The sequence below is a fragment of the Ranitomeya imitator genome, chromosome 1 (assembly GCF_032444005.1).
Source record: "Ranitomeya imitator isolate aRanImi1 chromosome 1, aRanImi1.pri, whole genome shotgun sequence".
NCBI classification, from domain to species: Eukaryota; Metazoa; Chordata; class Amphibia; order Anura; family Dendrobatidae; genus Ranitomeya; species Ranitomeya imitator.
Window position 1 is genome coordinate 48102617 of NC_091282.1, and position 106452 is coordinate 48209068.

At 43.8% G+C, this 106452-nt stretch overlaps 1 protein-coding gene across 2 annotated transcripts; it reads left to right on the plus strand.

Moving 5' to 3' along the window:
• Positions 1-544: 544 nt before the first annotated feature.
• MALT1 (MALT1 paracaspase) lies at positions 545-104942 on the plus strand. Of its 2 annotated transcripts, XM_069746096.1 has the most exons (17): positions 545-830; positions 39713-39879; positions 46486-46607; positions 46963-47113; positions 49635-49810; positions 56356-56452; positions 65972-66016; positions 69528-69554; positions 71389-71412; positions 73925-74128; positions 90175-90352; positions 96075-96149; positions 98400-98527; positions 99597-99746; positions 101638-101795; positions 101989-102114; positions 104045-104942. In XM_069746096.1, the coding sequence occupies exons 1-17, from the start codon at positions 673-675 to the stop codon at positions 104582-104584; spliced, it is 2526 nt and encodes an 841-aa protein (XP_069602197.1). In that variant the 5' UTR covers positions 545-672; the 3' UTR covers positions 104585-104942. The 2 variants fall into 2 exon arrangements, with proteins under 2 accessions (XP_069602197.1, XP_069602205.1); XM_069746104.1 differs by lacking the exon at positions 65972-66016 and having other exon boundaries at positions 557-830; positions 104045-104602.
• The last annotated feature ends 1510 nt before the right edge of the window (positions 104943-106452 follow it).

A 106452-nucleotide genomic window follows, 5' to 3' on the forward strand; every position in this document is an offset into this window, starting at 1 on the left:
ACTGGTAGAAATAGTTGAGTATAAGGTCGAGCATGTGCATCTACAGTCCATTCGTTAACTATGGGACTGCTGGAAATAGGTGAGCACTCATGCTCCATTCAAGACAAGGCAAACTTTATCGGGATCACAGGGGGTTCCAGTGTTCAAATCTCCAGGGATCTGTAAGTTATGCTCTACCTAATGCAGAGGTGTCAAACTGCAATCCTCAAGGGCTGCAGACAGGTCATGTTTTCAGGATTTCCTTGTAATGCACAGGTGATAATTTAATCACCTACACACATAATGATTGCAGCACCTTGTGCAAAGCTAAGGAAATCTTGAAAACAAGCATGGTTTGCGGCCCTCGAGGAATGCAGTTTGACACCCCTGAAATGGATAGGGCAGAACATTCGACTATATGAATACAGCTTTACCGTTGACAAAAATGAAATCCTAAAACAATAAAAAAAAAAAAGAAAGAATAAAATTGCTAGAAGGAAGCACGACACATGGCAAATGTCATGTAAGACGCTCGCACACTTTCACTTTCACTCTTCTTTCGCAGTGAGAGTGTATAATCGCCAGTCCCCAGAAGATGGCGTATGCGAGGCCTCACGCCATGCACAAGATGTGTAAGCAGGAAGGAGACACAAGGAAATACACCACCTGAGCAGAGCTGGCTGCAGAATAGAGATGTCGTCGGACTCTCATCAGCAGTTTTACTCTCTTAATATAAACTCTCTACAGGAGCCAATCCTTCAGAAAGTGTGTGAGCTCCTGGACCAAACCAGCGAGAAAGGATGGAGGAAACTGGCCGCCATCATTGCCAAGAACAGACGCTTCAGACTAAGGTAAGACTTTTCAGATTTTCCCCGTAGATGTCGAACGAGAATCTCAGATTTCTCAGTTGACACGATAGCATTTACTTGCGTGTTGCCAACCGGAGCCAATGACCTTTCCCCGTGTGGCGCCAACGATAGAATATCGCCTTTGCACCTAAGACCGAAATTTCAGTGGTGTGAAAATGACTAATTTCGACCTACGACAATCAGTTTAATTCCTTGAAACATGTTACTGATCGCTAGATGTTATTGTCACTTTCCATTATTACGAGACCATTAAGCGTCGGACTGGGCAGCCAAGGTCTCACCAGCAACCAACTCCAGGGCCCCCCTTTTCCAACGTCTCACCAGTAACCAACTCCAGGGCCCTCCTTTTCAGCTACATGCAAATGTGACATTATCCTCAATCACAAATTTATGTTACACTGAACTGGGAAGATTGTTAAATGAATAAGATGTCGCCTCTGTCTGCACGCAATGATTCAAGTGTATTGTGCCAAATACTGCTCATGTAAGAAGGTGGTGGCCCACCGGAGGATTCTCCTGTTCTCCGGTGGGCCAGTCCATGCCAGAGACCATATAGAGAGGGACCTAGATTCCAAAGTCGTCAGAGGGATTATTCATTTTTATGTTATTTAAGGTTAATCGTTGTATTAGAAAAAGTTCTGGAACTTCCGAATATATGGTGAGTTAACATTTTCAAGATTGTCGCTGGCTGTCGGAATTTATACAGTAACTGTGATCCGGGCCGTTTAATCACTTAGATGACACGGTCAATATTCACTGTGGGATATGTGGCTACATAGATTAGGGGGATGCCTCCTGCTCCTTCAACGTGATTAACGGGTGCTGGAAGGTTGTAACATCCGCCGGGAGCTTAACCAAGGTTCCCCTGGATAGGCTGCCGGTCAGTATATCACTCACTGGCACAGTGCCCTGTAATACAGGAGTATCGCAGGTTAATATACAACCAGTCAAATTATTGAATGGTTATGCTAAAGACGGGTTAAAAAAAAGTTGTAATAATAGAACAAAAATCTACAAAAAAAAAAAGGCTTTTTTTCTTGCACAATTTTATGTAAAAAGGAATAAAAAACTATATATTTATTTCATTTTCCACACTATAAGGCTGGGGTCACATTGCGTTATGTGACCCCGTTTAACGGACTACGTTACACCGCGGCATAACGCGGTGTAACGTAGTCCGTTAACGCCGCCATTGCTAGTAATGGCGAACGCATCGCTAGCGCACGCCCACATTGGGTGCCATTTAAGTGACGGACCGCGAACACTGCGGGGATCTGCGCTAGCGGGATCGGCTAACGCGATCCCTTTTGGGACATTGCGTTAGCGCAGTCCGTAGCGCTATGCGCTAAACGGACTGCCCTAACGCAACGTGACCCTAGCCTAAAACAAACCAACATCGCCCGACAGACACACTGACTTCTAATGGGTTTTGTTCGGTTTTTGACTTCCCATCATTGTGTCTGTCATTGCAAAGGAAAAACAGCACATGGCAAACATAGCAAAATTAATAAATCATACTCAATAAAGTAATTTGCCTTTTTTTTTTTAGTTTTTTTTTTAGTAATTTGCCTGTTTTTCATTTGTAGTTTATACTTTCAATTTGCGCCTTTTTGAAAGACTGCTTTATATGTGTTTGCTTGCTTTTTTTATGTTCAATATTGGGATCGGGGTTTATATGTTTTCAGCTGATTCATCAATTATGACTTTTTGTGCAAATGTAGATCAGTTTTCCCCCTCGAAGGGAGTTTACGTCATTCTGAACATTTTATCCCAAATTTTCAGGTTATTTTAGACGAGACTTCTTGTATTAATAACTTGCAAATCAGGGTAAATGCAAACATAAATAGCATTTTCGATTTTACGTAAAATTCATGAACCATGTGCACCATTTTGCAGAATTTGATGCAAAATGAATACCACAAGACAAACAGTAAAGAACAGTGACATAGAAAACACAAAAGATGAATCGGACCTCCATATGTAACCCAAAAGTAATGACATTATAAAAATGCAACTATAAAAAACAAGCCCTCATATGGACATTAAAAAAATTGTTAATTCCAGCAATATTGCCGGATTATCAAATATTTTAGGTTTTCAGATGGTTGCATAAAAGTATAAAGGTGTACTAGAGCTTTCTGCCTCTGGATATAGTCAGATGGTAAACACACACATACACGCCACATACATACTCATCCACCACACTCAGATATACACACACAACACATGCACACACCACATACGTATATCACACAGACATACATACACACCACACAAAGACATATGCACATACAAATCACACACACCACATACACACATATACATATAACACACCCACACACCTCATAGAGACACATAAACACATAAATCACACCAGACGCACCACATACACACAACACACCACATACATACACACAGACTTATAAACACTATGCATTATATGCCCAAACACTGACATATACACATCCCACACTACACACACACCACAGACACAAAGACATACACACCACACATATATACACATCACACACATCGCGTACACACTTCACAGACATACATACACACCACACACAGACATATACATGCACACATTACACACACCACATGCACACATTACACACATCCACACATACACACACAACACACCCACAAAGACATGCAGATACACACAAACACATCACGACGCGCACACGGACATACACACACCACACATACACAACTACACAACACATACACACACAACACACATGCAGACATACAGACTTAATGCACACCCACACATATACAAACTACACACACACACACACACACATATATCAATCAAGTCACGCACAGACATATCACAAAAAGACATACACACATATACAAAACACATACAACACACACAGCACACACACATACACACTTTTGGGGAAAAATATGCATTACAGAGCAGGCCGGAGCGAGCCGTCCCATCCCCCCGCAGACGGCGTACGTGCAGGCCGTCATGACAGGGGTTTGGGAGGGAGAATTAGGAGAGGAAGGGGTTAATTTGGGGAGGAGGGAGTATATGCATGAGGCAGGGGTTATAAGGATAGGGTGGGGTGGGGCTTACCAGTTCCCGCTCTGGAGCAGCAAGAAGATAGCCATGTCCGGGATAGATGGTGTCCTGCAGCAGCTGCGGGCGGCAGCAGAGAGCCAGCCTCCAGGCTGGTTAGAGGCCCAGGTCGCCAGTATACTGGGCACCGGCAGCGGCAGTGGCGGAGGTAGCGGTAGCGGCAGCGGCGTAGCCCAGACGGCGGCCAGTGGTGAGCGGCGCTCCCGGCGCGTGCGGCCTCCTCAACGGCTGTCCCCGGATCCGATTCGGCCTCAGCGACGGCAAAGGAGCCCCTCCAGGGACCCTCCGGACCGGGTGCCCGCCGGTAAGCGTCCCATCAGGGCCCGGTCCGGGAGGAATACACAGGCGGCGACAGGGCCTGCGGCGGTGGTGAGGCCAGCTTCCTCAGCTCAGGGGGCGGGGCCTTCACGAGCTGGAGCGCCGATGGTCAGTGACGTCACGGGGGGGCGCCGCAGTGTAGCCGCTGCTGGGCGCTCTGCTCCTGCTGCTGCAACGAGACAGCGAGGGAGAGCCGGTTCTGCAGCGGCCGGCAGCGCCGCTTCGTCCCCTGTGCGGCCGGGCCCGTCCAGGTCGCAAGGTGCGTCAGCCGGATCACAAGTGGGATCCAGATGGAGTAGTGGCCGGGCGTCCCCAGGGCCTGGATCGGACGGTGGGCCAGTGCCGGGCAGTCCTTCCCATCGGGCCGCATCGGGATCTTCAGCGTCGGGCCGAGACGGGGCCGCATCCTCTCGTTCATCATCCCGCGGTGAGACGCAGCCTCGCGGGCAGAGTGGACCAGGAGCCGAGGACAACAGGACAAGGACGACGCCTGCGGCTGGGGGGACTTCAGTTCCTCTGCAGCTTGGTGAGCAAGACTCTGTGTCTGTTTTGTCAGCAACACGATTGTTTTCCCCGGTGGTGGGGGCTAGTCAGACATGTGGGGTAGGGGCTATGGGGGAGCAGGCGGGGAGTTCAGGGAACGAAGGGGTTGGTGAGTTACTGTCTAGCGTACGTGAGTTGCTCGCGAGGTTGGGTGGGGTTAGGTCGGTGCCGTCCCCGTTGGCCGCGTGGGTTGGTTCTACGGATTTGGGCGTCGGGGCATCTGGGGAGGGCGTATTGGCACCCAGAGGTTCGAGTGTTCCGGTGTCGGTGTCGGTACAAACTGAGAAGGAGAAGGAAGGCGGGATCCGTTTAGACGATAAAGCGCGGGGGGAGGTTTACGTCTGTTTTGAGGGGCCGTTTGGGGCCCATTTGAAGAAGGAAGTAAGGGAGAAGATATGGAAAGATGAATACGTGGAAATTTTTTCGCTTCTGCCTTTAGAAAAGTTCAATTTAGATAAGAGCAAAAAAGAGGACAGTAAGAAAGAGGACGAGGAAAAAAGGAGGTGGCGCCTTATTCCGCAGACGTTTGTGAACTGGTTGCAAGCGTTTGCAATTTTAGCGAGCGTAGTCGGTGAGAAGGCTCCTGAAAATTGTTCGGCGCTTTTCTGTTATATGGATTCGATAGGGGAGGCGCACAGAGCGTACGGGGGCCAGGCCTGGCTCCGGTACGATGAGCAGTTTAGGCAGCGGAAGGCGGTTCGTCCGGAGATCCGGTGGGATCAGAAGGACATTGGCTTGTGGTTGCGAGTGATGGCGCCCACAAAGTTTGGTCACTCCTTTCAAGGGGGGGCCGGAAATGCGGCCAGACCGCAGCACAAGGCAGTTCAGGAGCGGGAAGTCAGTCTGGCCAAGCGAGCCAGAAGCACGGCTTGTGCTGGCAGTTTAACGACGGCCAGTGCAAATTTGGGGCCACCTGTAAATTCAAGCACGCGTGCTCGCATTGCAGTGGATCCTCCCATGGGGCTGCAAAGTGCTTCAAGAAGAAGGATAAGCCTGACGGTAATTCAAAAGGGGGCGACGCCGGTGAGGTTGGACGAGATGGCCCCCTTTCTAGATAGGTTTCCAGATAGGCCGAAAGCGGAGTTGTTGTTTTTGGGCTTTCGGGATGGTTTTCGGATACCTGCCCCTACTTTTAGTATTCCGCAGGTTGTAAGGAATCTGAAGTCGGCAGTGTTACACGCGGCGGTAGTGTCGGAAAAGTTGAGCAAGGAAGTGGCGTTGGGTAGGATGTCTGGCCCTTTCACCGGTCCGCCCATTGAGGATTTGGTTATTTCCCCATTGGGTGTGGTTCCAAAGAAAGAGCCTAACAAGTTTAGGCTAATTCATCATTTGTCTTACCCTAAGGGGCGGTCGTTGAATGACGGAATAGATCCGGAGCTTTGCTCCGTGGTTTATACGTCTTTTGATGAGGCTACACGTTTGGTGCGTAGATGCGGCAGGGGAGCACTATTGGCCAAGACGGATATTGAGTCGGCGTCCCGGTTACTGCTTGTCCATCCGGACAGCGTTAGATTGTTGGGTTGTTATTGGGACCAGGGGTTTTATGTTGACAGATGTTTGCCGATGGGCTGTTCTTTGTCTTGCGCATATTTTGAGGCTTTCAGTTCGTTTCTAGAGTGGGTCGTTCGGGATGTGTCTGGTTTGGATTACATCATCCATTATTTGGATGATTTTTTGTGCATCGGGCCTGCTCAATCTGGTTGTTGCGAAATGGTTTTGCAAACAATGATTTGGGTGGCAAGGCGGTTCGGTGTTCCGTTGGCGCCAGGAAAAACCGAAGGGCCCAGTACGTGTATTTCATTCCTGGGCATCGTCATTGATACGGTCGCATGGGAGTTTCGGTTACCCGAGGAGAAGGTGGTCGGTTTGAGAAACGAGGTGGCTCGTGCGCGTCGCTTGAAGAAGTTGCCTCTGCGGGAAGTTCAGTCTCTTCTTGGCAAGTTGAACTTTGCGTGCAGAATTATCCCCATGGGGAGAGTGTTTTCTCGGAGGCTCGCAGGTGCTACAGCGGGGGTGAAGGCCCCCCATCATTTTGTGCGCTTATCTAGTGAGCACAAAGCCGATTTGGAGGTTTGGGATAGTTTTTTGGCACGGTACAATGGCCGATCGCTTCTGATGGAGGAAGTGGTGGGCAATCATGACTTGGATTTGTTCACGGACGCGTCGGGTGGGATTGGTTTTGGCGCCTTTTTTGGGGGTCGGTGGTGTGCCTCAAGGTGGCCGGACGACTGGTTCGGTTCCGGGCTGGTAAAAAACGTAACTTTATTGGAGATTTTTCCTATTTTGGTGGCGGTTTATCTGTGGAAGGAGGATTTCCGCAATCGCAAGGTACGGTTTAATTGTGATAACATGGCGGTTGTTTGTGTTATCAACAGTTTGACGGCATCGTCCCCCCCAGTTATTCGGGTTTTGCGTCAGTTAGTGTTGTTCTGCATGTCTATCAATGCGTATGTTTCGGCAACTCATGTGCCCGGTGTTGAGAATTCCATCGCTGACTCTTTGTCTCAGTTTCAGTGGGAGCGTTTCCGTGCTTTGGCTCCGGAGGCGGATGAGACGGGTCGGGACTGCCCGCAGGAACTCTGGAGCGTGGTATCCGGGCTGCAGGACCTTTGATTCAGGCGTCTTTGGCACCCAGCACTTGGGCAGCATACCGGTCGGTGTGGAGTGATTGGGAGGCCTGGTTGGTGTCTTGTGGGGTGGGTAACATGGGGGATGATTATGTGGGGGCCCTGTTGTTGTGGTTGAGACGGGGTGCTGATGACGGATGGTCGGCGTCTAAAGTGGAGAGGATTCGGTCGGCCTTGGCTTTTGGTTTTCAGCTTAGAGGTTTACGGGATTTAACGAAGTTGTTTTTAGTAAGGCAGGCGGTGAAGGGATTTAGAAGGAGGGCGGGAAAGGGCGATCTTAGGCGCCCGATTTCTTTTAGCTTGTTGGAACGAGTAGGTGTGAAGCTCAGTGAGATTTGCACATCTGACTTTGAGGTGGCTCTTTTTCGTCTGGCATTTTCCTTGGCATTTTTTGGCGCGCTGCGGGTGAGTGAGATCGTGTCGCCTAATACGTATGTGCAGGGGGGGCTTTGGGCCAGGGATGTGGTGCTTACCGAAAGGGGGTTACAATTTTGGTTGCGTAGATCAAAGACTGATCAGGAGGGTAGAGGAAAACGTGTGGTTTTGGGCGCTGTTGCGGGTTCGCTTATGTGTCCCGTTAGTTGTTGGGAGGCTTTTAGTTGTTTTCAGCCCCCAAAAGAGGGTCCTTTGTTGTGTCACGAAAATGGGTCCTTTTTGTCCAAGTTTCAGTTTGTGGCAGTGCTTAGACGAGCCCTGGGGGAGTTGGGTTTGGATGCTTCCCGTTTTGCCTCTCACTCCTTCCGAATTGGGGCTGCGACTGAGGCGGCGTTGGGTGGTTTGGCACCGGAAGTGGTGCAACGGATTGGGAGATGGGAGTCGAAGCGTTACAGGAGTTACGTGAGACCTTAAGTAAGGATGAAAGGGAGGATGGGGGTGTTTTGTTATGTTGTTTGTATTTGTAGTACGGTTGTGGATTTTAGTTGTTATGTGTTTTCAGGTTCCAATCCCCTGTTGATCTGGATCGTCGGTCACTCGTACGTGTACTGGGGCGCGAGACGGGCGGACGTTCGGCGGGACGGTCGGCAGCTCGGGTTCTCCAAAGAGGTGGCCGTGGTCAGATGGTTGGGTTTTCGGGGATTGGGCTGGAACGGGGTTTTGAAGGAAGTGCATAACAATGCTCGTTTAGACAAATTCCCGGACATTCTGGTCTTGCACGTTGGAGGGAACGATTTGGGGATTCGCCCTTGTAGGGAACTGATCTGAGATATAAAGCATGACCTTCGCAGATTATGGGCGTCCTTTGGGAATGTGTTGGTTGTATGGTCGGACATTGTTCCGAGGAGGTGTTGGAGGCACGCCAGATCAGCGGACAAGGTCAACAAGGCCAGGATTAAGGTTAATCGGACGGTCGCCAAGTTTGTGGTGAAGAATGGAGGTTTGTTTGTCCGTCATCTGGAGCTGGAACAGGGTGGGGGGGATTTCCTCCTGGGTGATGGTGTTCACTTGAACGCTGTGGGCACTGACTTGTGGGCTTTGGGTCTACAGACCGGTATTGAAAGGGCAATAGCGGTGAAGTGTGGTGGGGTCTCGGGTATTTAAGGTTTTCAAATACCCTCGTTGTGGCGGTGGGAGGGGTCCTTGGAGTTGGTGATAAATTGGCCTGGGGGATCCGTCGGGGTACGGATCCTTCAGTGGGTGTAAACTTGGTTTTCGGGTCTGGTGGTTCGGGGGGGGGGATCTTGGCAACGGTGGGCCGGATCCCCAGGTTAAAAGTGGACATGGTTAACCCTTCGGGGTATTTTGGTGCTTCCGAGCCTGGATGGTTACGGCTGGGAGTAAATACATGGTTTGTTTCTGTCCACTCCCTGTTATGGTTGACCACCAGTTTGGAGCTTCAAGGACTCCTCCCTACGTTATTATTCTTGTTGTATGTTTATAATAAAGGCCACTGTGGCCATTTATAATCCAAGCTCAGAGTCTGTCGTTATTTGGGGGAGTTAGAATACCTAAAGTTAAGGTATAGAAAAGGGGTGTCATCCCTTCGAAGCATCGACTAATAGCAATGTCAAGAGCAGGCCGGAGCGAGCCGTCCCATCCCCCCGCAGATGGCGTACGTGCAGGCCGTCATGACAGGGGTTTGGGAGGGAGAATTAGGAGAGGAAGGGGTTAATTTGGGGAGGAGGGAGTATATGCATGAGGCAGGGGTTATAAGGATAGGGTGGGGTGGGGCTTACCAGTTCCCGCTCTGGAGCAGCAAGAAGATCCCGCCCGCCCGCCCATTTTTTCGTGTTTGGGTATTGTTGCGTTTCAGGTAATTGTTGGGTCATGGTGGCCTGAGGCGGTGGGAGGGGTCCTTGGAGTTGGTGATAAATTGGCCTGGGGGATCCGTCGGGGTACGGATCCTTCAGTGGGTGTAAACTTGGTTTTCGGGTCTGGTGGTTCGGGGGGGGATCTTGGCAACGGTGGGCCGGATCCCCAGGTTAAAAGTGGACATGGTTAACCCTTCAGGGTATTTTGGTGCTTCCGAGCCTGGATGGTTACGGCTGGGAGTAAATACATGGTTTGTTTCTGTCCACTCCCTGTTATGGTTGACCACCAGTTTGGAGCTTCAAGGACTCCTCCCTACGTTATTATTCTTGTTGTATGTTTATAATAAAGGCCACTGTGGCCATTTATAATCCAAGCTCAGAGTCTGTCGTTATTTGGGGGAGTTAGAATACCTAAAGTTAAGGTATAGAAAAGGGGTGTCATCCCTTCGAAGGATCGACCAATAGCAATGTCATGTGATTTTTGTTTTTCAGACATTTATCCTCATCTCCAAATCCTTTAGCCTTATTGTTTTGTGGTGTTTTTCTCTATGTGCAGTGGTATTTGGCTTTACTATAGGGGAGTTTGGTATTTATAGCAGTTTTTACCGTTTTTTAGGTGGTTGGTAGTGGGCCACCTGTGCCTACTCAGTGTTCAGCCGAGCGGGGTTCATTTGTGTTTTGTGCCTGGATGTATGGGCCTTGCATCCATTTTGTACGTGAATAGTAAAGAAGAAGAGCAGCCATGAAAGAACCACACATGTGTGCCAAGGTCTCTGCCCGATTTGCCTCCTGCTCCTCAGCTAATCTTCCAGGAAGGTCTACAGGAGCTCTCCTGGTTGCAGGCCCCCATGGTTGTGGCTTCCTAAAAATAAACAATAATCTGTATCTAACAGAGAGGTTTATATGAGCTGACGTTGGGTGCAACGTTCTGTGCGTTAATACAGTAATTCATCATGGTGACCTGCCGCCCTGGTTACCGGAAATGTAATTACCTATTTCCTTTACTGAGGGAATTTTGCAGAGTGGCGGGGTAGCTCAAAGAATTGATCAATTGTTTGCTAAATGTCTCATATTTGAAATACAGTTAGAATTTATGTACAATTGCACTTCAGTTATTGCGTTCTGACCATAAGCAGTGCTGGCTTCTTCCCTTTTTTTTTAATTTTGCAGAGTGACAGATTGAGAGTAACTCCATCCCTGTATATGCCACCATTTATCTACGAAAACTACCCTCCTTAGCAAGTTATCAACCATGACCTGAATATTAAGGGCTAGATTCCTAGATGAGTCCAGGAAGTAATCATGTAATAAGAAACAAAATGTAAATCAGACTCTCGCCTACCGTGGAAACCTTCAAAAAGAACCTGAAGACCCACCTCTTCCGACAAGCCTACAACCTACAGTAACCATCATTCCACCATACTGCTGCACCACCAGCTGTCCCCTCACCTACTGTATCCTCACCTATCCCTTAGATTGTGAGCCCTCATGGGCAGGGTCCTCGCCTTCTGTACCAGTCGGTGACTTGCTTTGTTCAGGATTATTGTACTTGTTTTTTTATTATGTATACCCCTATTCACATGTAAAGCGCTATGGAATAAATGCCGCTATAGTAATAATAATAATTGCAGCTCCGAGGGTGCTAAGGGTTGTCCACAATTTTTTTTTCTTAGTTAAACACATGTATTTTTCACTAAATAATCATTTTTGTAATTGGATTTCATTAAAAATTTTGCACCATTTCCCTTCTATAGTCTCTGTGTTGCATACGTGCAGAATAAGTTAACTAATAATATGTTAGTGATCTCAGTCTGACAGCAAAATGGGAGACTGTTATCTGTCCTTTTCTGAGATCCTCTCAGCTGATTTATGACCACAGACAACATCAAAGTAGCATGTGCATAAACACAGGCGGCTGTGGAGATGACAGGTGAGGACCATCATACTGTGTGGATATGGCAGGTGACAGCCATCATATTGTGTGGAAATGGCAGGTGACAGTCATCATACTGTGTGGAGATGGCAGGTAATGGCCATTATTCTACGTGGAGATGGCAGGTGAAGACTATCGTACTGTGTGGAGATGGCAGGTGACAGCCATCATACTGTGTGAAGATGGCAGGTGAGGGCAACCTACTGTGTGGAAATGGCAGGTGACGGCCATCATACTGTGTGGAAATGACAGGTGATGGCCATCATACTGTGTAGAGCTGTCAGTTGAGGGTCATCATACTGTGTGGAGATGACGGGTGAAGGCTATCATACTGTGTGGAGAAGGCAGGTGAGGGCCATCATAATATGTGGAGATGGCAGATGAAGGCCCTCATACTGTGTGGAGATGGCAGGTGAGGGCCATCATACTGTGTAGAGATGGCAGGTGAGGGCCATCATACTGTGTGGAGATGACAGGTGAGAGCCATTGTACTGTGTGGAGATGGCAGGTGAGAGCCATTGTACTGTGTGGAGATGGCAGATGAAGGCCCTCATACTGTGTGGAGATGGCAGGTGAGAGCCATAATACTGTGTGGAGATGGCAGGTGAGAGCCATAATACTGTGTGGAGATGGCAGGTGAGGGCCATCATACTGTGTGGAGATGGCAGGTGAGGGCCATCATACTGTGTGGAGATGGCAGGTGAGGTCCATCATACTGTGTGGAGATGGCAGGTGAGGTCCATCATACTGTGTGGAGAGGGCAGGTGAGAGCCATTGTACTGTGTGGAGATGGCAGGTGGTGAGGACCATAATACTGTGTGGAGATGACAGGTAAGGACCATCATACAGTGTGGAGATGACAGGTGAGGGCCATCATACTGTGCGGAATAGGCAGATGAGGACCATCATACTGTGTGGAGATGACAGGTGAGGGGCATCATACTGTGCAGAGATGGCAGATGAGGACCATCATACTGTGTGGAAAAGGCAGGTGAGGGACATCATACTGTGTGAAGATGGCAGGTGACAGCCATTATACTATGTGGAGATGGCAGATGATGGCCATCATACTGTGTGGAGATGGCAGATGATGGCCATCATACTGTGTGGAGATGGCAGGTGACGGCCATCATACTGTGTGGAGATGGCAGGTGAGGTCCATCATACTGTGTGGAGATGGCAGGTGAGAGCCATTGTACTGTGTGGAGATGGCAGGTGGTGAGGACCATCATACAGTGTGGAGATGACAGGTGAGGGCCATCATACTGTGCGGAATAGGCAGATGAGGACCATCATACTGTGCAGAGATGGCAGATGAGGACCATCATACTGTGTGGAAAAGGCAGGTGAGGGACATCATACTGTGTGAAGATGGCAGGTGACAGCCATTATACTATGTGGAGATGGCAGATGATGGCCATCATACTGTGTGGAGCTGGCAGGTGACGGCCATCATACTGTGTGGAGATGGCAGGTGAGGGCCATCATACTGCGTGGAGATGGCAGGTGAGAGCCATTGTACTGTGTGGAGATGGCAGGTGATGAGGACCATAATACTGTGTGGAGATGACAGGTAAGGACAATCATACAGTGTGGAGTTGACAGGTGAGGGCCATCATACTGTGTGGAATAGGCAGATGAGGACCATCATACTGTGTGGAGATGACAGGTGAGGGGCATCATACTGTGCAGAGATGGCAGATGAGGACCATCATACTGTGTGAAGATGGCAGGTGACAGCCATTATACTGTGTGGAGATGGCAGATGATGGCCATCATACTGTGTGGAGATGGCAGGTGACGGCCATCATACTGTGTGGAGATGGCAGGTGAGGTCCATCATACTGTGTGGAGATTGCAGGTGAGAGCCATTGTACTGTGTGGAGATGGCAGGTGAGGTCCATCATACTGTGTGGAGATGGCAGGTGAGGTCCATCATACTGTGTGGAGATGGCAGGTGAGAGCCATTGTACTGTGTGAAGATGGCAGGTGGTGAGGACCATAATACTGTGTGGAGATAACAGGTAAGGACCATCATACAGTGTAGAGATGACAGGTGAGGGCCATCATACTGTGCGGAATAGGCAGATGAGGACCATCATACTGTGTGGAGATGGCAGGTGAGGTCCATCATACTGTGTGGAGATGGCAGGTGAGGTCCATCATACTGTGTGGAGATGGCAGGTGAGAGCCATTGTACTGTGTGGAGATGGCAGGTGGTGAGGACCATAATACTGTGTGGAGATGACAGGTAAGGACAATCATACAGTGTGGAGTTGACAGGTGAGGGCCATCATACTGTGTGGAATAGGCAGATGAGGACCATCATACTGTGTGGAGATGACAGGTGAGGGGCATCAAACTGTGTGAAGATGGCAGGTGACAGCCATTATACTATGTGGAGATGGCAGATGATGGCCATCATACTGTGTGGAGATGGCAGGTGACGGCCATCATACTGTGTGGAGATGGCAGGTGAGGGCCATCATACTGTGTGGAGATGGCAGGTGAGAGCCATTGTACTGTGTGGAGATGGCAGGTGGTGAGGACCATAATACTGTGTGGAGATGACAGGTAAGGACAATCATACAGTGTGGAGTTGACAGGTGAGGGGCATCATACTGTGTGGAATAGGCAGATGAGGACCATCGTACTGTGTGGAGATGACAGGTGAGGGGCATCATACTGTGCGGAGATGGCAAATGAGGAGCATCATACTGTGTGGAAAAGGCAGGTGAGGGACATCATACTGTGTGAAGATGGCAGGTGACGGCCATCATACTGTGGAGGCCCACTGTGGGAACATAAAACTGGTTGGGTCCTACCATATCATGTACTATGGTAAGATATGGAGGTTGTTTCTTTAATTTCATATCTATGAGGACTTTTTTTAGTATGAAATGTGACAAAGTCACTTGCAAAGTGCTGGGAGGGAAATACGTCTCTCTGTGGCCATTAGCTTCAGTGATTTGAATCCCAGAAGTTTTGCTCCAGTATACTATGTGTTGAGAGGGGTTAATCGGCCATTTTAAGAGCTGGGTTTTTGTGGACAACCATAGAGCACGTGGGAGATTGTCCACCTTATCTCCTCCCCAGGGTGTGGTCTGGGGTTTAAATAGTCAGCCTCCTGAGGCATTCAGTGTTCAGTGTGTCTGGAGCCGGCAGGTCCAGAGAAGTGGTTTTGTGTTAAGCTGTGCTGAACCTGGTTGTTATATCCTGAGCGGGCAGATCCCTGCAGTTACAGAGACTGTATACCATTTAGTTTTGTTTTCCTGTTTTACCCAGAGGGCCCCGTTTATTTTCACTTCTTGTTGGTTTATGCCACATGTATAATAAACAGGCGGAAGAGTTAAAGATTCAGTGTACCTGTGTCTACGTCCGTGTGCAGCCGAATGAGCCGATCTACTAAAGAAATTACCTTTGAAATGTGGCACCATCATCCTTTGTTTCCCTGACATCTGATGTTGCAGAGTAAAGAGGCCCCCACACACGTGAGATTTTCATTCTTAAGGGCTATTTTTTACTCTGGCAGGCTACTTCAGCTTAGGGAAAATATAATTTGATAAACAAGATGGGTACAGGGAGAAAAGTCCGCTGGACGGTTCCCTCTGCCTTCTCGCTGCCTGGATTGATTGACAGGTTTCCCTACTAGTGTAGAGAGAGAGACCTGACACTCAAGCTAAGCAGGGTGAAGAGAAGTCAGAGGAAACCACCCAATGGACTGTTTCGGTGTATCCAGCCCAGTTTTCAAGGTATATTTTGTATATATATTAGTCCATAGAAACCTTCAGAACTAAGGTCACAATCCAATATCGTAATGCATAAACAAGCCCTTCACAATTAGGGAAGGGAGAGGAAAGTGCCTCAGTGCATGTAAACTGAATTAAAACCTAGATTAGCAGCATAAGGAAACCAGAAGAAAAGGAAGGTGCATATACGTTTCTTTATCTTAGTGGAAAGCCAAAATTTGCCTTGTCTCCCACCCCGACGCGCGTTTCGACGTTTCTTCTTCCAGGGGCGTGGGTACATACACTGAGGCACTTTTTTGATTACTTGATATTGATTTTGCATTCAGTGTTTACATCTTTTTCAGTACCTGCCTGATAATTCCTATCTATTACACTAAAGCACTTTACTTATATGAAATATTAATTATTTTCTTACTGTTAAAAGGTAAATATAGGTGTTTTTTTTCACTGTATACTTTATAGTAGCTGCTATCATCTAGCAAAACCTACAAGTATGTTATATATGGAACCATTTATACCTGGGCAATTCTATAATTCACAATGAGTTGTTAGCTATTTGTTTCCAGTTCTCTGACATGAGGCATCCTTTTTATTATTGTTGATTTGCTGTATGAATATATGTGTAAATAAAAGTATTTATTGTTATACACATTCCTCTCCCTTCCCTTATTGTGAAGGGCTTGTTTTTGCATCAAGGTATATTTTGTGCAGTGTTTCAGAGTCCAACACAGCTTTCTGCATCGAGAAAGCCAGTCTGCCAGGGTGGGCATCCTAAAACAGTTAGCAGGTTCCTTCCGGGTCAAGTCTTATGATGACGCAACATCAGCGCCCATCCTCAGTAAGTGTACTGGAGATTTGAAGAACATGAATCGATAAATATTAAATTTCCTTCTCCGTGAATTATATCATGTCATTAATGTGCTAGACGAGATGGAAAGTGATTGCGATTATTTTCCAGTGTGTAAAAGGCATCTGTTATCAGAGGACAGGATTAATGGAAGTCTTTGTCAATTATCCTGTGTATTTGCTGTATGCAAAAATTGAGATGACTGAATGAATACAACATTACAGCATGAACTCCCACGACCCCCCTCTGGGCCTGTATTGTTTTGTGCTATATAAATGGATGAGAATAGGTGTAGCAGGGCTATATATATATATATACATATATATATATATATATATATATATATTTGTATATATATATATATATACATATATACAGCTCTAGCAAAAATTAAGAGACCACTGCAAAATGTTCAGTTTGGCTGATTTTTCTCCTTATAGGTATATTTTTGAGTCAAATGTAAATTGTTCTTTTATAAACTTCTGACAACATGTCTCCGAAGTTCCAAGCAATAAATTTTGTAGTTTTTTCTGACAAAGAAAAATGGTCAAAATTAAAAAAAACAACAACAGTGCTTTCAGACCTCAAATAATACAAAGAAAACAAGTTCATAATCATTTAGAAAGAACAATACTAATGTTTTAACTCAGGAAGAGTTCAGAAATCAATATTTTGTGGAATAACCATGGTTTTTAATCAGAGCTTTCATGGGTCTTGACATGCTTTCCACCAGTCTTTCACACTGCTTCTGGCGTAAAAATGTAAGCAGTTCTTCTCTGTTTGATGGCTTGTGACTATCCATCATCCTCTTGATTACATTCCAGAGGTTTTCAGGGGGGTGCAGGTCTGGAGATTGGGCTGGCCATGACAGGGTTTTGATGTGGTGGTCTCTTAATTTTTGCCAGAGCTGTATATATACATATACAGTGGGGAAAAAAAGTATTTAGTCAGCCACCAATTGTGCAAGTCTCCCACTTAAAAAGATGAGAGAGGCCTGTAACTGACATCATAGGTAGACCACAACTATGAGAGTCACAATGAGAAAAGAAATCCAGAAAATCACCTTGTCAGATTTGGCAGATTTATATTGCAAATTATGTTGGAAAATAAGTATTTGGTCATTAACAAAAGTTATATCAACATTTTGTAATATATCCTTTGTTGGCAATGACAGAGGTCAAATGTTTTCTGTAAGTCTTCACAAGGTTGCCACACACTGTTGTTGGTATGTTGGCCCATTCCTCCATGCAGATCTTTTCTAGAGCAGTGATGTTTTTGGCCTGTCGCTGGGCAACACAGACTTTCAACTCCCTCCTATGGGGTTGAGATCTGGAGACTGGCTAGGCCAATCTAGGACCTTCACATGCTTCTTACGAAGCCACTCCTTCATTGCCCTGGTGGTGTGCTTGGGATCATTATCATGCTGAAACACCCACCCATGTTTCATCTTCAATGCCCTTGCTGATGGAAGGAGGTTTGCACTCAAAATCTCATGATACATGGCCTCATTCATTCTTTCATGTACACGGATCAGTCGTCCTGGTCCCTTTGCAGAGAAACAACCCCAAAGCATGATGTTGCCACCCCCATGTTTCACAGTAGGTATGGTGTTCTTTGGATGCAACTCAGCCTTCTGTCTCCTGTCAGTGTGTTACTGATGGTAGCCTTTGTTATGGTGGCCCCAGCTCTATGCAGGTCATTCACTAGTTCCCCCTGTGTGGTTCTGGGATTTTTGCTCACCGTTCTTGTGATCATTTTGACCCCGCGGGGTGAGATCTTGCATGGAGCCCCAGATCGAGGGAGATTATCAGTTGTCTTGTATGTCTTCAATTTTTTTATTATTGCTCCCAAAATAAATGTTGCTAAATCAGATCAGACAAGGTGATTTTCTGGATTAGTTTTCTAGTTTTGACTCTCATAGTTGTGGTCTACCTATGATGTCAATTACAGGCCGCTGACTAAATACTTTTTCCCCACTGTATATATAGATTCAGTCCAGGGCTATTACCACTTTCTCCCTCTTACTAAACTTACCCCATTTCACCAGATATAGATTCAGTCCAGGGCTATTACCACTTTGGCCCACTTACTAAACTTACCCCATTTCACCAGCTGTGGTTTGGTATTTTGTTTTTTTTAGCACAGTTTGGATTTATTTTGAGGAACTTTATAGCATTGTTAACATGTAATGTATCATTATATAGACACTATAGGGCGGTATAATATAGTCACATGGAATTATTCAGGTACAGTGCAGCACTAATATACATGTTGTATTACTAATCCTTCCATTAACAAGACAAGTGGCAGTATTAACATAGTAACATAGTAAGGCCGAAAAAATATATTTGTCCATCCAGTTCAGCTTATATTCTGTCAGAAGTATCTGTTGCATCATGATTTTTAGGGAGAAACAAGTTGGCAGTATCAACCATGCCCACATAATTTACAGGAAAAGACAGGGATGCAGTGCTATCTGTGCCAACGTTATTTACTAGTAAAGGCAAGTATATATTTAACCATAAAGTTTACAAGTAGATATAGGGAGGCGACACAATCACTATCAGGGCTGGCAAAATCTCAGTGACCAGGTCACATAGTTCACCTGCTGCCATCCCTCATCATCAGTCCACCATAATTAAAATACAATCTTAGGTATAGCCACTGTTCCTTCACAGCCCAGAACTACAGATCACGATTTTAGTGGGGACTTGGCTTTTAGCGCTGGTGGCAAGAATTGGTGAATATGTATGTATAAAGATTTATGATTACATAAGTAGCAAGGAAAGACAAAGAGGTAGTAATATCTGTGCCAACAATAATTAGAGGCAGAGACTGGCCAGCAGTACTATCTTTGCCAACAAAACATTGGTATTACTTACCGAAGATTCACAAATCCAACACGGCTCCCCCTGGGAGACCTATTGTGTCAGGGGTCGGCTCCCTTACTGAACCCCTTTCACAATACATTGATTGGTTGTTGCGTCCTTTGCTCATTAATGTGCCGTCCTATATCAGGGACACGGATTCCTTTCTCAGACACGTTCAGGATTTTGTTTGGCAGCCGGGGTTCTCCATGGTGTCCATTGACGTGGTCAGCTTATACACCAACATACCCCAAGTGTTGGGTGTGGAAACCGTGAGACGGATTCTGGATACCACAGATAAGAGTCAGGCATACATTGAATTTGTATGTGGAGGCTTGGATTTTATCTTAACCCATAATGCCTTCACTTTTTTGGATGTCTGGTATAGGCAGACCACGGGGACTGCCATGGGGACCCCGGCTGCATGTACTTTTGCTAATTTGTACATGGCTGTCTTTGAGGAGGATTACATTTACTCCACTAATAACGTTTTTTTGAAACATATCAAGCTATTATTGAGATATGTGGATGACCTGTTCCTGATATGGGACGGCACTGAGACAGAATTTCATGCATTTGTGGAATATCTTAATACCAGCAATGTGATGGGGATGTCTTTTACACATAAATTCGGGGGTTGTACGTTGGAGTTTCTAGATGTGTGGTTAGAAGTGGTGGAAGGGAAGGTGTGTACTTCCATCTTTCGAAAACCTTCTTCGGTTAATTCCATTCTACATTATAACAGTTTTCACCCTCATCATACAAAAAAATCTTTACCGTATAGTCAGTTACTTAGAACACGACGTGTGAACAATACCCAGGAGGGCTTTGCACAACAGTCAGAGGAACTTTGCAGTAGACTTCGGGATAGAGGCTATCCGGAAAAATTATTAAAATCCACGTTAGAACGGGTGGAAACCGGGCATTGCGGTCAGAAAAAGAAATTACCAGACACAGCGTCACAACGCTTTTCCTTCTGCTTTCAATACAGTCCTTTGGATAGTGAGATTAAAGCCACCCTCCGCAAACATTGGCATGTTTTGGAGAGAGATAGAGAGCTTACTGGGAGGAGCAAAGGAGGCCCCTTGGTCTCTAATAGACGGGGGACACGGATCAGAGACGTACTTGTACGAAATCGGATCACCAGGGATAGATCAAATTGGCTGGAGCGGTCTGTTCCAATAGGTAACCATCGGTGTGGTCATTGCCAGTATTGTAGATTTCATCTATTGGGCCAAACATTACATATTGGACCTGTGATACATCAGGTCCGACAATTCATCTCTTGTAAGACGGAGTTTGTAGTCTATGTCGTTTTTTGTCCTTGTGGGCGTTTTTATATCGGTAAGACCATTCGTAGATTATATATGCGCTTTAGGGAACACTTTAAATCAGTCACCTCAGGCAAGGGTGTACCGAGACTAATCGATCATATCAAAGAAAGTCACAACGGTAACCCAGAAGTTCTGACATTTGCGGGGGTAGAAAAAATAACATTACCGGTACAGGGCGGCGATCTCCATAAGATATTATTGAGACAAGAGGCTACATGGATATTAAAGACGAAAGCCACCGGCCCGGCCGGTTTAAACGACAGAGTCGATATGTCGGTTTTTTTGTAGCTCTTGTATGTTATTATGGATTTGTTTCGTGTCTTGTAGTGAGGTGACGATTTGGATTTAGGTGTGAATATCTAGGACCGATATAGAATTGTATTTTCGGTACGTCTACATATTCTTAGTCACAATCAATATGGGAATATATTTGTCAATACCTGTCTCTTTTATAGATTTAGTGATTTATGTCAAGCAATCTTTCAGCAATCCCTCAGCAACTAGATATAAAGCATTCATTGTTAGATTTTGTCTGTAGGACTGTACGTATATATCTATGTAACAGCTGTTCAGTGTCAGTTATATGCGTTTGTTTTTAATTAGTTTTAACACACTGTGCACTTTCTTTTGTTGCCCGGCGGGTTGATGACACAGGTGGAGCTTGTATTCAGTTACTTACTTAACCTGGTGTCACTTCCCGTCTGGCTATGGACCCGTAGAAGCGCTCTTGTGCAGCGCGAAACGGCCGTCGTCTCGTCTGCCGCACTCTCCCTGGCTAATTTCCTTTCCCCCGTGCCGTGAAGATGTTTCACTTGTTGTTGGAATAAACACTTTGAACTGCAGTCGGTGAGTGCATTTGCAATCCTTTCTTATTATGTTGGATTTATACAGACTTTTTTCATGCAAATAGCACCTCCCTCTCTTTCCCAGACTGCGAGATCAAAACAAATGAACCTATTGTAAGTTTCTCTGTGTGTGGGAGGTTGTGCTGCTCTGGTTTTCTTTTGTATTGCTTTTGATTAAGACTTTTTTAGCACGCACACTCCCTTTGAGATTCTCGTGGCTCTGGATCTTGGTGTGATTGCGATCAGCTCCACCACGTCATGCAGCCTGAGTCAGCACCTGTTCGTGGCAGTTTACAAGCCGGCCGGGAGGATGCCATTAATTATTTTAAAGAGTGCGAGCAGACTGATGAAGTGCAGATGTTAAGCACCAGGTCTTTAGAGCATAAACTGACTAATCTTTCCGAAAGGGAAGTGAGACTTTTTTGGACGAATAATTCGTTACAGTCCTATGTGGATAATAAAAGAGTGCCGAGAGGTCTACGAGTATGGAAGGATATTGCGCATAATAATAATGATATGGCTTTTAAAAGTGAATGGGAGAAAATCATGTTGAAATGCTCCCAGGACTTATTGGAATTGGTCTTAAAATCTAATATACAGAACTATGAGTTACTCAATGCAGAAATCCTGAAGGCTCAATCGGAGCTGCAGGGCAGATTGTCAGATAGCCAGTGGTTGGCTTTCAATAAAAAATTAGATTCTAAACTGATTCTGACACAAGTAGAGACAAAACAACGTAAAAGAGACAAATTTTTACGAGACAAGGGCGACTATGATTCCGGTAATATTTTTTCTTGGAATAAAATATCTAAAGATAATCAGCCCATGTATTCACAAGGCAATAGATTCAGACAAAGGAAACGTCGCTTTCAACAGAAAAAAAGATCTAACCAACAATATGGGAGAGATTACTTGACAACGGAATCGGATTCCAGTCTCAGCGAAGGCCCTATTACCAATGCAGGTTCATCAGAAGAGGTGCACTTGGATTCTCAACACACCACCCCTATCCCTTTAGGAGAAAAACACGGAGGGGCCAGCACAAGTGCCGGCGCGACATGGCAGCGCAAAAGGAAGTTCGTCTCTTGGAGACAGGAACGGTTCTAAATACTTCTCCTGAGGACTACGTTGTCAATTTGACACAACGCAGTTTAGACTCCTCCCAATTGTCTGTTTTGGCCAGGGGTTTGAACTACTGTGTCCCTGATGAATTTGACTTTGTTTCTTTCCAGGTGGACTTATTTAAGGCTACAAGAAAAATGCATTTGTATAGACATTTTCGTTGCAGTTCTGTAGAATCGGCAGTATTGGAAGGAGAACGTCCTTGTAATATAGGACCTTTGGGCTTTATGGCTAGTGCACAGGGGGGAGCGTTAGCAGATTTACAAGAAGATGCCAAATGTCTGCTCAGCATTTCTGATGAGAGACTTGGTGAAGAGATCACCAATTCTGATGGGTATAAACCTTTTTTGGGAGGAGTTTCCTCTACATATATACCCCCAGTCTCCCCCGGCAACATGATCGACCTATTTGAAACTTTGGTCCTTAAGGATGTAGAAGCCTTGGTATATAACAAGGCCACACCTAACTTGAGTATCAATGAAAGTAAGGCTCTAAAAGAAATGGCCAATTGGACTGATGTGATTATACGTCCCGCAGACAAAGGCGGAAAGACGGTCTTGTTGCCGAGGGAGTCATATATAGCCGAAGCCAATAGACAATTATCTGATACTTCCGTTTATACTAAATTGCAAGGTGATCCTACCCAGAGATTTAAAAGAGAGCTTTGCTCCTTCCTTAGGAGGGCAGTAGAGAATGGTGTCATCCCGCAGAGGAAAGCCGAAAAATTGCTCCCTAATTTCCCTATGAGACCTCATTGGTATTACTTACCGAAGATTCACAAATCCAACACGGCTCCCCCTGGGAGACCTATTGTGTCAGGGGTCGGCTCCCTTACTGAACCCCTTTCACAATACATTGATTGGTTGTTGCGTCCTTTGCTCATTAATGTGCCGTCCTATATCAGGGACACGGATTCCTTTCTCAGACACGTTCAGGATTTTGTTTGGCAGCCGGGGTTCTCCATGGTGTCCATTGACGTGGTCAGCTTATACACCAACATACCCCAAGTGTTGGGTGTGGAAACCGTGAGACGGATTCTGGATACCACAGATAAGAGTCAGGCATACATTGAATTTGTATGTGGAGGCTTGGATTTTATCTTAACCCATAATGCCTTCACTTTTTTGGATGTCTGGTATAGGCAGACCACGGGGACTGCCATGGGGACCCCGGCTGCATGTACTTTTGCTAATTTGTACATGGCTGTCTTTGAGGAGGATTACATTTACTCCACTAATAACGTTTTTTTGAAACATATCAAGCTATTATTGAGATATGTGGATGACCTGTTCCTGATATGGGACGGCACTGAGACAGAATTTCATGCATTTGTGGAATATCTTAATACCAGCAATGTGATGGGGATGTCTTTTACACATAAATTCGGGGGTTGTACGTTGGAGTTTCTAGATGTGTGGTTAGAAGTGGTGGAAGGGAAGGTGTGTACTTCCATCTTTCGAAAACCTTCTTCGGTTAATTCCATTCTACATTATAACAGTTTTCACCCTCATCATACAAAAAAATCTTTACCGTATAGTCAGTTACTTAGAACACGACGTGTGAACAATACCCAGGAGGGCTTTGCACAACAGTCAGAGGAACTTTGCAGTAGACTTCGGGATAGAGGCTATCCGGAAAAATTATTAAAATCCACGTTAGAACGGGTGGAAACCGGGCATTGCGGTCAGAAAAAGAAATTACCAGACACAGCGTCACAACGCTTTTCCTTCTGCTTTCAATACAGTCCTTTGGATAGTGAGATTAAAGCCACCCTCCGCAAACATTGGCATGTTTTGGAGAGAGATAGAGAGCTTACTGGGAGGAGCAAAGGAGGCCCCTTGGTCTCTAATAGACGGGGGACACGGATCAGAGACGTACTTGTACGAAATCGGATCACCAGGGATAGATCAAATTGGCTGGAGCGGTCTGTTCCAATAGGTAACCATCGGTGTGGTCATTGCCAGTATTGTAGATTTCATCTATTGGGCCAAACATTACATATTGGACCTGTGATACATCAGGTCCGACAATTCATCTCTTGTAAGACGGAGTTTGTAGTCTATGTCGTTTTTTGTCCTTGTGGGCGTTTTTATATCGGTAAGACCATTCGTAGATTATATATGCGCTTTAGGGAACACTTTAAATCAGTCACCTCAGGCAAGGGTGTACCGAGACTAATCGATCATATCAAAGAAAGTCACAACGGTAACCCAGAAGTTCTGACATTTGCGGGGGTAGAAAAAATAACATTACCGGTACAGGGCGGCGATCTCCATAAGATATTATTGAGACAAGAGGCTACATGGATATTAAAGACGAAAGCCACCGGCCCGGCCGGTTTAAACGACAGAGTCGATATGTCGGTTTTTTTGTAGCTCTTGTATGTTATTATGGATTTGTTTCGTGTCTTGTAGTGAGGTGACGATTTGGATTTAGGTGTGAATATCTAGGACCGATATAGAATTGTATTTTCGGTACGTCTACATATTCTTAGTCACAATCAATATGGGAATATATTTGTCAATACCTGTCTCTTTTATAGATTTAGTGATTTATGTCAAGCAATCTTTCAGCAATCCCTCAGCAACTAGATATAAAGCATTCATTGTTAGATTTTGTCTGTAGGACTGTACGTATATATCTATGTAACAGCTGTTCAGTGTCAGTTATATGCGTTTGTTTTTAATTAGTTTTAACACACTGTGCACTTTCTTTTGTTGCCCGGCGGGTTGATGACACAGGTGGAGCTTGTATTCAGTTACTTACTTAACCTGGTGTCACTTCCCGTCTGGCTATGGACCCGTAGAAGCGCTCTTGTGCAGCGCGAAACGGCCGTCGTCTCGTCTGCCGCACTCTCCCTGGCTAATTTCCTTTCCCCCGTGCCGTGAAGATGTTTCACTTGTTGTTGGAATAAACACTTTGAACTGCAGTCGGTGAGTGCATTTGCAATCCTTTCTTATTATGTTGGATATATATATATACATATATACAGCTCTAGCAAAAATTAAGAGACCACTGCAAAATGTTCAGTTTGGCTGATTTTTCTCCTTATAGGTATATTTTTGAGTCAAATGTAAATTGTTCTTTTATAAACTTCTGACAACATGTCTCCGAAGTTCCAAGCAATAAATTTTGTAGTTTTTTCTGACAAAGAAAAATGGTCAAAATTAAAAAAAACAACAACAGTGCTTTCAGACCTCAAATAATACAAAGAAAACAAGTTCATAATCATTTAGAAAGAACAATACTAATGTTTTAACTCAGGAAGAGTTCAGAAATCAATATTTTGTGGAATAACCATGGTTTTTAATCAGAGCTTTCATGGGTCTTGACATGCTTTCCACCAGTCTTTCACACTGCTTCTGGCGTAAAAATGTAAGCAGTTCTTCTCTGTTTGATGGCTTGTGACTATCCATCATCCTCTTGATTACATTCCAGAGGTTTTCAGGGGGGTGCAGGTCTGGAGATTGGGCTGGCCATGACAGGGTTTTGATGTGGTGGTCTCTTAATTTTTGCCAGAGCTGTATATATACATATACAGTGGGGAAAAAAAGTATTTAGTCAGCCACCAATTGTGCAAGTCTCCCACTTAAAAAGATGAGAGAGGCCTGTAACTGACATCATAGGTAGACCACAACTATGAGAGTCACAATGAGAAAAGAAATCCAGAAAATCACCTTGTCAGATTTGGCAGATTTATATTGCAAATTATGTTGGAAAATAAGTATTTGGTCATTAACAAAAGTTATATCAACATTTTGTAATATATCCTTTGTTGGCAATGACAGAGGTCAAATGTTTTCTGTAAGTCTTCACAAGGTTGCCACACACTGTTGTTGGTATGTTGGCCCATTCCTCCATGCAGATCTTTTCTAGAGCAGTGATGTTTTTGGCCTGTCGCTGGGCAACACAGACTTTCAACTCCCTCCTATGGGGTTGAGATCTGGAGACTGGCTAGGCCAATCTAGGACCTTCACATGCTTCTTACGAAGCCACTCCTTCATTGCCCTGGTGGTGTGCTTGGGATCATTATCATGCTGAAACACCCACCCATGTTTCATCTTCAATGCCCTTGCTGATGGAAGGAGGTTTGCACTCAAAATCTCATGATACATGGCCTCATTCATTCTTTCATGTACACGGATCAGTCGTCCTGGTCCCTTTGCAGAGAAACAACCCCAAAGCATGATGTTGCCACCCCCATGTTTCACAGTAGGTATGGTGTTCTTTGGATGCAACTCAGCCTTCTGTCTCCTGTCAGTGTGTTACTGATGGTAGCCTTTGTTATGGTGGCCCCAGCTCTATGCAGGTCATTCACTAGTTCCCCCTGTGTGGTTCTGGGATTTTTGCTCACCGTTCTTGTGATCATTTTGACCCCGCGGGGTGAGATCTTGCATGGAGCCCCAGATCGAGGGAGATTATCAGTTGTCTTGTATGTCTTCAATTTTTTTATTATTGCTCCCAAAATAAATGTTGCTAAATCAGATCAGACAAGGTGATTTTCTGGATTAGTTTTCTAGTTTTGACTCTCATAGTTGTGGTCTACCTATGATGTCAATTACAGGCCGCTGACTAAATACTTTTTCCCCACTGTATATATAGATTCAGTCCAGGGCTATTACCACTTTCTCCCTCTTACTAAACTTACCCCATTTCACCAGATATAGATTCAGTCCAGGGCTATTACCACTTTGGCCCACTTACTAAACTTACCCCATTTCACCAGCTGTGGTTTGGTATTTTGTTTTTTTTAGCACAGTTTGGATTTATTTTGAGGAACTTTATAGCATTGTTAACATGTAATGTATCATTATATAGACACTATAGGGCGGTATAATATAGTCACATGGAATTATTCAGGTACAGTGCAGCACTAATATACATGTTGTATTACTAATCCTTCCATTAACAAGACAAGTGGCAGTATTAACATAGTAACATAGTAAGGCCGAAAAAATATATTTGTCCATCCAGTTCAGCTTATATTCTGTCAGAAGTATCTGTTGCATCATGATTTTTAGGGAGAAACAAGTTGGCAGTATCAACCATGCCCACATAATTTACAGGAAAAGACAGGGATGCAGTGCTATCTGTGCCAACGTTATTTACTAGTAAAGGCAAGTATATATTTAACCATAAAGTTTACAAGTAGATATAGGGAGGCGACACAATCACTATCAGGGCTGGCAAAATCTCAGTGACCAGGTCACATAGTTCACCTGCTGCCATCCCTCATCATCAGTCCACCATAATTAAAATACAATCTTAGGTATAGCCACTGTTCCTTCACAGCCCAGAACTACAGATCACGATTTTAGTGGGGACTTGGCTTTTAGCGCTGGTGGCAAGAATTGGTGAATATGTATGTATAAAGATTTATGATTACATAAGTAGCAAGGAAAGACAAAGAGGTAGTAATATCTGTGCCAACAATAATTAGAGGCAGAGACTGGCCAGCAGTACTATCTTTGCCAACAAAACGTAGGTGTAAAGACAGGCAAGTAGTACTTTTTGGGCCAACACATTAAGAAGCAGGGACAGGTCAGTAATACTGTCTGTGCCAACTAAATTTAGAAGCAGAGACCAGCCAGTAATACTATCTGTGCCAACTAAATAACACTGCCCACATAGTATATACACACAGCCCACGTAGTATATAACACAGCCCATATAGTATATAGCAGTGTGGGCACCATATCCCTGTTAAAAAAAAGAATTAAAATAAAAAATGGTTATATACTCACACTCCGGCGTCCACCAAAGCTGTCCCGATGCGCATGATGCTGCCGCTAGTGTCCGTTCCCAGTGATGCATTGCGAAATTACCCAGATGACTTAGCGGTCTTGGTCTCGCGAGACCGCAAAGTCATCTGGGTAATTTTGCAATGCATCTCTGGGAACGGAAGCTGGCGGCAGCATCACGCGCATCGGTGGACGACGGAAGGCGAGAATAGCACGATTTTTAAAAATTATTTTTAACATTATATGTTTTTACTATTGATGCTGCATAGGTAGCATCAATAGTAAAAAGTTGGTCCGGGATGGAGTGACACACTGGCGCTGACTGGAGGGGAGTAGGGAGGGGGCACTGACTTGAAGAGAGTCGGGAGGGGCCAATTCGCGGTCGGACTAAGCCTGTCGCTGATTGGTCGTGGCCTGCCGGCCGTAACCAATCAGCGACGCGGGATTTCCGTTACAGACAGACAGAGAGATGGAAGTACCCCTTAGACGATTATATAGATATGCTGGAGTGATTTGAAGAAACTTTCTGGATTGCAGACACCCTGACTAATAGCGTTAGTAGAAATAGTGAAAGTGGAAAATATTTTAGGGATTTTCCAAGAGTAAGATCTAAATTGTCAGGCTGAAAAATAATATATTTTTTATAATGTTGACTTATGGACATGTGTTATCATCGCGTCCCACATGGCTCCTGGCAGAACGCAACAAATTCTCATACAACCCCTAAATAAAATGAACCTGATACTTTAAAGGGGCTGTCCACTACTCCAACAACCCCTTCTCAATCATTATGTTCCCTCTATATTTTTGATTGAAAGATCTGAATTCCCAGCATACATTTAAAAGTAATCAGTCACCAGGATTTTGCCACCTTATCTGAGAGCAGCATGATGTAGTGGAGGAGACCCTAATTCCAGTAATGTGTCACTTACTGGGCCGTGTTTTGCTGTTTCAATAAAATCAGTGTTTTATCTGCAGGAGATTATCACTACAAGAATAGGTGTCTCATGCCTCCTGGAACAACCATGCCCCCACCACTGATTGGCAGCTTTCTGTCACTATACAATGTATTGGTGCTGCCAATCAGTGGTGTGGGCGGGGTTATACACAGCTCAGTATTCTGAGCTCTGCATATGAGAAAACTGTGATTTTATCACAACTGCAGCACCCAGTAACCTAAATGATACATCACTGGAATCAGGGCCTCTGTCCCTACATCATGCTGCTGTCAGATTACATAGCAATAACCTGGCTGCTTTCTGTGGACAGCACTTGGATGCTGATATTTCTGTCTTGACCATGAATGAGACTAATGTTTAAAAATCCCAATGAAGAGTGTAAAAGTGAAACCTGCAAGATATTCACAGCGTCACAGAAACAAAATCCACAAAGGTTGAAGATTTCACTGCAGAAAACTTTCTAGGAATAAATCCTTTGTGCAAATATCCAAGGGATATGTTCGCACTCAGTTGTTTAATGTGGATTTTGGGGTTGATTCTGTTCCAAAATCCACACCAAAAAGCTCTTCAGATACTTATAAAATAAATCCTATTCAAATCATTATTTATACTCCATTCTGTCAGTGCAATAAATCAGCAGCTATAATTGGTGCAAAAGGAGGCTCTACATAGTACTGACTTTAGGGGGGCGAAAGGAGGCTCTACATAGTACTGACTTTAGGGGGGCGAAAGGAGGCTCTACATAGTACTGACTTTAGGGGGGCGAAAGGAGGCTCTACATAGTACTGACTTTAGGGGGGCGAAAGGAGGCTCTACATAGTACTGACATTAGGGGGGCGAAAGGAGGCTCTACATAGTACTGACTTTAGGGGGGTTAAAGGAGGCTCTACATAGTACTGACTTTAGGGGGGCGAAAGGAGGCTCTACATAGTACTGACTTTAGGGGGGCGAAAGGAGGCTCTACATAGTACTGACTTTAGGGGGGCGAAAGGAGGCTCTACATAGTACTGACTTTAGGGGGGCGAAAGGAGGCTCTACATAGTCCTGTTTTTTGGGGGCGAAAGGAGGCTCTACATAGTACTGACTTTAGGGGGGGCGAAAGGAGGCTCTACATAGTACTGACTTTAGGGGGGGCGAAAGGAGGCTCTACATAGTACTGACTTTAGGGGGGCGAAAGGAGGCTCTACATAGTACTGACTTTAGGGGGGTTAAAGGAGGCTCTACATAGTACTGACTTTAGGGGGCGAAAGGAGGCTCTACATAGTACTGACTTTAGGGGGGCGAAAGGAGGCTCTACATAGTACTAACTTTAGGGGGCGAAAGGAGGCTCTACATAGTACTGACTTTAGGGGGGGTGAATAGTCATGCACCCTGAAGTTTCAGTTATTTTATCCTATTTGTTGTTTGCTTCACTATAAAAAGAAAACCAAATGTTCACAGTTGTCGGCATGTTCTTTACATGGACTGATGGAAACCCTCAAAAAAAAAACTGTGAAATTCCCGGCTGTGAGGTTGCAAAACATGAAGTATGCTGGGGGGGAAGGGAAGGAGAATACTTTTGCAAGCCTCTGTATCCCAGTGATTCAAATATTGTTTTTTTGTTACACATTGTACTTTATGTTAGTGGTAACATTTAGAACGATATGTTTTTCTTTTATTTGTGAAAATTTTCGAATTTTTGTGAAAAGTGCGAAAAGTTTGCAATTTTCTAAATTTCAATCTTTATATCCTTAAACCGGTTAGTCATGCTGTAGAAAAGAATGAATACATTTCCCACATGTCTACTTCACATTTGAATCATTTTTCAAAAGTACGGTAATTTTATTTTTGCTGGGATGTTAGGGTTTAAAAGATTTTGTAGAAATCTCTAATTTTTTCAATAAAATTACAAAACCTCTTTCTTTAGGGAGGTACTCAGATTTAAATGGCCACAGAGGGGCCTATACATGGAAACGCACGAAAAGTGACACCATTTTTAAAAAAATGCACTCCTCAAATACTTCCATACTGCTGTCAGGACATGTTTTAACCTTTCAGGTGCTACACAGGCATTAATATAAAGTCGAATGAAAAAGAAAAATTGGAATTTTTACTCTAAAATGTTGCTTTAGCCCCAATTTTTTCACTTTTACAAGAAATAGCACAAGAAAACAGATCCCCCAATTTGCTACCTAGTTTCTTCTGAGTGCTCTGATACCCCACATGTGGTCAGAAACCTCTGTTGGGACAAACGGCCGGGCTCGGAAGGGAAGGAGCGCCATTTGAATTTCAAAACAAAAATTTGGCTGAAATAGATTGTAGGCGCCATGTTGAGTTTGCACAGCCGCAAAGGTGCCCAAACAGCAGAAAACCCCCACAAGTGACCCCATTTTAGAAACTACGTCCCTCAAGGATTTTATCCAGGGGTATAGTGATCATTTTGAACCCACAGGTGCTATACAGAATTTGAGAACATTAGGTCGTCATATTGAAAATGTTCATTTTTTTTTTTAAAGAAAATGTTGCTTTAGCCCCAAATATTTCACTTTTGCAGGAGGTAACATTAAAAAGCGGACTGCGCAGTTTGTTATTCACTTTCTTCTGAGCATGGCGATACCCCACACGTAGTAAAAAAACTTTTGTTTGGACACAGGGCCGGGCTCAGAAGGGGAGAAGTGACCTTTGGTATTTGGAATATAAATTTGGCTGAAATAGATTGTGAATGTCATGTCTCATTTACGGAGCCCCTGAGGTACCAAAACAGCAGAAGCCACCACAAGTGACCCCATTTTGGAAATTAGACCCATGAAGGAATTCATATAGAGGGATGTTTAGCTTGTTAAATCCACAGAACTTTTTAAAATGTGGATGTGAAAATGAAAATTTTTATTTTTTTTGCTAAAATGTAGTTTTAGCTCCAAATTCGTAATTTTCACAATGGATAATAGGAAAAAATGGACCTCAAAATTTGTTACGCAATTTCTTCCAAACGTGAAGATACCCCATATATTGTCAAAAGCTGCTGGTTGGGCACCCAGCAGGGCTCAGAAAGGAAAGAGCGCATTTTCAGAGCCCCTGATGTGACAAAACAGCAGAAACCCCCACAAGTGACCCCATTTTGGAAACTAGACCCCTCAAGGAATTCATCTAGGGGTGTATTTAGCGTTTTTAACCAACAGATGATTCACAACACTTTATTACATTTAGATGTGAAAAGAATTTTTTTTTATTTTTTTCCACTAAAATGCTGTTTTACCCCCTTGAGGGGATAATAGGGGAATACAGACCCCATAATTTGTTATGCAATTATTACTGAACGTGGCAGTTCCCCATATGTGATTGTACAGTCATGGACAAAAATTTTGAGAATGATACAAGTATTAACTTTTCCAAAGTCTACTGCTTCATTTTTTCTAATGGCAATTTGCATATACTCCTGAATGTCAGAGTGATCAGCTTAACAGCAATTACTGTACTTGCAAAGTCAATATTTGCCCAGAAAATGAACTTTAACCCCCAAAGCACATTTCAACATCATTGCAGTCCTGCCTTAAAAGGAGCAGCTAACATCGTTTTAGTGATTGATCCATTAACACAGGTGTGGGTGTTGATGAGGACAGGGCTGGCGATCAATCAGTCATGAATAAGTAAGAATGACATCACTGGACACTTTAAAAGGAGGCTGGTGCTTGGTATCATTGTTTCTCTTCAGTTAACCATGGTTATCTCTAAAGAAACACGTGCAGCCATCATTGCACTGCACAAAAATGGCCTAACAGGGAAGAGTATCGCAGCTACAAAGATTGCACCTCAGTCAACAATCTATCGCATCATCAAGAACTTCAAGGAGAGAGCTTCCATTGTTGTCAAAAAGGCTCCAGGGCGCCCAAGAAAGACCAGCACGCGCCAGGACCGTATCTTAAAACTGTTTCAGCTGCGGGATCGGACTACCAGCAGTGCCGAGCTTGCTCAGGAATGGCAGCAGGCTGGTGTGAGTGCTTCTGCACGCACTGTGAGGCGGAGACTCTTTGAGCAAGGCCTGGTTTCAAGGAGGGCAGCAAAGAAGCCACTTCTCTCCAGAAAAAACATCAGGGACCGACTGATATTCTGCAAAAGGTACAGGGAGTGGACTGCTGAGGACTGGGGCAAAGTCATTTTCTCTGATGAATCCCCTTTTCGATTGTTTGGGACATCTGGAAAACAGCTTATTCGGAGAAGAATCGGTGAGCGCTACCACCAGTCTTGTCTCATTCCAACTGTAAAGCATCCTGAAACCATTCATGTGTGGGGTTGCTTCTCAGCCAAGGGAATCGGCTCACTCACAGTCTTGCCTAAAAACACAGCCATGAATAAAGAATGGTACCAGAATGTCCTCCAAGAGCAACTTCTCCCAACCGTCCAAGAGCAGTTTGGCGCCCAACAATGCCTTTTCCAGCATGATGGAGCACCTTGCCATAAAGCAAAGGTGATAACTAAATGGCTCATGGAACAAAACATAGAGATTTTGGGTCCATGGCCTGGAAACTCCCCAGATCTTAATCCCATTGAGAACTTGTGGTCAATCATCAAGAGACGGGTGGACAAACAAAAACCAACAAATTCTGGCAAAATGCAAACATTGATTATGCAAGAATGGACTGCGATCAGTCAGGATTTGGTCCAGAAGTTGATTGAGAGCATGCCAGGGAGAATTGCAGAGGTCTTGAAGAAGGGTCAACACTGCAAATATTGACTTGCATTAACTCATTCTAACTGTCAATATAACCTATTGGTGCTCATAATATGATTGCAATTATATTTCTGTATGTGATATAAACATCAGACAAACACTAATAAAAACCAGAGGGCAGCAGATCATGTGAAAATATAATTTTGGTGTCATTCTCAAAAATTTTGGCCATGACTGTATACTACTGTTTGACACACAACAGGGAAGGAAGGAAATAGGTCCTATTTGACTTTTAGAAAACAGATTCCAGTTAAATAGATTGTTGGCGCCATTAACCGAGCCCCTGAGGTGCCACAACAGCAGACACCCCCACAAGTGACCCCATATTAGAAACGTCACAGCCTAAATGGGTTGTCCGGTCTAAAATGACAAGTCTGCAGTCACTCTGTGTATCCACTAAGTGCACGCACTGTGCGCTGCGAGGATTCGCGTGTTTCTGAGCCGGGACCAGGGGTGAGGTATGCGATATGCATACTTTGGCCAGGACCTGACTAGTGGGCTCAGCCTCGCTCCTTATACTTGTATTGGGCGAGCAGTCTGTTACCATTCTACATCGGCACTGGGCATTATAGACAGGTAGTTAGCAAAAAAATGTGTCCAATGACCCCAATTAAGTTCTGCTGTGGTTTTCTGTCCATAGTCTGCATGTTTCATGTAGAAAAGAAGCACATCAAAAATGCTGCAAGTGAACACATCCATAGTGTGACGATCACCACTTGCAAGATCCAGCAAAGCTCAACGAGAAAAAAAAAGCAAAGTCTCATACAGAGCCAACTGGTTAAGGTTTTGCCCTCGGGATATTTTTTTACTTTTTGTTCTAGAAAAGCTTTTGCTGACAGTCAGGGATGAAGATTTACATGTGCCGCGTGACAAAAAAAAGAGGAAGGAAACGACTTGTTCTGCAACAACAGCTGAGGAATATTTCGGCAGTATCTCAGATTACTTATGTCTCAACTGAAGTGTCTGCTACAAAAATTGGGTCTTTGAGTTTCTTGGAGAAAAATTTCACAATGTAAACCTTCGCAGAACGTTCAGCAACTTCACAGAAACTTTCCTCACTCTTATTTTACAATTTTAGGAGTTGCCACAAGGCTCTTCTCTCTGATTCCAGAGTTTAGCTATACCCATGAATGTAAACAGAATGTAAACAGAAACAACTAACAGATGATATTTATTATTTTCATCCTTATTAGATGTGTTTTAGCTCAGCACCATTAGGGCAGAGCTGAAATCTGTGACTACATATTAGCTATAATGTGTACAGGAACCTCTGGGGTGGTCTGAGACACACCCCCTGTCATTTCATTGGCTCAGGCTGCAGATCTCCCCGCCCCTGCAGATCTGGCTGCTCAGATTGACTTCTGTCTAGCTCAACACATGCTCAGCGAGATGTCAATGGATGGAGATCACAGCTGATTTTGCCAGTATATTTTTTTATTATATTGGTGGTAAAATGATCATAAAGTACAAACTTTTAACCCCTTCACGCCATGGTCATTTTCCAATTTATTTATTTTTTATTATTTTTTCCTCCCCTTCTTCCAAGAGCCCAAACTTTTTTTTATTTTTCTGTCAATACAACCATATAGGAGCTTGATTTTTATGGGACAAGTTGTACTTTTGAATTACATCATTCATTCTACCACATATTGTACTGGAAAATGGGAAAAAAAATCCAAGTGTGGTGAAATTGCAGAAAATGTGCAATTTCACAATTGTTTTTTGGGTTTTTATTTACCATGTTCACTATACACTAAAAAATATGTGTACAGATATCAAATTAGACTAATTTTAAATGTTGTGTAATAACTTAGTACAGTAGTTTGTGACACACACACTTTGGGTGGCAGACACTGAGTTTACTTTTTATGTTGTTGCAGCAATAAATGTGGTTGTTTTCGGCATGAAGAGTGGAAAAAAATGTGTAGTTGAGCTGCAGCAACCATGGCTGCTATCACTTCTATCTTTCTCTCCTGCTATTAACTGAACCTCTTTATTATTCTCTTTTTTTGTAGACTAAACTATCTGCACAGTTTATTATTTCTCCCCATCTCTATGGCTGAGCTGTGAGCTATGACATCCTCTCCCGTTCCAGATTCACTACAAACTGACTGCTGAATTCCTTGCCTCAGCTTTTATTCTGGCTATGATAGTTCATCACATTGATTGGGTCTGCTATACCATATGTAATGATAACTGCAAGGCATTATGGGGAAGCCAGCCTGGAAACACCTAAGGATATGTGAGTCAATGCAGTCTTCTGCATTGTATATAATGATGGAATCATTTTTAGCAGGTCGTGCAAAGCAAATTTTAAATTTTTCGAATTCCCCAAAATTCCACTTCAAATTGATTTGCATTGAATTCATTCTATAATCTCTAGTGACACGCATAGCTCTAGAAAAATGTGATATCCATGGAGTTGTAATAATCTTCACTTATTACACATCTCTCTTTTGAACACCCTGAACCTGTAAGTAGGAAAAGAGAGCCACACAGGATGGTAAGTCTAAAAGACTTCTGTTCAAGACTGCCGGTGGCTATGCATTTTGAGTGAAGCATTAACTTTATAGATCAATATCATAATAAAACTGGTAGCCCAGTAAGGCTACTTTCACATTTCCGTCGGTACGTGGCCGTCGCAAACTGTCGGCCCGACGTACTGACGGACGTTGTGCTAAATTTAGCACAACGTGGGCAGCGGATGCAGTTTTACAATGCATCCGCTGCCCATTGTGAGTTCCGGGGAGAAGGAGGCGGAGTTTTGGCCGCGCATGCGCAGTCGAAAATGGCGGACCCTTCGCACAAAAAAAGTTACATTGAACTTTTTTTGTGCGTCGCGGCCGCCAAAACATGACGCATCCGTTGCACGACAGATGCGACGTGTGGCCATCCGTCGCAATGTATCGCTAATGCAAGTCTATGGAGAAAAAACGCATCCTGCGGGCAACTTTGCAGAATGCATTTTTTCTCCAAAACGACGCATTGCGACGTAGCCCAAACGACGGAAGCATGAAAGTAGCCTAAGACTGAAGCTGGCTAAAGACATTAGATGGATGTTGGACTAATGATCATTCCTCCTGACATTTGTTAAGAGCTCTCCTCTATAAGAAAGCCGCTGATTAACACGTTGGGTGGCGGCTTATCTGAAGGAGAACAATGTGATTAAAAAGTGCAAAATTAGACTTGGCTGACTGACATCACTCCCAACCATCATTTGGGAAGCTCCTCCATAAACATCGTCTCCCGGTACTTACCTACACGCAACCTCCGATCCTCACAAGATCTCCTTCTCTATTCCCCTCTTATCTCCTCTTCCCACAATCGTATACAAGATTTCTCTCGCGTATCACCCCTACTCTGGAACGCTCTACCCCAACATATCAGACTCTCGCCTACCATCGAAACCTTCAAAAAGAGCCTGAAGACCCACCTCTTCCGACAAGCCTACAACCTGCAGTAACCACCGATCGACCAAACCGCTGCACGACCAGCTCTACCCTCAACTACTGTATTCTCATCCATCCCTTGTAGATTGTGAGCCCTCGCAGGCAGGGTTCTCTCTCCTCCTGTACCAGTTATGACTTGTATTGTTCAAGATTATTGTACTTGTTTTATTATGTATACCCCTCCTCACATGTAAAGCGCCCTGAAATAAATGGCGCTATAACAATACATAATAATAATAATAAACATTAGATCGTCATCCAAACCTGTCGACATAAGTCTAATGTGCATGGCCAGCTCGAGAGATTGAGCATGATAGGAAAAATCAGGAAACTTGTCTCCATTTGACCATACCAGTAGGACACGGTAATTTTAACCAGTCTCTGTAGAACATGTCCTCTTGTAAGTGGAAATGGTGACTGGAGAGACTACAAAGATTCTGCGAATTCATCCGTGTGATGGTGGAACATATTTTAAGACTTCCATATATAATAGATAAAAGTTGTCAAAACCTGACAAAAGCACGGTATAATTGTAGCTCACCGGAGTGTGGTATGTGGAGAATGACTGATAGGAGATCCTTGGAGACCATGTGGTGATACATTAATCTGAGACCTCAGGGGTCTGAGCATTGCATTTCTCCATGCGGTGTGCTTCTCCAAACCATCGATTGGTCTAATGTTGAAGGCTCAATGATTTCCATTGATAGTTGATGACTGTGGTAGCACAAATGGAACCATAGTACGGTCAGGAACCTATGCGAACGTTAACACCAGGGGATCACTCAGAAAACAACAGGTCAGAGAATATCCTGGAAATGTAGGCAGCACATAACCAAAAGTCGGAACCAGGTGGACAAACAAGGCTTAGTGCAGCAGCTGAGGTCCCCTTGAATAGACTGCCTGAGTTTCACGTCAATTTAAAGTTTCAATTTAAAGTTTCAGTTGCCATTTGCAAAGTTGTGCCGAAATGTGGAGGCAGAAAAAGAGCCACAGGTCAATTCTTCACAGCCGAGGGTGAAGATAGGAGACATCAAGTGGAGGTGTAGGGTTGTCGTCAGAGTAGACAGGACCACCAGGGCAGACTCCCAGCAGGGAACAGGGGCAATTAGTAACAGAGAGAAATAGTAAACAGGAAGACACAGTAAACATCTATGTGTATCGTTCTGACAGCTAAAGATTTTGCGGCCTATGACTACCAAAGAAATATTACAGCCGAAAAACAGTAAATTGCGAAAGTGAGTAGCACTATCCTACAATACGCATCTAAGAAGATGCTTCTTTCCCCTCCTGGATTTATTTTTCATTCTCAATTAATGGATAAAAATGGTGTTAAGTGAAGACAGGTTTTGCCATCACTGATAGAAGTGATGACAGTTGGTGCTTATAAGATTCTTTGGGGAGGAGCTAGTACCATAGAACTTAATGAGCACCAACTGTCATCTCCTCTCTCAGCAATGGGGACGTCTGTATTCAATGAAAACAGATTTGAATTGAGGTTGTATTGAGAATTTTAGGAAACAAAAGTCAGTCTAGGAGGGGAAAAGCGCGGATTTCTCTGATAAAATGTCTCCATACGTACTATTGAGTTATGAAAATGATTAAAAGAAGGGTTTACTCTTTAAAGGTGGTTGTCCCGAATTCGCAAGCAGGATCAGTTTTGGGGTTATCGGGCACACTGGGCTCCTTTCCACAAATGGAACCCCTTCTGTCTGCCGTCACATCCATCTATGAAACGCGTCAGCTGCCTTTCAAAAACTGCTTACTCAGCGTGTGCACGGAGACCTAGCGGCCAGTTCTGCACTTCCATCACCAAAGCTGGAGCAGGAGAAGAACTGATACACTTATGATTCTATCAGCAAATATCAAAAACGCACTTCTGCACTGCAATCATTAGGTTACATTCACACGTTACGGTCACGTTGCTTTTGTTTTTCTGATTTTCAAAACCCATAAGGGTGCTGCCATCAAACCTAAACTTCAAATCTAATAAATATAAAATTGAACAAATAAAAAAAAATGCACAAATAATAGTCATTAAAAGAATTGTCCAGGCATTTTATAAAATAGGAAAATAGAAAAAATTGGAGTCCGGCTCAACAGGACTGGACTTTCCTTTTCTTTTTCAAAAGAAAATATAGCGCATACAAAAGAAAAATTTACATGGTCGACAAAACCCAGTCGACGACGCGTTTCGACTGCACTAAGGTATCCAATTGTTTCTATTTTCCTTGATGTGAGGCCAGGGCGAGGCCGGTGTTTGAGCCCCAGGTGGATGAGCACAGAGCTACTAGGTGAGCTGGAATCAAGTTTTTATAATTTTATAGAATACTAGGGTGTTTAGCCATAGATTTTATGGCTCGATTTCAGAGAAATTGAACTTATTTTGGGTTTTTCTTGAATAGCATATACAGACCTGTGAAGACGGGATCTCACAAAATCATGAACACTGAGCTTATTGTTAAACGTTTCTCCACAGTTCCCAGGAACTTCAGCAATGTTCTCTGAAGGTGATGGAGCCAGAAGGAAGCCCTGCCCGCAGTCTGCTGAGATTGATGGGTGATCAGGGGTGTACAGTAAAGGAGCTGGTAGAATTTTTACAAAACATTGGCCAGTCAAATGCTCTCCAGATCCTGAGCCCCCGGGGTGAGTAGTCAGAAATTTGTATTTCAGTCTTTTTTTTGTATTGTTTTTGTAGCTCATTTACATAATTCCTTAGAAAATAGACCTTAGTGACAAATGAGTGGCTCCAAGATCACCAATAAAATGGAGTGACCTCTGGGTCCCCTGAATATTCCAATTTTTGATTTTTTTTTTTTTATCCGACATTCGGTTCCAGAAATATGGACTTTAGTGCTACTTTTTAATGGTCTTTACAAGGGGGTGTGGCTCACAGGGTAATTATGCAGTGCAGCCTAATGACACGCCCCTGAGGATCCCATGAGTCACACTTCCTGGTAAACACCATGAAAAATATTACTAAATAAAAAGGTCCATATCTTTGGAACCATATGGCGGATTTTAAAAACTAAAATACCGGAATACTCGGAAGAACGGCGGGAATAAAATAGAGCAAAAACCGGCCTTTTTCGAGACAGTTATCACTTCTCTTTTAAGAAGATATCTCCACAGAGATAACACAATGTAGGGAATTCTCATTTATTATGGTTTTGGGTGTTCCCAGAACATAATAAGGGACATTCAATTAGTGGACAATAAATTTGATGCAAATCGAATTTCCCGGTTAAATCTATACGATTTGACGAATCCAAATCCTTTCACCTCAACACAGAATGATTGTTCATAACGCAGACATACTATTGATTTATCCCCTTACCAGAATGTACAAGGTCATCTCCATGGAATGTGCTCACCTGAAGTCACCCATGCCTGCCATGTTGGCGCCTGCCATGTTAGCCTTCATAGGAGGCTATAATTTTCTCTATATACTGCCATATTGTAGTTTTTCAGTATATACAACCCTTGGCAAAAATTATGGAATCACCGGCCTTGGAAGATGTTCATTCAGTTGTTTAATTTTGTAGAAAAAAAGCAGATCACAGACATGGCACAAAACTAAAGTCATTTCAAATGGCAACTTTCTGGCTTTAAGAAACACTAAAAGAAATCAAGAACAAAAAATGTAGTAGTCAGTAATGGTTACTTTTTTAACCAAGCATAGGGTAGAAATTATGGAATCACTCAATTTTCTGGAAAAAATTATGGAATCACCCTGTAAATTTTCATAACCAAAACTAACACCTGCATCAAATTAGATCTGCTCGTTAGTCTGCATCTAAAAAGGAGTGATCACATGTTGGAGCTGTTGCACCAAGTGGACTGACATGAATCATGGCTCCAGCAAGAGAGATGTCAATTGAAACAAGGGAGAGGATTATCAAACTCTTAAAAGAGGGTAAATCATCACGCAATGTTGCAAAAGATGTTCGTTGTTCACAGTCAGCTGTGTCTAAAATCTGGACCAAATACAAACAACATGGGAAGGTTGTTAAAGGCAAACATACTGGTAGACCAAGGAAGACATCAAAGCCTCAAGACTGGAAACTTAAAGCAATATGTCTTCAAAACAGGAAATGCACAACAAAACAAATGAGGAACAAATGGGTGGAAACTGGAGTCAACGTTTGTGACCGAACTGTAAGAAACCACGAAAGGAAATGGGACTTACATACAGAAAAGCTAAACGAAAGCCATCATTAACACCTAATCAGAAAAAACAAGGTTAGAATGGGCTAAGAAAAAGCAGTCATGGACTGTGGATGACTGGATGAAAGTCATATTCAGTGATGAATCATGAATCTGCATTGGGCAAGGTGATGATGCTGGAACTTTTGTTTGGTGCCGTTCCAATGAGATTTATAAAGATGACTGCCTGAAGAGAACATGCAAATTTCCACAGTCCTTGATGATATGGGGCTGCATGTCAGGTAAAGACACTGGGGAGATGGCTGTCATTACCTCTTCAATAAATGCACAAGTGTATGTTGATATTTTGGACACTTTTCTCATCCCAGCAATTGAAAGGATGTTTGGGGATGATGAAATCATTTTTCAAGATGATAATGCATCCTGCCATAGAGCAAAAACTGTGAAAACATTCCATGAAAATAGACCCATAAGGTCAATGTCATGGCCTGCAAATAGTCCGGATCTCAATCCAATTGAAAATCTTTGGCAGAAGTTGAAGAAAATGGTCCATGACAAGGCTCCAACCTGCAAAGCTGATCTGGGGACAGCAACCAGAGAAAGTTGGAGCCAGATTGATGAAGAGTCCTGTGTGACACTCATTAAGTCCAGGCCTCAGAGACTGCAAGCTGTTATAAAAGCCAGAGGTGGTGCAACAAAATACTAGGGATGTGTTGGAGTGTTTTTTTTTGTTTTTGTTTTTCATGATTCCATAATTTTTTCCTCTGAATTGAGTGATTCCATAATTGTTTCCCCTATGCTTGGTTAAAAAAAAGTAACCATTACTGACTACCACATTTTTGGTTCTTGATTTCTTTTAGTGTTTATTAAAGCCAGAAAGTTGTCATTTGAAATGACTTTAGTTTTGTGCCATGTCTGTGATCTGCTTTTTTTTTTACAAAATTAAACAACTGAAAGAACATCCTTTAAGGCCGGCGATTCCATAATTTTTGCCAGGGATTGTAATACAAGCATTCAGATAATTGTAGATTTAAGTTCAAAAGGGGACTAAAAAATTGAGTAAGAATCAATTCGTTTTTACAAAAATAAAAATAAAATTGTGAATCGCTCTTCCCTTCTCCTATTAAAAATAAAAAAAATTATGTATTTGTATTGCAGCGTGCCTATAAGTCCCGTCCATCAAAATATGAAGTTAATTAACCCATGCAGTAAAAGCTCTAAAGAGAAAAAATAACCTCCGAACACCACAAAAGAAAAATACAATACGAAGCAATCAAAAACGTTATATGCTACCTAAATCATAACCAATAAAAATAAAATAAAAACATCAGCTCCCTACACTAAAAAGCAATCTCTCACATACTGTAGCTTCATTAAAAAAATGAAATTGTTATGGGTCTAAAAATTTGGCAAAACAAAACTAATTTTTTTTTTACATTTTTTTTTTTATATTTAAATAAAAGAAATTACAAATTTGCTAACTCTGTAAATTAAAAAAAGTTATGTCTCTTGCAAATGGGGAACGCAAAAATGAAAGCACAAAAACAAAAGGGATAGATAAATAAAAAAAAAAAAGTGTAATGCCTCAGTTCCCCTGCGGAGGCACTGCAGAATAATTGAACACTTACTGCCATGCCTTCAGTGATTACAGCTCATCATTGGTGGCCCTAAATGAGTTACATCATCTCATTATCAGCAAAAAATCTAATTATTATTGGAGGCCAGGATGTGGTTAATATTATGAAAAAAATAAATAAATAAAAAAGAACAAAAATATATGATATATAAAAATACTTGTATTTGTAATGTAAAGATGTTTTCTGATGAACGGGGTTTGCACTTCTGAATTGATGTGTCACAGTGAGGAGTCGGATGCTTCCTTGTGGGTTTTCTATGCTGTCTGCTGTACATGACTCATTCCCGGCCCCTGGGGGGAGAAGCAGATTTCCTGGGTGACACACTTTCAAACAAGTATTTATTTCACGTCTCATTGAAAACTTTTCATTCCTACATTGATCGGGTGAATCAGATGTAAAGACTTTGTGCTCCCTGATTCTGTATACTTTCTACTATAACAACATTACATTTTTCCCATATTTGTGTTTTTGTTTTTTTTAGCTTTTACCTGACCCATTTGTGGGTTATTTAGCTTCTATTTTGGAGCAGGTGGTCGGGAGCGACTGTTAGGTGGCAGCTAATGTAACATTATGTAATGACTGGCATTACACTTCTCTGGAACCTTATGATATGAACCTTATTGATTACTAATACTCGTCATACCCACAGATTCCTGACAGCTGAACGGTCGCAGATCAGCAGGGTGCAATGCCCGGCACCCAAACTATCATCTCTGAATGATATAAACAGTGTAGAGATCCAAAGCAACGTGACTCCATACGCCAGTCTCTGGTACTGCGGCTCAGCTCCAATTCACTTCAATCGGATCTGAGCTGAAGTACCCAAGAGAGGGCACTACATAATGAACAGAGCTGTCCTGCTCCGACGCAATTTGTTTATCTCCGGCCATCTTAGAAGTTGATCGATAGTCCATGGGAATTGAAATAGATCCCCATAAATCAGACAGGTCTGACTCTTTACTATTCAACCCCTACAAACCCTCCAACCCTCCATATTACAGACATGTCCTTCCCCCATAACCTTATTTCCCACCATCAAGGAAGGAGAGCTTACTTATCATCTCTCAAAACCCCACTTCATCACTTGTGAACTTGACCTTGTCCCATTCCACCTCCTCCCCAACCTCCCCATTACACTTATCCAAGCCCTGACCAAACTCTTCAGCTTATCATTCACCTCTGGTGTCTTGCCTTTCAAACAAGTCCAATCCAGCAGGAGTATGGTGCCGAGTGAGAAGGTCATCAGGTCCTCTAGCGGATTGGTGAGGAAAACGGAGTCGGGTGTTGAAGTCCACTTGTATTATTGCATATTTTTCTGCAGCAGCTTGGAATGACAGAAGGATGAATGTTTTCAGTGAGTCTAAGACCCATCTGTCCGGTACGCCTTCATGTTGTCAGTGGACATCCAAAGTTTTGGTTTGCCCCCCCACCCCCCTCCTGCTGGTTAAGGGACTTAGCGCTGCGACATCGTTCTACACTCTTTGCCAGTTACCTTGCCTAACCAGTTGGGGACTTTGTCCCAATGCCCCTATGGACTTTGCCCTATATAGACTGTAACCCCATCTTATGGACTGATGGTGAACAATGGACTGTGCCCCATGATCACTCTGCCCCAAATGACTGTGTGCTGGTTGTGAGGACCAATGTTTGGGGGAAGATGGGATGGAGGACCAGATGTCTCAACCAGGTTGAAGCCTCAAGGTGTCAGACACATGACATTCACCTATGACTACCACACTGGGCACCGTTACATCCACACTGAACCTTCTTCTCAAATATCATTCAACTCACTCTTTGGCAACATACAATCTGGCTTCCATCCCCACTGGTCCACTGAAACTGCCCTGACCAAAATTACTAATAACTTACTAGTCACCAAAGCTAACAGACAATTCTCTATGCTCCCCTTCCTAGACCTGTCTTCTGTCTAGAACTGTCTTCACAGCTGATAACTTCCTCCTACTAAAGATCTTTTCTTCCCTTGGCATCAATGATATTGCCCTCTCCTGGATCTCCTCATACCTCACTAACCACACATTTAGCATATTCCATTACCACCTCATCTCACCATCTCTCTGTTGGTGTCCATCAAGGCCCTGTCCTGGGATCTCTACTCTTCTTCATTTATACCTTTCGCCCGGGATAAACTGGGCCTGGGCCTGGGACAGTTACCTTCCAGTATAATTTATATGTTGATGACACTCAGATCTACCTCTCTGTCCTGGAGAAGGAACAAAGCAATGCAGAATGAGGTGCAATGCTTTGTTCCTTTTCTGCACCAATTTGGTTTCTGCAGTGGTAGCACCCTATTACTCATTCTTGCTGTGCATATATAAGTATCACACAATATGTAATATAAAATATCAGCTTAATAGTCAATATTACAGGCTTACACCGACAAAAGTCTTTTTTCTTGACCAGCCAGAATGAAATGCTTAAATTCAAAAGTCAACATATTGATAACAGTCTATTCTTCTGGCTTGATAAAAATAGTCGTCTGGTTAATTAAGATACAATGCTGTGTCTCCACACCGTCCAATACTTTCCTACACGAAATCTCCAGTCATCACAAGACCTCTTCTATTCTCCACGCTCGTACGTTCCTCATCCAATCAACTACTTGCAAGCCTCTCCCATCCTCTGGAATTCTGTACCACATTTGTCTCTCACGTTTGGAACCATCAGACGGAACCTCAAAACTCATCTCTTTAGGAAGGTCTACACCAGCAATAACCCCGCTGCCACCTCACCACCAGCGGAGCTGCTGTCACCTCCGACCTACTGTCTCCTGCCCCATTACCCTGTAGACTGTAAGTCCGCGAGGGCAGGGATCTCTCCACCTCTGCACCACTCTGTCACCGTTAGTTCATTGTAATTTATATATGTGTTGCGTTTATAAACCCTTTTCATATATAGCACTATGGAATCAATGGTATACTAAAAATAAATAATAATAACCTCCTCCAACCTGCCAGCATTCCTGGGCCTCTCCTGGTCCCAGTGACATCACACCTTCTTCGCCCCGCACCATAATGAAATCACAGGGCCTACTAATATGAGTAGGCCTGGAGATGTCACATGTTCCTTCCTATGGTTTGGTGGTCACGGGATACCAACATGACCACTAGATCGGGGTCCTGAGAATGTTTATGCTAAACTCTATTGGGACCCTTTCCAGATTCTGTAACACGGCCCTAGACATGACATGTATCTTCTTATATGGTAGAGGGGCCATTAAGTCACTAGTTAGCCCAATATAAAACATTTCCGAGTTAGCAGCTATGAATGTGGTGGACATATTGTTCCAGACTGTGCCTGCGACAACAGAATACAGATTGCTGCAGACTAGTATGCTGCATATTGGTCCTATCCACCAGAACTGTATGTTCTCTATTATCGAGCTTATGTAGTGACAGTGTGACCATAATAACTTTTTTTTTTCTTTTAGGGGTTAAAGTTGTTGTACACCCAGCTTCGATGTCGGTGCGGTCTGGACAAATGGTGAAGCTGTGCTGTGTAGCCGCTGAACATCCTGTTGTTAATTACCAGTGGTTCAAAATGGATAAAGAGGTTCATTCTTTTCTTCTATATTTGCAGCACAGATGCAGATTTACAGACTAGTTTTCTGCTTATATTGAAGTTTGGTGGTATAAACAAGTACATGATTCTGGTAGCAAACTATAATTAATTAAATTCTAACTGCACCCACCAGAGGGAGCCGAAGAGTTGACTGCATACTGCTTTAGTATTGAGTTCCATGTATAAACAGTATGCACTGAGCTCCCCCTAGTGGTGGACAACGGCAGCTAACATTTTTATCAGATATTTACAGTAGGTTTATATCTATACAGTGATTGGTTCTTCAAGAATAGACATTGGCTTGATGTCTATGGCCTCATCATCACTAACGCTTTACTTTATACAGGTTCCTTATGGCAATTCATCAGAGCTGACATTTAACCCTGTGGATGTAGATGATGCCAGCTTCTACATTTGCCGAGTCAATGACTCTCACACATTTGATTACAGCAACTGGGCTCAGCTGGAAGTAATTGAAAGCAATTTGGCATGTCATGGTGAGTTATACAAGGCATCCAGGGGAAGAAGGCTGTCCTGAGTAATGGAGTAACTGTGTGTCTCAGTGGGTCTGATCAATGCAGCTCTTCCTTCCCTCTGACAGCAGCATGTAGTTTCACACACAGAATAGCAGACTGCAGCTGCATCCCCCTCCTCCCTGTGTTTTATTTACTGCATTGTTGCAAATGTTTTTTTTTTTAATACAGAATTCAGGCTTCCCAGTGTGAATCTATCACCGTGCAATCAGTTTTTGTAAATCATGACTAATGAGATATAAAATAATAACGCATTTAATCAGAACTCCTATATAATCTTTAGATAACACATCACAATGAGCTGTGCCAACTTATATACTTATACTACTATAATACTGCCCCCAATGTACAAGAATATAACTACTATAATACTGCTCCTATGTAGAAGAATATAACTACTATAATACTGCCCCTATGTACAGGAATATAACTACTATAATAGTGCTCCTATGTACAAGAATATAACTATTATAATACTGCCCCCTATGTACAAGAATATAACTACTATAATACTGCCCCTATGTACAGGAATATAACTACTATAATACTGCCCCTATGTACAAGAATATAACTACTATAATACTGCTCCTATGTACAAGAATATAACTATTATAATACTGCTCCTATGTACAAGAATATAACTACTATAATACTGCCCCTATGTACAAGAATATATCTACTATAATACTGCTCTCTATGTACAAGAATATAACTACTATAATACTGCCCCTATGTACAAGAATATAACTACTATAATACTGCTCTCTATGTACAAGAATATAACTACTATAATACTGCTCCTATGTACAAGAATATAACTACTATAATACTGCTCCTATATACAAGAATATAACTACGATAATACTGCCCCTATGTACAAGAATATAACTACTATAATACTGCCCCTATGTACAAGAATATAACTACTATATTACTGCCCCCTATGTACAAGAATATAACTACTATAATACTGCCCCTATGTACAAGAATATAACTACTATAATACTACCCCTATGTACAAGAATATAACTACTATAATAGTGCCCCCTATGTACAAGAATATAACTACTATAATACTGCCCCTATGTACAAGAATATAACTACTATAATACTGCCCCCTATGTACAAGAATATAACTACTATAATACTGCCCCTATGTACAAGAATATAACTACTATATTACTGCCCCCTATGTACAAGAATATAACTACTATAATACTGCCCCTATGTACAAGAATATAACTACTATAATACTACCCCTATGTACAAGAATATAACTACTATAATAGTGCCCCCTATGTACAAGAATATAACTACTATAATACTGCCCCTATGTACAAGAATATAACTACTATAATACTGCTCTCTATGTACAAGAATATAACTACTATAATACTGCCCCTATGTACAAGAATATAACTACTATATTACTGCCCCCTATGTACAAGAATATAACTACTATAATACTGCCCCTATGTACAAGAATATAACTACTATAATACTACCCCTATGTACAAGAATATAACTACTATAATAGTGCCCCCTATGTACAAGAATATAACTACTATAATACTGCCCCTATGTACAAGAATATAACTACTATAATACTGCCCCCTATGTACAAGAATATAACTACTATAATAGTGCCCCCTATGTACAAGAATATAACTACTATATTACTGCCCCTATGTACAAGAATATAACTACTATAATACTGCCCCCTATGTACAAGAATATAACTACTATAATACTGCCCCTATGTACAAGAATATAACTACTATAATACTGCTCCTATGTACAAGAATATAACTACTATAATACTGCCGCCTATGTACAAGAATATAACTACTATAATACTGCCCCTATGTACAAGAATATAACTACTATAATACTGCCCCTATGTACAAGAATATAACTACTATAATACTGCTCCTATGAACAAGAATACAACTACTATAATACTGCTCCTATGTACAAGAATATAACTACTATAATACTGCTCCTATGTACAAGAATATAACTACTATAATACTGCCCCTATGTACAAGAATATAACTACTATAATACTGCCCCTATGTACAAGAATATAACTACTATAATACTGCTCCTATGAACAAGAATACAACTACTATAATACTGCTCCTATGTACAAGAATATAACTACTATAATACTGCCCCTATGTACAAGAATATAACTACTATAATACTGCCCCTATGTACAAGAATATAACCATTATAATACGTTAAGAATAAGAATATAAATGCTACAACAAAGACTGCAACAACCTTTTGTATAACATTAGCCGTAGCCCCCTCACTAGAGGTAATGGGCCTTGCCTTTTAGTTCCTGTGTAAACATTCAGCATCACCAGTGTATAACCATCTGTACCCATGTGAGTCTGGAGATGAGTAAAATCTAGGAAGCAATGATATGAAGGTCTCTGGTGGATCCGAGCTTAGTGTCACATCTTTTCCTTTTTCCTAGGAATCTCTATGTTACCAGACTACAGGCTTCAGATCTGTAACCAACCAGAGTCCCAAACGCTGGAGGCAGGGGCCAAGCTGATGCTGGACTGTGCAGCCATAGGAAAACCGCTGCCCTGTTACCAGTGGTACAGAAACGGCACAGCAGTGGTGGACGCCACAAGCAGACTGTATACGGTATATGTGCTCAATATACTATATGGACTTAATTTCGTGTATAGAAAAGATCGTTGACAACCATTATTGGTGTTGTCACATCTTCTACAGTCGTTGTCAGTCAACTGTATCTGGAGACCATCATTATCTCCTACAGGGGTTTCCATCCAGCTTTCCAAGGATCTTATACAAGACCATAATTAGATAACTGGGGTAAAACATCTTCATTTGTCCCAAAATTACAGCATCAGTCTTAGTATATCGGGGCTGAAGCTCACTTTATTAAAAGGGTTGTTCATCTTTTGGGACAGTTTTTTTTTATATTTAAGTGGTGCTTGAAGGTTTGTGATCCTCTCAGACAGGCAGCAATGATCGTTTTGGAGATCAGTGGCTTTCCTTTTACAGCCCTGCCATGCACACCAATGTTGTACAGTTCTCACCTGACCGTGGACTCATGAACATTACTATTATCTAATGTGAGAGAGGCCTTTAGTTGCTTAGAGGTTACCTTGGGTTCCTTTGTAACCAATACAAGCCTTGTTCTTTGAGTGATCTTTATTGGTTGACCACTTCTGGGAAGGGTAATAATGGTCTTAGATTGAATCCATTTGTACACAATCTGTCTTACTGTGAATTGGTTGAGTTGTTGAGTCTAAGCTCTTTAGAGATGCTTTTTAAACTTTTCCAGCCTGACAAATTTTAACAACTTCTCAGAAATTTCCTTTGTTCGTGCCATGATACATTTCCACAAGCGTGTTGTGGAGATCAGACATTGATTGAGCCCTGCCTTTAAAATATAGCAGGTCACCCATTCACACCTGATTGTCATCCCATCGATTGAGAACACAACTGATTTCACCTTCCAATTATCTGCTAAAGGTTCACATACTTTTGCTACTCACAGACATGTGATATTACATAATTTTCCGCATTTATTATTTTTTTATTATTATTATTATTATTATTAATATTTATTTATATAGCACCATTGATTCCATGGTGCTGTACATGAGAAGAGGGGTTACATACAAGTTACAAATATCACATACAGTAAACAAACTAACAATGATGGACTGATACAGAGGGGCGAGGACCCTGCCCTTGCGGGCTTACATTCTACAGGATGGTGGGGAAGGAGACAGTAGGTTGAGGGTTGAAAACAGTAAAACCAAAAACACTCAGTTTGAAAAAAATCGCAGTAATCCGCAAGTGCTAGTAAAAGATGTAAAAAACAGGGTATTTGGTTGATACGTTTTTTGCAAAAAATGTATACTAAGCTGCTCTACCAAACTTCACGGTATACCCATATCAGAGCAGTCCTAACTAATGTATGCAAACCCTATCTGATGTATTTAAAAACCTGATCATCTGTATATTACCTGTGTGAACAGGGTTCAGAGAGGAAAAATCCATGTGTGCATACAGGGTAGAACAGCTTTTGTGCAGATAGCCCAAGAGGAGTGGTGGAACTCCCCAGTCTTGTAGACACAAGAGAACAATTATGGAAACAGGAACACATGGGCTACTTGCACAGTGAACAAGTCTGTAGGAACATGTTCACACACCACCAAGAAACCTGAAAACACAAAAGAGAATAGTAAAACCAAAAACACTCAGTTTGAAAAAAATCGCAGTAATCCGCAAGTGCTAGTAAAAGATGTAAAAAATAGGGTATTTGGTTGATAAGTTTTTTGCAAAAAATGTATACTAAGCTGCTCTACCAAACTTCACGGTATACCCATATCAGAGCAGTCCTAACTAATGTATGCAATCCCTATCTGATGTATTTAAAAACCTGATCATCTGTATCATTTTTTGCAAAAAACGTATCAACCAAATACCCTGTTTTTTACATCTTTTACTAGCACTTGCGGATTACTGCGATTTTTTTCAAACTGAGTGTTTTTGGTTTTACTATTCTCTTTTGTGTTTTCAGGTTTCTTGGTGGTGTGTGAACATGTTCCTACAGACTTGTTCACTGTGCAAGTAGCCCATGTGTTCCTGTTTCCATAATTGTTCTCTTGTGTCTACAAGACTGGGGAGTTATCCACCACTCCTCTTGGGCTATCTGCACAAAAGCTGTTCTACTGTGTATGCACACATGGATTTTTCCTCTCTGAACCCTGTTCACACAGGTAATATACAGATGATCAGGTTTTTAAATACATCAGATAGGGATTGCATACATTAGTTAGGACTGCTCTGATATGGGTATACCGTGAAGTTTGGTAGAGCATTTTTTGCAAAAAACGTATCAACCAAATACCCTGTTTTTTACATCTTATACTAGCACTTGCGGATTACTGCGATTTTTTTCAAACTGAGTGTTTTTGGTTTTACTATTCTCTTTTGTGTTTTCAGGTTTCTTGGTGGTGTGTGAACATGTTCCTACAGACTTGTTCACTGTGCAAGTAGCCCATGTGTTCCTGTTTCCAGTAGGTTGAGGGTTGCAGGAGCTCCGGTGTTGGTGAGGCAGTAGCTTCGATAGTGATGAGGCAGCAGCGGGGTCAGTGCAGGCTGTAGGCTTTCCTGAAGAGGTGGGTTTTCAGGTTCCGTCTGAAGGATCCAACTGTGGTTGATAGTCTGACGTGTTGGGGCAGAGAGTTCCAGAGGATGGGTGATATTCGGGAGAAGTCTTGGAGGTGATTGGATGAGGAGCGAATAAGTGTGGAGGAGAGAAGGAGGTCTTGGGAGGATCGGAGATCACGTGAGGGAAGATATCGGGAGATTAGTTCAGAGATATATGGAGGAGACAGGTTGTGGATGGCTTTGTAGGTCAGTATTAGTAATTTGAACTGGATACGCTGAGGGAATGGGAGCCAGTGAAGAGATTTGCAGAGGGGGGAAGCAGAGGAGTAGCGAGGAGAGAGATAAATTAGTTGGGCAGCAGAGTTAAGGATGGACTGGAGAGGTGCAAGGGTGTTAGCAGGGAGGCCACAGAAGAGGTTGTTGCAGTAGTCAAGGCAGGAGATGATGAGGGCATGCACAAGCATTTTAGTAGATTGGGGGTTGAGGAAAGGACGGATCCTGGAGATATTTTTGAGCTGGAGGCGACAGGAGGTGGAAAGAGCTTGGATATGCGGTTTGAAGGACAGGGCAGAGTCGAAGGTTACTCCGAGGCAGCGGACTTCTGGTACGGGGGAAAGCATGATGTCATTAATTGCGCTAGATAGGTCAGGTAAGGAAGATCTATGGGATGGAGGAAAGATGATGAGTTCAGATTTGTCCACATTGAGTTTGAGGAAGGGAGAGGAGAAGAAGGAGGATATGGCTGATAGGCACTCTGGGATTCTGGACAGCAGAGCGGTGACGTCTGGGCCAGAGAAGTAGATCTGAGTGTCATCAGCATAGAACTGGTACTGGAATCCATGGGACTTTATGAGTTGTCCCAAGCCAAGCGTATAGATTGAGAAGAGTAGGGGTCCTAGAACAGAGCCTTGGGGGACTCCAACAGAGAGAGGGTGGGATGAGGAGGTAGTGTGGGAGTGGGAGACGCTGAATGTGCGATTGGAAAGGTACGAGGTGATCCAGGATAGGGCGAGGTCTTTGATGCCAAAGGAGGAGAGGATCTGTAGTAAGAGGCAGTGGTCAACCGTGTCGAAAGCAGGGGACAGGTCTAGAAGGAGGAGTACAGAGTATTGTCCATTAGCTTTCGCGGTAAGTAGGTCATTAGTGATTTTGGTCGGGGCTGTCTCAGTTGAGTGATGGGGGCGGAAACCAGATTGTAGATTGTCAAAGAGCAAGTTAGATGAGAGGTCGGAGGAAAGTTCAGAGTGGACGTGCTGCTCCAGGAGTTTGGAAGCGAATGGGAGCAGTGATATTAGGTGATAGCTGGACATAGCTGTTGGATCGAGGGTTGGCTTTTTAAGGATAGGCGTGATTGTGGCATGTTTGAACGCAGAGGGGAAGATGCCAGAAGATAGTGATAGGTTGAAGAGGAGGGTTAGGGATGGGATAAGTGTGGTGGTGAGGTTGGGGAGGAGGTGGGATGGGATGGGGTCGAGCGCACAGGTGGTGAGGTGCGATTTGGAGAGGAGACAATTAAGCCCCCCTTCAGTGATGTTGGATAGGGAGGTTATGGGGTTTGGGCATTGGTCTGGTATACAAAGGGGTTGTGGTGGTTGAACAATGAAGACTTGCCTTGTCTGGTTGATCTTATTTTTAAAGTGTGTGGCAAAGTCCTCAGCAGAGATGAGGGAGGTTGGAGGGGGCAGTGGGGGGCGGAGGAGGGAGTTAAAGGTTTTGAATAACTGTTTGGGGTTGTAGGATAGGGAACATATGAGGGTTGTGAAGTAGGCCTGTTTAGCAGAGGTGAGTGCAGATTTAAAAGCGAGTGTTGCCTGTTTGAATGCAGAGAAGTCGTCTTGCGAGTGTGTTTTCTTCCAACGCCACTCTGCAACCCTGGACACTTGCCGGAGCTTTTTGGTGGTGTTATTGTGCCAAGGTTGTCTATTGATACGTCGCACTCTGCCATGGACGAGAGGGGCAACTGTGTCAATAGCTGATGTGAGAATGGCATTGTAGAAGGCAGTGGCACTGTCTGTGTCGTGGAGTGAGGATATGGATGCCAGTGGTAGGATGGAGTCAGAGAGTGTGTGGGTGTCTAGGTGTGCAAGGTTTCTGCGGGGGTGCGCATTTTGATGGACATGGATGACTGGTGGGGAGGACAGGGATGAGAAGATGAGCAGATGGTGGTCAGATAGAGGGAGAGGGGAGGTGGTGAAGTTAGATAGAGAGCAGAGACGGGTGAATACCAGGTCTAATGTATGTCCGTCTATGTGAGTGGCTGTGGAGGACCACTGAGTAAGTCCAAAGGATGAAGTAAGGGACAGAGGTTTGGAGGCTGTTGACTGAAGAGTATCAATGGGGATGTTGAAGTCACCCTTGATGATGGTGGGAATGTCAGCAGAGCGAAAGTGAAGAAGCCAGGTGGAGAATTTAAAAATAATACGAATAATGCATTTAAAAATAATACAAATTCTAATGTTTTTGACTCATTTGTTTGACATGGTTCTCTTCACCAACTTTTAGGAATGTTAAAATCTGATGTAATTTTAGATCAAATTAATGCAGCAATATGGTTCACAAACTTTCAAGCACCACTGCATTTTGTGTTAAAAAAAATCATTTTTTGTTCCATTTGAGTTTTATTTTTTTTAAATGCCCCATTTGGCTTATATAGGTTCTGTGATGCAATGTTTGTTGCTGGATGCAGAATGAGTAAACTAAGAATTTGTCAGTGAGCTCGATCTCATGGAAAAGCTAGTCATTATTTTATATGTCTTTTTCTAAGATCCTTTCAGCTGATTTATGGCCACTGACCACATCAAGGTTTAATGTGCAGGGAAGCTTACGGTGCAAACATTTTAATGAAACCCAAGTGCAAATATTATTTTAGCTGGAAATACATGCATTTACGGTAAGTTAGAAAATTTTTTTTAAAAAGTCCCAAAAGGAGGACAACCCCTTTAAGATCTTTTCTTGAATGCCTAAACATGTTGTAACCGGGCTTCACTAGATGACCCACTTACAACCCCAATGTTCCTTCCTGAAGACCAGAATCCAACAGAATCCCACAGTCCATAGCAAAGCAGCACGAAAGAATTCTGCACATACAGTACAGACCAAAAGTTTGGACACGCCTTCTCATTAAAAGATTTTTCTGTATTTTCATGACTATGAAAATTGTACATTCACACTGAAGGAATCAAAACTATGAATTAACACATGTGGAATTATATACTTAACAAAAAGTGTGAAACAACTGAAAATATGTCTTATATTCTAGTTTCTTCAAAGTAGCCACCTTTTGCTTTGATGACTGCTCTGCACACTCTTGGCATTCTCTTGATGAGGTTCAAGAGGTTGTCACCGTGAATGGTTTTCACTTCACAGGTGTGCCCTGCCAGGTTTAATAAGTGGGATTTCTTGCCCCCAAAGTTCACTTTATTAAAAGGGTTGTTCATCTTTTGGGACAGTTTTTTTTTTATATTTAAGTGGTGCTTGAAGGTTTGTGATCCCCTCAGACAGGCAGCAATGTTAATTTTGGAGATCAATGGCTTTTTTTTTTTGCAGTCCTGCCATGCACACCATTGTTGTACAGTTCTCACCTGATGGTGGACTCATGAACATTACCATTATGTAATGTAACAGAGGCCTTTAGTTGCTTAGAGGTTACCTTGGGTTCCTTTGTGACCTCGCGGACTAAGACTGCCATCCCACCTGCAGTATTTGGTCAGTATTTTACATCAGTATTTGTAAGCCAAAACCAGGAGTGGGTGATAAATGCAGAAGTGGTGCATATGTTTCTATTATACTTTTCCTCTATTTGTTCCACTCCTGGTTTTGGCTTAAAAATACTGATGTAAAATACTGACCAAATACTGATAGTGTGACGGCAGCCTAATACAAGCCTTGTTCTTTCAGTGATCTTTGTTGGTTGACCACTCTTGGCAAGCGTAAAAATGGTCTTAAATTTCATCCATTTGCACACAATCTGTCTTACCATGAATTGGATGGGTTGAGAAATAAAACCAATTTCCGTTCTATTTTTGCTTTATATCTAGATTCCCTGCATTTCCGCAGAAGATCAAGGTACTTATTATTGCCGAGTGTCCAACGGTCATGAAACTGAGGACAGTAAGAAGGTGGAAGTTATTGTTGGTAAGTTGTCAAGCAGATGACACAAAGAATGGGTAGTCCCTTAGTCATGAGAAAAAAAGTTGCAAAAAAATTATATATATTGAAAAAAATTGGTGATGTCACAGCTCACCTCCTCTTCCTGTACAATGACTGATATCACCTCTATATACAGTAGATAACAGAGGACCCACCATTCACAATAGGTGATGTCACAGCTCACCTCCTCCTCCTGTACAATGACTGATAACACCTCTATATACAGTAGATTACACAGGATCCACCATTCACAATAGGTGATGTCAAAGCTCACCTTCTCCTGTACAATGACTGATAACACCTCTATATACAGTATATAACACAGGATCCACCATTTACAATAGGTGATATCACAGCTCACCTCCTCTTCCTGTACATTGACTGATAACTCCTCTATATACAGTAGATAACACAGGATCCACCATTCACAATAGGTGATATCACAGCTCACCTCCTCCTCCTGTACATTGACTGATAACACCTCTATATACAGTAGATAACACAGGATCCACCATTCACAATAGATGATATCACAGCTCACCTCCTCTTCCTGTACATTGACTGATAACACCTCTATATACAGTAGATAACACAGGATCCATCATTCACAATAGGTGATGTCACAGCTCTCCTCCTCCTCCTCCTGTACAATGACTGATAATACCTCTATATACAGTAGATAACACAGGATCCACCATACACAATAGGTGATGTCACAGCTCACCTCCTCCTCCTGTACATTGACTGATAACACCTCTATATACAGTAGATAACACAGGATCCACCATTCACAATAGATGATATCACAGCTCACCTCCTCCTCCTGAACAATGACTGATAACACCTCTATATACAGTAGATAACACAGTATCCACCTTTCACAATAGGTGATGTCACAGCTCACCTCCTCCTCCTCCTGTACAATGACTGATAACACCTCTATATACAGTAGATAACACAGGATCCACCATTCACAATAGGTGATGTCACAGCTCACCTCCTCCTCCTCCTGTACAATGACTGATAACACCTCTATATACAGTAGATAACACAGGATCCACCATTCACAATAGGTGATGTCACAGCTCACCTCCTCCTCCTGTACAATGACTGATAACACCTCTATATACAGTAGATAACACAGGATCCACCATTCACAATAGGTGATGTCACAGCTCACCTCCTCCTCCTGTACAATAACTGATAACACCTCTATATACAGTAGATAACACAGGATGCACCATTCACAATAGGTGATGTCACAGCTCTCCTCCTCCTCCTCCTGTACAATGACTGATAACACCTCTATATACAGTAGATAACACAGGATCCACCATTCACAATAGGTGATATCACAGCTCACCTCCTGCTCCTGTACAATGACTGATAACACTTCTATATACAGTAGATAACACAGGATCCACCATTCACAATAGGTGATGTCACAGCTCACCTCCTCCTCCTGTACAATGACTAATAACATCTCTATATACAGTAGATAACACAGGATCCACCATTCACAATATGTGATGTCACAGCTCACCTCCTCCTCCTGTACAATGACTGAGAACACCTCTATATATAGTAGATAACACAGGATCCAGCATTCACAATAGGTGATGTCACAGCTCACCTCCTCCTCCTGTACAATGACTGATAACACCTCTATATACAGTAGATAACACAGGATCCACCATTCACAATAGCTGATGTCACAGCTCACCTCCTCCTCCTGTACAATGACTGATAACATCTCTATATACAGTAGATAACACAGGATCCACCATTCACAATAGCTGATATCACAGCTCACCTCCTCCTCCTGTACAATGACTGATAACACCTCTATATACAGTAGATAACACAGGATCCACCATTCACAATAGGTGATGTCACAGCTCACCTCCTCCTCCTGTACAATGACTGATAACACCTCTATATACAGTGGGCGTCACTTCTGTATCTTATCTTATTGATCATTATGTTGCCCCATTAAATGTAATGATAAACATTAACATGACAGCGGTAATAACCGTCACAAGCTGCGGCCCCTGCTTTTCCTAACCGGATACATAGTCTTCTTCCTGTTTATTGTCCCTCTTTTCTTCTGGCCCAAGTGAAGTGTCCTGCTGACCTTAAACACGTCTTCTCCTTTAGAAGAACCTCTACACATAGTATCTTCTCCCCCTCTTTGGAGGTCCTACACCCGGCAGTTAATTACATGGACGACCTGTTGTAGCTGTTTAATGCTTCACTTGGGGGGACCCTGCAGAGGAAGTGATCACTTGCTGGCAGATCCGCCAACAGATTGCAGTTGATCCCTGGGACCATGTGATCAACTTAGTAATTGGAGGACTCATCTCACTGGAAATGTTAGAAGTCGGGGAAGTCTATAAAGAACAAGAATCTATTAGAAACAAAAAAAACCACCAAAACAAAACCCCTTCCGCCAGGGCAGGGTTCCTACAGATTAGTAACCATCAATTTTGGCAGATCGGTTACACAAATAACATAATGAGCAACTTAAGGAAATTAGATAAATGATAGTGTAAGCCCCATCACTTCCTTCATTATATTTTCTGTTTTAATCCCTCATGATATGTGTTTGCTGTCAGTGAATGAACGCTTTGTCATCTGCTGCAACATCACAGCTAGTCCTGACCTCAGCAGAGAAGTGGATACATTGTCTCCAGTGTGGATAATGCTCTGTGAGCGGCACACATCAGCGGCAGCTGTACAGATCTGGATACAATGTATCCATGTGGATAATGCTCTGTGAGCGGCAGGCATCAGCCGAATCTGTACAGATCTGGATACAATGTATCCATGTGGACAATGCTCTGTGAGCTGCACACATCAGCGGCAGTTGTACAGATCTGGATACAATGTATCCATGTGGATAATGCTCTGTGAGCGGCACACATCAGCGGCAGCTGTACAGATCTGGATACAATGTATCCATGTGGATAATGCTCTGTGAGAGGCACACATCAGCCGCAGCTGTACAGATCTGGATACATTGTATCCATGTGGACAATGCTCTGTGAGCAGCACACATCAGCCATAGCTGTACAGATCTGGATACATTGTATCCATGTGGACAATGCTCTGTGAGCAGCACACATCAGCTGCATCTGTATAGATCTGAATGCAATGCATTCAGTGTGGATAATGCTCTGTGAGCAGCACACATCAGCCTCAGCTGTACAGATCTGGATGCATTGTATCCAATGTGGACAATGCTCTGTGAGCTGCATACATCAGCCTTAGCTGTACAGATCTGGATACATTGTATCCAGTGTGGATAATGCTCTGTGAGTAGCACACATCAGCACCAGCTCTACAGATCTGGATGCATTGTATCCAGTGTGGATAATGCTCTGTGAGCTGCATACATCAACCTCAGCTGTACAGATCTGGATACAATGTATCCATGTGGACAATGTTCTGTGAGTAGCACACATCAGGGCAGCTGTACAGATCTGGATGCATTGTATTCAGTGTGGATAATGCTCTGTGAGTAGCACACATCAGCCTCAGCTGTACAGATCTGGATACATTGTATCCAGTGTGGATAATGCTCTGCGAGCTGCACACTTCAGCCTCAGCTGTACAGATCTGGATGCATTGTATCCAGTGTGGATAATGCTCTGTGAGCAGCACACTTCAGGGCAGCTGTACAGATCTGGGTACATTGTATCCATGTGGACAATGCTCTGTGAGTAGCACACATCAGCCTCAGCTGTACAGATCTGGATACATTGTATCCAGTGTGGATAATGCTCTGTGAGTAGCACACATCAGCCTCAGCTGTACAGATCTGGATACATTGTATTCAGTGTGTATAATGCTCTGTGAGCAGCACACATCAGGGCAGTTGCACAGATCTGGATACATTGTATCCAGTGTGGATAATGCTCTGTGAGCAGCACACATCAGCAGCAGCTGTACAGATCTGGGTACATTGTATCCAGTGTGGACACTGCTCTGCAAGCTGCACACTTCAGCCTCAGCTGTACAGATCTGGATACATTGTATCCAGTGTGGATAATGCTCCGTGAGCAGCACACATCAGCGGCAGCTGTTCAGATCTGGATGCATTGTATCCAGTGTGGATAATGCTCTGTGAGCAGCACACATCAGGGCAGCTGTACAGATCTGGGTACATTGTATCCATGTGGACAATGCTCTGTGTGTAGCACACATCAGCCTCAGCTGTACAGATCTGGATACATTGTATCCAGTGTGGATAAAATGCTCTGTGAGCAGCACACATCAGCTGTACAGATCTGGATGCATTGTATCCAGTGTGGATAATGCTCTGTGAGCAGTACACATCAGGGCAGCTGCACAGATCTGGATACATTGTATCCAGTGTGGATAATGCTCTGTGAGCAGCACACATCAGCGGCAGCTGTACAGATCTGGACACATTGCGGACAATGCTCTGTGAGCAGCACACATCAGCTGTACAGATCTGGGTACATTGTATCCATGTGGACAATGCTCTGTGAGCGGAACACATCAGTGGCAGCTATACAGATCTGGATACAATGTATCCATGTGGATCATGCTCTGTGAGCAGCACACATCAGCGGCAGCTGTACATATCTGGATACTTTGTATCCATGTGGACAATGCTCTGTGAGCAGCACACATCAGCTGCAGCTGTATAGATCTGAATGCAATGCATTCAGTGTGGATAATACTCTGTGAGCAGCACACATCAGCCTCAGCTGTACAGATCTGGATGCATTGTATCCAGTGTGGACAATGCTCTGTGAGCTGCATACATCAGCCTTAGCTGTACAGATCTGGATGCATTGTATCCAGTGTGGATAATGCTCTGTGAGTAGCACACATCAGCACCAGCTCTACAGATCTGGATGCATTGTATCCAGTGTGGACAATGCTCTGTGAGCTGCATATATCAGCCTTAGCTGTGCAGATCTGGATGCATTGTATCCAGTGTGGATAATGCTCTGTGAGTAGCACACATCAGCACCAGCTCTACAGATCTGGATACATTGTATCTAGTGTGGACAATTGTTATGAAAGGCAATTCAGTACTACAATGGACATAGCGGTCAGAGCACATACAGTGATCTGACAATAACCCAAAATCATAGAACGAGCTCTGAGACGTGGGAACTCTGCAGACCGCAATCCCTAATCCTCTCCAAACAACACTAGAGGCAGCCGTGGATTGCGCCTATCTCTGCCTATGCAACTCGGCACAGCCTGAGAAACTAACTAGCCTGAAGATAGAAAATAAGCCTACCTTGCCTCAGAGAAATACCCCAAAGGAAAAGGCAGCCCCCCACATATAATGACTGTGAGTTAAGATGAAAAGACAAACGTAGAGATGAAATAGATTCAGCAAAGTGAGGCCCGACTTTCTTAACAGATCGAGGATAGAAAAGGTAACTTTGCGGTCTACACAAAACCCTAAAGAACACCACGCAAAGGGGGCAAAAAGACCCTCTGTACCGAACTAACGGCACGGAGGTACACCCTTTGCGTCCCAGAGCTTCCAGCAACAAATTAGACAAGCTGGACAGAAAAAATAGCAAACAAATAGCAAAGAAGAACTTAGCTATGCAGAGCAGCAGGCCACAGGAATGATCCAGGGAAAAGCAAGTCCAACACTGGAACATTGACAGGAAGCCAGGATCAAAGCATTAGGTGGAGTTAAGTAGAGAAGCACCTAACGACCTCACCAGATCACCTGAGGGAGGAAACTCAGAAGCCGCAGTACCACTTCCCTCCACCAACAGAAGCTCACAGAGAGAATCAGCCGAAGTACCACTTGTGACCACAGGAGGGAGCTCTGCCACAGAATTCACAACAGACAATGCTCTGTGAGCTGCATACATCAGCCTCAGCTGTACAGATCTGGGTACATTGTATCCAGTGTGGATAATGCTCTGTGAGCAGCACACATCAGCGGCAGCTGTTCAGATCTGGATACAATGTATCCATGTGGACAATGTTCTGTGAGTAGCACACATCAGGGCAGCTGTACAGATCTGGATGCATTGTATTAAGTGTGGATAATGCTCTGTGAGTAGCACACATCAGCCTCAGCTGTACAGATCTGGGTACATTGTATTCAGTGTGGATAATGCTCTGTGAGCTGCACACTTCAGCCTCAGCTGTACAGATCTGGATGCATTGTATCCAGTGTGGATAATGCTCTGTGAGCAGCACACATCAGGGCAACTGTTCAGATCTGGATGCCTTGTATCCAGTGTGGATAATGCTCTTTGAGCAGCACACATCAGGGCAGCTGTACAGATCTGGGTACATTGTATCCATGTGGACAATGCTCTGTGAGTAGCACACATCAGCCTCAGCTGTACAGATCTGGATACATTGTATCCAGTGTGGATAATGCTCTGTGAGTAGCACACATCAGCCTCAGCTGTACAGATCTGGATACATTGTATTCAGTGTGTATAATGCTCTGTGAGCAGCACACATCAGGGCAGCTGCACAGATCTGGATACATTGTATCCAGTGTGGATAATGCTCTGTGAGCAGCACACTTCAGCCTCAGCTGTACAGATCTGGATACATTGTATCCATGTGGACAATGCTCTGTGAGCAGCACACATCAGCGGCAGCTGTACAGATCTGGATACATTGTATCCAGTGTGGATAATGGTCTGTGAGCAGCACACATCAGCGGCAGCTGTTCAGATCTGGATGCATTGTATCCATGTGGACAATGCTCTGTGAGTAGCACACATCAGCCTCAGCTGTACAGATCTGGATACATTGTATCCAGTGTGTATAATGCTCTGTGAGCAGCACACATCAGCAGCAGCTGTACAGATCTGGGTACATTGTATCCAGTGTGGACACTGCTCTGCAAGCTGCACACTTCAGCCTCAGCTGTACAGATCTGGATACATTGTATTCAGTGTGGATAATGCTCTGTGAGCAGCACACATCAGGGCAGCTGTACAGATCTGGGTACATTGTATCCATGTGGACAATGCTCTGTGTGTAGCACACATCAGCCTCAGCTGTACAGATCTGGATACATTGTATCCAGTGTGGATAAAATGCTCTGTGAGCAGCACACATCAGCTGTACAGATCTGGATGCATTGTATCCAGTGTGGATAATGCTCTGTGAGCAGCACACATCAGGGCAGCTGCACAGATCTGGATACATTGTATCCAGTGTGGATAATGCTCTGTGAGCAGCACACATCAGCGGCAGCTGTACAGATCTGGATACATTGCGGACAATGCTCTGTGAGCAGCACACATCAGCTGTACAGATCTGGGTACATTGTATCCATGTGGACAATGCTCTGTGAGCAGCACACATCAGCTGCACAGATTTGGATGCATTGTATCCATGTGGACAATGCTCTGTGAGCAGCACACATCAGCTGTACAGATCTGGATGCATTGTATCCAGTGTGGATAATGATCTGTGAGCAGCACACATCAGGGCAGCTGCACAGATCTGGATACATTGTATCCAGTGTGGATAATGCTCTGTGAGCAGCACACATCAGCTGTACAGATCTGGATGCATTGTATCCATGTGGACTATGCTCTGTGAGCGGCACACATCAGCTGCACAGATTTGGATGCATTGTATCCATGTGGACAATGCTCTGTGAGCGGCACACATCAGCTGCACAGATTTGGATGCATTGTATCCATGTGGACAATGCTCTGTGAGCGGCACACATCAGCTGTACAGATCTGGATACATTGCGGACAATGCTCTGTGAGCGGCACACATCAGCTGCACAGATCTGGGTACATTGTATCCATGTGGACAATGCTCTGTGAGCGGCACACATCAGCTGCACAGATTTGGATGCATTGTATCCATGTGGACAATGCTCTGTGAGCGGCACACATCAGCCGCAGCTGTACAGATCTGCTTACATTGCGGACAATGCTCTGTGAGTGGCACACATCAGCTGCACAGATCTGGATACATTGTATCCATGTGGACAATGCTCTGTGAGCGGCACACATCAGCTGCACAGATCTGGGTACATTGTATCCATGTGGACAATGCTCTGTGAGCGGCACACATCAGCTGCACAGATTTGGATGCATTGTATCCATGTGGACAATGCTCTGTGAGCGGCACACATCAGCTGCACAGATCTGGGTACATTGTATCCATGTGGACAATGCTCTGTGAGCGGCACACATCAGCCGCAGCTGTACAGATCTGGTTACATTGCGGACAATGCTCTGTGAGCGGCACACATCAGCTGCACAGATCTGGGTACATTGTATCCATGTGGACAATGCTCTGTGAGCGGCACACATCAGCTGCACAGATCTGGGTACATTGTATCCATGTGGACAATGCTCTGTGAGCGGCACACATCAGCTGCACAGATTTGGATGCATTGTATCCATGTGGACAATGCTCTGTGAGCGGCACACATCAGCTGCACAGATCTGGGTACATTGTATCCATGTGGACAATGCTCTGTGAGCGGCACACATCAGCCGCAGCTGTACAGATCTGGTTACATTGCGGACAATGCTCTGTGAGCGGCACACATCAGCTGCACAGATCTGGGTACATTGTATCCATGTGGACAATGCTCTGTGAGCGGCACACATCAGCTGCACAGATCTGGGTACATTGTATCCATGTGGACAATGCTCTGTGAGCGGCACACATCAGCTGCACAGATTTGGATGCATTGTATCCATGTGGACAATGCTCTGTGAGCGGCACACATCAGCTGCACAGATCTGGGTACATTGTATCCATGTGGACAATGCTCTGTGAGCGGCACACATCAGCTGCACAGATCTGGGTACATTGTATCCATGTGGACAATGCTCTGTGAGCGGCACACATCAGCTGCACAGATTTGGATGCATTGTATCCATGTGGACAATGCTCTGTGAGCGGCACACATCAGCTGCACAGATCTGGGTACATTGTATCCATGTGGACAATGCTCTGTGAGCGGCACACATCAGCTGCACAGATTTGGATGAATTGTATCCATGTGGACAATGCTCTGTGAGCAGCACACATCAGCTGCACAGATCTGGGTACATTGTATCCATGTGGACAATGCTCTGTGAGCAGCACACATCAGCTGCACAGATCTGGGTACATTGTATCCATGTGGACAATGCTCTGTGAGCGGCACACATCAGCTGCACAGATTTGGATGAATTGTATCCATGTGGACAATGCTCTGTGAGCAGCACACATCAGCTGCACAGATCTGGGTACATTGTATCCATGTGGACAATGCTCTGTGAGCAGCACACATCAGCTGCACAGATCTGGGTACATTGTATCCATGTGGACAATGCTCTGTGAGCGGCACACATCAGCGGCAGCTGCACATATAAGTGACCATGGCCTCATTCGTCAGGCCGGGGTTGGATGGCTCAGGATGCTGGTGGGATGTATAAGCTGTGGTCATGTTTCACTAAAAGAAAATCTAATAGATGAATATTAAATGTTGTTTTTCTTTCAAAATAAAAGGAAGTGCGAAGATCTGGACAAACGTCGCTATGGAGTGCACGGAAGGTAGGGGCATGTGTGATTCCTGCATGTTCTGGCTTGAGGATGTATTGATTTTGCATGAAAAATCAAATTAAATCCCGCGCACGGTCATCTATGGTGATGGTGGATGATCTGTCGCTGCTGCGCTGTCACCTTCCTGCTCGGCTTTACGCTTGTGTCTCCTTTCCAGCAGTCATATGGCGGGCGGAAAATAGGAGAGGAACATTGCTGCCATCATGAGTCCTTAAAAGGATGTCCAAGACTTGTGTATTCATGCCCCATCCTCGGGATAGGTCATCATTATCAGGATTGTGGGGGCCGACACCTGGCAAATCCACCGACCAACGACAGAAGGATGTCCACTGTGTACAGAGCCGAAACCGGACGCAACATCTCCAACATGGCCCCTAGATTCCACACACCATTGGTCTTTTTATATGTGTCAAAGGGACCTTTTGGGTCCTCGAGGGTCCAGCAATTTTACGGGGGGATATTTAAAGCAGAGAGCTAGTGGAGTTGGGGGTACGTCAAGCAATGGCACTAAAGGTGGAGGGATTTATCTGAAGCAGGAACACTAAAAAGGGCATCTGGAACGGCGGGACTAGAGGGGCACCTGGTAATATAGGCACTTGTAGAGGGATAATTGGACCAGGAGCAGTAAGGGAGGACGCAGGCGCACCGGCACCATAGAAGGATGGATACCTAAAGCAGGGACACTAAAAAGGGCATCTGGAACGGCGAGACTAGAGGGGCACCTGGTAATATAGGCACTTGTAGAGGGATAATTGGACCAGGGGCAGTAAGGGAGGACGCAGGCGCACCGGCACCATAGAAGGATGGATACCTAAAGCAGGGACACTAAAAAGGGCATCTGGAACGGCGGGACTAGAGGGGCACCTGGTAATATAGGCACTTGTAGAGGGATAATTGGACCAGGGGCAGTAAGGTGGGGACACAGGCGCAGCGGCACCATAGAAGGATGGATACCTAAAGCAGGGACACTAAAAAGGGCATCTGGAACGGCGGGACTAGAGGGGCACCTGGTAATATAGGCACTTGTAGAGGGATAATTGGACCAGGGGCAGTAAGGTGGGACACAGGCGCAGCGGCACCATAGAAGGATGGATACCTAAAGCAGGGACACTAAAAAGGGCATCTGGAACGGCAGGACTAGAGGGGCACCTGGTAATATAGGCACTTGTAGAGGGATAATTGGACCAGGGGCAGTAAGGTGGGGACACAGGCACAGCGGCACCATAGAAGGATGGATACCTAAAGCAGGGACACTAAAAAGGGCATCTGGAACGGCGGGACTAGAGGGGCACCTGGTAATATAGGCACTTGTAGAGGGATAATTGGACCAGGGGCAGTAAGGTGGGGACACAGGCGCAGCGGCACCATAGAAGGATGGATACCTAAAGCAGGGACACTAAAAAGGGCATCTGGAACGGCAGGACTAGAGGGGCACCTGGTAATATAGGCACTTGTAGAGGGATAATTGGACCAGGGGCAGTAAGGTGGGGACACAGGCGCAGCGGCACCATAGAAGGATGGATACCTAAAGCAGGGACACTAAAAAGGGCATCTGGAACGGCGGGACTAGAGGGGCACCTGGTAATATAGGCACTTGTAGAGGGATAATTGGACCAGGGGCAGTAAGGTGGGGACACAGGCGCAGCGGCACCATAGAAGGATTGATGGCCAAAGCAGGGACACTAAAAAAGACATCTGGAACGGCGGGACTAGAGGGGCACCTGGTAATATAGGCACTTTTAGAGGGATAATTGGACCAGGGGCAGTAAGGGGGGACACAGGCGCACCGGCACCATAGAAGGATGGATGCCCAAAGCAGGGACACAATAAAGGGCATCTGGAACGGCGGGACTAGAGGGGCATCTGGTAATATAGGCACTTGTAGAGGGATAATTCGACCAGGGGCAGTAAGGAGGGACACAGGCGTAGCGGCACCATAGAAGGATGGATGGCCAAAGCAGGGACACTAAGCAAGGTCTGCTGGAGCAGGGGCACCAGCCACTAAAAGGGGTCATGTGGTTATAGATACATAGAGCACCTGAAGCAGCACCACAAATGAGGAAACCAATAGTTCCGGCACTAGAGGATGGAACCTGGAGCAATGGCGTCAGATGGAGATCCCAAAGTATACATCAGTATGCTGAGACATCAGCCAGAGGAACAAGCGAGGAGTGGCGCCCATGTGTTGAGCCTAATGATGCAGCTTCCACAGTCCACTAGACTTTTCCAGATGTCTATTCTTTGACCCTACGGAGAGATTCCATAACTGATAGCGCCACGTTGGACAGAGATGCACAAAGCAAAGACAGATTCTACGGAAGGATAGAGGGAACACAAAGAGCTTTCTCCTATTTTGCTGCTCCTTTTTTGGCTTTGCCTCATTTGCATGTATGGTCATCGGTAGCCGTACCTCCGGGTGGCACGCTCACGGCTTTCCCGTCCCATCATCCTTCCATTTTCATTCCTGCTTTCTGTCTGATGTCGTCGGGAGCGGTGATGAGCTTCGTTGTACGGTGACATTTATTTGGTGTCACCAGTAAACATACTCAAGCCTTGACATATTGGAAATCGAATCTCGCTAATCAGGTCCAGAATCCTCAAAGCACGTCTGTGACAACAGCGCCACCCTCAGACTCAAAGTGTAACTACACATATGTATTATCTCATCAACAGCATGAAACTGAAAAAGATTCCCAGTAATAAAAAACGCTCCCCAGGTCGTCTTCTGATCTTATCCCCCTGTTCATTTGAAATTTAGAAAATCAGAGTGCAACTAATGTGATAAATTGCCTTTTTAATCTTTAAGAAGATGAGATAATCCCTTTAAAGGGGTTTTTGCTATTTAATCTAAGCATAAGGTAGGGGCAGAGACCCTGATATCCATGATTTATCACTTACTAGACAGCCTGTTGCAGGTTTCAATACAATCAGTGTTTTATCAGCAGGGGATTATCACTACAGGACTTGATGTCTGTTGACGAATAGTCCTCCTGTTCGGTGCAACCTCGCCCCACCACTGATTGGCAGCTTTCTGTCTATGCACAGCGTAAACAGAAAACAGCCAATCAGTGATGTGGGCGGAGTTATTGCTTGGAGAAAACTGTGTAATGCCTCACGTCTCCAGCGGTGGCGCTGCAGGGAAATTGAACACTTTCCTGCAAGGTTTCCCCACAGATCACAACTGATCACTGTGATCAGCTTCGTATTAAGGAACTCTTCTATCAAAGTGCGATTGTAAAAAACTAAAATAAAAAAAGACAAATTCATTAAAAACCCAAATACCTGGAAAAAAAAAAAGAAGGAAAATGTTTTTGCCCCAAAACAATCCCCCTTACAAGAAGACACTCAACTTTTTCCCTTTTGAGTTCCAAATCACAAGGTCAAGACTGTGGGCAAATCTGAGAAGAAGAGTAAAATGATCACAATAATTACATTTTTTTTTTATTCTTTGTATTTGAAGTTTTGGGATTTTTACAGTTTTATGTTCTTCGCTTTGTTTTAGATGAATTGAGTGACATCATTGTAAAGGGTAAGTTGCAATTTGTGCTTTTGTGATCTCGAAGGGGAACTTCTATCTTAGTATTTTTAAAAAAAATATTTTCCGGGGGGCAAATATATGGAAGGGTCACTTATTTTTTTGTATTTCCTGTATAGACAGTACATAAAAGAGTGGGCTCTAAGGCAATGAATGGGGTCAATTGGCCGGGACATGTCGATAGATTACTACAGTGTCCGGGAAGTGATAGGGAACAGGTCTTCCCCGGACACCAGGTTCCAGGGGGCATCATATAGAGCCTTATCTGTGTATGGCGCTATTAATCTGCTTCATCTAGGGCGCCGACAGTACCCCAGAGCTGTCAGCAGGTTCATCCCGCCATAGCCGGGGGCAGGATCCTGTTTAGAGTAGTTATGTCTCCACCACAGATCTACATGACACCATGTCACCATTTCATGATACTCATGGTTATAAATGTGCCAACAGGTTTCCTTTAATGGCCTAACCCTCAAATAGCATTGAGGTGACTCTGATGTCCATAACCCAGGCTACACAGTAAAGGAGAAGCTGTAAGAGAACATGTAATACAGGTCGAATCCAGGGAGTTTTCTAAACTTGCCTGAATTATTTCATCACGTAGGAGCTTCTGCACTTAGGAAAGGGAATTTTGTAGACAAGCTGTTACAGGCACTTACACCTTTACTATGCTGCCAGCATGCCCCACAATCAGTACCGGGGTGTGTAATACTACGCTGTGCCCGTCCTGTATGCTGCCAAGGGCTGAATGGCATCAACTATTGGTCATATCTTCTATCTGCCTATCTGTGTACTGCACCTGGGATTTACTACTTCATTTTATTCTGCTTCACTTTTCCCTTTTCTTTCTTGATTGATATTGAATTATTTTTTGCCTGATTTCTTTTGCCATTGCTCTTTTCACTTCTTTCCATCCTTTTCTTTTATTTTCTCAACCTCTCTCTCCTATTTTTTCTCTCATTCTCATGTTTTGCTCTTCTTTCTTTGTATCTTTTTTCTTCATCTCTTTTGTTCACTCGATTTTCTTTTTCCTTCTTACTTTCTTTCTCACTTCATTTTCTTTCGTTATTTCTCCTTCTGTACCTCACTTTTCTTTTTACTCATTTTTTACATTGTCTCTTTTTTTTACATTTTCACGGCTTCGTTTCTTAAGTTTGTTTTTCAATATCTTCCTCTTTTCTCAACTTCCTCTATTTTTGTTTCCTTCTTAACTTCTTCCTTTCCTGCTTTAGTTTAATTTTATTTTCTCTTCCCTCTTTTATTTTCTTCCTCTCTTTTTTCTCTTTCTTTATTTTTTTCTATATTTCTCTTTCTATTATTTGTTTCTTCCTTTCTTTTTTACTTCTTCCTTTCTTATTTTTTTTCCGTTTCTTCCTTTCTTTTTTTGTTTCTTGCTTAACTTGTTTTTTTTTGCTTCTTTCTTTCTCTCTCTTTTTTCCGTTTCTTCCATTCTTTTTTTCTTTTTTCGTTTCTTCCTTCCTTTCTCTTTTTTTTGTTTCTTCTTTTCTTTCTTTGTCTCTTTCTTTCATTCTTTCTCTTGCTTTCATTTTCTTTCTTTTTCAGATTTCGTTTTCTTTTTTTCTTTTTCTTTCTGTACCTCACTCTTTCATTTTCAAAAATCTTGTTTAACATTTACATTGCTTGATTTCTTAGTTTCTTCCTCAATTTTTGTTTTCTTCTGGACTTCTTTCTTTCCTGCTTTAGTTTCTTTTTATTTTCTCTTTTCCCTTATTTTCTTTTCTTTTCTATTTCTTTCTTATTTTTTTATCAATCTTTTGTAATATGGAATATTTATGGGAAATCTAACACGCTATATCTTATTGTTTTGCAGCAGACACTGACGAGCCCCTCTTTGGTAAGACATGATTCTATAGAGCATACTGTAGTCCATGCTCCACAGTCCGCAGCATTTGTAGATCTTCATATGTAAAAATCTATTGTATTAGTGCAGGAGAATCGGAAAGTAGCGATCATGCAAATGTGGCCGGATGCCATTGATTGCAGATAACAGCAGCCAGTCCTGTGCACATGGCCCAGACAGTGACTCACAAACTACAAGGCGCCATGCAAATATGTCACAAGTCTCTGTGCTTGCACAATACTTTCCTCCTACTATCACTATATTACTTTGTTATGACCGATGTCTGATGACTATGCTGATGACTATGCTATGTCCGAGGAGTCATTCTACATAGATATAAAGTGTGCCCATGTGTTTTTTTTATGTTTTACTCTGGAAAAGATGGGTAAAAAAGTATGCGTTTACAAGTATTTGTTTTGGTACTTTTGTATATTTATTTGCTAGTTGTAGATTATGTGATGATTGGTTTTGAGATTACATGTAGCCATACCTCTCAGCTGGGAAACGCAGGAAAGAGGGAGGAGTATTGCAGCCCAAGCCGCTACTCCCCTGACCTCATCCACCCACACACAAATATTGCACCCAATGAAGCCCTATAGTGTTCCCTTCCAATGCCCCACACACACAGTATAATGCCCCCACAGTACCCCCCACACAGTATGATGGCCCCACAGTGCCCCCACACAGTATAATGGCCCCACATTGCCCCCACACAGTATAATGCCCCCACATTGCCCCCACACAGTATGATGCCCCCACTGTGACCTTCAAACAGAATGATAGCCCCACGCAGTATGATGCCCCACACAGTATAATTTGCCAACAGTAATCCCGCACATTTAAAGCTTCCACAATGCCCAACAAACAGAATAATGCCCCCCAAATCACCCCCATACACTGAATAATGCCTCCACACAGTATGATGCCCCTACAGTACCCCCACACACCATTAAGTTTTAACACTGCCCCAAAAACAGTACAATACCCACACTTTCACCCACACACCCAGTATGATGGCCCACTTTGCCATCAAATACTTTGATGTCCCCCTCATAGCATCATGCCCCTATAGTGCCCCTGCACTTTATAAAGCTTCCACAGTACCTCTAAAACTATACAATGCCCCAACAGTTGACCCCACACACTGCATGATGGCCCACATTACCCTCACACAGTATACTGCCCCTATAGTGACCCTACCTCCCACATTGCTCCAAACAGTATGATTCCTCCACACATGTCTCGCAGTGTGGGAAGACTAAGTGCAACATGAGGGGAGGGAAGCCCAAATGCTAGGGAAAGGGGGAGTGGAGACCCCTAGGCAGATCTAATAGTGCCCTGCCTCCCTACCATCCCTATATTGGTTCCACACCAATCGCCGAGCAGGAACCTGTATATTCCTAGAGCTAGGCATTGAATAGGGAAGGGGGGGATGGGCACTGGTCAGTCTCCACTGTACACTAAAGAAAAGAATGGAAACAAACAACGGGAACAACTTATCTTGAGTAGACTCAGAGATGTAACACAGACGTCCTCCAACAGCACCAGAGAGGAAGTAAGCCGACTGCTATAGCTCCAAGCCTTTACAATGGAAAATGTAAATATCACCGGTGACTCCCTGAAGCAGACTGGTAGTCTATAAACACCCAGGTCCAGGTGTCTCAATTAGAGCCAGAGGGAGGTTGCCACTGGGTCCAAAAGTCAGAAGGATTAAGAAGGGGTCTGAAAGCCAAATGCAGAGACCTTCTGGAGCCAGACGCAGAGCGACTGTCTGTAGCATCTGACACACCTGTGACAACATGGTATGATGCCCCTACAAGCCATATGATGCCCCCAAAGTTAGTCGCACACACAGTATGATGGCCCATATGAGCCCCCAAACAGTACTATACCCCAACAGTGCTTCCATACAGTATGATGCCCCCAAACATTACAATGTCCAACAGAATGGGCTAAAGAAAGCCTCACCTATTCCCAATCCCACTATGAGCGGAGCAGACCTGCACTGATCTATGTTGTATGAGGTTTGGCGCAGCTGGCGTCATCTAGTAATGTTATCGCACCTCCTATGCCAGGACTCCGACATTGTAGAGAGCATGCAGAGGCTGGACGGTGTACACTGTACTGAGGATACATGTAGCATGTGCCATGTTACACTATACCCAGGATTACATGTGCCATGTTACACTATACCCAGGATTACATGTGCCATGTTACACTATACCCAGGATTACATGTGCCATGTTACACTATACCCAGGATTACATGTGCCATGTTACACTATACCCGGGATAACATGTGCCATGTTACACTATACCCAGGATTACATGTGCCATGTTACACTATACCCAGGATTACATGTGCCATGTTACACTATACCCAGGATTACATGTGCCATGTTACACTATACCCAGGATTACATGTGCCATGTTACACTATACCCAGGATTACATGTGCCATGTTGCAGTGTGGCCTATTGTAATAATCAGATTGTGTATCTTTCCAGCAACGGACAAAGTTGCATTGCTGATCGGGAACATGTCCTACAAGAACCATTCTCAGCTCAAAGCTCCGATGGTGGATGTGTATGAACTTACAAACCTGCTCCGACAACTCGACTTCAAGGTGGTGTCACTGCTGGATCTCACCGAGGTGGAAATGAGGAACACGGTGAACGAGTTCCTGCTATTACTGGATAAAGGCGTTTATGGTAAGAAGCATCATGTGGATGTGACTATGGGCTGTACACAGAGCTCCGTATATGCCGCGGGGACCGGTCTGCTCCCCTTACCTCACCTTGTGTACCCCGTAATGACATGGAGCATAATGCAGCCTGGCAATCCTGTTTTTATCGACTATTTTTTTTTTAGTCTTTCTTGTTTTGTATCCTAGAGGTACATATTTGATTGCAAAGTTGTTTCATAGCCTGAATGAAGTGACAAACACTATACTGTATGGAGGAAAGTACTGGGCCACATGACTCAACCATTGTATTTGGGTTTTACATTCAGTCCCACTGCCACCTGGTGTGTAACATCCAGCCACTCCATGCCATCTGTCTTTACTAACGTGGTGGTGCAGAGCTCACTTATACTAGTGCTGTCCTGTCATAGTAGCTACCAGTGTATAACACCCATCCCCTCGCCCCTAGTGTATAACCTCCTGCCCCCCGCCATGCCTCCTGTCTTTACCAACGTGACAGAATGGCTAGTGGTGCAGCACGGTCCTGCAATAGGAGCAATCGTGCTAACAAGTCCATTCATGACATTTCTTCTTTTAAATCTTCTTTAATCACCTGTGAGTGATATTATTGAGAAGTGGTAGGGACCGCAGCAACTCAGCCACAAGGTGGAGACCCCATAATTTTACAGAGCGGGGGGCCAAGTGCTGAGTAGCAGAGGGCAGAAAGTCACCAACACTGCTGACTCTATAACTGCAGAATCCACACCTCTGGTATTAACATCATCACAAACACTGCTTCATGGCCGAGCAGCTGCATGCAGCCGTACATCACCAAGCACAATGCCGAGAAAGCCGCCATCACTGGACTCTGGAGGAGACGTGTTCTGTGCAGTGACGGATCACACTTCTCTATCTGGTGTCTGATGGAGGAGTCTGGGTTTAGTAAAAGAGGATGTTACCCCCTGACTGCATTGTGCCCGCTGTACAGATGGTGGAGGAGGATAATGATATGGGCTGTTATCAGGGGCTGGCCAAGGACCCGTAGTTCCCGGGGAGGAAAATCCTAATACTTCTGCACAAGACATTGTGGATGATTGTAGCCTCCAGCTTTGTGGGAACAGTTTGGGTAAGGCCCTATTCTGTTCCCCATGACTGTGCCCAGTGCACAAGGTCCATACAGACATGATTGGGGGAGTTTGGTGGAAGAACATGACCCGTCCCACAGAGCATGGACCTCAGCCCCTTCTAACATGTATAACAGATATTGTGAACCCGGCCTCTTCTCAACATTGTGTCTGATCTCACAAATGCTCTTCTGGATGAAGGGGCAAAAATTCTCACAAACTCCTCCAAAATCTTGTAGAAATCCTCCCCAGAAGAGCGGGGATGTTATGGAGTCTTCCCCTCTGCAGATATAATAATGTCTATGGATTTAGGATGGGAGGTCAGAAAAGCTCAATCTATCTATCTATCTATCTATCGTAGGGCTGGACAGAGTGTTTATATCAAAGACAGCCTGAGGTTTGTTGTTCCTCATAAACTTCATAACTCTAAAATGAAAACAGCCTTCCTTCAGTACAAATGTGTAACATAAATAGTCCTTTCTTCAGGTACAATGAACAAAGTAAATGTAGCAGCCACATCAATCTCGTTATTCCAGACAAACACCCCTGTTCAGCTCCAGCCCAAACTCCACTCTACTGAGCTAACCCAGCTGCTGTTATCAGTCCTGCAAGCCCTGGGCTGGATTGTCGGAATATCCTTTCCTAGCCAGACACCTAAATCCCGGACTAAAATCCAGTAAAATTAAAACTCTCTTAGTAACTTAGTGTTACTGGCACAGACTTTATATTACCGAGGCCAACCACCATAATTCCCCAAAAGAGGAAAATCTTGCCTGATGCAATAGCATGCAATAAGTCCTAGACAATTCCTACTTGGTGGGACACGTAACCACAGCCTGTATGTTTGTCGACCCTGGCCATGGAATAGTTCTTGATGTCTCCGTGGATATACCTTACAGCCACCCTCTTCCCAGGGACTAGTGGAACGCCCGCCAGGGCCGTGGGGTACTCGGTACCCGGTCCGGTACTTAAATGGATGTGTCACGGCAGGGACCTGGACCGTGGCCCTGGGCACCCATGTAAAAGGGTTTTTGAATAAAATTTGTGTTCGTGACGCCACCTGTGGTATTCGGTCAGAGAGGACGAAGCTGCTTAAAGGGGTCCACTGGGGTGATGTTATGGCAGCTAGATGGTATAACTTCCCACAGGTGAAGTATATCCCCAGGGCTCCCGGTGTGTAGATGAGGATGTGAGTGGGTGCAGTAAAGAACGGAGGACATGGGTTTGCAGTCTCTTTATCTGGTTTACTGAATTTTTCAGGTATCCACAGTCCAGGGCACCAGATCACAGGTATAGGCAGGGTCCGGCTGGCTTGGAAGCGAATTCAGAGTCCCCTTTACCAGGTGGAGATGAAAGTCTTCCTACTAGCGCAGGGGGTGTAGTCCCTTGCTGCCTATGGCTTCTATCAAGGTCCTCACAGTTCTTTCTTTCCTCCTTAAAGGTGGGACACAATCCCGTATGACTGGTGGCTCGAGCCTTTTTACAGGGTCTCTATCACGACCCAGGCTCTATGCGCCACTGTGGCTCCTGGGTAGTACGGTGGACAGGTGATGTGTAGTGCAGCTGTCCTGCTGGTTTCTGCTGTGCCACTTAGAGTCCGACACAACCTCGGTCTTCCAGCTACCGGTGTCTGCGCTCTGCAGGGAGGTAGCCCAGTAGCAGCTATTCTCCCAAGTTTTTTCCTCTCCTTTGCCTCGCTCTCCTGCACGCTCACTACAATCTGTTCTTCCTTCTGTATTCTCTTTCTCCAGGAGCTGCATCACTTCTGGCTGCACGGCCCCTTCAGTCCTTCCGACACTCACTGTCTGACTGCTCTCTCCTCTGTCTCTCTGACAGACTGGCTCACTTTCCCTCCAAACCAGAATATATATATATAAGGGAGCCATCCATAAACTGTATCAGGGCTCCCCCTTCTGGCCTGGAGTGTGAACATGTTGTATGCTTGTGATTACCTGATAAGAAGAATCCTTCATCGCTTCCAAGCGTGGCATCACTCTCCCCATGAGGAAAGCAATGCCACTGTGACGACCAGGACCCTGGGGCGTCAAACTAGCAGATGAGGAAGTGTGGCAGTTAAAAGGGACACCAAACTCCCTAAGACCAGTCACAACCACACCGTTCAGCATCACATGGCACAGCTGAGGTCACTCACCAAGGTGAGCAGCACTGCACTCAGGATGTGCAAAAAATTAGAAGCATCGGCCTACGGAACAATCCATTGGTTCTTGAACCATAAGATAATAGGCTGCTATATAACCCGGGGCTTGAGACCTCCAACAGAACATGGTATGAGATGTACCCCTTGAAATCAGCTCTGACCCTTCCTGGGTCTTTATGCACTGCTCAGCTATGAACTTGGACCCCTTGTTTTGCATATCCCAGGAAGGTGACCTCAGTGTCCCTTGTTTGTTCATTGAGTTATCAACAGCCAAGTTTCTTTCCACGAAGTTCACAAGGTCATCTTCATTCTGGGAATCTCTTTGGGCAAGCCAGGTTTAAACGGACTTAGGTACTGAGTGTATAAACCGCTCCACTACCACTCTTTCCACCATCTGTGCCAGAGAGTAGGTCTCAGGCTGCAGCCATTTTTGCACCAGGTGTAATAGGTGGAACATCTGGGACCAGAGTGGCTTGTCTCTTTTGTAGCGCTAGAGGTGCACCCATTGCACCCTGACTGCTAGGGTCATGCCGAAACATGCTGTAATCTCCCCCTTCAGCTTGCCGTACTCCTTGGCATCCTGCAGAGTAAGGTCATAGAACGCTTTCTGTGGTTCCACAGTAAGGTACTGAGTTAGGAGCTCAGCCCATTGCTCTGGGGTCAGTTTCTCCCTCTCTGACACCCTATCAAAGATAGTCAAGACAGCCTCAACGTCATCCTCCAGAGTCATTTTCTGCAAGGCCTCCCGTACTTTTCACCTCACATGGCTACCACCACTTTGACTGGCGAGAGGTGTCTTCTCTCTTACCCAGACAGTTTCTACCAAGCGAGCCATCTGCTGCTGATTCTGGATCATTTTGGGCCTCCTGCTGCCGCTGTTGCTGTTAATGCTGTTGCTGCGATTGCTGCTGTTGCTGCAGATTGGTCTGGTCCAATTGCTTAACGAACTCCTCCATACTTTCAGACCGTGTTTGCAATGTTATAACTGCCTTTACCCAAGACATTCAGTCTTTAAACTGTAATCACTTGTGCTCTTTGGTACCTCACGCTTGCATTTAATTGTAGTTTCAGCTCTCCGGTAACCACTTGGATACGCACATGCTCAGGGCTTTTATATAAAAAAAAAAAGCCAAACGTTTATTGTCCATCATAAGCTTTATGGCTCCAAAATAAAAACAGCCTTCCTTCAGTACAAGTCTTTTCTTCAGGTACAACGAACAAAGTAAATGAAGCAGCCTCATCAATCTTGACATAACAGGCAGAATAATTTTTAAAAGCATTCACCAGATAAACAATCTTGTACAGCCCAAATACCACTCTGCTGAGCTAACCCAGCTGCTGTTATTAGGCCTGTAAGCCAAGGGCTGATTTGTGGGAATAACCTTTCCTACCCAGACTCTTTGGGATGCTCCTAAATCCCGAACAAAAATCTAGTCACATTAAAACTCTTTCAGTAACCTAGTGTTACGGGTACAGATTTTACATTACAGAGACCAACCACCTCGGTGACACATATCTATCTATCTATCTATCTATCTATCTATCTATCTATCATCTATCATCTATCATCTATCATCTATCATCTATCTATCATCTATCTATCTATCTACATCTCTCCGTATGTACAGTACCACGTGCTGTAATCATTGTGGAGTCATGTGTATAGTGTTTCTCGCCTCCCTTACTTCCTGTGGTTTTGCTTCACAAGATACAGTAGACTGATAATATTCTGCTTCCTTCTGTTGGGTTGTACAATTGTTCTGTTCTCGCCTTTTCCTTTTTTTAATTGTTGATTCTTGAATTTGCACACTGCGCCAGTGACTGCTCGACCATGACAGAAATATTACTAGGTATGCAAACTATAAATGATCACACTCCCTCATATTGCAAAAGTATGTAGCACCGATGGGAAGTCTTGAATGATAAAAATGATAATGACGTGATATAGCCAATTCTTTATCGCAGACAAATCCTGCTCATATTTCATAGAATCACTCCAATGACCATTATGCTGACTGGGAAAGGAGCTATCTAGTTTAGAAAAGGACAGCTAATTAATGGTTGTTCTGAAAGGGAACCTGTCACCCGAATTTGGCGGGCCCTTTTTTCGGTCCGATGGGCAGTGTTTTCGGTTCTTTTATTCACCCCTTCCTTTCCCGCTGGCCGCACTCTGGCCGCAATATTTTGTTGAAGTTAATTGGCCTTCCTCCGTAGAACACGCGTGCGCAAGGCAATCTTGCCTTGCGCATGCGCAGTATGCTTTGCCCAACTGCGGGCAAAGCCGAAAAGCATTAGTGCACATGCCCCAGCGCACTATGTCCCGGAACACAGCGAAATACTTCCGGGACATAGTGTGCCGGCGCATGCGCACTAATGCTTTTCGTGATTGCCTTGCGCACGCGTGTTCTACGGAGGAAGGCGAATCAACTTCAAGACAATATTGCGGCCAGCGGGAAAGGAAGGGGTGAATAAAAGACCCGAAAACAACGCCCATCGGACCGAAAAAAGGGCCCGCCAAATTCAGGTGACAGGTTCCCTTTAAGATCTTTCTTCAGGGGTGCACCACTCCTCTGCTGGTTGGGAGTGGTGCATTCCTGATTGATGATGGCCGCACCACTGATCCAACTTGCGTGCTCTGCCGATCTGTAAGGGTGTAATGGGCATTTAAAGGGGTTGTCCACTACTAGGACAACCCCTTCTTGATCAAATTGTTTGGCCCCCATTAAACAATGAAGCCCATACTCACCTCCCATGTCATCACTCGCGGTCCTGGGACTACTGTGCATTTGTTATGACACGTGACGCCGGCGCCCAATCAGCACTGACGCCACTGTCTCCACCTTTGGACGAATCGAACGTGTAGAGGAAGTCCAGGCTGCAGCTGATCTTGGATTACTTTTTGATGTTCAATTCGAGAGGAGTCGGGGACAGCGTTGATTGGGCGCTTTTTTAAGTTGTCCTATCCATTGATTTAGCTTCAGAGCAGTGTTCACAAGCTCTATAGCAAAGACCGTCCAAGTACATGCTTCTTGTCTAAGAATTCGCGCACCTCTCACAGACTGCAGCGGTGGCCAGTAACAAAGGCAACAAGCAGTAAACTATAGAATTAAAAATCCTCCTTTATTGAGAACAGAGATGATTTTTAATAAGAGATAAATTGCAAAGTTGCTTGATTTGACAGTTTTATTAATCATGTTGAGCCACAACTTTAATGAAATATTGAGGTTTTCCATTCTGAACCTTCATCGCTCTTTCAGACGTCAATGATTTTTCATTAGTATTTCATCTGTGCCAAAACTAGGAGTCTCTTCAAAACATAGAACAGGGGTTAATCTTTCAATTATACTTTTAATTTGTAAGTTCCACTCATAGTTTTGGCATTCAAACGCTGATGAAAAATCACCTTACGTCTGAATTAGCCCTTATCGTGAAAAGAGAAGATCTCCAAGAGCATCTCTTTCCCTTGAAAACCCATGTATCGTGCATTGCACAAACCGCGCATTGATTTCAATAGATTCTGTGCAATGTTCAACCTCCACAGCAGTGGCAGGATAGGGAAATTTAATGTTTGCAATAAAACTGAGACTTCCTTGATCGATTTTTATCTTGTGCCATTTACATCAGTTTAGCTTCCTGTGTGTTTTACATCATTGTTGGATGGTTTCTACCAGAGCTCAACTCTCCTGCACTCCGCTACAACATAGCTTGTAATAACTAGGCAAAGCAGGGCTGACCTGTGATTGTTGCCTGCTGCTGCTCAGTGACGTGAAACTGAAAATTTCGCTATATTGATGCATATGACAAAGGATTATCTTCTGCCATATGCATCGACAGAGCCGCATTTGAAGTTTCACATTAATTATTTGGCAGCAGCAGGTAACCAAGACAGCTCAGCTCTGTCTTGTTATTACAAGATCTGTTGTTGAGGAGTGCAGGAGAGTTGAGTTCTGCTCAAAACCATCCAACAATGATGTAAACCACACAAGAAGCTAAACTGATGTAGATGGCAGATGATAAAATTGGTCAGACAGAGTAGGTTACAGAAGCATAGAGCGTGTTGTAAAGGTAGAATCCAGGTGATGGAGGCACCACTGCGCAAGCTTGATCAAAAGCAATGGAATCGTAAGGGTCGCGTGTGTCGAGGTATCTTTACTGTGACCCTAAACCAATAAAGGCTGGAGGTGAATCCTTAGGCGGGTTATATTTGCAAAATAGGGTAATTTTAAAACTGAATTATTTTGGCACAAATGAATAAATATACAGCTCTGGCAAAAATTAAGAGACCACCACACCAAATCCCTGTCATGGGCAGCCCAATCTCCAGACCTGAACCTCATTGAAAACCTCAGGAATGTAATCAAGAGGATGATGGATAGTCACAAGCCATCAAACAAAGAAGAACTGCTCACATTTTTGCACCAGAAGCAGTGTGAAAGACTGGAGAAAAGTATGCCAAGACGCATGAAAGCTGTGATTAAACATTATGGTTATTCCACAAAATATTGATTTCTGAACTCTTCCTGAGTTAACATTAGTATTGTTGTTTCTAAATGATTATGAACTTGTTTTCTTTGCATTATTTGAGGTCTGAACGCACTGGGGGTTTGTTTTGTAATTTTGACAATTTCTCCTTTTCAGAAAAATAAATGCAAAATGTACTGCTTGGAACTTCGGAGACATGTTGTCAGAAGTTTATAGAATACAGGAACAATTTACATTTTACTCAAAAATATACCTATAAAGAGAAAAATCAGACAAACTGAACATTTTGTAGTGATCTCTTAATTTTTTCTAGAGCTGTATGTTCATACTATTATAAAATCACATTGTGATTTTTTCAATAACCCTTTCATCTGATTTTACTAGTAACACATTTCATTGTGTAGGTGTTCTACGAAATTCCCCCTTAACGGAGTCCTCTCCTACTTATTTCACTGTCTTTGGTTCTTTTTCTCAGAACGTAGTTTCCTGTTTTTGTAATAATTTTATCTGCTGATCAATGTAGTTGTCAGGAAGCGAATGACTAACCCACGATGTGATGATATAATATTAATTTTCCCTTTGTTATTTACGATGATAGGAAATAAAATGTATGAGTCCACATCATGGTATCCTCTTTCCTTTTAATGGAAATCTCCAAGTTTGTTTCAGTAGAAAGAATTTTTTAATTGATCCCAAAATAAATAAAATGTGTAAATTGCTAAAAGAAATGTCATATCGATCGTAGGGTTTAGGGAGATGTCTGCTGTCCTTGGCGCGGGCACAGTTGCCTGTATCATCAACTGGATGTACCTGTTAGCCCGCGGGTGCTAATGTGATACCAAAATGGATGTACAGTCTGAGCGAAATGTTTAATGAGTGCTCTAAAGAGAATGTGTCCTTAGGAAGTAACCTAATTGTTTAAATCAGGTTTTATGTTAAAAAATTACTTACTGTTTACTAGACCTAATAATAGACTCATACATGTTCAAGATTACAATGTCTGATAACACCTCCATATACAGTAGATAAAACAGCATCCAAAATTTACTGTCTCATGTAAAAACTCACCTCCCCCTCCTGTACTATGACTGATAACACCTCTATGTACAGTAGATAACACAGGATCCACCATTCACAATAGGTGATGTCACAGTTCACCTCCTCCCCCTTCTGTACAATGACTGATAACACCTCTATATACAGTAGATAACACAGGATCCACCATTCACAATAGGCGATGTCACAGCTCACCTCCTCCTCCTGTAGAATGACTGATAACACCTCTATATACAGTAGATAACACAGGATCCACCATTCATAATAGGTGATATCACAGTTCACCTCCTCCCCCTCCTGTACAATGACTGATAACACCTCTATATACAGTAGATAACACAGGATCCACCATTCACAATAGGTGATGTCACAGCTCACCTCCTCTGTTATGAAAGGCAATTCAGTTCCACAATGGACATAGCGGTCAGAGCACATACAGTGATCTGACAATAACCCAAAATCATAGAACGAGCTCTGAGACGTGGGAACTCTGCAGACCGCAATCCCTAATCCTCTCCAAACAACACTAGAGGCAGCCGTGGATTGCGCCTAACTCTGCCTATGCAACTCGGCACAGCCTGAGAAACTAACTAGCCCGAAGATAGAAAATAAGCCTACCTTGCCTCAGAGAAATACCCCAAAGGAAAAGGCAGCCCCCCACATATAATGACTGTGAGTTAAGATGAAAAGACAAACGTAGAGATGAAATAGATTCAGCAAAGTGAGGCCCGACTTTCTTAACAGAGCGAGGATAGGAAAGGTAACTTTGCGGTCTACACAAAACCCTAAAGAAAACCACGCAAAGGGGGCAAAAAGACCCTCTGTACCGAACTAACGGCACGGAGGTACACCCTTTGTGTCCCAGAGCTTCCAGCAAAACAATTAGACAAGCTGGACAGAAAAAATAGCAAACAAATAGCAAAGAAGAACTTAGCTATGCAGAGCAGCAGGCCACAGGAATGATCCAGGGAAAAACAAGTCCAACACTGGAACATTGACAGGAAGCCAGGATCAAAGCATTAGGTGGAGTTAAGTAGAGAAGCACCTAACGATCTCACCACATCACCTGAGGGAGGAAACTCAGAAGCCGCAGTACCACTTTCCTCCACCAACGGAAGCTCACAGAGAGAATCAGCCGAAGTACCACTTGTGACCACAGGAGGGAGCTCTGCCACAGAATTCACAACAGTACCCCCCCCTTGAGGAGGGGTCACCGAACCCTCACCAGAGCCCCCAGGCCGACCAGGATGAGCCACATGAAAGGCACGAACAAGATCGGGAGCATGGACATCAGAGGCAAAGACCCAGGAATTATCTTCCTGAGCATAACCCTTCCACTTAACCAGATACTGGAGTTTCCGTCTTGAAACACGAGAATCCAAAATCTTCTCCACAATATACTCCAACTCCCCCCTCCACCAAAACCGGGGCAGGAGGGTCAACAGATGGAACCATAGGTGCCACGTATCTCCGCAACAATGACCTATGGAATACATTATGTATGGAAAAGGAATCTGGAAGGGTCAGACGAAAAGACACAGGATTAAGAACCTCAGAAATCCTATACGGACCAATGAAACGAGGTTTAAACTTAGGAGAGGAAACCTTCATAGGAATATGATGAGAAGATAACCAAACCAGATCCCCAACACGAAGTCGGGGACCCACACAGCGTCTGCGATTAGCGAAAAGTTGAGCCCTCTCCTGGGACAAGGTCAAATTGTCCACTACATGAGTCCAAATCTGCTGCAACCTGTCCACCACAGTATCCACACCAGGACAGTCCGAAGACACAACCTGTCCTGAAGAGAAACGAGGATGGAACCCAGAGTTGCAGAAAAATGGCGAAACCAAGGTAGCCGAGCTGGCCCGATTATTAAGGGCGAACTCAGCCAAAGGCAAAAAGGACACCCAGTCATCCTGATCAGCAGAAACAAAGCATCTCAGATATGTTTCCAAGGTCTGATTGGTTCGTTCGGTCTGTCCATTAGTCTGAGGATGGAAAGCCGAGGAAAAAGACAAGTCAATGCCCATCCTACCACAAAAGGCTCGCCAAAACCTCGAAACAAACTGGGAACCTCTGTCAGAAACGATATTCTCTGGAATGCCATGTAAACGAACCACATGCTGGAAAAACAATGGCATCAAATCAGAGGAGGAAGGCAATTTAGACAAGGGTACCAGATGGACCATCTTAGAAAAGCGATCACAGACCACCCAAATGACTGACATCTTTTGAGAAACGGGAAGATCTGAAATAAAATCCATAGAGATATGTGTCCAAGGTCTCTTCGGGACCGGCAAGGGCAAAAGCAACCCACTGGCACGAGAACAGCAGGGCTTAGCCCGAGCACAAATCCCACAGGACTGCACAAAAGTACGCACATCCCGCGACAGAAATGGCCACCAAAAGGATCTAGCCACTAACTCTCTGGTACCCAAGATTCCAGGATGACCAGCCAATACCGAACAATGAACCTCAGAGATAACTTTATTCGTCCACTTATCAGGGACAAACAGTTTCTCCGCTGGACAACGATCAGGTTTATTAGCCTTAAATTTTTGCAGCACCCGCCGCAAATCAGGGGAGATGGCAGACACAATTACTCCTTCCTTGAGGATACCCGCCGGCTCAGACAAACCCGGAGAGTCGGGCACAAAACTCCTAGACAGAGCATCCGCCTTCACATTTTTAGAGCCCGGAAGGTACGAAATCACAAAGTCAAAACGGGCAAAAAACAGCGACCAACGAGCCTGTCTAGGATTCAACCGCTTGGCAGACTCGAGATAAGTCAAGTTCTTATGATCAGTCAAGACCACCACGCGATGCTTAGCTCCTTCAAGCCAATGACGCCACTCCTTGAATGCCCACTTCATGGCCAGCAACTCTCGGTTGCCCACATCATAATTTCGCTCAGCAGGCGAAAACTTCCTGGAAAAAAAAGCGCATGGTTTCATCACTGAGCAATCAGAACCTCTCTGTGACAAAACAGCCCCTGCTCCAATCTCAGAAGCATCAACCTCGACCTGGAACGGAAGAGAAACATCTGGTTGACACAACACAGGGGCAGAAGAAAAACGACGCTTCAACTCTTGAAAGGCTTCCACAGCAGCAGAAGACCAATTGACCAAATCAGCACCCTTCTTGGTCAAATCGGTCAATGGTTTAGCAATACTAGAAAAATTGCAGATGAAGCGACGATAAAAATTAGCAAAGCCCAGGAACTTTTGCAGACTTTTCAGAGATGTCGGCTGAGTCCAATCATGGATGGCTTGGACCTTAACAGGATCCATCTCGATAGTAGAAGGGGAAAAGATGAACCCCAAAAATGAAACCTTCTGCACACCAAAGAGACACTTTGATCCCTTCACAAACAAAGAATTAGCACGCAGGACCTGAAAAACCATTCTGACCTGCTTCACATGAGACTCCCAATCATCCGAGAAGATCAAAATGTCATCCAAGTACACCATCAGGAATCCATCCAGGTACTCTCGGAAGATGTCATGCATAAAGGACTGAAACACTGATGGAGCATTGGCAAGTCCGAATGGCATCACTAGATACTCAAAATGACCCTCGGGCGTATTAAATGCAGTTTTCCATTCATCGCCTTGCTTAATTCGCACCAGATTATACGCACCACGAAGATCTATCTTGGTGAACCAACTAGCCCCCTTAATCCGAGCAAACAGATCAGATAACAATGGCAAGGGGTACTGAAATTTCACCGTGATCTTATTTAGAAGGCGGTAATCTATACAAGGTCTCAGCGAACCATCCTTCTTGGCTACAAAAAAGAACCCTGCTCCTAATGGCGACGATGACGGGCGAATATGCCCCTTCTCCAGGGATTCCTTCACTAACTGCGCATAGCGGTGTGCTCAGGCACGGATAAATTAAACAGTCGACCTTTTGGGAATTTACTACCAGGAATCAAATTGATAGCACAATCACAATCCCTATGCGGAGGTAGGGTATCGGACTTGGGCTCATCAAATACATCCCGGTAATCAGACAAGAACTCTGGAACCTCAGAAGGGGTGGATGACGAAATTGACAGAAATGGAACATCACCATGTACCCCCTGACAACCCCAGCTGGACACCGACATGGATTTCCAATCTAATACTGGATTATGGACTTGTAGCCATGGCAACCCCAACACGACCACATCATGCAGATTATGCAACACCAGAAAGCGAATAACCTCCTGATGTGCAGGAGCCATGCACATGGTCAGCTGGGTCCAGTACTGAGGCTTATTCTTGGCCAAAGGTGTAGCATCAATTCCTCTCAATGGAATAGGACAGGGGTCCCCAACTCCAGTCCTCAAGGCCCACCAACATGTCATGTTTTCAGGATTTCCTTAGTCTTGCCCAGGTAATAATTGCATCACCTGTGAAATGCAGAGGAAATCCTGAAAACATGACCTGTTGGTGGGCCTTGAGGACTGGAGTTGGGGACCTCTGGAATAGGACACTGCAAGGGCTCCAAGAAAAACCCACAACGCTTAGCATACTCCAAGTCCATCAAATTCAAGGCAGCGCCTGAATCCACAAATGCCATGACAGAATACGATGACAAAGAGCAGATCAAGGTAACGGACAGAAGAAATTTTGACTGTACCGTACCAATAGTGGCAGACCTAGCGAATCGCTCAGAGCGCTTAGGACAATCAGAGATGGCATGAGTGGAATCACCACAGTAGAAACACAGCCCATTCAGACGTCTGTGTTCTTGCCGTTCAACTCTGGTCAAAGTCCTATCGCACTGCATAGGCTTAGGTTTAAGCTCAGGTAATACCGCCAAATGGTGCACAGATTTACGCTCACGCAAGCGTCGACCGATCTGAATGGCCAAAGACATAGATTCATTCAGAGCAGCAGGCATAGGAAATCCCACCATGACATCCTTAAGGGCTTCAGAGAGACCCTTTCTGAAAATCGCTTCGAGCGCAGCTTCATTCCATTGAGTGAGTAAGGACCACTTTCTAAATTTCTGACAATATACCTCTATCTCATCCTGACCCTGACACAAAGCCAGCAAATTTTCCTCTGCCTGATCCACTGAATTAGGCTCATCGTACAGCAATCCGAGCGCCAGGAAAAACGCATCAATATTACTTAATGCAGGATCTCCTGGCGCAAGGGAAAATGCCCAGTCTTGAGAGTCGCCACGCAAAAAAGAAATAATAATTCTCACTTGTTGAGCTGGGTCACCAGAGGAGTGAGGTTTCAAGGCCAGAAACAGTTTGCAATTATTTTTGAAATTCACAAACTTGGCTCTATCACCATAAAACAAATCAGGAATAGGAATTCTTGGCTCTAACATAGGCTTCTGAACCACCAAATCTTGAATCTTTTGTACATTAATAACGAGATTATCCATTGAAGAGCACAGACCCTGAATATCCATGTCCACACCTGTGTCCTGAACCACCCAAATGTCTAGGGGAAAAAAAAGACAAAACACAGTGCAAAGAAAAAAAAATGGTCTCAGAACTTCTTTTTTCCCCTCTATTGAGAATCATTAGTACTTGTGGCTTCCTGTACTGTTATGAAAGGCAATTCAGTTCCACAATGGACATAGCGGTCAGAGCACATACAGTGATCTGACAATAACCCAAAATCATAGAACGAGCTCTGAGACGTGGGAACTCTGCAGACCGCAATCCCTAATCCTCTCCAAACAACACTAGAGGCAGCCGTGGATTGCGCCTAACTCTGCCTATGCAACTCGGCACAGCCTGAGAAACTAACTAGCCTGAAGATAGAAAATAAGCCTACCTTGCCTCAGAGAAATACCCCAAAGGAAAAGGCAGCCCCCCACATATAATGACTGTGAGTTAAGATGAAAAGACAAACGTAGAGATGAAATAGATTCAGCAAAGTGAGGCCCGACTTTCTTAACAGAGCGAGGATAGGAAAGGTAACTTTGCGGTCTACACAAAACCCTAAAGAAAACCACGCAAAGGGGGCAAAAAGACCCTCCGTACCGAACTAACGGCACGGAGGTACACCCTTTGTGTCCCAGAGCTTCCAGCAAAACAATTAGACAAGCTGGACAGAAAAAACAGCAAACAAATAGCAAAGAAGAACTTAGCTATGCAGAGCAGCAGGCCACAGGAATGATCCAGGGAAAAACAAGTCCAACACTGGAACATTGACAGGAAGCCAGGATCAAAGCATTAGGTGGAGTTAAGTAGAGAAGCACCTAACGACCTCACCACATCACCTGAGGGAGGAAACTCAGAAGCCGCAGTACCACTTTCCTCCACCAACGGAAGCTCACAGAGAGAATCAGCCGAAGTACCACTTGTGACCACAGGAGGGAGCTCTGCCACAGAATTCACAACACTCCTCCTCCTGTACAATGACTGATAACACCTCTATATACAGTAGATAACACAGGATCCACCATTCACAATAGGCGATGTCACAGCTCACCTCCTCCTCCTGTACAATGACTGATAACATCTCTATATACAGTAGATAACCCAGGATCCACCATTCACAATAGGTGATATCACAGCTCACCTCCTCCTCCTGTACAATGACTGATAACACCTCTATATACAGTAGATAACCCAGGATCCACCATTCACAATAGGTGATGTCACATCTCACCTCCTCCTCCTGTACAATGACTGATAACATCTCTATATACAGTAGATAACCCAGGATCCACCATTCACAATAGGTGATGTCACAGCTCACCTCCTCCTCCTCCTGTACAATGACTGATGACACCTCTATATATAGTAGATAACACAGGATCCACCATTCACAATAGGTGATGTCACAGCTCACCTCCTCCTCCTGTACAATGACTGATGACACCTCTATATACAGTAGATAACACAGGATCCACCATTCACAATAGGTGATGTCACAGCTCACCTCCTCCCCTTGTACAATGACTGATCACACCTCTATATATAGTTGATAACACAGGACCCATCATTGTAAGCATGTCACAGCTCACCTCCTCCCCTTGTACAATGACTGATCACATCTCTATATATAGTTGATAGCACAGGATCCACCATTCACAATAGGTGATATCACAGCTCACCTCCTCCCCTTGTACAATGACTGATAACACCTCTATATACAGTAGATAACACAGGACCCATCATGTCACAGATCACCTCCTCCCTCTTCTACGACTAATTAAACTTTATTATTCCATTGCCTTTTATTGCATTGTAGTAATCCAATGAGATACGATATGTGACTTCTCACTCACAGGATTGTTGTACTACGCCGGTCATGGTTATGAAAACTATGGAAACAGCTTCATGGTTCCTATTGACGCTCCGAAACCTTACGGATCTTCCCATTGTTTATGTGTCCATAGCATCCTAAAGCTGATGCAGGAGAAAGAAACCGGACTCAATGTGTTTCTACTGGACATGTGCCGTAAAAGGTAAGGAAATATTAATCTCTTGTGGCAGTCATCCCAAGATAAAGCAAAAAGATAACAAGATGTGAATGGCTGTGTAAGGCTACGTTCACATTAGCGTTGTGCGGGGCAGAGTCGGGCGCAGCTGCGGCGACGCATGCGTCATGCGCCCCTATATTTAACATGGGGGGAACATGGACATGCGTTGTCTTGCGTTTTGTGACGCATGCGTCATTTTGGCGCAACTGTCAGGGCGCAGAGGACGCTGCATGATGCAGTTTTTTCTGCGCCAAAAATCATGCAAAAATGAACGCATGCGTCACAAAAAGCTGCGTTGTACATGCGTTTTTGCATGCGTTGTGCATTGCGTCGCTGACGCTGCCCCGCACAATGCTAATGTGAATGTAGCCTAAGCTGCCCGAGTAAGGTAATCGTGGGCGAGCCGCTGCTTCTGCTCGTTCCGGCACCCTGCAGACAAAACATGTCCTAGTCCCAGTGTGCTGCTGTGTGTGGGGAGCATCATACTTACCTGTGGTCATAGACCTCCACACGCTCCAGGCTTTCATCTTCCAGAACCTTCGCAGCACACAATCCAGAGGACACTGAATTACTGAATTTGTTAAAACAGTCAAACTTTTTCTTGGCAGCTTATGGTCATTACAGTCAGGCATATTTGATAAGGCCCAGTGGGTTACAGTCTTTCCCACAGCCACAGGACATAACTTCAGATCTAGTCCTCTGTATGGGTAGAACATCCCTGTTGCTATCTCCTCTTGCACTAAGAATTCTTCTCCACCTCAAGCAGTTTACCCGGATTCATCAATTTCTGCCTCTGAGGGGTTAAGTCCATCCTTCCCAGTAGCTCCACAGCCATAGTGCGCCAAAAGGCCCCAATATCAATCACGAGGTTCTGACGCCAACAGACTCACACAGGATTCTTTGGCAATCCACTGCCCCAAGTAACAGACTCACGCTGTCCCTAGCAGCCTATTGCCTGTGACCGCTGCTGTCACTTTACCACACTCCCTCCAACTAACTTGACATTTCATGAACTTGGCACTAACTTTCAGCTCCCCTTCCCTAATCTAGGCCGACCATTACAGTTAACCCTGTCTAGGCTAAGCTGCAGCCCCAGAGGGTTTTACCTGTTACGGTAGATAGCATACATTACTATAAAATACATTCAACCACGTGGAGTGTCAGAGGAGAACATCATCTCCACCACTCCTACGACTGGAGGAAAAAAAATGTCAGAAATAATTAAAAGAAGCACTCCTCCTCCACTTCTTCCTCCTCCCATAACAGTTTGTATCCTCTTAATATATTGCTGTCATCATATTACACAGCACTGTGTACTTACAATTGCTCATTTTCCTTTCTATCCATTAAATTCTTCTCTTTTCCATTAGGTCTATGATATCACATGATTAAAAAGTGATTAGATGAATCCTTCTAAGCTCTATGTAGCAACAGGAGGTCAATTTTCCCTGTATGGGTTAAATGTCACTGCAAAAGTCGCTGGCATGGGGGAGAAAGCAGCTGGGTCAGGAGTTGAAGAGAGGAATGATAAATGCGGGGACAAGAGACTTCCTATTTCTACATAGAGAAGAATTAAGAGTTTCCTGAAGCCTCTTCAGCTTGAAAAATTTGGTGGGTACATCCGCCTGAAAAAGACAGCGTGTGCACGTATCCTAAGTTTTTCCACACACTGAGTTTTTTGTGAAGTTTTTAAAGCATCAATCAATTCAATAGATTATCCTTAATTGTTGGAGGAATTTTTCTTTTCCTGAAATATTTTTCTACCAGGCATTTTTCAACATCTATTTCTGATAAACTCAAAGTTTTGACAAAATTTCAGAATTTTGTAGAGTTTTCTCAGAAAAATGATTCAGTGTGAACAGACCCTTAAGCGACACTACTCTGTCCTCCTTCTCTTAGACCTGTCTTCTGCCTTTGACACTGTGGACCATTCCCTCCTGTTACAGATTCTCTCATCTCTTGGCATCACAGACTTGGCCCTATCCTGGATCTCATCATATCTGACAGACTGAACATTCAGTGTCTCCCTCCCCCACACCACCTCCTCACTCTGCCCCTTGTCTGTCAGTGTTCCTCAAGGCTCAGTTCTAGGACCCCTACTCTTCTCTCTTCTCCATCTAAACCTTCGGCCTAGGACAGCTCATAGAATCCCATGGTATGCAGTATCATCTCTACGCTGATGACACGCAGATCTACCTACCTCCTTACTTACCAAAATCCCACACTGTCTGTCTGCTATTTCGGCCCTCGTTTCTGCTCACTTTCTAAAACTGAACATGGACAAAACAGAATTCATCATCTTTGCCCCATCTCACTCTACCCCTCCACCAGACCTATCCATCAATGTTAACAACTGCTCACTTTCCCCAGTCCCACACGCCCGATGCCTCGGGGTGATCCTCTACTCTGCCTTCTCTTTCAAGCCACATATCCAAGCCCATGCCTCCTCCTGCCATCTCAAACTCAAAAATATTTCCCGCATCCGCGCATTCCTTGACTGCGACACCCCAATACACTAGTGCATGCCCTTATCATCTCCCGCCTTGACTACTGCAACCTCCTACTCTCAGGCCTCCCCTCTAGCACTCTGGCACCCCTCCAATCCATCCTACACTCTGCTGCCCGACTAATCTACCTGTCTCCCCACTATTCTCCAGCCTCTCCCCTATGCCAAGCCCTTCACTGGCTTCCTATCGCCCAGAAACTCCAGTTCAGAACCCTCACAATGACATACAAAGCCATCCACAATCTGTCTCCTCCATACATCTGTGACATGGTCTCCCGGTACCTACCTACACGCAACCTCCGATCCTCTCATGATCTCCTTCTCTACTCCCCACTCATCTCTTCTTCCCACAACCGCATCCAAGATTTCTCCCGTGCTTCCCCCATACTCTGGAACTCTCTACCCCAACACATCAGACTCTCGCCTACCATAGAAGCCTTCAAAAATAACCTGAAGACCCAACTCTTCTGACAAGCCTACAGCCTGCAGTGATCCTCAACTTACTGAACCGCCGCACAACCAGCTCTACCCTCTCCTAGTGTATGCTCACCCATCCCCTGCAGACTGTGAGCCCTCGCGGGCAGGGTCCTCCCTCCTTATGTACCTCTGTGCCTTGTTTTTGCTCATGTTTATTGTATTTGTCTATATTTTCCCCCTTTTCACATGTAAAGCGCCATGGAATAAATGGCGCTATAAAAATGTATAATAATAATCTAATATATAAAGCTGAATGTGCGTGTGTGTGTGTGTGTGTGTGTGTGTGTGTGTATGTATGTCCGGGATTGGCATCTGCACCGTCGCAGCTACAGCCACAAAATTTTGCACAGTCACACGTCTGGACCCTGAGAGCGTCATAGGCTATGTTGTGAGGCGAAATTTTAACCCCGCGCTTTCCAATTCACCAAACAATTTTGCCCCTATCTACATAATAGGGAAAAAGTGAAAGGAAAAGTGTTGGAGGCGTCGCAGCTACAGCCACAAAATGTTGCACAGTCACACGTCTGGACCCCGAGAGCGTCATCATAGGCTATGTTGTGAGGTGAAATTTTAACCCCGCGCTTTCCAATTCACCAAACAATTTTGCCCCTATCTACATAATGGGGAAAAGTGAAAGGAAAAGTGTTGGAGGCAAATTGACAGCTGCCAGATGTGAACAAGGGGGACTTAAAGAATGAGAGCGATGGCGCCAAAGAGTATATACCGTACAGTTGCTAAGGTGGGGCCCCGACATGGAATACTCACCACACACAGGAATATGAACACACACACAAAATGTGCTTGAACACATATTACCCTCAGCACACATTTCACCACACATACACCAACCTCGCCACATAAAAGTCGAAACACAAAAGTCACCGCTCAAAACTCGCCACGCGCAAAACTCGCCACATGCAAAAACTAGGCTCACGCAAAACTCGCCACAAGTGCAAAACTCACCTCATGGAAAACTCGCCACACGCAAAACTTGCACATGCGGAAAAATTGCCACATGCACAAAAGTTGCAACACATGCAAAAGTTGCCTCACACAAAACTTGCACATACTCAAAAGGTACTACACATAAAACTCACCACGCGCAAAACTCGCCATGCGCAAAACTTGCTGCACTCAACTTGCTACACTAACCTGTCACATGCAACTCGACACACAAAAAGTTGCTACACGCATGTTGCCACACAAAACTCATCTCACAAAAGTCGCTACATGCATGTCGCCACACGCAACTCAACACACACAACTTGACACATGAAACTCGCCCTAAAACACACACAAGTCTGGTATTATCCTTCAAAAATAAAAATCTGATTAATAAGCAGACAAACTACAAGAGCAACAAATGTACCATATAGGAAATACGGCAGCTGTCAGTCACATGACCTGTCTATTATGTGTATGTGTGAGCTAATATATACTGCCAGGGGGAGGGCTTCCTGTTGGCTGGGAATTTATCAGGCTGCCAATTTAGCTTACAAATACTGAGGTAAAAATACCGACCAAATAACGTGTGAATGCGGTCTAATACAGGAGGAGATGACACACAGGTATATACTATATACAGGAGAGATGGCACACAGGTATATACTATATACAGGAGGAGATGACACACAGGTATATACTATAAACAGGAGCAGATGACCTACAGGTATATACTATATACATGAGGAGATGACACACAGATATATACTATATACAGGAGCAGATGACCTACAGGTATATACTATATACAGGAGGAGATGACAAACAGGTATATACTATAAACAGGAGCAGATGACCTACAGGTATATACTATATACATGAGGAGATGACACACAGGTATATACTATAAACAGGAGCAGATGACCTACAGATATATACTATATACAGGAGGAGATGACACACAGATATATACTATATACAGGAGAAGATGACATACAGGTATATACTATATATAGAAGGAGATGACATACAGGTATATACTATATATAGGAGGAGATGACATACAGGTATATACTATATACAGGGGAGATGACACACAGCAGGTATATACTATATACAGGGGAGATGACAAACAGGTATATACTATATACAGGAGATGACATACAGGTGTATACTATATATAAGGGAGATGACAAACATGTATATACTGAGGTGAAAATGAGAGGTGTGAGGTGAAAATGAAAAGGTGTGATTGCAAAATGAGAGGAGTGAGGGAAAATAGTGGAGTGATCGGAAAATGACAGATGTGAGGTCGAAATGACAAGTGTTAGGGGGGAATGAGAGGAGTGAGGGAGAAAATGAGAGGTGTGAGGGAGAAAATGAGAGGTGTGAGGGAGAAAATGAGAGGTGTGAGGGGGAAAATGAAAGATGTGATTGGGAAAATGAGAGGCGTGATGGGAAAATAAGAGAAGTGAGGTGCTATAACTAACCACAGATATTTACTATGCCCAGGCAACGCCGGGCTCTTCAGCTAGTAAAATAATAATAATCTAATGAAGTGTTTTATCTAAACGATTTGTAAATGCTTTTGAAACTTTTTTTAAGGTTTTATTTTGAGGCACATTTTTTAAGATTTTTTTGTCAGAGTTTTTTCTAAGTGAAAATTGTGTTTTTTGTATATAGGGATTTTTTTTAAATGTTTTTTTTTATATACCTGACGACCATGCTTTTTTTTTTTTTTTACTTCTGGTCAGACTTTCATCAAAATATCCTTAATTGCAGGAACCAGTATGACGATACCATCCTAATTACAGAAAACCTGAAGGTGACTGCAAACATTGTCTTTGGCTATGCCACGTAAGTGTATCATCACATTTTTGTTTGGTTCCTTGAGCAGAAAGGACCTTAATAACCAATCACTAAGAGTTCTGTGAAAATTCATATTTTTATATAGGAGAGCTCTATTTTTCTGACTCGATAAATTATATAAATCAGACTGCACAAAACCACCACTAGGGGGAGCTAGATCTATATGGATTCATACAACTAATTTAGAACTCAAAAAGAGCTTTTGTCATCTGTATTCAGTGAGCTCCCCCTTGTGGTGACTTCAGGTAGCTACTATAGCAGCACCATGGCAAACAGGGAAAGTTACACAAGGCTGAGCCCCCTCTTATCAGGGAGCACATAAAATGCATAAAATAAATCTGAATGTTCCTTCTTCCTACTATCATAAAGCTTTACACAGGGCACTATAATGTACAATGTTGTATATCATAAGACTGAACATATGACTGTAATATATATCATAAAGCTTTACATAGGGCACTATAATGTATATAATAAAGCTGTATATAGGGCACTATAATGTATATACGGTAATAAGGCTGTACATAGGGCATCATAAAGAATATAAAAAATATATATATTTTAAAAAATTATCCAATTTAGAAATTGATGGCAGCGATACATCACAAAAAGGTTGGGACAGAGTTAACAAAAAGTATGCAGTATTAAGTAAGTGGTGAATGTTAAACTTAGTCACATGACTGTAGGTAAAAAAAACCATGTGAGAGAGGCAGAGTCTCACAGAAGCAAAGAAGGTCAGAGGTTCACTAATCTGTGAATAACTGCATCTTAATATTGCGGGACAATTTCAGAAAAATGTTCCTCAATGTGAAATTGTAAATTCTGTGGATAGCCCACCATCTGCAGGACATAATATCATCAAAAGATTCAGAGATTCTGGAGAAATCCATGTGCACAAGGGACAAGGGAAATTGTGATCACTAAGTCCTCTGGCAGCAACCACATTAAAAGCCGACATGATTTGGTGGTGCAAATCACTGTGTGAGCTCAGAAATACTCCCAGAAATGATTGTCTGTGAGCACAGTTCACTATGCAAGGCGCAAATGTGAGTGAGCGCTCCGTCATGCAAAGAAAAAGCCATAAATCAGCAAAATCCAAAAATGCTGCCGTCTTCTCTGGGCCAAAACTATAATTTATAATGAGCAGAGGCAAAATGAGAAACTGTTTTGTGGTTGGAGGAATGAGAATGTGAAATTCTTTATGGAAACCAAGGACGTCGGGTCTTTCAGACTCAGGAGAGGGACCATCCAGCTTGTTATCAATGAGAGGGACCATCCAGCTTGTTATCAATGAGAGGGACCATCCAGCTTGTTATCAATGAGAGGGACCATCCAGCTTGTTATCAATGAGAGGGACCATCCAGCTTGTTATCAATGAGAGGGACCATCCAGCTTGTTATCAATGAGAGGGACCATCCAGCTTGTTATCAATGAGAGGGACCATCCAGCTTGTTATCAATGAGAGGGACCATCCAGCTTGTTATCAATGAGAGGGACCATCCAGCTTGTTATCAATGAGAGGGACCATCCAGCTTGTTATCAGTGCACAGTTCTGCATCTCTGATGTATGGGGCTGCATTATTGCCTATGGCAAGGGCGGCGCACATATGACAGGCACCATCCATGCTGAGCGTTATGTCGAGAAGGTAGAACAATATCTGCTCCATCCACACATCGTCTATTTCAGAGAAGGCCTGAAGTCAATGCTAAACCACATACTGCATCCATCACAGCAGCACGGCTCCACATAAGAAGAGTTTGAGTGATGAACTGTGAGCCTCTAGTCCAGACTTTCCATCAATAGAGAATATCCAGTAAAGGAGACTCCGGACTGTGGGCCAGCGAGAATCCGACATCAGACAAGAAGGGGACAACGTTCCTCTCACAAAACTCCAGCAATTGTCTACTCACTTCCAAGATGTTTACAGATTGTTGTAAAAAGAAGAAGTGAAGACACAATGGTGGACATGGCCCAGGCACAACTTTTTTCAGATGTGTTGGCACCATCAATTTCCAAATGAGTCACTTTTTTATGAAATGGAAAAATGTCCAACCTTCAACTTCTGATCTGTGTCCTATGTTCTACTATGAATGAAATGTGATGATAAGAGATTTCCAGATCATTTAATTCCTGTTTTCTTTACATTTTACGCAGCAGCCCAACATTTGGAGAATTCAGGTTGTGTATCATAAAGTTTTTTCAGGTTCTTCTTGTCATTCCTCCTATGTATTTTCTAGGTGCCAGGGGGCCGAGGCGTTCGAAATTCAACATTCAGATCTAGCAAATGGCATTTTTATGAAGTTTCTCAAGAAACGCTTATTAGAAAATAAGAAGGTCACCGTCCTGCTGGATGAGGTTGGAGAAGGTGAGAACATATATTGTCCTAAGGCCAATTCCATGCTGCCATTAGAGGCAAGTCACGCACCATAAAGCCACCATACATGGATGCCAGGAAAAGGGTAAAGCATGTTGACACATGTTGGCTTTCATAAGGGTGCAGATTCTTCATACACGTGAATGGGGTTTCCACAACCTCATTCTCTTGCGTTGGAAACGTTCCACCTGGATTTTTGTGCCTCCAGGAAGTAAGATTAGTTCTAGATGGAAAACCATGAGGATGGAGGGTATTTTCATGCAGTTTAAGTGGATTTTGGACCAGACTCTGCTCCAAAATCAACATCAAAACTGCCTCAATTAAGCTTCTTATTGATTTCACTGGAAAAACTCTCTTATGGTGCTGTTTTTTCCATTTTTTTTCATCAAAAACAAGAATCATGTCAATACTTGAGTCCATTCTGTTTGAAAAAACTCAAAATTTGACCATTAGAAGCAGAAAAAAACCCAGTGTGCAAAAAACATGCTTAAAACAAGCTCTTTTTGAGTGTGAATGTTCTGCTAGAAAAAAAATGCATGTAAAAAAAACCTATGTGAACATGACCTTAACCTAACCCTATGGAGAAACAAAAGTGCAAATCCCAGTGTGGATCCGCTACAGTGCAAACTGAAAATCCACAGCAGAAATCAGAGGGTTCGCCTTGGATTTCTGCTACAGAAAACACCCATGGACATGTGAACATAGCCCGTGATCTGGTGCCAGCTCCCTTCTTCTATGTGCGGGAAACGGAAGACATTACGATGCTAGGTGCCACAAAATAATGTGGCCGTCACTTTTTTGGTTCAGTGCAGCATTACATATAGTATAGTTATGGCAAAGTTCTTTGGTAGGGGGTCCAAATATCACAACCCTGACCAACCCCGAGAATGAAGAAGCCACCACACTAATTATGCTCTGCGGCACCCTCGCAGTATTTCCCTGCACAGTGACACTTTTGGCCTACTATGCAGGAAGCAGACACTTCTGGACATGGACACCCGTGGAGCAGGGATGTACAACACCGGCCCATTTAATGTTTATTTTACTTACTGTTTTGTAGATATGGGACGTTGTTTGCTAACCAAAGGGATGCAAGCTCTAGAAATCCGCAGCAGCTTGTCTGCCAGGAGGGCGCTGACTGACCCCATACAGCACAAAGCGTGTTCTCCGGAGTCCCTGGCAAGAAATCTGCAATGGGCAAAGGCAAACGGTGAGATCTCAGGAACACATTAATGCATCACGCTGTAAGAACTTGTACGGTCCGAACTAAAATACAAACTTTCTGGGATAGTCTGGAAGTCTCAAAAAATAGTGGACCTATCTTAAAGGGGCTGTCCACAACTAGGACAACCTCTTCTTGATCAAAATGTTTGGCCTCCATAAAATAATAAAGCCTATACTCACCTCCCGTGCCGGCACCATTCCCGCGGCTTAGCGGTCACTCTTCCCGGAGGCTCTCGTGCGGTTGTTATGACAAGTGATGCCTGTGCCCAGTCAGCGCCGGCGTCACTGTCTCCACCAAATCGAACATGAAGAGGAAGTCAGAGATCAACTGCGGCCCGGACTTCCTCTTCCTGCTCAATTCGACAGGAGGCCGGGACAGTAACGCCTCCTGTCGAATTGAGCAGGAAGAGGAAGTCCGGGCCGCAGTTGATCTCAGACTTCCTCTTCATGTTCGACAACAGCACAGGAGCCCCGGAGGAACCGAGAGCAGACATCTCGGAAGCAGTGAAAGCACCGGAGGGGAGTATAGGCTTTATTATTGTATGGGGGCCAAGCGGGGGGTATGAGAAGAAGTTGTCTAAGTGGTGGACAACGTCATTAAGCTCCCAGAAGAGGAAGCACAGCAGAGATGTATTGCAAAATGGTGAAGAATCGAAATTTATAGGGGTGAACCGCATCATTTTTTCACCAGCAGTCCAAAAAATGTGCCTTTTTAAAAAAATAAATTCTCCCAAAGGCATATGTAATATTGAAAGAGACATCATCTTTTAATTTTTCCATTGATTGCTTCATGTAGGCTTATTTTTATTTATTTTTTTATTTTTTTGGGTGGGTGGGTATAAGTTGTAGCTTCTTAATTACTTTCTTTTTTGCTTTATTGGTGTTCAAATAACTTAAATTCTAGCTTTCATCTACTCTTTCTGAGGGTATAGACAAAAAAAACCTTTTGGTAGAATATAGCTTTTGTACCATTCCCGATGCATCATATAACGAGCGCTCATTGCTCTGCAGGTCGTTATGGGAGCTGAGATAGAAATATCATTTTATGTTTTACTAGTTGTTGCCAAAAAAAAAATTATTTGTTTTTACGTTGTTCTAAAAAATGTTCATGTGCAAAACTGTTTTTTTTTTTTTTTTTTAGAACTAGCTGTTATTTTCTTTTGAAGTCATTTTGGGGGTTTAGAGCATTTTTAGGCTATGTTTACAAGCAGTATATTGGGATTTTTTTGCTGCGTTTTTTTTTTATGCAAACTGCTTTTTACATGCACACGCTTTTTTTTTTTTTGTTTCCCTGACTGAATTTGAGAACTGCAGCCTGTAAATCCAATGTTTCCTATGTTAATGATTGCAATGACGGATCCCTGAAAAATGCATAATGAGCGGATGGTGACTGTTATGTGATCCAATACGTGATCCGTGTTTTTGCGCACTCATTGACGTATAATGGACGAGTCTGATCTAAAAAATGGATCTAAGTAGTGCATGCTGCAATTTTAAAAAAAATATGAACGATGTAAAAATGGTCATGTGAATTTGCTGTCCATATGCTCATCTGAACAAGCCCTTAATAGTTGGGGTGGTAATGGATGTGGCAATATTAATTATGGCATTTTTTTTATTTTTATGTTATTGTTGGGTTTTTATGTTTTACATTCTCAATTTTTTTCCTTACTTTTGTTTTTAGTCCTGCTGTGAGCTCCATCTCTCATATAATACACTGCAGTACTTCAGTAGTGCACTGTTTCATACCTGGATAACCACGTCAGTATTTCAGGAAATGTATAATCTATTTATTCATTCCTGGACCTACTTGGCTCCATCCTTGTCTCAAGTTATTAGTCACAATATTAAGCCTCATGACGTTCTTCCATCCGCAGAACTCCCGGAGAGCATGTGCATCGAATTTAACTGTGGTGTAAAAATCAAGTTGGGTTTTGCCGCTGAATTCTCCAATGTGATGATCATCTACTCTCAATTTATTAGCAAGCCCCCCGACATCAACCACTGTACGGCCAATGTTGGTGACTTTCCATTAGTGAGTATCTGTCATGTTCTTGTTTTATATGTAATGGGATCTCCTGAGTGCGCGTGATGTGAGGATTCACAAGTCTGCAGTCACGTAGAGTGACTGCAGACTTGCAGCTTAAGGTCGGACAATTCCTTTAAGAATTTAAAACCAAATTAAAGAAAAAGGAAAGTCACTTTTTTTCTCGTTTTTCTTAATACAGGATTTGTACATTGACCCTAAAGAAACAAATAAAGACACTCCAGAAGAAACGGGAAGCTTCTTGGTATCTAAGAACCTCCCAAAACATTGTCTATACACCCGTCTGAGTTCTCTGCAAAAACTTAAGGTAGGTATGGAAACTTTAGTGGTAAAATGAGGGGCAACCTAGCAATAAGTGTTCAGTTTTCCTACAGCTTCACCTCTGGGGAAATGAAGTATTACAACACCACCCATTCACAGTAATGGTTGTATGCAATGGTTGTGTGTAATGCAGGACAGAACGGGTCCTCCAGAAACAGTGACGAGGATCCCATACATCATTGAACCATCACACTGCGAAATCCCAACCAACGAGGTTTATTGAGAATGACATAACCTTTTGTCGTCCTCGAAACAAACCTCCTGCCCACCAAGTACGATAGCTACTAAACTAGTGATGCTAAAATTATGAGACAAACTTTGGAAAACTTTTGAATTGATGGTTGTGGGCACAGCTTCACTTTATAATTGGCACCAATTTGTCAAGACATTAGCACTTTAGATATAGTCCGTAAGCATGTGACCTCAAATGTCTGACAACCGCATCTAAATCGAGCTTGACTTTATTGGTCAAGGTTGGAACTCCCCTACCGGACAACGGTGCTCCACCACAGTCGGTTGTGACATCAGACGATGAAGCAAAATTGCTGATGAGACCACAGCTGTCAAGAAATTAAGTGGAAGGTTTTTGTTGGAGGAGGAAAGACAAAGCACCGGGGAAATATTATTTCCGCTTTCTACCTCTACCCTCTTACCCAAACTTACCCTTAGTCAGAGACTTTCCTCCTTAAACTTCCGGGTAGCCTAATGATTCTCATTCTATCCATTCAGTCACATTTCGACATTGCAAAAATGTTTTGATTTCCAATTAACTTTTACCCTACATGGTCCAGGGTTTGGGTTGCAAAAAAGGACATTTGGTATAGGAGCACAGCTGGCGCAGATCTGGAATTAGGGGTTGCTCCCTCAGCCATGGTGTCTAAGGTGAACCAAAAGCCCCTCTACTACATAAGTAGGTGCCAGTATTTCAGGGTACGTGGAGGGGGTCAAGTTACAGATTTGGTATTTGGACCTTCAAGCTACCCTTCCAATTATTGAAAATATATCATCTGTGCCTACGGTATCATGACATATTGGTGGATTGGACCCAACTAGACTTTGATGATGGTGACATAACATAGTAGGAGTATCACTCAATAATGCAATTGATGTCACGTCAAGTGGCAATTGTGAGAACATCGATGTTACGGAAAATTCTGTGAGTAATGGAACAGACCTTTACCTTGTCCTAGGTAAGGGTAAGATGATGTTCTAGTACAAGACCTGAGGACAAGGCAATGTAGGAAGCTTCCATGAAGGTCTCCTAACATGGGACGATTTTGGCCCATAACAAGTGTCAATTAACTATAAAACAAGCCAATCGGCGCTTGCTTAGCAGCTGACACAACCCGCTTGGGGACAGAAAGATTGGCAGAGAATTCCTTGTCATGCTGTTGACAACGATGGTTTATTGGCCTGATCGGTCAACAAACTGGTGGCATCTAGCGAATATACTTGTTGCTCGGGTTTTCCCGAGCACGTTCGGGTGGGCTCCGAGTATTTGTAACTGCTCAGAGATTTAGTTTTTGTTGACGCAGCTGCATGATTTACAGCTACTAGCCAGCCTGAGTACATGCGGGGATTGCCTGGTTGCTAGGGAATCCCCACAAGTATTCAAGCTGTCTAGCAGCCATAAATCATGCAGCTGCGGGCGACGAAAACTAAATCTCCGAGCAGTCACAAATACTCAGAGACCACCCGTGCGTGCTCTGGAAAACCCAAACAACGAGTATAATCGCTCATCACTAGTGGCATCTTTACGCAGGCCAATGATTGTCTCTAGTGTTCTTATGAGCACTCATTGGGTAATTATTGGCTTGTGTGGAAGGACTTTGGGTCACAATTACTGACCAGTAACCCAAACTATTTTACTTTATTGAATATTCAACTTTTTGAATGTTTTTTTTTTTCACTTTTAGGATAACTTGACCTTCACAGTTTACTTGACCTACACGTATAAAGGTGTGGACGATATGATGGACGAAAGAAAGACAATTGACGTTGGGAAGCCTCTGGTTGCAAAATTAGGTTCTCATTCTGGAGTCCGAAGTTCCTGCACACAGCCCAGTCATATACCTCATAGTTCCTGCACGCAGCCTTCCCATATACCTCATAGTCCCTGCGCACAACCCAGTCATTTACTTCACAGTCCCAGTCCTATACTTCATAGTCCTTGCCATAGTCCAGAGGCTGCTGCATCATCATCCTCAATTCCCGGACCCTCTCATCTTTTTCCAAACCCCCAATACCCACAGTCACCGATCCCACCTGTATACCAACCGAACTTTATAAGCAGCTTGCTACCCGACACTAGACAGCAATACTACTCCGGATATCCTACCAGCAGTGGAAGGAGGGCCTTCTCCGAATATAGATCACTGTATAGCAATGTACCAATGCCAAGACATAGCAATGTACCGGAGGAGAGCACGGAGGACAATCTTGATTTTGGCTATTAATATATGGCAATATATTTTTATATGGTATAGTTATTATCAGTATTCAGGCTATTTAAAGGCTATTTCCACCGTTGCAACCACTTTGGAACAACTTTGCAGATACGTTTATAGGAATAGAAAAATACTACTGTTTTAGGTATACAGCTCCAATGCAGACCAATGTATTAATATGGTTACAGTATACAATCAAACTCTGTGTAGTCTCGTCATGAAGCAAGGTTTGGAAGCAATGCAAATTTTTCCTTAAAAAATCCACAACGGCATTATATACCCACAATGCAATGTTAGACATATAGAAAGTGATAGGAGCCCAAAAATTCCAGGATATAAAATTAAATTATTGGATGCAGAAACAGCACCATGATGCACTAAGGTGAAAATATTCATTCATGTGTTACGTTCTTGCACTTTTGGAACAATGGAAGTTACACCGCTTGTCAAATTGACATCAGATTACATGCAAATTGCTTCTTCTGAGAAAAAGAGGACTTAAACTCTATAGCGCCACCTGTTGGAAGTAGCGATCCTACAAGTCACAATCAACTCTTTAACGAGTCGTGCAATATGACTTACGGTAGGATAAAAGCCAAATTAGTATCTCAATTCGCAGACACGGTGTTTCGGGCTGCTGGCCCTCGTCAGTGCGAAGCATGAGAACTGATTTGGCTAGGTGAGAGGCTCTGGACTGGGGTCTAAGGGGATATCGTTTCTCCTTATGGAGAGTGACATACCATCTCTGGCTTGTCAAGGTAAGGAGGCTTATTTGCCGTACAATGCTCCTCTGGGAAATATAATATGCAAATTGCCTCTTCTGAGAAAAAGAGGACTTAAGCTCTATAGCGCCACCTATTGGAAGTAGCGATCCTACATCAGATTACAAAAATGGTGGAAGGGTAACACGACCAGCTGCGCCAGGTACCAAATTCTTATGGATGCACCTTTTAAAGTAAAATAGTTAAAAAGCTCATTGATAGAGCGGAGCACATGCCCCAGTCTTCTGGCCGGGTGCTCAACTGTATCAGCATCAGCATGACTCCACTGTCGTTTGGTCCAGTGGTAGAGTAGGGAGCAATGGGTCCCACCACTGTCTGTCCTGTAGTCCCCAGGCTGCCGTAGACCTACAAGATGTCAGCTTTCCATCGCATTGTACCACATATGTTGAACCGCCCTGTGGGCTGGAAAAAATGGGGACTCTGATTAGATGAGTGTAAGATCTTTTGGAACTCCTAAAGTGAACCCACAGATCCATGACAACGAACCTCCCAAGGGTGAGCTGACCTGGTGGACCACCCCCAATACAGGGAGCGTTAGGGGTAGGCCCGAGGGAGACTATTACCACAGAAGCTGATACCCGGGGACAGAAAGTAGGAGCGGGAAAGAAGCTGGACCGGTTGGGTAAAGAGAGGACACAGAGCAGGCTGGGAATGGCGGGGAAACAGGACAGGCAGACTAAGGCGGAAGCCCAGGGCAGACTGGCTATGGCGGAGACACGTGACAGACTGGCTATGGCAGAGACACAGGGTAGACTGGCTATGGCGGAGACACAGGACAGACTGGCTATGGCGGAGACACAGGGCAGACTGGCTATGGCGGAGACACAGGGCAGACTGGCTATGGCGGAGACACAGGGCAGACTGGCTATGGCGGAGACATAGGGAATACTGGCTATGGCTGAGACACAGAACAGACTGGCTATGATGGAGGCACAGAGCAAGGATGGACCTGGGTCACATGAAAAGGCAATTGACAATCAGGCATGGAGCAGAGGAAGGAGTCACCTTAAATAGACTGAGTGCTGCAGGACTTCCGGGTCATTATCCTCTAGAATCATAGAGTGGAGGAACGGAGTGTCTGCAGACCAGAGAGAG

What these genes read in the sequence shown, in the direction of transcription:
- MALT1 (XM_069746096.1), top strand. Translation starts at nt 673, where the DNA reads ATGTCGTCGGACTCTCATCAGCAGTTTTACTCTCTTAATATAAACTCT. An exon ending in CACTGACGAGCCCCTCTTTG is followed by an intron (nt 71,413 to 73,924) that starts GTAAGACATGAT and finishes GTATCTTTCCAG; the next exon opens with CAACGGACAAAGTTGCATTG. An exon ending in ATTGTCTTTGGCTATGCCAC is followed by an intron (nt 96,150 to 98,399) that starts GTAAGTGTATCA and finishes TGTATTTTCTAG; the next exon opens with GTGCCAGGGGGCCGAGGCGT.